We start from the raw sequence: 144179 nt of genomic DNA on the forward strand, positions 1-144179 counted from the left end.
ATGTCTGGTGAGTGAGAGTCGTAGAGTAGTGTGATCAATGCGCACACTCCTGTAAAGGGGATGCTACCGATCCATAACTAAAATATTATTGTGTTATTGTTTGATTTGGATGAACCTCGATGGCAGGTCAGGATCTGACATCGTGTGGGTGGTACATACATGTCCTAGAAATGTTGTTATATATAATAAAAAGGTAAAATATATAAAGAGACATTGATTTGAGTCGTCACAAGCACAAAGGTGCATTGTATGTTGTAGATTTAGAGTCATCAGTTTCTAAAATGTTTATTGTGTTAGGATGTTAAAGTAGTTTACTAGTTAATAACATGTGGTAGGTAATTGTGAGCTGTGTAGATTATTTTTTATTTTTTTGTTAGAACACTTTCAAGGGGTATTAATTTCAGTCTGTCACAAGCACAAAGGTTCACTGTATATTGTAGTTTTAGAATAAACAGTTTCTAATATTTTCACTGTGATAGGATGTTAGAGTAGCCTACTATTGGATATTGTAATTATGAGCTGTATAGATTGCTTATTATTCCTTTTGTTTTTCTTTTACACTTTCATGTTTTGTATCAGGGACGACAGGTACAATCAATAGCACAAGTGTGGGCTGTATATAGAAAACGGATAAATGTTGATGTGGTATGTGTAGAAAACTAGGGTGTATAATTTTATGTTTTTTAGAACAAAGATTCTTTTATTACCAATGTATCTAATAGATCATACATGTATTCAATGAGTATTTAAATACTGTAAGAATATCCTTTTGTCTGTAATGTTGCGAGATGCATGGAAGGGTCTGACTGATTGGGTGTCGTAGCGCTGAGATGCTATGCAAAACGCGCGCATACCGCTAGCGGGGCCGAGCTGACGTCGCCATGGCGACGGGCGACAGAGCCGCGGCACTCCCCACTCCACTGCCAGTCGGGGTACACTCCACACGCCCGCTACAGCAGGTCAACGGCCTGGGGCGACACGCACACACCACTGGCCATTCATAAGTTCCGCCACCCTTACGACTGGGGAAAGTATCCCGCGGAGGCAACAGCGGGTGGTTTCTTCTGCTCAACGGCGGAGCGACGGCAGAATGAACGACGCGCGGCAGAGTCCAGTGGGCATTTGTTACCAGCATCTATTAACTAGTACTGGACTGTGGAGCCGTGAAGCAAGATGACTGCTCATATGTCTCCATAAGGTGGAAAGTGAAAGACTGGTGTTCCCACGTTGTGAGTGGTGGAAAAGATTTTGTTGTTTTGTTTTGTCTTGACCACTGGACGGTGGGATCCATAAACCTTTGGCAATGACTGGTTAAGTGTGCTTTGTGAATTGCATGTGGGATGCTTGGTATACTTAAAGAGGACAGTTGTCGTTTGGTGACTAATTATTGTATGAATGCAAGAAACTAAAGTGGGACATTGACATTTGCAATTGTAGTAGGAGACATTTCTTTAATTGGTGCGGGAATAAGTGCTGTTTGTTGGAACTTACGACTTTTAATTACACCATGAACTGAGAGGACAGAACCGTGGGTAATAGTAGTTGTAGGGCTATTTCTGGACGACCAGATTCGTGTGGATGGTGCGCTGAGAGTGACTATGACATTTGTGTTTAATGTGAGATACAGTTTACTGTTCAGTGCGTGTTCAAAATGCCGATTTGAGTGACTTAAAGACTCTCGTCCGGGTAGCCATGGGAGAGCTTTGACACCGAGACAGTGTTTCTAGGGAACCTGTCAGCAACTTTTTTGACCCCAAGAAAATCACAGAATGAAATGATTCCGTGTGACTCGCAAGATAGGGAATAATGTATTTGTACTTGTAATTGTGTAATTTTTTTTTATTATATGTTTCATTCCTGAAGGGACAGCAAGTGTAATTGTATTTCATTAACATTTGTGTATAGAATAGTTAGTGTTTTTGTTTTTGTTTGTTCTTGGTTACCAGTTCACGTAGCATGTTTATTAGAATATTTGGTACAGAAATGCTTTAATTACTAGCCAGTGGCGTAATACTAACGTAGCAGCTCTTGTTGCATTGGTCAGTAAGGTTGTCACAGGGGACAAGAGTTTGCATTGCACAACAAGTATCGGAATTAACTGATGAATTTTGATGTCGTGGACAGTAATGATCTTGTTGGTGTGTTGACTGAAGCCACTTATTTTCATTATCACAGTGGTGATATTTCACATTAAAGTGTAACGAAGTCTAGTCGAAATGCAAGTTCTTGTCGTCTAAATATGTAGCAATACAGAAATGAGCAGTAGAGTAAGATACGAGAGCTACTGGTGGATTCAAGCACTTATTGCTAACTATTTATTGCGTGTATTGATCAAAGTTGATGGACTGACTAGCTCAGCAGCAGGTATTTGTACTGGTGGACAAGGATAAGGTTAAACTCACAGTCGAGTAGTGGTGGCAATTGCTTAGGTGATGATAGTTAATGAGGTATGACATGATGTCTTAGACGAACTATATTGCGTAACCAGTATGTAACTTGTGGTATATATCATTGTTTTTCTTCTCAGTTTTATTTCTCTGTAAGTTTGATGTATATTTTAGAGTAATGGTATGGAGCCTGACATTATACGTGGAACTAGTGTACGAAATTTTTTTCTTTTGTTGATTTTGTTTTGTATTTAGACGTTGCTGTGTAAAGATTATTACAACGCAATTTATGAATGTCAGATTGTTTGTTCTGTGTTTGGATGGTGAGCTATTTAAAATTTCATGAGTACAATTAGAATTTTTTTTATTTGTCCTAGAATTAGTGAAGTTTGGATTACTCATAAAAATAACGAAGCTCCCAGTAACTAAGCAAAATTTTACCTCAAGATTATTTTTTATTTGTGTGATGTAATGTTTTATTTGTCATGTGGATTGTTGTAAATTTGTGTGTGTACGTTACTCCAGATTGTGGAGGGTACAATAATGGAACAACTGTGCCAATAATTTGGTAAAGTAACAGCATTTGGTCGTCTATTTGAGGTCACCAGGGGCTAAGGTCTCCTCCTGGTTATTTTGATGACTTGCTATGTTTGTTCTAATACAGTTTTCTTAAAAAAAAAATGTTCGGAACTACCCTCGCATTGCAAGGATAGTACCGTGCCATTTTTTTCTGCATGGGTAGCCGGTGGTGAAAGGGTACAGTACCGCCCGACATTGAAAATAGATACAACATACTTCATAATTTTTGTCAGAACAACACATTTTTTTTGTAAAATAACTCAATTTCAATTAATACAGCGAAGCCGGATACCAGTGTGGGAAAGAATGACAATTTATTTATTTAATTGATCACATGTGCACTCCCACAAAGTAAATCCCTACATCCAGTTTGGTGAGATCTGTGAAATGAATGAATGTATGGTCGTCTGCTAACCGCAGATAGTGAATGTGAATATATGATCATCTTTGAGACGATCCTTTGGCCACCTTTGGTGGGACCAAAGAGATGAAATTTACCTGAGCTTTGAGCGCCTGAAATGTGGCTGACCAATACGGTAGCATGGTCTTCCCCCACCTCGACAGAGGTACGAGATGACCTGGAGAACGGCCATGTTTCAGCACTCTGCCGCTGGATCTTGTGCTGTTAAGACCTGTTTTAGTTGTGCTCCGTAATGACAAAAGAGTGGAGACATGGTATGCATGTGGAATATTTAAGAGTAGATTGAAATAATAATTTCTCTATTTCAGGAACTTTTGTGGGGAGAATTAAATGTCAGGCAGGTAATATTAATGGGATTGTAGTAATCTTCGGAAGTGACCAACGGTCACAATGAAACCACGTGTAGCAATAAGTTGAAATACTTCCGTGTGCTTAAGTTAAGCTGAATTACTAGCGTGTGTACAATAAGTTGAAATATTTAAGAAATAGCGTGTGTACCATAAGTTGAAATATTTAAGAAATGGCGTGTGCAGGACTTGAAATTAGAGATGAGTACTTCCACGTGGTGAGTACTGTGTGAGTCTCAAACTGTGTATGAGACAAAAGGTAAAGAGAAGTACTCGTCCATGGTATCAGTTGAGGACTCGCGTGTGTGATGAATACGTTCTTAATATTACTTTGCGTGATATGATTCCGTGTGACGCTAGATTCAAACTCTGAGAGAGAAGCAAGGTGAGTCGGCCGTCTATCCAGCAACGCCACTTGGCTTGCATTGCACAGGAAGACGTGCAAATATCTCCAGAGTTCATAGTAGGAAAGTAGAATTACAAAGTGGGGCAGTGTCGTGTGAAACTGGGATAAATACTAATTGAAGTGGGAAAGCTGAAAGTGATAATGTTGTGACTATTTAGTGTTTTGTATTTCATGTCGTAGTGTGGTGTATGTCACGTAATTTGGGTATGTGTGGTTTGCATGGGAGGGTAGCAAGGTAGTTTCAAAAGATTAGTGGGTTATGCTTGTTCCTTCTGTACTGCTCGGTCTGGAGGATAGTTTCGTGATGATGATTGTGAGAGTCGAAGTGTGAGAAATAATAAAAGATCCACCATCCTATCCAGAAAGTGCACTGTAGCGTTAAATAATTACGAGACCATAATATAGAGATTCACCAATGTAAAGCCATGCCCACTGGGCGGAATTTCTCATGTGTTATTGTTGTAGGTTATAGAATTTGTGTGTTTAGGTTAGAGAATTTATCGGGATAAATAAGATAGTGAAAAGAAAAAGATTGGTGGACTTTTCCTTCGAATTGTATGTTGTATAATGTCCCGAATTTATAATGTGTGCGCCATTCATATTCAGTGAGGTGGCCACGTGTTGACAAAAGCCGTTAAATAAAAAAAAGAAAGAAAATGTGGTATTGTCAGTGCGTAGTGTACAGTCAGAGTTCTGTAAATTACTGATAGTCAAATGCGTGTTTCCGTTGCGTATTAATCATATAGGAGGTTAACTTGTAACTTAAGTGTGAGTACTAGAGTTCATGTTACTCGATAAATAAGAATGAATCCACTTGCTTGGCAGACCACTCATCTTGCAGGCCTGACTGCTTGATGCCACAGTATGAGCAAGGCATGTGGTGGGTGCCTCTCAACAGTTTCATGAACTTTGAGAACATGCCCACCACAACATAGATTTACTTCATGCCGCCGCGTCCTGTGGCTAGTGGGTCAAAATTGTCCACAGCCAGTAACTCGCCCACTTTGGTAGGTATAGTGCTCTGCATTTGCCCCTGTTGCGCGGTCGTGCAGTATTTGATCCGTTGGCAACGGTCGCACGCTGCAAGCTACGTGCGGACCCGTCTGGCCAGGTTCTTTACGTGGAGGTATTCCTCGATGATTTCGGGTCACTTTTCGGCCCCGTAATGTCCGTGACTTAAATGGACATAGTCTACCAACTGTTCCACATACTTATTGGGAAAACACAGTCTCCATTTGTCCGTCTCTTCATTTTCCCCCCGGAATAACACTCCCTTGTGTATCTTAAAATACTTTGGTATTTTTCTCGTATGCCTTGCTCTCGAAATTCACCTTAATGCGTTTCAGCTCAGGATAGTCGTTTTGTGCTCGCCGCATATCTTTGCACACCGCACGAATTTGTTTCTCCTCCGGTACCCCCTTCATATACAGTAGCTTAAATTCGTTCGGCTCCTCCCTTCCATCGTCTTCCGCTCCCACTGCTAATCTGGACAGAGCATCGGCAGCACAATTTTCTGTACCCTTGACGTAGCGGATTTCGTATTCGTATTTCTGCATGAACATTGTCCAACGCATTAAGCGGTCGTTCAGTATCCTGGAGTCCTGAAAATAACTCAGAGGCTTGTGGTCCGACAACACTGTCACTTTTCTGCCCTCTAAATACATGTGGAATTTCTTAGATCCGTGCACGATCGCGAGCATCTCCTTGTCCGATATGCTGTATCCCTGTTCGTGCTTATTTAGCATGCGGCTGGAGAATGCCACACTACGGTGTTCAATTTTTCCATTGACTAGCTTTTCCTGGAATAGCTCACAACCTATTCCATAGTCCGAACAGTCCGACGCTAAACAGAAAGGGAGATTCATACCTGGGTAGTAGAACATCTTACTATTGCACAATTTATCTTTTATACCCTGGAATTCCGTTTCACATTCCTCGGTACACTTCCAAGTTGCATTTTGCTTTAACAATTTGCATAAATTCGTAATATTCATTCCTCCCTCACGCAAGAATTTTCTGTAGAAACCGCACAAGCTCAAGTATGACTTTAGTTGTTTCCCACTTTTGAGTTTACTACATTCGGCAATGGAGTTTAATTTTTCGGAACTAGGTAAAATTCCTTCCGAAGTGAGGATATGCCCCAAGAATTGAATTTCTGCTCGAACAAACTCACATTTTGCGAGCTTTAAGGTCATTTCACCTGGTCTCAGAGCCATGAGTACTTCCTCCAAAACTCGACGATGCTCATTCCACGTTTCTGTAGCGATCAATATATCATCTACGTATATTTCGAGTTCGCTCATTAGACTCTCCCTCAGGACATGACTCAGCGCTTTTACAAAATCTGCCACAGAAATTGTAAGTCCGAATGGTACTACCCTAAACCGGTAGCTTTGCCCTTCGAAAAGGAAGGCAGTGTACCGTCTGCTTTCCTCTGCCAACGGGAACTGCCAAAATCCCAAGGTCAGATCAACACTGGACATTAACTTGATATTATTAAAATTTTGGAGCAGCTCCTCCATATTGCCAGGCTGGTCTAATTCCCTTACAACTGCTTTATTTATTTTTCTCGCATCTGATACAATTCTGACCGAGTTATCCAGTATTTTCACAATAACGATAGGATTGCAGTAATCGCTCCTACATTGTTCGACTGTACCCCAGTCCAACACTTCTTTTAATCGAACTCTGACGGCATCCCGATCAGCTATAGGTATTACATACGATTTGCATTTTATTGGTTCGTGGGATTTCACTTTTATAGGGTACTCTAAATCGGTAACTTTACCAGGTCGATCCGAGAATACGTCCTCGTAGCGGTACAACAACCCACACAACTCTTTATTTTCCCCTTCTGATATACCTTTGACTGCATCAATCACTTCCTTAATTCTGTTATGCATATCGACTTCCTCACTCCAACCCTCAGTAACTATGGCGTGAGTAGTCTGATTTTCACTTGTTAAAAGTCTTTTGAATTTTACTTGCCTTTTTTCATTCTGAAATTCAAATTCTAGGCATTTCCCTACACAATTAAGCGAAGTATTGTATTTGCACACGAAGTTAGTACTTGAAATTACCTCCTTTAGTAGACCACTCACCACAAAACATTCTATCTCGACTTTTTATTTTCTCCACATTTAAATTCTAACAGTATTTGTTGTCTTATTGGCTTACTCATACCACCAACTGCCGTTTTAACCTGAACGCCCGTGACTAGGAAGATTACTAGTTTCCTATTTTTGATCAGGTTCATAAAACATTCCGAAACTGCTGAGACATTACTACCTGAATCTAGAAGTGCATCTACCATTTCTTTGCCAACTTTGATTTCAATAATTGGCCGTACATTTACCATTTCCTTTCGTTCTAAATATTTCTCCCTTAATAAATCATTTTCTACGTCTCGGCCCTTCTCTTCCAATTCTAGCGTACACACATCCTGTTCTATCCATCCCTCAATCTCGGGTTCATCCCAAAATAATTCATTAAATATTTCCTTCGCCCCAACTTCATTCCTTCCCCTTTCTAAACCTCTAGCAATTTTAAACTTCTCTCGTTTCCACATATGCGGCAGTAACGACAGTAACGTTCTACCGTACCAACGCCAATCAGTCACACTAAAATCATACTCCTTCTTCATATACCTATTCGCATGCACTTGATTACACAAACCATCCCTATCCACACTATTTACTTCTGTCCTCTCTAAATTTTCTGTTAGTTCTTCCACACATTTCGCCGATTCACCACCCACAGCAGGCACAGCTTTACTGTTTTTCCTCTCCAAAACATCGAAACTTGCAGCTTCAATTAAATTACACATCAATTCACTGTTAAGTACTTTATCTTCCTGAAATAATACGTCGATGCCTAAGCCATCATCACCATAAATATTCGTCTCAGAAACCTTATCCGCTGATACACCATTTAAATCACTACAGAAATTCACATTAGAAACCTTACTTTCCTCCGTTGACAAATTAACTCTACGTGAATCGCACACAACTTTATCCTCCACCGCCAGCCGGTGTGGCCGTGCGGTTCTAGGCGCTTCAGTTTGGAACCGCGTGACCGCTACGGTCAGAGGTTCGAATCTTGCCTCGGGCATGGATGTGTGTGATGTCCTTAGGTTAGTTAGGTTTAAGTAGTTCTAAGTTCTAGGGGACTGATGACCACAGATGTTAAGTCCCATAGTGCTCAGAGCCATTTGAACCATTTTTATCCTCCGCCGCTACATTACACAAATTGCTGCTACCTTGTCGTACAATTTTGGGACTTCCAGACATGCTACATTCCGCTGTGATCGGACAAAAATCAGCCCACACTGCCATTTCTACACACCTTTCCTCCAGATTAACCCCCCGATCCTACTTTACATACATTCACACTCTGAGAGACGTTTTAGATCCACACATTGCTCAGTAAGTTTCGTGTCGCCTTCATTCGGGACTAGAAACGCTTAAATTCCTTCCTCTGAAGTATCAATACCAGTAGCTTTTACATACATTACCATTACTCTGTTCCTTTAAACAGAAATCATCTTCCTCCTCCGATACATCTTTAACTTCAACTGCTGGCGAGATCAACGCTAAGCCCCCCTTAGTAACATCGACGCTTTCCGCCGACACAATCATCCTCACTTTCAGCTGGCGAGACCAAAGCTACACCGCCTTTACTAACATCGACGCTTTCCGTCGACTCACAAATATTTGCTAGTACAACATCTTCCTTACTGCAATTGCTACTATTTGCTAATACCTCTTCAGAACTCTCCACACAATTTGCTTTCACAAAATTTATCTACTTTTTAACTTCTCTTTGAACCACTGAACTTATCCATTCATCACCATTCACACACTCGTTCATTACACATCCATAACTTAAATCACTCCCCGCAAATTTATTGCCATTACTTTTACTTAAATCTCTCACAAATCTATGCTTCCACCGTTCGCGCCTGCTTTTATTGAAAGAGCCACCTATACAGGGTGAGTCACCTAACGTTACCGCTGGATATATTTCGTAAACCACATCAAATATGAAACAACGTATTGTGGCAGCCTGCGGCGACATTACACCAGATGTACTGCGGCGTGTGCGACATTCATTACGCCAGAGATTGGAATTGTGTGCAGCAAATGATGGCCACCACATTGAACATCTATTGGCCTGACATGTCGGGACACACTCTATTCCACTCCGTAATTGAAAACGGAAACCACGTGTGTACGTGTACCTCACCCCTCATGGTAATGTACATGTGCGTCAGTGAAAAAGACCAATAAAAAGGTGTTAGCATGTGGACGTAATGTGCTGTTCCAGTCTCTTCTGTACCTAAGGTCCATCACCGTTCCCTTTGGATCCCTACGTAATTCGGTGCTCTCCGATACACACGATCGAACAGCGGAGGAGTGGTACTCAAGCGTCAACTTTAGGTTACAATATCTCCGGATGTAACTAACATTTTACAATGCAACAAACGGCACTGATTACGTATTTGCTTATATGTTCAGATGTGCTAACAAAACTAACGGGGTTCCATTTAAAAAAACGTAGGTTTGTGTTAAAAAACATACTTCCGTGCATTTTTTTATGGTTTGTATTAACCAATTACACCAGCCCCTCTCCTCACGTTCGGTCTGTGGAATCGATTCGTCAGTATTTGATGTGGTTTACGAAATATATCCAGCGGTAATGTTAGGTGACTCACCCTGTATAATCGTTGTCTTTAACGTACTCCATATTACATATTTGTTGCCTTTCTGCAAACGTATCAACATTTCTACCATTACCATTATCTCCAGTATTTTTCATCACCTGTTCAGATCGCCATCCCCAACCTGAGATGTGGCGAACATCAGTTTCCCGGCCGTTTGTTATGCGATTGCACTTGGCGCGGATTTCCCCCATCAAATCTGCGTTCTTTAGTTGGGTCCTGTTCACGGAAGTTATCACTCCCGTTCATTCTCCGAACATTCTGCTCATTCCAGCTACTATCTCCCTGACAATTCCTTTGATTTCTCTCATGATTATATTTTTGGTGGTGATTATTTGGATTCCATTTTGGTAACTGCGACCCGGTTTTCTCTGAGGTTTGAACTTCAAAGCCCTCTCTAATATTTCTACAAATGCTAGAAATTCGCCCACGTAATCAAATGGACTATGGACAAGATCCCATTGCAAAATTTCGGGTAATCGCCTTTTTAACGTGGTGATTTCAGTTAAAACCCCTAACGGATGTTTCACATACATAAGCTTGCGAAGTTCGCGCTTGCAAAACTCTCTCATCGACCTATTACCGTTTAAAAATTCATTTTGGACCCACGTCTGTTTTTCCTCGCTCCAAAATTGGTTCAAAGAGCACTTTTCTAACTCTTCGTACGATTCGCGCGAACTACACTTAAAATTTGCCCAAGACTGTGGGTCTCCCTCCAAATGCCGTTTAACATATTTTATTTTCGCTTTCTCTGACATGTCATGAACAAAAGCGTCCCTACACGCAACCACGAAATTTACTGGGTGATATTTTCCGTCATCTGTGTAACATTTCACAGATCCGGTAATTGCCCAAGGGATATTTATAACCGGCGTGGCCGGTTGGGGGGCTAACGAATTTAAATCACTTCTTATCTCTTGCATTTGTTTCTTAAATTCATTTTTACTAGTAACGGTGGACTCTATTTTATCTTTAATTTTGTCCACTTCTTTCTCGCCCTCACCTACATGATTGCACTTTCACTAATTGCTAAATTTATATCGCTTTTATGAGCATCTTGCGCTTTTATACAGTCGCTTACCTTGCCCCCAAGTTCCGTCTGTATCTTATCCATTTTTTCCCCAAGATCTTTTTCCACTGATTCGATTTTAGATTTTACTATTACAACTTCGTCTGTAATTTTCCCCATATCCACTCGGACACATTTTAATTTATCATCAATTGATTTTCCAAGGTTACCCACAATTTTTTCAACTTCCTCTTTCACAGTGGAACCCATTTCAGTTTGCATTGTACCCCTATCAGTTCGAATTGTATCCATAACTATTTGAATTGTACTGATATTATTTGCCATTGTATTCATATTATTTTCCATTGTACTGATACTATTTCCCATTGTATTCATATTATTTCCCAATCCCTGGATCATTTGCATTAGATGAGACATCATATCTCCTCCACATTTACTCCATTGCCTGAATTCCTACAAGTTACACTTTGGCACTCGGATTTCAGACTAACCGGCTCACTTCCGTTTTCAGAATTACACATTACTAGGTGACTGTTTTATATCGGCGAGGTCTATAAGTGGAGCTTGAACTTCAGAGTCAAACACTATCTCACTATTTGCGCAGGCACTTCTCTGATATGAGATGGTTCCCTCTGCTATGGTGATGCCGTAGGTTGTAGTGGAAGTCGACATTGAAGACTGCCCTCGAGTACTCGAAGACACTGCCTTCGTATTGCCATTGATCTGCGTACGCCACTGGAGAAGTCGCCTGACGTAGTTGTAGCTGTTTCCGGTTATCCTATGTTCCAACCATCTCTGATACCGCTGTCCATTTGACGTGCTACCCACTACTGTTCCCTGCACTCAACTTATTTAGACTCTGAGCCCCCACACAAATTGCCTTTAATGTGATAGATTAGGACCTCTACCGATAGCATGTATTAGTTGTGAAAATTACTGCGATATTTCACTATTTCCAGATATCTACTTGCGAAAAAAAATCTCACACTGTATTTTGTGAGAGGTTCACTCTACATAAATCTCTACTGGATTTTGAAAGGTTTTTACACTACGCATAGTACGCTGTATAACAGAGAGCAAGCCGGCCGTGGTGGTCTAGCGGTTCTAGGCGCTCAGTCCGGAACCGCGCGACTGCTACGGTCGCAGGTTCGAATCCTGCCTCGGGCATGGATGTGTGTTATGTCCTTAGGTTAGTTAGGTTTAAGTAGTTCTAAGTTCTAGGGGACTGATGACCACAGATGTTAAGTCCCATAGTGCTCTGAGCCATTTGAGCCATTTTGAACAGAGAGCAAAGGAATTACCACTTTCCAGGCCACAAATCCTGGATGAGAAACCTCCAATTGCGGGCTTCCATATTATAATGAAATGATGGTGTGGTGGCCCTTAACTACATACCCTTGACTCAAAGTTGAAATATTAAAATTTTTGGCTGGTTTCGTTGTCTAGGGGCTGGGATACGTAGTTGCTGCATTACAAGTCAATTACTGCTGAGTCTATAGTATACAATATTAATATACACACGAATCGAATGGTGGAAGGTTCCTGTCACTCGGAAATTGCGAATTTTGAATGTTATATAGACATTTATAAATTCTTCAGGTACTATTCTAGCGACTTTAAATGATGGTGACGGTAGCAGAAGTACCTTTAAGAATGCCCTTTATGACTGTAACACACTTATTAGTGTTGATGGTCCAGCAACTAAATAAAATATAAGTTGAATAACAGGGAAACAACAGATTCCTACTGCACGTAATTAGTTATGAACAACAACATAGCTGGCGAGATATTCACTTCTAAACTCATAATATGTCTTCACTGCAGAAGCCACGGAAATCACACAAGAGCACAATCTCCCGCCACCACCCGCAAACTGCTCGACTCTCCAAGTCTTTCCCGCGACGGTGCGTCCATCGAGCAGTACTGTCCAGGCTCTCTCGTGTCCTCTCCTGTACCTACTGTACTGCCCCTCACGCCACACTGCTTAGGACTCCCCCTGCATTCACTTCGGTAGTCGCCACCCTTAGTAACGAGAGTTGTGACTGGCGATAGTGCTCCCATCATGTCTCCAAGCCAACACACACTCACAAACATTTTGAAACACATTCATAATACTGAATTTACATTTAAATAACTTGAAATTAAGTAAATATTCCCACGTCCGCACCATGAAAACACAAATTATCAAATACATAAACAAATTAAATAAACATATATCAAAGGAATAGAACAGCAGTAAGCCAATAGCCTAATGTCTCTGTGCTTTCTGGAACACAGTAAATAATAGACCAATTTCTTCATAATATTATATATTGGATATAAACAAAGACACAGATGAATAAATATATTTATAAGTATACTACCGTTTCTTCGTGTAACTATGGAGTACTTATGGCCATACGCGATCGATAGTGATCGGCCACTTTGACCTCCAATAAATCATGTACTATTCAAGTTACATGCCTATAATTTATACTAATTTAGGTTTACAATAATAGCTTTCTAAAGACACATCTATCAACAAAATCGGATGAACCGTTTAGATTTTGGAAATTCGTTGCTAGGTGTTACTTGTATAATTTATTGTCAGATACTAAACTTTAAACTAATAAAGATATTGAAAATCTGATTACACCATCAGAATCATCGTGCAAATAATGGTAATGTACATGTTTCTTTTTGAGGTATCATGATTGATCTGGCTACTATTAATTTCTATACGAATTGTGAAATGTCTGCCATTAAGGTTTCACAAAGTTCGCCATCTTTGGCACTCCCGACATGTCTCCTTCGTCGACACAGCGTGACCATGGAATTCCCAGCCACACAGCCTGGCCCGGACTCCGGCTAATGTTTGGCACCACGGCACTACTGACGAGCCGCAGACCGCCGAGAGGCCCCAGCGCGGCCGCGCCAACTCCAAACTTAGAATTTTTTCAGGGTGCCACAACTCGCCCATTACCTCACATACCTCATGGAATGGAACGTCGACCTGCATGATTTCAATCAGATTCAGATTTCTGATTAGCTTGTTGCTTAAGATTCATAAGGTCTCAGCGCATTCAATTTTGCAGTTAGACAGATTCAGAAATTCTTTTGCATATAAGTGAACAGTTAACTTGGGAGTGCTAAATCTTTGAATAATCATATACAATAGAATGAAATCTTAAAGCGGTATTCTGTAACTGGTAAGTTTTCAATCAGCTTACGAAGTTTATCAGACACACGTAGCAACAAATGACAATACCTGTGGACATCAGTTACGATTTCATTCCTGGTAACTAGTGCGTTAAAGCTGTCGAAAAGAATGCATGAATTCTGCACCACTACCACTGAATGTTAGCAATGAAATTATTTCACGTGTACTGCATGAACTTGTAGAATTAGGTGTAAAGACAACGTTTATTATTATCACAATTTTTAAAACAATAAATTCAATATCCAAGCAAACGCTTCAAATTACGTCCTGCCTGCATATGAGATTCTTCCACACGGGTAATCCGTAACTGATTTTCTCGCTGCCTTTTGAATTTATGTAAAAAACATTTACTTCATTTAATATCAAATCTGCAGTCATATTTAAGTGGGACAGAGCAGCCAACCGGAGCTCTCCGCTCCGTGAGATAACAAGGCCACAAATCAAGAAAGAACCAACTAGAAACTTTTAGAAGTGTTCTATTATAGAACGATATGAAAAATTTAGAAGATAGTGAAGGCACGAATTGAAAAAAGAAGAAAAAAGAAGGTTAGATAGAGGAATGTTTAACTAAATGTGTATGTATTCCAAAGGGACCAAACTGCTTAGGTCATCGGTCCCTAGACTTACACACTACGTAAACTAACTGATGCTAAGAACAACACACACACATATGCCCGAATGAGGACTCGAACCTCCGGCGGGAGTGGCCGCGCAGTCCGTGATGACGCCTCAAACCGCGTGGCCACTCCGCCGGCTTAGATAGAGGAGCAGATGAAAGTAGTACGATGGACATCTATAAGATAGACATCTATAAGAAGCGTGGAGTTTATGCAGCAAGAGCTGAAGCTGTAGGAGTTAATGACTTGTCAGTGAATGAGGGATTAGAGAGAGAAAATTGTAGAGAGAACAATGGAGATTGGTATGCGGTCATGAATTGGTTAGCGCAAGACAGACGTAACTGCAGAGCAGCATCTGACTTCCAGCACGAGTGACAGGTGAGTTGGCACAGCGCAGCCAGTGGTTTGTGAAGCAATACGCCGAGGCGGGGGCCGCACCGCGCCGCGCTCCGCCGCCCCCGGCCGCCGCTCACCTGTCCGACATGACAGCCGCCGGCTGCCGCTGCTGAATTAGCCAGATAAACGTCACGCTGTAGCTCGCCCCCCCTCGCGCACCTCCGGGTGTCTGCGGCAGCCCGGCTTGTGTGCAATTCCAGTGCGGCGGCCGTGGCGACACGAACTGTTGCGGCACAATGGCATTCGTTTGATCTAACTGCTTGCAGTCCTTTCAAATGGCGTGGCTGTAGTCGCGCGATTTGACCGCACGGCAGGTTGCATATTTAGAGGACGTTTGGCTAAGCGGGAGACTGTAACTAGAAAATTCATACGTATTATGTGTATGTATGTGTGTGTATGTATGAAAATCACTTGACCGATTTCCACGAAACTTGGTACACATATCACTTACTGTCTCTAAAGAATCGCTGTGGGGGTAAGAACCACCTACCTATCAAAGGGGAGGGGCTAAAAATAAAGCCGCGCGGGATTAGCCGAGCGGTCTTAGGCGCTGCAGTCGTGGACTGTGCGGCTGGTCCCGGCGGAGATTCGAGTCCACCCTCGGGCATGGGTGTGTGTGTGTGTGTGTGTGCTTAGGATAATTTAGGTTAAGTAGTGTGTAAGCTTACGGACTGATGACCTTAGCAGTTAAGTCCCATAAGATTTCACACATATTAAAACATTTATTTTTCTAAAAATAAAGCGTAGCCAACGACGAGCGAATATCCAAACTTTTTTCACCCAGTATTTGAGAATGAGAGCACTTAATCACTTGCAACAAACTGCATACACAATGTCAAGCCTTTACGAAACCTTTTCTCCAAGACAACCCCCACAAAATAATGAATGAAAGAAAGTTTATCGCTTACTACATTTTCGCTGTTCATCCCGTAAAAATGCCGCATCAGGCATGGCGTTTTAATTTAATACTTCTTTTCTACCAACTGTATTCGTGGCGCTTTTTGAAGACAGGATTCACGTATACCACTGAATATACTTGCAAAGCACGGCACTGATTCGGGAGATATGACGTCATAAACACTGGGATGCGCGAAAAACTGCCGTATCATGGATGAAGATTAAATTTAGTACTCTTTTGATACTAACTCTATTCACAACAATATTCAGTCAATATTCACATAAGCCGCTTAACGTGCCCTCAAAATTATATTATTGTACGACACAGTTCAGCAGATATGACATTATAAACACAGAGATGCGTGAAAAACTGCGGCGTTATGCATGATGTTTAGATTTATTATCTCTTTACCACTAACTCTATTCGCAACAAATTTCGCTGCCAGTATAAAAATATATCACAGAATCTACCTGCACAGTTATGTAATTGTACGACACATTCTTCAGGGGATGTGACGTCAAATAAGTTGAGCTGCTGCAAATCTAAACTGCAAGCTGTAATTCTCTATAGATAGAGGTGAAATACGTGTACAAATACTCGTGAAATATGTGAAATATAAGTGACCTGTGCGCACCAGCTAAAGCCACAGCTAAAAGCTCCTCCTAAACTCCTGGATCGATCTCAGCCAAACTTACTACACATATTAGTCTCTGAAATGGAATACTGTGTGGGTAAGAACCAGCAGTCTTCTATTAAGTTGCGGGCAATAACGTGGAGAGAGAGAGAGAGAAGGGGAGAGGAAGACATGAACAGACAGAGGGAAAAGAAAAACGTGAAAAATGGATGCAGACATGAGAGGGGGAGGGGTAAATGGACAGAGAAATGGAAGGTGGATGAGGAGAAGGGCAGAGAGGTGGGAAGGAGGAAATAAACAGAGAAAGGTGAGAAGAGGTGTACATCGATAGAGAGTGGGGGAAATGGATAGAGGGGGGGGGGGGAGAGGAAATAAAGGAAATGAGTAGGAGATAGAGAGGCAGAAAGACACGGACTCGGGGAACGATGGAAGAGTGGAAAGATGGGGAAGGAGCAGATGGACAGGGGACAGGATCAGTTGAAAAGACTGTGGGGAGAGTAGTAAATCGGCAGAGAGAGGGACAGGAGGAGACAGACAGTGCAGTCTTGGGGGGGGGGGGGGGAAGAGGAGTAGGTATGGGCAGAGAGAGGGGAGAATCACAGAGACAATAGTGAAGGAGATGGACAAAGAGAGGGGGAAGGAAAACAAGGGCTAATAGAATTCGAATAAATACATACACGGGCAACGCTAGGTATTCACCTGGTATCAACGTAGGTCGAGAAACCACTGGTTTCTCCGATAAGACGTATGACGACTGACTGACTTCATCACCATCTTATAATACAATCCCCGAGGACTCAAACTGCAAATATGCCCTTGCAGACAAACACATTACAACAAGTGTTCCACACGACCACCTTCCCTATAAAGGTAGGCTTCAACACGTCTCCTCGTCGACGTCCCTACACTTTCAAAACTGCCAGTCGTGTTTCGAATGCATTTAAAACTATGTACAATGCATTTCCAGACTTCATCGACACTATGAACAACGCTGGAAAACACCGAAGCTCTTAAAGATCCCCAATCAATAAAATTCAATTGGTTCGATTTCAGGGACGTGGGAGGCAAAGGTATTGTCGAGCCATGACAGACACACTTGCTGTCGAAACTCTCTTTACCAGCACTTTCGAATCAGCAGTGGTGTTAAAATCAGACGAGGATAGTTTATCATTTTGTAATTTACACCTTATTTGCAGTGTTTTGAAATGAACTTAGCTTTCACTGCAGATACAATTCACGTAGAAAGCAATACTACATTCTTTTTGCACATGAATTTTGTCAGCAGCAGTCGGTTGCAACACGTGTTTAAAACTGTGCAAGTAACAAAGGGTAGCTTTACATCGTTGCTCTGCTTGTTGTTCTTTATTGGTGCAAGGTGCTAACAGGGCGCAATTGCGATTAAACACTGTCGCTGTAGGCAATAATTTTAGCCAGCGGACCTTCAGCACAAAGAGTCGGCCAGAGCGACGAGAGATGGCTTTGCCTGCTGTGCTGTACGGGTGCAGCTGTAACTGCTTTTGCAAAGTGCTAAATATACAGTCCACTTTTAGCAACTATGTACTTTTATTTTCAACGAGTGCAAGCATTCGTCCTGAACGTGGGAAGACCCTGACAGCGCAGAATTACTGCGTGTTTAGCGGCTGCCTACATTTTGACCCTCTGGGAGCCAATAAAACTATTCGAACGTGTTCGACTACAAACTTTGTGTGCTTTGAGACATACATACCACGACTTACGAGTATTCAGTTACAATGAGTTTGTGTGTGATAACTGCGTGAGATTATCGTATGTTAAGAGTACCTGTACGTTCACAGCAGAGCTATTCATGGTACGGAAAGTGTTGTGAAGTGCATCTCAAGCCAGCAGACATCGTAACTCTGTCTGGCACTTCGGACAACACGACACCAGTGAGCAGCGCCGTCCATCTCCAACTCCGTCAGCAGCTGCAGTAGCATAATCCTGCTCTGTAAGGAGTCTGGCTCTCGTTTCTTCATCTGTTATCCTAAGTGTGAATGTTGTCTTATTTCTTCACTATATAACTTCGTGCAGTGCGCGTGAAACAAAACTCCCGGTACTTTAATTGCCAAAATTCAATGACAGTGTTGCAGAATTCATGCAATTTCCGATGCTTATATTGCACTTTTTACCAGCAAAGAGATTTTAATTGACGTTCAGTGGTATTGTCATTTGTTGCCGTATCTGATAAACTTTGTAAGCCGATTGAAGACTTCCCGGTAAAAAACAAGAAAAAATGAAAAAAAATTTAAGGACTGCACAGGATCTGATTGTTCAATGATATAGTCATCACAAATTAACTGTTGATTTAAGTGTAAAATAAATTCTGAATCTGCGCAACGTCAAAACTGAATCTAATAAAACCTTACGGCAGTTAACCACTCAGCCATTCAGAAATCTGAACGTGACAGTGGTCGAGCAGGTCGGCATTTTATTGCATGAGGTATTACGAGTACTATTTCACGGCTTGTTGCATCAAAATGGTTCAAATGGCTCTGAGCACTATGGGACTTAACATCTGAGGCCATCAGTCACCTAGAACTTAGAACTACTTAAACCTAACTAACCTGAGGACATCACACACATCCATGCCCGAGGCAGGATTCGAACCTGCCACCGTAGCAGCCGCGTGGTTCCGGACTGAAGCGCCTGGAACCGCTCGACCAAAGCGGCCGGCGTTGCATCACATTTTTTTTAATCTGATGATACGGCGGGAATCTCAAACAGCTGACACCATATTGCTTTTCGTTTCTGAAAGACCTGATGGCATTTCTAGAAACCAGCTGTCAGATGTCTGGTTTTATTCATTGAGACTAAATGCTGATGTACCAACCCCAGGCAGCCGGTCACGAAGCATACTGGCGCAGAAGGGAACTACAGTCAGGGCTGGTTAAAGGCCCAAGCGAAAAAAACGGCCGTTTGAGTCGCCAAGCTGAGAGAGGAGCCAGAAGCGCAAAGATACCAGATTTATGTACAAGATGCGCCTTAATTAGTAGCGAAAACTTATGCAGCTGAAAGCACACGGTAACGGAAGCAGAATTAGAAGAGGGCTCAATCGAAAAATTTACATTTCAATCACTTTTATACTAACGAGGACAACATTTGATACTAAACTCAGTGGTGGCTCGTAACATAACGCTTGCGAGGTCACAGCAAACGTTATGTTACGAGCCACCACTGACTTCAGTATAAAAGCTTGTTAGTATAAAAGTGATTGAAATGTAAATTTTTCGATTGAGCCCCTTTCTAATTCGACTCAATTTTTTTTTCATCTTATCGCACCTTTTCTTTGGTCAAAGTTTTCCACGAAGTTTGTCAATGGGATGTTTAGCCCTAATCTCCTTTTTTGCATAAAAGCAACTATATTGACATAGCCTGTTTTAATTTTAGCTCGTTCGTACTTGGATCGAGACAATACATTGAATTATAGTAATGAATATTAAATATCATACCAACTCTCCGCGCTTGAGCATGGCTTTTTTTTTTTTTTTTTGTTAACGGTCAATTCATGTATTTTTAAACGTGTTTCTTCTCTCTGTATTTAGATTAAAATCGGATTTCGTAATAAGACAGCGTCTGAAGACGACGGTGGATCGAGCTGGACGACTCTTTAATTAGAAGTACGGAATCTTTTGCCATGCCAAGTCACCCAACAATCTTACAATGACTAAAGATACAAAATAACTACCCAACAATCTTACAATGACTAAAGATACAAAATTAAACATACATAGGTTAGTAATAACGGTATATTCTGAAATATAACACAATTAAATTACGACACTTACACTGAGACTTGAATCATGCAATTACGAGTGTCATTTGGCTGCAACTCGTGTATGTATTAATAAAATAATACAGTATTAATGGCAGTGTGCCAAAATACGTCCGATCTGCACAAGACCTAGAAAACAAAAGGTGCCTCTTATCCTGCCAATCGTCTGACGATCAAAAATCTCCAAATGTTTCCAGCGGCTGCATACAATATTTATACAGCCGTGGACTATCTCTATGGCTCAAATTATTTACTTATTTCATTACTTATAATTCGGTTTTCTGCTAATAAAAGCTCAGCATGCAAATGTGCCTTTAAACCATGCTACTCGGCCTGGCAGCCCGAGACGGAGTTGGAGCGACACGAGAGCGGTGGTTGGCGCGCAGTGCTGGCGCCAAGTAGTACGTGAGCGCGGCGGATAATCGAGCAGCAAGAGGAACATTGGCTGCTAGGTGATGTGAGCTGAACGCTAAGACACATGTCTTCACACTTTCTTCTTTAACATTAAGCAACAATATCATATTGCTAGCTAAAAAAATGCTCTGATAAACTACACACCCTTAGGTAACAGATTGTCTTATTAACAGAGTGTAATAGAGATTTCATTGAGATCATCTTTATTAAACTATATAAGAAGAAAAAATGGAATTCTTTCACATCTCTTCTTCAATTTTTATAAATCCCGAATCTTTACTTTTACTTCTGATACTTTTTTATGATTTCGTCATTCTTTTGCTATAATGCGTAGCTTTATCGTCTAAGTCAACTTCTTTTCTTTAATTGAGGACATGTGGCATGCGAAACGTATCAGAACAACAATTAGCCACTGAAAGGGAAGATAATTCCGCCACCCAGTCCGTCCTAACACAATTACTATTTGTCCATTATTTCCATTATTTGATTCAGTCACATAATGTTACTGTGCTAATTCTACGTAATGAAACCTGAAAAATAAGTTCAACATTGTTTCTATTGACTTCTCTCTTGGGAGTTAATCCCCTCCTCCCCAAATCACACTAGGTCCTGATACTTGTTGAAATTCTAAGTAGACGATAGGAAAATGTTTGACATCACGTGAGACGTATGTCACAGTGGTAGACGGCAAGAGGGGGAATGTTTATAGCGACAGGCACGAACAGTAATTCTAGTGAGATCCAGAATGAATACGACAACGTACTAAAACGGACAGGAGCAACCTGGTTCAGTGTACTTAGATTAATAAGATCTTTCTACCGACTACCAGATTCACACACCCCGATCGTAGAGTCGTTTACAGGTAGCCTAAACTCGATAGCATGAAAATACTCAAAGCATCCGGTGATGCTAGTGGTAGGTGATGATTTTGACCAGCCTAGTATCAAATAGGAAAATTACAGATACGTTATCAGCAGTAAAGACAAATATCTTGCCAAGTAATCGTTACAACGCGGAAGCGCTATAAGGAATATGTATGAAAAGGCCGTGCATAAATTGTGGTTTGAGAAAGGGGGGGGGGGGAGTGGTATCTTGATGCTTGGTTTCTAGGTGAGCATGGAAAATGGGGTAAAAGGTTTTTGGTTTATCCCAGACCAGCGGCCAATTTGTATAGCCATATAGCCATTCGAACATCTGGCTTATATAGCTATCTTATAGTACATTAAGCAAGGTTAAAACGACGAACGTGAGCTGAGCTGGCGCCCAGGCAGATTGTGTGAATAGATTAATTTCTTTTCCAAAAGATTTCAAGCGGGCTAAAATAAATGCTCCTGTAGTGGTACTATTTCTATATGCACCATTCGGATTTTACGTGCAAAACGGTCACCATTAAATAACTCCGGACTGGAGAGGGACTAATGGCTCAGTTTTGGTCCACCGATGTATCGTTCATTGGTCTAAGACAGGTTTTAAACGTTTCAAAAAATATTGCTTTGTTTTGGTTTTATATACAAAAAACACATTTTTCTGGGAGGCTTTTGCACTTCCCCACTTCTGTAATTGAAACGAATCGGTTCAAAATTTGTACGAAGGTAGATAAACGCACAAAGCCAAAACGAACTTTTTTAGGCAATAATTTCTATCCGTTGTCGAGATACGACAGCTTAAAGTCTAGGTAAATGTAGCATTTAAAATTCGTTCTCACTTCAGTTGAATGCGAGAAGTCGGTTTAAATTTTGTAATAAGGTACACAAATATATGTGGTCAATGGTCGTCCCGTTGTTTTATGAAATATAAGATATATTGGTCTAAAGTTGCACATTGAACTGCACGTAAAGTCCTCTTTTACGCGAATCGCACGTGCTGAGGTGACTTAGTGATACAGATGACAATAAAAACATATTCTTACGGTAATTATAAGAAGCGTTTGCAAAAGTATTTCATCGTTTAGGTTTTACGTGTGGAAATTATACGTAAATCATTGGACGCGCAAAATAATGCATGTACTACACCAGAATTACACCTAGGCCAGTAGTAAATGATATACTGTTTGATCAAGATTTTAAAGCTTTTTCGATGACCACGCAGGAAATTAAACTAACCATAAAATTGCTATAAAAATAACTGTCAGAAAAAAAGTTTACGATATTTCTAACCAATATATAATTTATGATACATTACGGAAAATTTATTTTCGGGTGAAACAAGCGTAAGTTCGTTAATTTTCGTACAGGAATGAAAACGTGATGGTATTTTGTCGTGCATTTCATTTGATTCACATTTCTTTATCTTATTTCACCCAATCGGACTCATTCTTACTTCGGACTGGATGTTGCAACGTTCACTTGAGTTCTCCTATCTGCGGTTTCTTAATTTTCAGCTTTTATTGATACATACTTTAATGACAAGAATTCTAAGATAAGAGATAACAATAATATGAATGCTTTTCAATAGTTTACTATTAGTTTCGCGAATCGTTAAGCTTGCGATATAGTAAACTTTGAAGTAATTTATCTATCTAATACTGTCGTATCGTAAGTTTATCTACGTAATATAAACTATTTACATATATTATTAACTTAAACGTAGCACAGTATTTAATATTTCTTTCGGTGTCATATTTATGTTTGCTATTATTTTGTGGTCTGTATTAAATAATTATGATTTTTATCGTATGTTTGCATACACAGTCTCATGCATATATATTGTTGTTGTTGTGGTCTTCAGTCCAGAGACTGGTTTGATGCAGCTCTCCATGCTACTCTATCCTGTGCAAGCTTCTCCATCTCCCAGTACTTACTGCAACCTACATCCTTCTGAATCTGCTTAGTGTATTCATCTCTTGGTCTCCCTCTACGATTTTTACCCTCCACGCTGCCCTCCAATGCTAAATTTGTGATCCCTTGATGCCTCAGAACATGTCCTACCACCCGGTCCCTTCTTCTTGTCAAGTTGTGCCACAAACTCCTCTTCTCCCCAATTCTATTCAATACCGCCTCATTAGTTATGTGATCTACCCATCTAATCTTCAGCATTCTTCTGTAGCACCACATTTCGAAAGCTTCTATTCTCTTCTTGTCCAAACTATTTATCGTCCATGTTTCACTTCCATACATGGCTACACTCCATACAAATACTTTCAGAAAAGACTTCCTGACACTTAAATCTATACTCGATGTTAACAAATTTCTCTTCTTCAGAATCGCTTTCCTTGCCATTGTCAGTCTACATTTTATATCCTCTCTACTTCGACCATGATCAGTTATTTTGCTCCCCAAATAGCAAAACTCCTTTACTACTTTAAGTGTCTCATTTTCTAATCTGATTCCCTCAGCATCACCCGACTTAATTCGACTACATTCCATTATCCTCGTTTTGCTTTTGTTGATGTTCATCTTATATCCTCCTTTCAAGACACTGTCCATTCCGTTCATGCATATATGAATGAAATATGAGTAACTATTGAGTAAAAACTTTAAAAAACAATAAAAATTAAACAGGATTAAAAACTTAAAAAATAGAAACCAAAATAACAAAATAATAAAAAATAAAAATGTAAGGAAAAATAGAAAAATCAAACGAAACTAATCTGCAGGCATGTAACTCTTTGCGGTGGTGAGGCGTGTGTGCTCTGAGGGCAGAGTATGCTATACTGGCCAGGTTCTACCATACCAGCACCACACTAAAGATGCCCAACCTAAACAACATGGGTCGAAAGACAATACTGGACAAGTCGTCGTCCGAGTCAACTAGTTGTAAGGTCTACGTCGGTTGCCAATGTCGAAATTATCTACTGTGAAAATTATGAAAGGGTAAAAGTTGGAGCACAAAAAAAGTCGAGTATCTCGTGGGTAAAGGTAGGGATGTAAAAGAAGGGAACTAGCTTTTCGGCTTATCTGGCAGCTTCAAAGACATTTCAATCAAAATATTTTGACATATTTGCGCTTTTTAACGGATTAACCCTACTTCCCCAGCGCAGTGAGTTCTTTTAGCCGCAAGGTGTTGGCACACCTGAATCTTGCTATCATAGGCAAAGTCTTTGATTCTGTGCTCAAACTCCCGAAGATCTGCCAGCCATAGCAAACAACATATAATATCATATGGCAGAAGAGCATTCATGTAATAGCTAATTTTTTTCGGGGGGGGGGTGTACTAAAACAGTGTTTCGATTTTTGGATTGGGTCCAGAACGAGGTGTAAAACACACTTGACAAGATGCATTATGTTACATGACATGGGAACTAACATTAATAAGTAAAAAAGCGCTAATATGTCAAGATGTTTTGGTTTAAATGTCTTTGAAGCTGCCAGGTAAGTCGAAAAATTGGTTCCGTTCTTTCACATCCCTAACTCTGCCCAGGATATATTCGTCTTTTTTGTGCTACGATGGAAGCATTTTTCGTTCTGATACTGAATACATTCTATTAACAATTGTCTCGAATAATTATTCCTTATATCCGAAGGTGAAAGACATATTTTAGACGGAGGCTACAAACAAACCCGATCATTTCGAGAGTGTCACCAGTGAGAGAGAAAAGCGACCGTGGCGCTATTACTGGAACGATTATCGCCAAAGAGAGAAAGGTGACGAATAAAGCTAAGAGAGTAATTTTATATCGCCAGAGGGTCACTGTCGATTCCTCAAAGTGCCAAATGAGATCATCTAGCTCAGATCCAGCGAAAGCAGAACAATTGTGGTTACATGTAAATAAATAATAAAAATAATAATAACTGTGGTTAAAGCTGAACGACCTTATCAATCACGGTCTAGAAAAATACGTACCAAATAAAGTAATAAAAGACGAGAAAACTCCACCCTAGTTTAATAATACCATTCGGAGAATTCTGTGAAGAGGTAGACTGCTTCACTCTCGTTATAAAGAGACTGACTACAGGGAACTAGTGAGAAAACGTAACAGCAGCTCGAGCATCCGTAAGGGAGGCTAGGCGTAGAGTCAGACCCTGACGAAAAACGTATAAGAAAAGCCTAGGAAGTTCTGGTCATGCTGAAGTTAATGCACGAATCTAAACCTTACATTTAATCTCTCGTGGATTCGTTTGGGTTTGAAACTGAAGTCAGTAAAAAGAAAGTTGAAATATTAAATATAGCTTTCAAAGATGTGTTTACGTGTGAGGATACCATCGTATAAATGCCTGACAGCTGCACAGACTCACAAATGAGATATACTCGCACCAAATTGCTAAGTTATTGAAACTACTTAAAGTGAACAAGACACCAGGTCCTGACCGAAGTCCAAGTGGGTTCTACATCGAATACGCTACTCAATTTGCTGCTTTCCTAGTTCGTATGTGTCGAGAATCTCTTGCGCAACGAATAGTCCCGTCTCACAGATCATTCCAGTTCCAAAAAAGGGTAAAATATCTGATGCACAAATTTACACGCCCTTCTGTCGCACAAACCTAGAGCATAATCCAACCTCAAACATTATGACTTTCTTAGAGAAAAAAAATATTATCCCAAAGAATGAGCACTTATTGTAGTACAACCACTCGTATGAAACACAGTTTGGTTTATTTAGGCATAACGTCTTGCTAACTATAGATACAGTTGAAGCGGTAAACTCCGACACCGGACGACACCTTTGACTAACAACCAAGATACGATCGGACAGAGTGCCTTCGTAAATATGTGACTTATCCGATGAATATTTGACTAATAGAATCCAGTATGTTATAACGGGTGGCGAATATTCCACAGATACGAAAGCAAAATCGGGTTTGGCCCGAGAAAGCTTAACAGGACGTTCTCAATATGTACACTCCTGGAAATTGAAATAAGAACACCGTGAATTCATTGTCCCAGGAAGGGGAAACTTTATTGACACATTCCTGGGGTCAGATACATCACATAATCACACTGACAGAACCACAGGCACATAGACACAGGCACATAGACACAGGCAACAGAGCATGCACAATGTCGACACTAGTACAGTGTATATCCACCTTTCGCAGCAATGCAGGCTGCTATTCTCCCGTGGAGACGATCGTAGAGATGCTGGATGTAGTCCTGTGGAACGGCTTGCCATGCCATTTCCACCTGGCGCCTCAGTGGGACCAGCGTTCGTGCTGGACGTGCAGACCGCGTGAGACGACGCTTCATCCAGTCCCAAACATGCTCAATGGGGGACATATCCGGAGATCTTGCTGGCCAGGGTAGTTGACTTACACCTTCTAGAGCACGTTGGGTGGCACGGCATACATGCGGACGTGCATTGTCCTGTTGGAACAGCAAGTTCCCTTGCCGGTCTAGGAATGGTAGAACGATGGGTTCGATGACGGTTTGGATGTACCGTGCACTATTCAGTGTCCCCTCGACGATCACCAGTGGTGTACGGCCAGTGTAGGAGATCGCTCCCCACACCATGATGCCGGGTGTTGGCCCTGTGTGCCTCGGTCGTATGCAGTCCTGATTGTGGCGCTCACCTGCACGGCGCCAAACACGCATACGACCATCATTGGCACCAAGGCAGAAGCGACTCTCATCGCTGAAGACGACACGTCTCCATTCGTCCCTCCATTCACGCCTGTCGCGACACCACTGGAGACGGGCTGCACGATGTTGGGGCGTGAGCGGAAGACGGCCTAACGGTGTGCGGGACCGTAGCCCAGCTTCATGGAGACGGTTGCGAATGGTCCTCGCCGATACCCCAGGAGCAACAGTGTCCCTAATTTGCTGGGAAGTGGCGGTGCGGTCCCCTACGGCACTGCGTAGGATCCTACGGTCTTGGCGTGCATCCGTGCGTCGCTGCGGTCCGGTCCCAGGTCGAGGGGCACGTGCACCTTCCGCCGACCACTGGCGACAACATCGATGTACTGTGGAGACCTCACGCCCCACGTGTTGAGCAATTCGGCGGTACGTCCACCCGGCCTCCCGCATGCCCACTATACGCCCTCGCTCAAAGTCCGTCAACTGCACATACGGTTCACGTCCACGCTGTCGCGGCATGCTACCAGTGTTAAAGACTGCGATGGAGCTCCGTATGCCACGGCAAACTGGCTGACACTGACGGCGGCGGTGCACAAATGCTGCGCAGCTAGCGCCATTCGACGGCCAACACCGCGGTTCCTGGTGTGTCCGCTGTGCCGTGCGTGTGATCATTGCTTGTACAGCCCTCTCGCAGTGTCCGGAGCAAGTATGGTGGGTCTGACACACCGGTGTCAATGTGTTCTTTTTTCCATTTCCAGGAGTGTATATAAACGATTTATTAGACAGGATCGGCAGCGCTGTAAGAATGTTCGCTAACTATGCTGTTGTCTGCAGCAAAGTATCACTGTTGGATGATCGTATCGAAATACAGAAAGGCTTGGAAAAATTTACACTTTGTTCGAGCAAAGCAAATGGCAATACTTGGAACAATAATGACGCAATGATCGCGAAAACAAGTACTGTAAGAAAATGTTGCTACTTTTCTGATGCTTCCGTAGTATTTCTCACTTTGACGTCATGAGAATAAGTCAGAAAGGTTTTTACAGAGTCATATGGATAATCATTTTTCCCTCTCGCATTATCCCAATGGAATAGGACAGAAAATATAAAATATTTTACGAAGTGCATTCCACAATGCGTTGTACAGTGGGTTGCGGAATATATGTGAATATGTAGCTGCAAAACTGCATACACATTACTGTCAGTTGTACGACAGAGACATCAAGATTATTACACAAGATGGAAATGTCCAGATTTCTGTACAGGTACTGCTCTTGTCGAGTTTTTCCTTCCATAGCTGCCTAACTCGCCAAAAGCACTTGGTTTATGTTAGGAATGTGCGCCCATGTTGGAAGTGAGAAGGGGAAAATATGGCGCTGCTGTATTATCCGCGATTATCATATATATGAAAGACGTGGACACGATCGCTTCTTTGAGGAACAGGTGGCGTTCTCGGAGGGTCTCCTCTGCACCAGAAAACAACGCACAGAGTCGGAATTTGTCTTTTCGTTTGGAAGAAGAAACCTGCTTCAGACATTGAATAGCAGTCGTCGATTAAGAAAGAATCAAAAAACTGAATCTATACGGAGTTATTTCAGTATTTGGAATTATTATCCCATTAGCAATACAGCCTACAGTCACAAAGCATTATCGCGACCTGAAATCAAGAATTTATTTGTAAACTGTAGATATAGCTATATGAACCCAGTATCCTCTTTCCAAGAGGCTAATATCGTTGGAATAAAAGCATTAAAAATTCGTACAAACGAAAACATCTATCATTGTAACGGCTTTGGCAGTGACTGTTACCATAACTATTTCCTTTTCTACTTTGGGTAGACATCTATGGCTTGCAAACGGAAACGTTGTATGCATAAGTCTCGCTTTGCAGAAACGTTACAGTTAAATTCTCCCTATCAGAAATGAACTTAGAATCACTCGACTGCATGAATCAGAAAAAGTCACGGTCAGACTACATTAATCATCGGCAAAGGTGAAACGCGAAATATAACCAGAGAAATGATATGCAAACAATCATTCAAATTGGTGTGTAAAATCTGTCTGACTGGGCACATACTATCGGACTTTCGGAAGAATATCACCAACTCAATTTCGAAGAAAAAGAGGCAGCTAGGTGAGAGATCTATCGCTCTACCAATTTATCATCTCATGCTCCGATGTTCATAAGAATAATAATACATACAGTAATAGAAATGAAAGGTGAGGATCTTTTAGATGACTATCAGTTTGGGTTCAGGAAAGGGAAAAACGTCAGGGAGCCAAATCTTAAGTTGCGCACGATAATCGAAACGAGAGTTAACGAAAATCAAGACCTTCGATAGGATTTCTCAAATTAGTAACAATGTTTGGCAACCTGAAAAATAGTAAAAGTTGGTTGAAATTTTCAGAAAAACGGGTATGTGCTATGTTATGAAAGATTAAGCTGTTTATGTGGGGAACTAATTATAGCAGACATGCATGTGCTATGACGAAGTTATAAAATGTCGTTGCTTATTATGTCTGAATATTCGAAAGACGTTAGCCAAATAGTCATGAAACAACGCACAGCAAACTGGTAATCGTAGGGAAGAAGACACAGCTCTTCCTAGTCAATAAACAGACTGACACTCAAGAAAAACGAGCTAGTACAATGCTCATTACCTTCACTGAATAATAATAAAAAGTTCGCAGAGTCTGGCAGTTGTGCACAACAATAAAGTCACAGCGAGAACAACAAGCTTAGATGTTTTACATGTTATCTATACTACTATGTAAACACAAGTCGTTGTTTAATGTTGTTATCAAAAATCTCGAAAAGTTATTGACCAATTTACGTAAAATTTATACACAATACTCTCAAAACCGTTTGGATAGACACAGGCTACATATACATAGTTTCCAGAGAGGGTTTCGTTTACAATAGCAATAAACGAGGCTCAAGGTCAGAGAGAGGGGGAATGAAGAGACAAACAGAGAAGGGTGAAGGAAACGGACAGAGAGAGAGGGAAAGAGCAGAGCGGCAGAGGGGAGTCGAAGCAGGTGGAGACAGATAGGGCGGAGGAGGAGATGGATAGATAGAGGGGGTCGAGATGATACAGAGAGGTGGAGGAGAAGGTGATGGACAAAGAGAGCGGAGGATGAGGTGGGCTGAGAACGGGGAGAAGGAGACTAGGATGTACGTCCGATTATCCTACATATTTAACAATTGCGAAGCATTGCCGGGTTTGCTATCAAGTGATAAAAACTGGTTTAGTTGATGGAAGCTGGTGATTACGGTCTAGTGAGTAAAAATATGTTATATTAGCAAAAGGTAGTGAGTGCCATGTGTGTACAATGCAAAAATAACTGAGTGCGAAAAATTATGTACAAAGGAAAAATAACTGAGAGCGAAAGATTATTTACAGTTCTTGTAGCCCCTAAAATTTCAAAAATTAATTATGTTTGTACGTGAATCTGGTCTTCCAAAAAATGATGCTACTCAATAATTTTATGTTGTTGCACATGGCTGCACTCCTCTGAGAGGTCAGCTACTTACTTGTATGTGTTAGAGTTTGCCGAATCCTGGTGCACGTCGACACCTGTGATGCGCTGGCTGACACGCCATTAACAACGGGCTTGTGCTGGCGGTCCCGTTGTGGCTTAACGTGCGGCCCGGTCGCTGGCGTGAGTTGTCCGGTAGGGGGAAGGGAGTCCTCCACTCTGCTTGCTGCCGAGCCTCTCCTCGCCTCTGCGTGCAGCCCGTCTGCTTCTGATACAATCGTAAGATTCAGTCAGCAAGCTTTGCTACTGTACACAACATTAATCCTGGCCAGAAATTCTGCCATGGCTGAAGCTTAGAATGAACGTGAATGTGCAACCATGAAAAATTTTCACAAAAGAACATTTCAACTTGATGTATATTTTTAATTTACTTCATCACACATCAAGGCAAATTAACACATTTTTTCCACGGCAAAAGTTAGGCACAAATCCTTAGGCAACCTCTTCATTTATTATCTTACACACATCTCGTTACCTCCACAGATCTTTTTAAGTTTTAAAAACTACTTGTGCTCTACCATACGTTTCAAGAGAGATGTGCTCAGTGCATAGCAAGTTTCAGAGAGTGGCTTAATCCAAATTAGACAACATGTTCCAGGAATATAGGCTTGCGAGCGTAAGAAAATGACACAGAAGAAGTCACAATTCCGAACATACATGTGGGCAGAATCGCTTAGCCATCTACTGGCAAAAGCTGGTACCTGAGAAATCCTCGCCGGCCGGAGTGGCCGAGCGGTTCTAGGCGCTACAGTCTGGAACCACTGACCGCTACGGTCGCGGGTTCGAATCGTGCCTCGGGCATGGATGTATGTGATGTCCTTAGATTAGTTAGGTTTAAGTAGTTCTAAGTTCTAGGGTACTGATGATCTCAGAAGTTAAGTCCCATCGTGCTCGGACCCAGTTTTTTAGAAATCCTCAATATATTTCGACAAGAACTCCAGGGTATAATTCGGCGCTTACGGTGGGCCAAAAACTCACAATAACTTCCTTAGTGCATTCTAAGATTACGAAGAAAATGAAATCCATAAATCCTCTTCATAGCAGATACAAATGTCATCTCTCACATCAGAATACGATTGGTCACACCCTTATAAACTCTAATATAAGTGGCAGAAACTAGTGGGTTCACCGAAGAAAGATTTACCATCTCACAATAAAACTTATTTAACACCACAAGTGGACAGGAAGTCAAAAGAAATAGAGATGAAGCGCTGCAAAATAACACAATTTTATTATTACACAAATACAGTCACATTTTGTTGCTGAAAGAGAACAAATAGTAAGTTTCATTTGGATCCGCCGATGATTCTCACAGGCTGTAGCAGCACTTCATAACCTAAAACAATCTCAAAACAGAGATTACACGTATGCAATATGGGATTATCACTCCATGCAATTATGAGACAGGCGTACTTCGGCATATAGACAATCACGTTTGATTTTTGAGGCGGTTCTGACACAACACCCTTTGCATCATTCTACCCACGACGTACCCCCAAAAGACACACACACACACACACACACACACACACACACACACACACACACTTTCAAACTGCAGCAACCAGAAATGTCATAAAAATTACATAAAAATATATTACTAATCACAAACAGGAAAATTATCAATTTTAATATCTCTGAGGAGACACAGTGCTACTTTAATGCTGTCCCCTTCGCCCGTAGGTCATCTCTGACCGCGTCGTATTGTCACACAGAGTGTAGGCTTGGCTCCCACCTGGCCTCGTTTTCTGCTCGTTATTTCATGAAACGTGTTGACCACGGTCTGGAACTTGGTTTTGTGTTTGAACTATTTCTGCTTATCGGTTTTCCCACTCCGTCAACTATCTTTGCGTGTCATTTTCTGGACAGGATCTCTCCTCATAACGTCTGGGTCTCGGACTTGCCTAATTATTACTCTGGTTTTGAGGCTCGCTGCCGCCATCAGCATTGCGACTTATACACTCATTCTGTTATCTTTCTGTACATACTCATCGACGACTATTAAAATTAATTTAAATGCTTCCAAAGCACTCGTTTCAACACAGAGCAGAGATTTCTTGCATTCTTTTGGGATCATGTTAGTGAACAATTGAATCATCTCGCCACTACTGTAAGGGGGGGGGGGGGGTCGATATGCTTATTCAGTTTTAGTATCTCAGCGAAATACTTTGATTGATTAGAACTGAAATCACGTTGCTGCAAGTCGAGGGGCCTGTATAATGCTCAGGCACACCTATTTTGTTCCGCACCAGACTAGTACAACTTCACAATTTCGTATTAAAATTCTACGAAGGTTGCACAGCGTCTTGTGTCCGGTAAAACTTTAGCGATTAGATCTCCACTCGTGTAGCTTCTCAAGAACTCCAACTTCCTCTGAAATGGCCAGGAATTCAGTGGGCTCTCCTTAATTTCCAAACCCACAATTTAATACGCAGACCTGCACCTGTGGTATTACGAGAGAAACTTCCTCTGCGAGAAGAAATGCTTGTCATCAAAGTCCTGAATATTGACGGACACAGACCCCAGTGCCGCACAAGACTCCCTTGCAATGGTCTTACCTCGCTTTGCCGACAGCGTGCCTCTAACTCCAAGCTCTTACAAATGTGCCAGTCATTAATGACTCCCATGCCATTCTCTGACAGCGGCACTAGTGGCTCCACGAGTCGCGGTCGCTCAGTCTCTCTCTTTATTTGAGACAAGCAGACTCTTCTGTTTTTGAAGATTTAACTGGTGCTGCAGCGTGAGATTGAATCAGATCCCTAAGAACGTGTACCCTTTGAAGTATTGAGGTGTTTGTCTCCTCTACTTTATTCAAATGCACTTCAACCTGAGCTATCCTGGTCATATTGCTTTCCTCTGTTTTCGAAAATTCGACAGACGTTTTGTTCATAGATCTGAATCAACCATCAAATTCTCCACATAGCGTTACACTTTCATCCCTAAATTCTTTTATATCTTCCCGCGCTTCCTCCCAGTCTGCTTCTGCCTCCCTGTGTCTCTCCTCTGCTTTCCCATGTATCTATTGCACTTCTACCCTGTCAGGTTTCGCATTTTCTAGCGTATTTTGACCCAGAATGATATATAACCTGCGATTCCGAAATTTGAGCTGCTCTGCATCACAATCGACTCCGTTCACGAGCCACACTAGTTTCACTCTGTTCAGCTGTCACGGCTTTACGCAGTTCCAAGGAATCCTTCTGGCTAAGCCTCTCTAGATTTCATTCGGATGTCCGTATCCACATATAAAGGAAAAGAAATCAAGAACTACTACATGGTGACCTATTGTTATCACAAAATTTACTTCAGTGAAAGACCCTGAACACAAATACACTCCTGGAAATTGAAATAAGAACACCGTGAATTCATTGTCCCAGGAAGGGGAAACTTTATTGACACATTCCTGGGGTCAGATACATCACATGATCACACTGACAGAACCACAGGCACATAGACACAGGCAACAGAGCATGCACAATGTCGACACTAGTACAGTGTATATCCACCTTTCGCAGCAATGCAGGCTGCTATTCTCCCGTGGAGACGATCGTAGAGATGCTGGATGTAGTCCTGTGGAACGGCTTGCCATGCCATTTCCACCTGGCGCCTCAGTTGGACCAGCGTTCGTGCTGGACGTGCAGACCGCGTGAGACGACGCTTCATCCAGTCCCAAACATGCTCAATGGGGGACAGATCCGGAGATCTTGCTGGCCAGGGTAGTTGACTTACACCTTCTAAAGCACGTTGGGTGGCACGGGATACATGCGGACGTGCATTGTCCTGTTGGAACAGCAAGTTCCCTTGCCGGTCTAGGAATGGTAGAACGATGGGTTCGATGACGGTTTGGATGTACCGTGCACTATTCAGTGTCCCCTCGACGATCACCAGTGGTGTACGGCCAGTGTAGGAGATCGCTCCCCACACCATGATGCCGGGTGTTGGCCCTGTGTGCCTCGGTCGTATGCAGTCCTGATTGTGGCGCTCACCTGCACGGCGCCAAACACGCATACGACCATCATTGGCACCAAGGCAGAAGCGACTCTCATCGCTGAAGACGACACGTCTCCATTCGTCCCTCCATTCACGCCTGTCGCGACACCACTGGAGACGGGCTGCACGATGTTGGGGCGTGAGCGGAAGACGGCCTAACGGTGTGCGGGACCGTAGCCCAGCTTCATGGAGACGGTTGCGAATGGTCCTCGCCGATACCCCAGGAGCAACAGTGTCCCTAATTTGCTGGGAAGTGGCGGTGCGGTCCCCTACGGCACTGCGTAGGATCCTACGGTCTTGGCGTGCATCCGTGCGTCGCTGCGGTCCGGTCCCATGTCGACGGGCACGTGCACCTTCCGCCGACCACTGGCGACAACATCGATGTACTGTGGAGACCTCACGCCCCACGTGTTGAGCAATTCGGCGGTACGTCCACCCGGCCTCCCGCATGCCCACTATACGCCCTCGCTCAAAGTCCGTCAACTGCACATACGGTTCACGTCCACGCTGTCGCGGCATGCTACCAGTGTTAAAGACTGCGATGGAGCTCCGTATGCCACGGCAAACTGGCTGACACTGACGGCGGCGGTGCACAAATGCTGCGCAGCTAGCGCCATTCGACGGCCAACACCGCGGTTCCTGGTGTGTCCGCTGTGCCGTGCGTGTGATCATTGCTTGTACAGCCCTCTCGCAGTGTCCGGAGCAAGTATGGTGGGTCTGACACACCGGTGTCAATGTGTTCTTTTTTCCATTTCCAGGAGTGTATATCTTCACACGCCATGTAAATTTTCCCAGTAACACCCCCAACATAGAGTTACATACGAACAAGCACATTATGAATAAGGCATACTTCACACATGGCACACAACCGTATGCCGTCGCTGCAGATTAATGCCCAAGATAAAATTGGAACAAAAGCACTTGCTACAACTTTTTGCACCAACAAAATGTATTTCAATGCATCGTCTCAACAGCAGGATATCAGCAGAAAATAAAAGTAAGACCCTGGATAAGGGTCCACATGATATTTAAGCAGTTTGTGTGGCAATTGAACCCCAGACCTGGGTGTGCGATGACATTACTACAAAATCTGTTGCTTATTAAGTCTAAATATTGGAAGGCTGTTAGCCAAATAGTCATGAAACAACACACAGCGAACTCATAGTCGTAGAAAAATCGACCCAGCTCTCCCTAGTCGATAAACATATTTATAATAAAGGACAGGCGAGTGCAATGCTCCTTACCTTCACTGGGTAGTAAGAAAATGATCTTTAAGTTTGGCCATTGTGGACAACGATAATAACGTCAAGGTGAGAGCGCCACACAAGGTGTGTAACACGTTACGCCTGTTATTAGTTGGTCGCCTGAGTATGGAAAAGCTGTAGGATATTTGAAAAGATCTCGTAATTTAATTCAAGTCTAAGTATAGCAGATGTTTATTCACTCCAGTTATTGGGCAAAACACATAAATAGTTAACTAGGAGAATTTTTTAAAATCTGTATTGAATTCACATAAAATGATGTTAACATTGTGGGGAAGTACCAAATTACATAGAAGACTGCATATACATGAAAAACTCGATGTAGTGGCTTAGGCCACCTGTTGGAAAGGGTGTTCTTCCTATCTGCACATTGGCCACTTCTCTCACGGATGAGTTTCAGCTGTGTACTCGCATGTGTCTTTGTGGAGTGTGATTCAGTCCATAATGTATTGCTATGTTTACTTTCTATGATAATGACGAGAGAAGGGGAAACCCAGTGCTGGTGCACAGCTTTCTCCTCTGGAACAGCACGAAAGGGCTGCCAAGCTTAACGCCCCCTTCTAACAGATGAGACACTGTTGTTGTTGTTGTTGTTGTTGTTGTTGTTGTGGTCTTCAGTCCTGAGACTGGTTTGATGCAGCTCTCCATGCGACTCTATCCTGTGCAAGATTCTTCATCTCTCACTACCTACTGCAACCTACATTCTTCTGAATCTGCTTAGTGTATTCATCTCTTGGTCTCCCTCTACGATTTTTACCCTCCACTCTGCCCTCCAGTACTAAATTGGTGATCCCTTGATGCCTCAGAACATGTCCTACCAAACGAGCCCTTCTTCTAGTCAAGTTGTGCAACAACCTCCTCTTCTCCCCAATTCTATTCAATACCTCCTCATTAGTTATGTGATCTACCCATCTAATCTTCAGCATTCTTCTGTAGCACCACATTTCTTAAGCTTCTATTCTCTTCTTGTCCAAACTATTTATCGTCCATGTTTCACTTCCATACATGGCTACACTCTATACAAATACTTTCAGTAACGACTTCCTGACACTTAAATCTATACTCGATGTTAACAAATTTCTCTTCTTCAAAAACGCTTTCCTTGCCATTGCCAGTCTACATTTCGTATCTTCTCTACTTCGACCATGATCAGTTATTTTGATCCCCAAATAGCAAAACTCCTTTACTACTTTAAGTGTCTCATTTCCTAATCTAAGATGAAGAATTTCTTGCGTTATGAATAACTCACGTCGTGCACTGAATAACAAGAAGAAAACGATGAAGGAGTAGGAGAGGTGTTTAAAAGACTGTACCCTGACAGCGATGTACGCAGTTAAGAATATCCTGAAGTATTAAGGACCAGTTAAAGCACCCAGCATTCTGCAATCTATGAGGTGAAATTATCCCCTTCGTCATTCGTGACCTCGTAGATCCATCAGCGATGGATTCACTGCTGATGGTGCTGTGGCTATTGAAGGAACAGTGAAGCACGCACAGAACTCCAAGGAGCAGCTAGAGGAAGCAAGAAGATATAACCAGAAGATGGAAGCAGCAACGATCGGAAAAGTACTGTACCTGAACCCATGCAAGAAAGAATTAGGTCTCTTTATAAATAAAAAAGGCCCGCTAGTTTTTCTACTAGCCAAACTGATTACAAACACAGATCAGCTCACGTCTGTTACGAGAAAATTCAGTATTCCATGATTCTGTGATGTGTTTATGCAGGATACATTAACGAAGATTATGTGAAACTCCAGAAAATGTGTAATTGTGAATTTAGATCTTGCTGAGGGATCAGGAACCCACTGGGAGGCGTTTGTTAAGAAAAATACAAATAACTTCTATTATTTTGACTCGTTTGGAGACTTGAAGCCTTCAGAACAGTCTCAACGATACTTCACCGACAGAAGACGCGTGTTCTACAATTTTCATTGCTACCAAGACTTTAATACCTGTTTACTCGAGCATCTGCGCATCATGTTCCTCCTAACATTTACGAAGGCGCATATACACTGAAGAGCCAAAGAAATTGGTACACCTGCCTAATATCATGTAGGACCCCGTGAGCACGCAGAAGTGCCGAAGCACTAAGTGGGATGGACTCGACTAATGTCTATAGTGTGCTGGAGGAAACTAACACCATGAATCCTGCAGAACTGTCCATTAATCCGTAAGAGGACGAGGAGGAGGAGATCTCTTCTCAGCACCACGTTGGAAGACATCCCAGATATTCTCGGTGTTCATGTTCGGTGAGTTTGGAGGCCAGCGGATGTATTTAAACTCAGAAGAGCGTTCGTGGAGCCACTCTGTAGCAATTCTGGACGTGTGATGTGTCGCATTGTCCTGCTGGAATTGCCCAAGTCTATCGGAATACACAACGGACATGAATGGATGCAGGTGATCAGACAAGATGCTTACGTACGTGTCACCTGTCAGATTCGTATCTAAATGTATCAGGGGCCCCATATCACTCAAACTGCACACCCCCACGCCATTATAGATCCTCCACCAGCACGAACAGTCCCCTGCTGATATGCAGGATCCATGGATTCATGAAGTTTTCTCCATACCCGTACACGTGCATCCGCTCGATACAACTTGAAACGAGACTCATCCGACTTGGTAACATGTTTCCAGTCATCAAGAGTCCCATGTAGGTTTCTGCTCGGCTTTCCTACCGGCGATCTCCTACAGGTAGGTGCAAGTAATGGACGAAAGGGACCCCCCTGCGGGCATCGGCCGGGAAAACAGTTAAAATCCTGTAGTACATTAAATCAGTGGTTGAGAGAAATTTTGTAAAAGTCCGTGTAGTGAATGATAATGAAAAATTTAGTAAATCAGTACAAGCGGAATTTTGAACGGAACCCTTTTCGAGTCGCCGGAGAGACTTACAAGAAAGAAGAAGATGTTAAAAAGTCACAATAACAACGAGGGCACTTCGAAGCAGAAGACGGCGTCATAGCAGTATCAACGAGCAGCAGTACGGCAGAGCAGCGTTGCCAAATTACACGAGTGGGATCCTGAAACTGGAACAGCAGACAAAGGAAGTCGCACTCGCAGTTTCAGTATGCTGAGGCTACAGCATTCAACAAAATATAAGTTTGTTATATTTGTTGTGTGTGTGTGTGTGTGTGCTCGCTCCAAAAGACTGATTGGTTGGTTTAAAAGAGGGGGAAAGGGACCAGATTACGAAGTCATCGGTCCCTTGTTCATAATAAAACAATATCACAAGTGTGAGAATAAAACAGACAAGACATATAACACAAAACGGAAAGAAAGGAAAACCACAAGAGCGAAAACTAAAAGGAACAAAACAGAACAGGAAAACAACAGAGAGACGCTAGAAACAGAAGAGAGTAAAACAAGAAAGCAGATTACAGTGGCTGGCCAACCACGAGAATAAAAAGGAGAAACAAGCCACGCTGCAACTCAATAAAACCTTCACCCCAAAAGCATTAGGGTGGAGGACACAGAGGGACATAGAACATACGCTAAAACTTTTATCAAGTGATAAAATCCAGCCTCACGAATAAAACGTAAAACTAAATCAGCCAATGAGGCGTTGTCAGATAAAATGAGCGGCAACGAGTCCAGTAGCCCAAGATTTCGTCGCTGGGCAGTCAAACTGGGACAATGCACCAGAATATGGGACACTATCAACCGGGCGCCGCACCAACATTGAGGAGGGTCTTCAGGGCGCACAAGGTAACAATGGGTCGCTCAAACGCGGCCGATGGGGAGACGGCACAGGACAACTGATTCCCTGCGAGAGGCTAGAATGGAAGATTTCCACACACTCGTAGTCTCCTTAATGACACGCAATTCTTTGTGCGTACTGTTATGCCATTCCGTCTCCCAAACCGGGAAAAGCCTGCGGCGTAAGTCAGAATGCAGGTCAGGTTCAGAGATGCCCATCTCCAGAAGCGGTTTCACCATAGCCTGTTTGGCCAGCCTGTCGGCAAGTTCATTGCCTGGGATGCCGACGTGTCCTGGGGTCCACACAAACACCACTGAATGACGGGACCTCTCCAGGGTGTAGATGGACTGCTAGATGGACGCCACCAAAGGATGGCGAGGGTAGCACTGGTCGATAGTTTGTAGGCTGCTCAAGGAGTCACTACATTGAAGAAATGATTCCTCGAGGCATGAACGGATATACTGAATTGCACGAGATATGGCCATCAGTTCTATAGTGAATAAACTGCAGCCATCTGGCAAGGAATGCTGTTCAATATGGCCTCTGTGGGAAAAGACGAAGCTAACATTACCATCAGCCATCGAGCCGTCGGTGTAAACGACTTCAGAGACCCACAACACTTCAAGAATCGAGAGGAAGTGACAGCAGAAAGCCTCAGGGTTAATGGAGTCCTTAGGGCCATGCGAAAGGTCCGGGCAAAGCTTCGGCTTACAGCTACACCATGGAGGTGTAAGTGAATGGACCTCGAGGAGAGGTGGTAAAGGGAAGGACACCATTTCAGATAGAATCAATCGCACCTGAACTGCAATCGTTAGCCCTGACCTGCGCCGCCTATGCAGGAGGTGAACCACCGTGGTTGGGAAAAGAAGATGGTAATTAGAATGTTCAGGAGAGCTATGAATGTGTGCAATGTAACTGGCGAGCAGTTGTGCACGCCTGATCTTCAATGGAGTGACTCCAGCCTCAACCAGTAAGTTTGTCACCAGACTCGTCCTAAAAGCTCTTGTAGCTAGTCGAACTCCGCATTGGTGCAATGGGTCGAGCAAACGCAATGCTGGGGGTGCCGACAAACCATAAATCACACTCCCATAGTCAAGGGGGAACTGAACAAGGGCTCTGTACAGCTGCAGCAGAATGGAGCGATCTGCACCCCAGTTGGTGTTGGCCAGGCAGCGGAGGGCATTGAGGTGCTGTCAACACTTCCGTTTAAGCTGACGAAAATGAGGAAGACATGTGAAACGAGCGTCGAAAACCAGATCTAAGAATCGATATGTCTCAACTACAGTGAGTGGATCGTTATTAAGGTAAAGTGCCGGTTACGGATGAACGGTACGACACTGACAGCAATGCATGACACACGCCTTCATGGCAGAAAACTGGAAGCCATGGGCTTCAGCCCATCACTGCGCCTTGTGGATGGCTCCTTGTAGACGAAGCTCAGCAACACCAGTACTGGAACAGCAGTACAAAATGCAAAAGTCGTCTGCATACAGAGAAGGTGAGAGAGGGCCCAACAGCTGCTGCTAGACTGTTAATGGCCACTAAAAATACAGGGACACTCAATGCAGAGCCCTGCGTGACTACATTCTCCTGGATATGGATGGAACTATTGGAGACACCAACTTGGACACGGAAGTACGGAGCGACAGGAAGTTTTGGATAAGAATCGGGAGCGGACCCTGGAGACCCCACTCATATAAAGTGGCAAGGATATAATGTCGCCTGGTCGTGTCATATGCTTTAGTAAGTCAAAAAAGACGGCAACCAAGTGTTGGCGTCTGGAAAAGGCTGTTCAGATGGCAGACTCGAGGGACACAAGATTATCAGTGGAAGAGCGACCCTGGCGGAAGCCTGATATGGAGCCAGTAGTCCACATGACTCCGGGACCCAATCCAACTGCCGACACACCATTCGTTCAAGCAGCTTACAAAGAACGTCGGTGAGGCTGATGGGCCGATAGCTATCCACATGAAGTGGTTTTTATCGGGTTTGAGCACTGTAATGATGGTACTCTCCCACCATTGCGATATAAAGACGACATCGCACCATATCCAGTTGTGATGACGAGGAGATGTCGCTTGTAGTCAGATGAGAGATGTATAATCATCTGACTGTGGATCCGATTTGGCCCAGAAGCTGTGTCGAGGCAATGTGCAAGGGCACTGAGGAGCTCCCACTCTGTAAATGGGTTGTTATAGGATTCACTGTGGTGTGTAGTAAATGATAAGACCTTCCCTTCCAGCCGCCGTTTGAAAGTGCGAAAGGCTGGGAGGTAATTCTTTGATGCAGAGGCTCGACCAAAGTGCTCATAAAAGTGCTCGGCAATCGCGTTTGCGTCGGTAGATAACAAACTATTTATTATGGTAACACCGGGAACACGTTTGATCTTTGCCCAGACTTGGAAATGTGACGTATGGCACCAAATTGTCGAGACGTATCTCTCCCAACACTCCTGCTTCCGTCGTTTGTTAAGTTGGCGAATGCGGACACGGAGCCGTTTAAAGGCGATGAGGTGCTCCAGGCAAGGGTGCCGCTTATGCCGCTGTAGAGCTCGCCGACGCTCCTTAATTGCTTCAGTGACTTCCGGCGATCACCAGGGGACTGCATTACACCATGGCCACCCTAAAGAGCGAGGGATCGCGTTTTCTGCGGCAGAAACAATTGTTGTAGTCACCTGCTCAACTATCACATCAATGTTACCATGTGGGGGAGATTCAACGGTGACAGCAGAGGTGAAAGTTTCTCATTCCGCCTTGTTTAAACCCATCTGGGCAGGCGTCCATGGGCCTGACGCTGGGGCAGTGACAGGAAGATGGGGAAGTAGTCACTACCACACAGGTCGTCACGTGCTTTCCACTGGATAGATCGGAGAAGTCCTGGGCTGCAACTTGATAAATCTATGGCGGAGTAACTACCATGATCCACACCGAAATATGTGGCGGCCCCAGTATTTAAGAGGCAGAGGTCGAACTGCGACAGTAAATTTTCGACATCTCTGCCTCGGCCAGTAAGCACAGCGCCACCCCCCAAGGAGTTATGGACGATAAAATCTCCCAAAAGTGGGAAAGGTTTAGGGAGTCGATCAATCAGTCCAGCTAATACATTCAGGGGTACTGTACCATCTGGAGGAAGATATACATTGCAGACAGTTATTTCCCGCGTCGTTCTTATTCTGACAGCCACAGCTTCCAGAGGGGTTTGAAGGGGCACCATGTCACTACGGACTGAGTTCAGGACATAAACGCAAACTCCACCTGACACTCCATTATAGTCACTACGGTTCCTGTAATATCCCTTATAGCTGCGGAGTGCAGGGGTCCACGTTCCGGGAACCAGGTTTCTTGGGGGACATTAAAGATAGCAGGTGTAAAGCTTAACAGTTGCCGTAGCTCAGCGAAGCAGTGGAAAAAACCGCGGTAACTCCACTGGAGGATTACGTCATTGTAAGAGTGGGAACGCCTGGAACATTCAATGAAGCAGTTTACGTCTCAGACACTTCCTGCTACAGACTTATTGCCTGAGCAGTCTATATCCATTGTGTCTGAGGGTCTGCGAGACCTAGGTCCTCAGCAGCCGCCAGAATCTCCACCTCATCCTCAGACACAGAGCTTGTAGGTAGCGGTGGTGTAGGTGCCACAGCAATTTCCTTGGTTTTAGGGGTCTTCTTTCTGGATTTCTCTCGCTGCTCCTTGGATTTTTCCTGGCTGGGAGAACTTCACTGACTCAGTCTCTGGGACTGAAGGTGAGTGTGAAGCCATACAACCGGCTGCTTTTGAGCTCTTCAGCCACTGGGGGCTGTCATCTTTCCCACTAGTAGAAATCTGGGAAGGAAGTGACATAAGAGACCTCTTCCTAAAGAGAAAAGTCAAAGAAGACTTACGCTTCTCCAGCTTTAAGTGGGGACGGACGTCCCCGATGGTTGGGGTGTATTGCTCTTAAAGTAAGTGGTGCTGGAGCAACAGGGAGGGATATGCCCCCCACCATCAAGGGGGCAGATGTAGTCTTCCAGCTCTGAGAGGTGACAGGGGTCGGTGGAGCTGATGGGGCCAGAACTGTTGTAGCGGCAGCGTAAGACGATGTCTTACTTACAGGATGCAGGTGTTCAAATTTTCTCTTAGCCTCAGTGTAGGTCAGTCGGTCCAGGGTCTTTTACTCCATGATTTTCTTTTCTTTCTGAAGAAACCTGCAGTCTGGCGAGCAAAGCGAATGGTGCTCCCCATCGTTGACACAGATGGGAGGCGAGGCACATGGTCTATTGGGATGTGATGGGGGTCTGCAATCTCGACATGTGACGCTGGAAGTACAGCAGGAAGACATATGGCCAAACTTCCAGCACTTAAAGCACCGCATTGGGGGTGGGATATAGGGCCTTACATCACAGCGGTAGACCATTACCTTGACCTTCTCGGACAATGAATCACCCTCGAAAGCCAAGATGAAGGCACTGGTAGCAACATGATGATACAGTCCACATGTCGTATGAAATGTACACCTCTCTGCTCTAAATTGGCGCGTAGCTCATCGTCAAACTGCAAAAGAAGTTCCCTGTGAAATATGATACCCTGGACCATATTTAAGCTCTTATGGGGCGTGATGGTTACAGAAACATCCCCCAACATGTTAAAAGAGAGTAACATTCGTGACTGGGCAGATAATGCTGTCTCGATCAAGACTGACCCAGATCTCCTTTTGGACAATCCCTCCACCTCCCCATACTTGTCCTCTAAATGCTCAACAAAAAACTGAGGCTTCATCATCATGAAATATTTCCCATCAGCTCGCGAACATACAAGGTACTGGGGCGAATAAGATCCGCTGCCATCCTTAGTCTGACGTTCTTCCCATGGTGAGGCTAGGGAGGGGAATAATTTGGGGTCATACTTCTGTGCATCGAATTGAGCTCGTGAACGCTTAGAGACTTCTGGTGTTTCAGCACCAGCAAGAGATGATCGACTACGCTTCATCGGCGGTCATCCGCCCTGATGCCACCCATTCTGACCAGGGTCCCTTCCCAGGGGCGCCACCCAGACTGCAGCGCCTAAAACCGCACGGCCACTCCGGCAAGAAATGTTTGCAGCATTAATGAGTTGTATAAAAGATGAAACCAAACAAACAACACACTAATTTGGCTGAAACAATTGGTCAGAAAATTAGTGAACTTGATGAAAAACTCTAAAAGCAGACTGTTGTTTTAAAAGAAATGTGGAAAAATGATTTGAAGTAATTAGAAAGTAAAGTGGATGGCAAAATTTCTCAAGTTGAGAATAGCTGCCAACAATTTATTAAGTTTGTAAAAAGCGGAACAGAAGCCTTGAAAAAAGTTGCTATTGGAAACAAAGTGTAGATTTGATAAAAGAAGGTGTACAGAAAGTAGAGGTTAAAATAACAGCGGTATAGTCTGTATGTGTAAATATCACAAATTGTTACAGCAAAATCAGTTCTGAATATGCTAAATTTATGAATGAAGTAAAAAGTATGTCTGACTGAGTGGGTGTGTCTGAAGAACATGTTCTTCAGCTAACTAACCAGCTAGAAGAGGTTGAAAATAAGTTGGATGAGTATAGCTGTAGATTGTGCCAAGTTGAAAATAACCTCAGACATGGAACTAACAGTAGTGGGTGTTGGTTCAAATGGCTCTGAGCACTATGGGACTTAACTGCTGAGCTCATCAGTCCCCTAGAACTTAGAACTACTTAAACCTAACTAACCTAAGGACATCACATACATCCATGCCCGAGGCAGGATTCGAACCTGCGACCGTAGCGGTCGCGCGGTTCCAGACTGAAGTGCCTAGAACCGCTCGGCCACAGCGTCCGGCTACAAATAGCAAATGAATCATATAACAATGCCTAAGATGTACTTTTGATAAACAAACTGTACTACTCAGTGTGTATGGGTGCACAGGTGTGATGCTGTTAGTTACGTAAGCCCATGCACTAGGGCAAGGTCATATCACATCGGATTGGAAAAATCGGTTTTTAATTGTCCTGAGGCCAAGAACCGCATAAAAAGTATCAATCAAAATCAAATCGGATTATTAATTTCCGTGTGACTGACGCAAGGCATGTTCGATATGCTGTCCACCGTTTTCTGCAACAAGTTGAAATCGAGAAATAGCATGTTCCATAACTGTGTTTCCGGGGTCACGTTCATATTGTGGTGCGCAATGCGTGCCTTCAATGAAGCTAAGTTTGCAGTGGGAGCACTGAACACAACCTCTTTCAGATAGCTCCACAGCCAGAGGTCACACGGATTCAGATCAGGTGATCGGGACGGCCTGGTTGTAGGGATATGGCAGCTGATAATTCTAGCATTTCCGAAATGGCGCCTCAGTAGCTGCTTAACAGGATTTGTAATGTGCGGAAGTGTTCAATCTTGCATGAAACTGGTCCCATCCACTCAGTTGGAGAGCTGGAATGACGTGGTTGCGCAAAACACACTCATAGCGCTACCCTGTGACGGTACAGGTGACAAGACCAGAAGCCTCTGTCTCTTAGAAAAAGTATGATCCTATGATAAATGATGCCGTAAATCCGCACCACACAGTGACCTTTTCAGGATGAAGTGGTACTGGTTGATTTGCAATTTCCGTTGCCCATATTCGACAATTCTGTGTATTGACATATCCTGTCAGATGAAAGTGGTCTTCGACTGTCCACAAAATCTTCCACGGCCAATCATTGTCCACTGTCATGAGAGCAAGAAATTCTGGAGTGAAGGTCTCTCTTGCTGGCACGTCAACAGGAAGCAACTTGTGCACGAGCGTAATTTTGAATGGATAGCAAAGAAAGATGTTTCGTAGGATTTTACGCACCGTGCTCATGGCCATGTCCAATGTTCGGGCAATTCTCCGTGTACTACACTTTTGCACACCACGACTCGTCTCCTCCTGCATTGCTGTGGCCACTGCCTTCACTGACATCGAATCAATTCATTTCCTCCTCTACCAGGTTCCACACCAAAAGAACCCGTCTTTTCGAAATTCCGAACCATTTTCCCCAGACCCACGGCAGTCACCGGACCAACGCCTTTTTTCGAACCCTTCAGTTCCCGGAACTTCTGCAGAGCGACGTGTGCACAGTCACCATTTACAAGCAGAGCACGATCCTGCATTGAGACAGTCATGGCGAAAGTCGCAGCCGCAAAAGGGGGAAAAGCCGTGTACCCTGCATGTTCATACCAACTTCAACGGGTCGTGATCATGACGTGTTCTCATTTACGTATTCTGACACAAACAGCGCCACCCACTGATCAATTTTCACACTATTTTGTTCTTCTGCCATACGTTTTCCCCCTTCTTCGATAATATTCCGTTGCAATTTGGCGTCATTCTGATCAGTGGTGTTATTTCTACAGCGTTTTGAAAGTTAAACTTTTATTATAATAAACCTGTACATCTAAAAGAATGTTGGAATGACTTTGAAGGTGTTCTACCTAGTTTTTGGTCAGACAGAAAAAAAAATGGGTTTATTACGTCTAAATTCTTGGGAGATGCTATAATTTGGGTGGTAATCGCAACTGAACAGTAGGATAGTCTAGATAAGTTTAAAGGGGCGTTTTTTAAAGAATATTGGGGCAAGCAAAGACGAATGGAGTTGCTAAATAGCTTCTGGCCTGGGGAAACGTTTAATCCCAGAAAGGAAAGTGTAAGAAAGTTCGTATTAAAGTGGATGAGACAAATTTGTCGTCTTTAAACAATGAAGTCGGGACAGAACAAATTGTTATGGGCCTGGAAGGTAAACTGCCCATGAACGGCGAAACAAAATTATTGCAGCTCCGAGGAATGACATTCATAAATTCATTAGTTACTTGGAGAGAGTTGAGAAGTTGTTGCATGCGGAGCAGCATGTCAAACCACCAAATAATGCAGAACCGCGGCAGAATGAAAGCGTTAATAGAATTGGCTTGTACCGTGGAAATAGCAGGAGGTGTCAGGAGGTGGCGCTATCCAGCAAATGATAGGCGAAATAATGGGGAGAAGGTGCACAATTATCGATCGTATTCTCCGGTGGGAGAAGATGTTGCGCGAAGTCGACAGCAAATGGGGGTTAACGTAAGAAATGGTACAGAATCCCAGAATCCGTCAAACTAAATGGCGTCTGTGAAAGGGCCAGCGTTTACACGACGGGAAGTAGTAATTTGAACCCGCTAGCAAAACGCTTTTTTCGTGTTAGCACTTAACAGACAGGGATTATAAGTTATGAGCAGAAGGAGGTAATAACAACAGACGAAAGGAACTACATAAAAATCTGTACATTTAACGGAGGTTTAGGGGAAGTGAAACAACCTGGCAGATTAAAACTGTGTGTCGGACTGAGACTCGAACGCGGGACCTTTGCCTTTGGCGGGCAAGTGCTCTACCGTCTGAGCTACCCAAGCACGACTCACGCCCCGTCCTCACAGCTTTACTTCTGCCAGTATCTCGTCTCCTACCTTCCAAACTTTACAGAAGCTCTCCTGCGATCCCTGCAGAACTAGCACTCCTAAAAGAAAGGATATTGCGGAGAAATAGCTTAGCCACAGCCTCGGGGCTGTTTAGGGGATGTTTCGGACAAACATAATGAAAATAAGCACTGGTTTTGAAATTAGCTACAAAAATTGAGCATATTAGACATATCAATAAAAAGATCAATAATTCGCTATAAATAAAATGTTGTATTATTATTATCACGAAGTGCCAAAACAATTAATCCGCTACAGTTACACTATAATATCAGCTCGTTGATGAATTACTTGTGCTACTGTTTTTTATTTTTCGTTTATTTTTCTAAAGAAATTGCTAGTGTAATACAGTGAGGAACTGGTAAGAGAGTAGAAAATTCCACACTATCTACATCCACGTGACTAGTCTCCAGTTCCCACTTAAGTGACTGGCAGAGGGTTTTCGAACCATCTTCAGACTTTCTGTGGCGTTCCACTCTCTAATAGTGCAGAGGAAAAAAATGAACACTTAAATCTTTCTGTACGAGATTTATCTTGTTTTATTATGTTGATCATTTCTCCCTACGTATGCGGGCAACAATAATAGATTTTCACATTCAGAGGAGAAAGTTGGTGACTGAAATTTCGCGAAAAGATCTTGCCGCAACGAAAAACAGTTTAGTCTTAATTTTGGCCATCCAAACTCGCTTATCATATTCGTGACACTCTCCCCCCTACTTCATGGTAATACAAAACGAGCTGCCCTTCTTTAAACTATTTCGAGTCCTCCGTCAATCACATTTGGTAAGGATTCCATAAAGCACAACAATACTATGACAGAGGACGGAAAGCGTAGTACAGGCAGTTTCTTTAGTAGACTTGTTGCATTTCTACGTGTTCTGCCACGGAGGTAAAAAAAAGAAAGGAAGGAGATGGCGCTACGCTGTTTTGCTGCCAGAATAGGTGGGGCTTGCCGCCATCTTAAATAGCCCAAAACATTAGTGGACTGCTGTTTTCGATTGCTTTCCGTTCATTATTTCTGTCGAGTGTACGCAACACAGCTGTTTTGAATACTAAAACTTACAGTGCCCACATGAATAACATATTGTGAGAAAGGCAATTTCGAACGTTTTTCTGTTCTTGAATGCGTATTCGCTCCTCGTTAACGTAACTTGTTTTTGATGATGTGTTTCAAAAAATGGCTCTGAGCACTATGGGACTTAAATCTGAGGTCATCAGTCCCATAGAACTTAGAACTACTTTAACCTAGCTAACCTAAGTACATCACACACATCAATGCCCGAGGCAGGATTCGAACCTGCAACTGTAGCGGTCGCGCGGTTCCAGACTGAAGTGCCTAGAACTGCTCGGCCACACCGTCCGGCTATGATGTGTTTCGAATAACCAATAAGAGAAGGATGTGATGTGAAAAGTATACTTTCGTAATGCATTTCATTCCACTTTTACTATATCTGTATCGATAGCAAATGAAGCTGGAACTTCGAAACCAATACTTATTTGCTTACTGGACTATTTGTTGTTCGTCGCATTTTCAGCCTTCAACTCGTATGCACAACATTTTTAAAGTTCATATTTGCAAAAAACTTACCTACGTGTCCTTTGTTAACCCACACGCGTATGCAATGGGGAAAGAAGCAAGACACGCATGTCAACCAAGTGAGCGGTTATTGAAATGTCAAAGAAAGAACAGCATAGAGGTATACCTCCATGCAGAACAGAATTCTTGTTTTATTAGATTGTCAGCGCATTATTTTCAGTGTAGTTTACACATCTTCCCAGTCTGAAATCTTACCTTTGATGCGTCATTCAGCGTGCGGCCAACAATTGCAATTTACAGGGTAAATTATTTTTTTTTATAAATCTGCCTCCATGCCGTTCATTTATTAGATTTTTTCAATTTTTCAGGCAAAGATAGGGAGATGTTAGTAATTCCTACTCATCACATTACAGTAATAGATAATTTTCTGCAGAGTAGGAGGAAACATTTTCAGTTTAGTTCCAAATTTTACTTTGCTGTCTGTCCGGCATTATATGTCAATGGGTAAGTGATCAAAAATTCTGGTTGCGGCATTGTGAACTCCTATTTCTGCTCCAGACGACATTAATGTGGCATAATGAATGTCATATTTTTTTCTGGTATCGTAATTATGTACATCATTGTTTCTGTTGAAATTCAGTGGATTATTTACAATAAATTTCGTTAGGGAATAACTATGCTGTGATACGTATAGATTGCTACTCACACGCCGAGCAGAAGGTAGGCACGACGAAAAGAGAGCTCACATAAGTACTCAGGTTGGTTCAAATGGTTCAAATGGCTCTGAGCACTATGGGACTTAACATCTTAGGTCATCAGTCCCCTAGAACTTAGAACTACTTAAACCTAACTAACCTAAGGACATCACACACATCCATGCCCGAGGCAGGATTCGAACCTGCGACCGTAGCAACCCCGCGGTTCCGGACTGCAGCGCTAGAACCGCACGGCCACCGTAAGTACTCAGGGAAAGCCGTCTTCAGTACAACCATACACACCAAACTCACACATACATGGCAAATCTAAAGTCAAATGACAGAAATAAAACCACTACAATAAAAGTAAGAAATGCAACCGTAATACATTCATACAACCACATACACAGAACTCAAACACACATGGCTGCTGTCTCCGGCTGTTCTAGCCAGAATCTTAAAAAAGGAAGAGAAATGTGAGCAACGAATAATTATCGGCGGAAGGAATTTAGGGCGTGAGAGGCTGCCCCAAAAATCAGCGCTGTTACGTAGCCGTGTGTGATGTGCGGGGACGAGATCGTTAATACAGTGTGGCTGGACGTCGGAGCATTTGCGAGTTGGAAGGAATTGAAAAACACAGGACAGAAGTGAAAGAGCGAACAGTGAATAAAGCAAGGCAAATCTAAAGTCAAATGACAGAAATAAAACCACTACAATAAAAGTAAGAAATGCAACCGTAATACATGCACACAAAAGAAAATTTTGCTTGAATGGCTCCACTTACTAATGAAATGTGATTCCTTTAAACTTTAAGCTACGATCAACTTTATTAGTAAACCAGTACACAACACAAGTTGGCATTGTTGACGAAACAGCTACAGTTTCACACAATCAAAGCACCTAACAAGGTCGAAACTGGGGAGGGGCACGTCAGAATGACGTTACGGGGAAGTATCACCGCGGTGAACTGTAAAGTATGAATGCGGTGAACTAATGTTTTAGGACACTTAAGATGGCGGACACTGGCTTTAAGTTTGTGAAGTAATGACAATTTCCTTCTTTTCTGCCTTCATGTGTTCTGCCAATAAAACGTTCTCTTTGGTTTGCCTTCCCCACAGCATTATCTATGTTACCATTCCAGCTTAAGTTGTTCGTAATTGTAATTCCTAGATATTTAGGCGAATTGACAGCCTTTAAATTTGTGTGACTTACCACGTAATCGAAATTCAACGGATGTCTTTTTGTACTCGTGTGAATGACCTCACTTTTCCTAATTGAGAAACAACTGCCACTTTTAGCACCATTAAGATATCGCGTCTAAGTCATTTTGCAATTGGTTTTCATATCTTGATGGTTTTACTAGACCGTAAATAACATATCATCTGCAAACAATCTAAGAGGAAGACTCAGGTAATCTCAAATTGTTTATGAAGATGAGGAAAAGCAGGTGGCTTACAACACTTCCTTGGGGAACGCCAGATATCACTTCTGTTTTATTCGATATTTCCCTTCGATTACTACTTACTTTGTTGACGTCTATGAGAGGAAATCGTGGATCCAGTTACACAGTTGAATCGATACTCCATAGGCACGCAATTTGATTTGAAGTATCTTGTGGGAACGGTGTGAAGAGCCTTCTGGAAATCTATCAATATAGATAGTATTCATTACTTCGGGTGAATAAAGAGCTAATCGCGTTTCGCAAGGACAATGGTCTCTGAATCCGTGCTGACTGCGTCTTAATAGACGTTCACCTTCGAGGTAATTCATAATGTTCGAATGCAGTATATGTTCCGAGATCCTACCGCAAATCGACGTCAGTGATTTGGGTCCGTAACTGAGCGGATTACTGCTATTACCTTTCTTGAATATTGTTGTGACCTGCACAGCTTCCCAGTTTTTTAGTAAGGATCAATCGTCAAGCGATCGGTTTATATAATTGCTAAGTATGAGGGTACCGTATCAGCACATTCTGAAAGGAATCTTATTGGTATGAACTGGAAGACTAGCCTTTATTAAGTGCTTTAAACTGCCTTGCTACAATGAGGATATCTACCTCTGTTTCTCATGTTGGCATTTGTTCTCGATTCGAATTCTGGAATACTTACTTCTTCTTCTTTGTAAAGAAATTTCTGAAAACTGTGCTTAATAACTCCGCTTTAATAGCGGTGTCATCCATTTTATTACCACTGATATCGAGCAGTGAAGGTATTGATGTATTCTTGCTGCTGGTGTCTCGAGACAGAGTTGTGAAAGCTATTAAAAGCATCCCGATGAGTTTCGAGCTTCAGTAAAACATGGCCAACCTAGAATATTCTGTGTTCTTTTAAATTTGGCAGACACTTTTCGTTTCATCTGCACAGTGTTCTGACCCGTTGTGTGTACCATGGGCGATAGGCGCCATCTTTTATAACTTTATTTGGTATATATCTCTCACTTGCCTCAATACTATTTCTGTGAATTTCAACGAGGTCTTGTCTACACTTACAAAGCTAGTTGAGAAAGAGTGGAGGCTGTCATTAAGGAATACGGCAAGCAAATTTTTATCTTTTTTTTAATAGCTATATTTTGCATTTACTTTTGGTGTATTTGGGTGTTGCGGTGGTCAGACTCTCTAAAACGATCGTGTGATCATTAATCCCTGTACCTGTCATGATGCTCCCTATTTGTTCAGGATTATTTGTTGCTCAGAGGTCAACCACTGACACTTCGAGTGGGCTCTTGAACCAAATGCTCGAAATAATTTTCGGAGAAAACATTTAGTATGGTTTCTGACGTTATTTTATACCTACCTTGGGTTCTGAATACATGTCTTTGCCAACATATCGACTGAAGTCAGCACCAACTGTAACTGCCTGAGCGGGGTACCTATTTGTGATGAGTTTTCTTTGAACTCTTCAGCAACAGATCGGTAAAAGGAACCAGTTGATAACTTATTCCTGTTTTCAAGTGTAACCTGTACCCATACTAACACACAGGAACTATCTACTTCAGTTTCGTTTCAAGATAAACTGCTTCTAACAGCTACGAAGACGGCAGACAGCGCCACCAGTTGTACTTAACCTATAGCTTCCAAACACAGTTAGGTCAATTGTAAAAATTTCGCCTGAACTTGCCTCTGAACTAAGCCAATTCTCTGTACCATTTGAGTTTTCGCGGTTTCTGTTAGCACTTGGAGCTTTGGTTCTTCCCAACAGAGCTACGACAGTGTATTGCAGCTATAGTGATTGTTGCTATGTCTAATCTCTTCCTGTATTTTTTTCTGCATCCTTTGAAGCTGAAGCCTTTTCAGCGCTTTCCTTGACCCTCTAACCTAAAAAACGACACAGTCCATTTCACAACAGACCCCACTATCCGTATATCCACCTTCTGTTTCTAGTGGACAGCTGACCTATTATGCGGAACCCGAAATCACACCATCCTATGGCTCAAGTCAAGAAACCTGCAACCAACACGGTCGCAGATCCGTATGGGATTCTGATTCAAACTCACCACTCGGCTCTATATCAAAGGTCCGCAGTCTGTCCTGTTGACGACGCTACTTATGCTGAACTCTGCCTTCATCTCGCTAGTAAGTCTGGTAGTCTTTAACATTTCAGCTAGCTGCTGAAAATCAGAGGCAGTCTCTTCTGACCCAAAGCGACACAAATCGTTGGTAGCGACGTGTGCCACCACCTGTAGTTGGTTACACCCTGTGCTCTTAACAGCGTCCGGAAGCACTCATTACAAATCTGGAATGACTCCTCTCGGTATGCACACAGAGCGCACACTAGATTTCTTCCCCTCCTCGGCAGCCATATTCCTAACGAGCCCCATTAGGCTCCCAACTTCTAATAAACCCCACCCTCTCTGAATGCCCAGATCTTGCCGGGCCGAGAGGGTCGTCTGGAACAGGAGACCGATTGCATCTGGTTCAGGGTCTTTGTCCGCCACATATAGCACTCGAAACATGTCGAAAGATGTACGTCAGACGAAGCCGGGATGCCCTTTTATCAGTCTCTGGAAAGGTGTGGATGATGGAACAACCTCCCACTCGACCAAGACTGAGAGGTCATCCTCAGTGCAAGCAATGCCTGGGCGGTCACAGTAGTGGACTGATCGAGGAACACGTGGGATGTGCTGGATGTATCATTCACACTTAAGTCCAGCCCCTCACAGCGATGCCCACTAGCACCAGCCTCAAGCCGCGTGACCGAACTCAGCTCTGCCTGGAGCTGCGAGAGGAGTGTCACGAACTCAGCTCACATCTGAACACAGCAGTCACAGTCCCTATCCATATTAAAGTCGGAAGAATTACAGAATAAACGGTGATTTAAAACGTGGGACAGACCAACGAAACGCTTTGCCCTTAAGTGCTGCTGCCTAGACTTGAGCTGCCTGCCATCGAAGAAGGTCTACAGTTGTAACTGACTATTCACACGGAAACAAACGTCTGACGCAAAAAAGACGGAAATATAAAGTACACGGTAGTTAAAAAACGAAGATGTGGATCCTAGAAACATAAATACACCATAAATTTAAGATTCCAAACTGAAATGCACACAACAAATAAAACTACACTACGTGATCAAAAGTATCCGGACACCTGGCTGAAAATGACTTACAAGTTCGTGTTGCCTTCCATCGGTAATGCTGGAATTCTGTATTGTGTTGGCCCACCCTTAGGCTTGATCACAGCGTCCACTCTCGCAGGCATACGTTCAGTCAGGTGCTGGAAGGTTTCTTGGGGACTGGCAGCCCATTCTTCGTGGAGTACTGCACTGAGGAGAGGTATCAATGTCGGTCGGTGAGGCCTGGCACGAAGTCGGCGTTCCAAAACATACCAAAAATGTTCTATAGAATTCAGGACATGGCTCTGTCCAGGCCAGTCCATTACAGGGATGTTATTGTCGAGTAACCACTCCGTCACAGGCGGCGCATTATGAACAGATGGTCGATCGTGTTGAAAGATGCAGTCGCCATTCCCGAATTGCTCTTCAACAGTGGGAAGCAAGAAGGTGCTTAAAACATCAATGTAGGCCTGCGCTGTGGTAGTGCCACGCAAAACAATAAGGGGCGCAAGCCCCCTCCATGAAAAACACGACCACACTATAACGCCGCCGCCTCCGAATTTTACTGTTGGCACTGCATACGCTGGGAGATGACGTTCACCGGGCATTCGCCATATCCAAACCCTGCCAACGGATCACCACAGTGTGCATCCTACATCTACATGTCTGCTCTGCAATTCACACTTAAGTGCCTGGCAGAGGGATCATCGACACCACACCAGACTATTTCTCAAGCGTTCCATTGTCTAATAGCACACGGGGAAATGAACACTTAAATCTCGCTATGCGAGCTCTAATTCCTCTTATTTTGTTACGATGATCATTTCTCCCGATGTAGACTGGTGTCAACACAGTATTTTCGCATCTAGAGGAGAAAGTTGGTGATAGAAATTTCGTGAAAAGAACGTGCCGTAACGAAAAACGCGTTTTAATTGTTTCCGTCGCAAATCGAATATCACATCCATGACGCACTGACCCTGCACTGCGTCGTGCGTCGGCTTCTCCGCCCTGGCTTTGCTCGATAACATCTAGTCGCATGAGAATGCGTAACTGCCGAAAGTTACCACTTGTCCCACTTAACGGTAATCTTAGGAACTTAATGAAATTCCTTCGCTCTAACTTTGGATGCCGTAAAGGGAACATGTTGAATGCAACGTGCTAGCCAAATTTAGTTAGAAGTTCGCGTTGTAGATTGTCAAAATTTCTCTTTCAGTAAGTCTTCTAACGCTTACTGTTCTTTGTATGTTGTCAGCGACAAACAGAGCTGCAGTCGATAGAATGAATACTTTCGTTTTGAAAAGCTTACAGCTCTTAATATGTGCATATGTGTCTTCTACATTCAAGTCGTCTGTACAAAGCCTTACACAGAGAGCATCACAATTAATAACAAAAACTGACATCAGTGAAAGTATGCAATAGTAGATGCAAAAGCATTCCAGTTAACATGGGCTCGCAGACAAGCCGATTGCGAGATAATTGAGAATTAGTCGATATTGCCCTAATTAATATAAATGTTTTCCAATTGTAATCGTTTTTGTTAATTTCCAATATAGTTAGGTAGTCAAGATTTAAAACCTGATCTGGGTGTTTCTGAACTAATTTGTAACCCACTGCAGAGAGGAAAGCAGCATACCATCCAGATGAAAACACCTATTTTAGTTTGCACCAACTGCCAGTAAATTCTAGCACGCAACATGCTGATGCAATATTATATTTCTTGATGAGGCAGGTCATGGGTGGAATTTGAGCCCACTTTCGAGGGGAACTTATTCGAATACCGCAAATTTACACTTTAAAAATATTTGCACTAACTAGGACAGTATTTCGTACTGAAGTAAGTGGTGGCTCCCAATCACACACTAACAATTATCGCTCAATCGGCAAGTTTGCCGATCTACTTTTGCTGGAAAGTTTTCGCTTCTATTATTGCACACACCACCAGTGCCAGTTTTTGTTATTAATTATGATATATGAGATATAAACCCGGCAACAGGCAGTGAAATGAATTTTTCGCCAATGTGCAGTATTCGTAAAACATTACTTTGGAAATTTTCAAACAAGTATTAATTTTACAAAACAAAATTTAAAGATTATACTCTTAGAAGCAAGTCATTGTTAGATCTTTAACTTCATAACAAATAGATGTCGGGTACGCCTGTGAAAAAATAAAACAATTTACAGTTGTCTTGTTTCTGTTTGAGACATTAGCACGCTTGGGATTCTGTCTCGAAAGACGACAAGAAAAGGCTATAACAAAAGTAATTCGTTGCTGTATCTCTAAACTTGAAATTATTGTTAATAGAGATTCCATAATCATGTCCGATTCAAAACATTATTTCCGAGTTCGACCTCTCTTCATTTTTAATCCTTGTTGGTTGTTTCAGTATTTCTATTGGTATTCTTCTACTCTACAAAATGGGTATTCTGTAGCTGCCACAGTTCTTAAATAAGTCGACTGAATCAGAACACACGGCAGCTATGATAAAAACTTTATCTGTAATTATATGTGTTAATGCTTCTGTTTCAGCTATATTACTTTGTGTTCGTGTCATAACAAGTTAGCTCCTAGATGAAGGAAGCTGTGGAGGGGAACCAGTGGCAGTTTATGGCCCTGAGGCGACACGAGTGCCTCAGTGCCGCAGTGCAGCACTGTGCGAGGGCCGGGTGTTCAGGTGGGAGAACAATCCAGGGCATGCTTTATGTTTTCCAGTACCCACATTGTTGTTCTTATATCGGATGCCACAGCCACGGCCTTATTAAAACACAGTTGCATTTTACACGTTGGTTACTATACAATCACCGTCACGTATGTCACATGATCAGCTGATTTGAGTACTGTGCCATTTTCAAGAGCTACTATCACCACAGTTTTCGACCATCGGTCTGTGCGGGTGTATACAAAAATGCGTCTGCCATGTTAACATTTAAGCGCCGTTATAGCAGACACGAATCAGACCCAGTGTACCATAGTTATCAGCAATTCGACTGTAGTGTCATTTTAAATCGACGAGTATAGCACGCTGGTCTGGTTCAAGTCTACTGTGACCGTGTTGAGATGTTAAAATTACAGACACGTCTTTGTATACACCCCACAGGGATGGTTCAAAGCCGGCCGAAGTTGCCGTGCGGTTCTAGGCGCTACAGTCTGGAACCGAGCGACCGCTACGGTCGCAGGTTCGAATCCTGCCTCGGGCATGGATGTGTGTGATGTCCTTAGGTTAGTTAGGTTTAATTAGTTCTAAGTTCTAGGCGACTGATGACCTCAGAAGTTAAGTCCCATAGTGCTCAGAGCCATTTGATGGCTCAAATGGTTCCAATGGCTCTGAGCACTATGGGACTTAACTTCTGAGGTCATCTGTCCCCTAGAACTTAGAACTACTGAAACCTAACTAACCTAATTACATCACACACATCCATGCCCGAGGCAGGATTCGAACCTGCGACCGTAGCGGTCGCACAGTTCCAGACTGTAACACCCCAGAGGGAGATGGGAGATAGTGCAGGATTATGATGATAGCACTTGAAAATGGCACAGCACTAAATCAGCTGTGCATGTATATAAATGATTGTGGTTGTGTAACAGGCAAAGCGGGAAACGGAATTGTCTTTCGAGTATTTAGACACTGGAGTTTCACGTTTAATACCAAGAAGGCGGTCTTGCACGGAATCAGGAGGTGTCTGATGGGACATTACTTTTGATTTATCTCTGATTATAAGACATGCAGCATCTCCTTGGATATTAATTAGCAGAATAAAAATTTCTATCCACTTTTATAAAGAGTATTGTGTTCTCTTCAGAAATAATAGGCGATACCGGTAACAATTAGGGGCAGTTTATCAAAATTTTCAGTAATGAGCATGTGTACTTCATATAAGTTAAAATTATGGTCAGTTGAAAATACAAAGATAGAAAAAAGAAAACGCAACACCAAGAAGGAGTTGTGTAACATAAAGAAAAGTTGGTAGGCGTGTTTCTACATCTGAAAGATGATTTCTATCAGCATTTAGCGCCAGTCGCTTAAATACGTGCTGTAATGGTCATAAGCGATAGTTACCTTTGAGACTGCACGTTGTGAGTTGTTGTCAGTCAAGAAGGCCTTTGAGGTGATAAAGACGACATTACCAACACCTCACTGGGTTTCAACGAGGTTGTGTAATAGGGCTACGAGAAGCTGGATGTTCCTTCTGCAATACTGCAGAAAGACTTGGCAGGAATGTAACAACTGTACACTCTGTCAGGGATGGTAGGAAGAATATACGGTCGCAAGAAAACCCTGCTCCGGACAGCCATATGACACTACCGACGGAGATGACCGTCGTGTTCGGGGTGTGGCTCTGGTGCATCGTACTGCTTCTGCAGCAGCAATTTCAGCAACACTTGGCACCTCAGGGACACAACGAACTGTTGCAAATTGGTTACTTTAAAGGCAGCTCCGAGGTAGACTCCCTGTAGCTTGCATTCCACTGACCCGAACCCACCGCTGGGTGGAGGTCAAGCCGGCCGCTGTTGCCGAGCGTTTCTAGACGCTTCAGTCCGGAACAGCGCTACTGCTACGGTCGCAGGTTCGAATCCTGCCTCGGGTGTGGATGTGTGTCATGTGAAATGGTTCTTCAAATGGCTCTGAGCACTGTGGGACTTAACATCGTAGGTCATCAGTCCCCTAGAACTTAGAACTACTTAAACATAACTAATCCAAGGACAGCAAACACACCCATGCCCGAGGCAGCATTCGAACCTGCGAGCGTGGCGGTCACGCGGTTCCAGACTGTAGCGCCTAGAACCGCTCGGCCACCACGGCCGGCGTTGTGTGATGTCCTTAGGTTAGTTAGGTTTAAGTAGTTCTAATTATAGGGGACTGATGACCTCAGATGTTAAGTCCCGTATTGCTTGGAGCAATTTGAGCCATTTTCTGTGGAGGTCAGTTATGTTTTCTGATGATAGCTGGTTGTGCCTTGGTGCCAGTGGCGGCCGTGTGTTGGTTAGGAGGAGGCCAGGTGAGGGCCTGCAGCCATTGGACCTGTGTCTGGAGTTATGGTCTGGGATGCGATTTCATGTGACGCCAGGGGCACTGGCGTGGTTATCCCATGCTCCCTGACAGCAGAACTGTACGTCAACCTGGTGAACTGCCTCTCTTGAACACCATAGCAGGGGGCGTTTTCCAGCAGCTAATCCAACATGCTCTACATAATGTCGACATGTTGCCTCGGCTTGCTCAGTCACCAGATCAGTCTCCAGTCGAGCACATTGAACGACAACTGCAGCGTCAGCCACCAACAGCTTTAAACGTCCCTTTATTGACCGACCACGTGCAACAGGCATTGAACTCCATCCCACAAACTGACATCCAGCACCTGTACAACACAATGCATGCGTGATTGCATGCTTGCACTCAACATCCTGGCCGCTACGCTGGTTATTAATGTGCCAGCATTTTATATTTGCGTTAGCTAATCTCGCGCTTACATTAACCTATGATCTTGCAATGTTAATCATTTAAATATGTACCTAAACGAATTTATCCTCGAATTTTCATTACTCTACACTATTTTTTTGGTGTTGTGATGTTTTTTTCCGTCAGTGTAATAGTAGAACCTTACTCAAGAAGTTTATGAAGATGGTATCTGCTCTTTCAGACATGTCCGAAAGAACAGATACCACCTTCATATACACTCCTGGAAATTGAAATAAGAACACCGTGAATTCATTGTCCCAGGAAGGGGAAACTTTATTGACACATTCCTGGGGTCAGATACATCACATGATCACACTGACAGAACCACAGGCACATAGACACAGGCAACAGAGCATGCACAATGTCGGCACTAGTACAGTGTATATCCACCTTTCGCAGCAATGCAGGCTGCTATTCTCCCATGGAGACGATCGTAGAGATGCTGGATGTAGTCCTGTGGAACGGCTTGCCATGCCATTTCCACCTGGCGCCTCAGTTGGACCAGCGTTCGTGCTGGACGTGCAGACCGCGTGAGACGACGCTTCATCCAGTCCCAAACATGCTCAATGGGGGACAGATCCGGAGATCTTGCTGGCCAGGGTAGTTGACTTACACCTTCTAGAGCACGTTGGGTGGCACGGGATACATGCGGACGTGCATTGTCCTGTTGGAACAGCAAGTTCCCTTGCCGGTCTAGGAATGGTAGAACGATGGGTTCGATGACGGTTTGGATGTACCGTGCACTATTCAGTGTCCCCTCGACGATCACCAGTGGTGTACGGCCAGTGTAGGAGATCGCTCCCCACACCATGATGCCGGGTGTTGGCCCTGTGTGCCTCGGTCGTATGCAGTCCTGATTGTGGCGCTCACCTGCACGGCGCCAAACACGCATACGACCATCATTGGCACCAAGGCAGAAGCGACTCTCATCGCTGAAGACGACACGTCTCCATTCGTCCCTCCATTCACGCCTGTCGCGACACCACTGGAGGCGGGCTGCACGATGTTGGGGCGTGAGCGGAAGACGGCCTAACGGTGTGCGGGACCGTAGCCCAGCTTCATGGAGACGGTTGCGAATGGTCCTCGCCGATACCCCAGGAGCAACAGTGTCCCTAATTTGCTGGGAAGTGGCGGTGCGGTCCCCTACGGCACTGCGTAGGATCCTACGGTCTTGGCGTGCATCCGTGCGTCGCTGCGGTCCGGTCCCAGGTCGACGGGCACGTGCACCTTCCGCCGACCACTGGCGACAACATCGATGTACTGTGGAGACCTCACGCCCCACGTGTTGAGCAATTCGGCGGTACGTCCACCCGGCCTCCCGCATGCCCACTATACGCCCTCGCTCAAAGTCCGTCAACTGCACATACGGTTCACGTCCACGCTGTCGCGGCATGCTACCAGTGTTAAAGACTGCGATGGAGCTCCGTATGCCACGGCAAACTGGCTGACACTGACGGCGGCGGTGCACAAATGCTGCGCAGCTAGCGCCATTCGACGGCCAACACCGCGGTTCCTGGTGTGTCCGCTGTGCCGTGCGTGTGATCATTGCTTGTACAGTCCTCTCGCAGTGTCCGGAGCACGTATGGTGTGTCTGACACACCGGTGTCAATGTGTTCTTTTTTCCATTTCCAGGAGTGTAGTTAAGGCTAACCGGCCATTGACCTTCTTCTTCTGTGCTTTATGCATACACATTGCCCGAAATCTTACGGGACTCGGTAAGAATTGTCTGCCGCGAGTAGCCGGCTGAAGTGGCCACGCGGTTCTGGCGCTGCAGTCTGGAACCGCGAGACCGCTACGGTCGCAGGTTCGAATCCTGCCTCGGGCATGGATGTGTGTGATGTCCTTAGGTTAGTTAGGTTTCACTAGTTCTAAGTCCTAGGGGACTAATGACCTCAGATTTAAGTCCCATAGTGCTCAGAGCCATTTGAACCATCTGCCGCGAGTAATGAGTGTAATGGGCAGGAACACTACGAATGTAGAGTGTGGACATTAAAGCTGGGAATGTGGGTCTCACGGGGATCGTGCAAGGGATAAATCACTGCAGTCGTACTATCCTCTGTACCCTCGGTGGCTCAGATGGACAGCCGGACGGTAGCTCACACGTGTTTGGTCAGAGGGTTAGCTGCCCTCTGTAATAAAAAAATTGAGTTAGGAGATCAACGATGAACTTAAACGGGTGTCTTACGACGTCCGCCCGGAGCAGATGCAACGAACGAAAGCGAACAAAATGAGACAAAAAAAAAAAAAGAGATGGGTAGAACGTCTGCCATGTAAGCAAGAGATTTCGGGTTGATGTATATCAACGCCTGTCGACAGCTTGTTGTTGTTGTTGTGGCCTTCAGTCCTGAGACTGGTTTGATGCAGCTCTCCATGCTACTCTATCCTGTGCAAGCTTCTTCATCTCCCAGTACCTACTGCAACCTACATCCTTCTGAATCTGCTAAGTGTATTCATCTCTTGGTCTCCCCCAACGATTTTTACCCTCCACGATGCCCTCCAATACTAAATTGGTGATCCCTTGATGCCTCAGAACATGTCCTACCAACCGATCCCTTCTTCTGGTCAAGTTGTGCCACAAACTTCTCTTCTCCCCAATCCTATTCAATACTTCCTCGTTAGTTATGTGATCTACCCATCTAATCTTCAGCATTCTTCTGTAGCACCACATTTCGAAAGCTTCTATTCTCTTCTTGTCCAAACTATTTACCGTCCATGTTTCACTTCCATACGTGGCTACACTCCATACAAATACTTTCAGAAACGACTTCCTGACACTTAAATCTATACTCGATGTTAACAAATTTCTCTTCTTCAGAAATGCTTTCCTTGCCATTGCCTGTCTACATTTTATATCCTCTCTATTTCGACCATCATCAGTTATTTTGCTCCCCAAATAGCAAAACTCCTTTACTACTTTAAGTGTCTCATTTCCTAATCTAATACCCTCAACATCACCCGACTTAATTCGACTACATTCCATTATCCTCGTTTTGCTTTTGTTGATGTTCATCTTATATCCTCCCTTCAAGACACCATCCATTCCGTTCAACTGCTCTTCCAAGTCCTTTGCTGTCTCTGACAGAATTACAATGTCATCGGCAAACCTCAAAGTTTTTATTTCTTCTCCATGGATTTTAATACCTACTCCGAATTTTTCTTTTGTTTCCTTTACTGCTTGCTCAATATACAGATTCAATAACATCGGGGAGAGGCTACAACCCTGTCTTACTCCCTTCCCAACCGCTGCTTCCCTTTCATGTCCCTCGACTCTTATAACTGCCACCTGGTTTCTGTACAAATTGTAAATAGCCTTTCGCTCCCTGTATTTTACCCCTGCCACCTTTAGAATTTGAAAGAGAGTATTCCAGTCAACATTGTCAAAAGCTTTCTCTAAGTCTACAAATGCTAGAAACGTAGTTTTGCCTTTCCTTAATCTTTCTTCTAAGATAAGTCGTAAGGTCAGTATTGCCTCACGTGTTCCAGTATTTCTACGGAATCCAAACTGATCTTCCCCGAGGCCGGCTTCTACTAGTTTTTCCATTCGTCTGTAAAGAATTCGTGTTAGTATTTTGCAGCTGTGGCTTATTAAACTGATTGTCCGGTAATTTTCACATCTGTCAACACCTGCTTTCTTTGGGATTGGAATTATTATATTCTTCTTGAAGTCTGAGGGTATTTCACCTGTTTCATACATCTTGCTCACCAGATGGTAGAGTTTGTCAGGACTGGCTCTCCCAAGGCCGTCAGTAGTTCCAATGGAATGTTGTCTACTCCGGGGGCCTTGTTTCGACTCAGGTCTTTCAGCTTAGGGTCTTTATTTAATTATCCTTTAATTACTCAAGGAGAGTCTTTCTCTCAAAATGAACCCTGATGAATACGAATAGAAGGGGAACTTCAGCAGTCCGCAGCTGTTACTGTTGCCAATTCGGTTTGGGCAAATTGTTTAACAAGTGGAGAATAAACAGGATGGCGCAGGGGAGCAAGCTGTGAAAGATACCGCTTTAGGATGGTGGCGCCCCACATTGACTTCGTGGCGAGCAAGTAGTCTCGCCGTACACTGAACAGTTCCAGACCCAGCCAGTGACCACTCTCAAAACGGCTATGGTCGCATAGTCCCTTGAGATTTCCGTTCATTATCACTTCACAAAATTTCACAACCAATTTTTTCACTCTGTAACTCCCATCGCAATGGTTGACCAATTTCATGTTACAGTGTTCTATTTTCATTGGATTTTCTGAAAATTACATAAATTCTAGGCCTACGCCACAAATTTTTATAACGTTTTAAGTCACTACAGCTTCTCAACGAGAGCACTAGTTGAATCTCGCAATGCAGTGGAATCTAGTAAGGGTACTCAAATATCAAGGCGCTGCTGGAAATTTCTGCAATGGAGGATACACCACATTGTTAGTAATTTGGAGAGAGAGAGCAGGATCACAAAGCCTGGTGTTTTGGACATTGCAGTGTATCACTGTATTTTTAAACAAAATATAAGAAAATATAAAGTGTACCTACAAGACGTAACAAACATCAGCGTCACGTAGAACCATTGAAATATCTGACATAGATGTCTTCATAGAGCAGCCATTGGAACCCTTCAATAATAAAGAGACTGATGCAGTTTAGAAATGAACAGATTAATGAAGAGAAAGACTAATTTAAAGCAACCATTCGTTTAAGTTAGTCTTTGTCTCGATCGACCTACCTATTTTTACTCTGTATCAGTCTCTTCATCCAAGCGTACTCTACTGGACGAGGTCAGATGGCCCTTTTTGTCAGCCCTGACTCTTCCATCGGCCATTTCTAATGACTGCTGAGCTCGAGACCGCTGAAGGTAAATCAACAACGACTAAAATTACAAAATCAGACACAGATTACATGACGTAAATCTGGCAACTACAGAACCACATATATTGAAGAAAATAATTAAGTTACATTTTTAATGAAACAAGGACATTAAAACGTTGGGTGGACTTGTCTGAGGCCATAGCCTTGATGGAATATTAATTATAAGTTAATTTCCTCAGTGGTGCCTAAATGTATTTGTGCGTGGCTCTTAGACTTCGCAATACGAAGTCATATCATTTCAGGAAGGATGAAATGAGATTGTTCCCTCATGATGCAGCAGGTAGCTTTGAGGAACTGCGTGGGACTGAAAACAAAGGACTTCGACGTTGCCATTGTCTCAGGCAGAGATATCCACTGCTCGCTTTCTGGATACAATATGTCCACAGTTCGCAGCAGCTATGTTATCTAGGACAATAGTTCCCAAATTTTTCCTCTGACGGAATATATTGAGAATACAGGTATTTTGATCGAGAACCTTGTTTATTTCAGGGATTAATAAAACTAATATGATTTTAAAAAATGAGAAAAGCGTGTTTGCAATTTGAAATGATACCTAATAACACAGAAACCTTAATAAGTTCTTTAAAATGTTAGTAAAAGTGATGAAAGGACCTACGTGTTATTAATACTTTTACGCGGAGCACTTATCCACTTCACACTGAACAACAGTGTTCTTCTTTGGAAAACCCTGGTTTAGGAAACCTCTTTAAAATGCGTGTTATTAATATTCCTAAATGTTACCTATTATTAGTATTCCTAAAGAGTATTTTAGATATGCTCTGTGGTTTTTTGCTCGTAGCATGGTGTGATGATGGTACTTGGTAAAGTAATTTTGGATAACCATAGGGAGAGCTTCTTCGGGGTGTTTACTTCTGCAAAAGTTTTAAACGTCACTATATCCGTGACTCTCCACGTGTGCTTTTGTAACACTTTTACAGCATAAACACATGCTACGGGCCTGGGGATACTGTTCGAAACTTATTGGATAAGGTATTTCAGGAAGCAATTTGTAAATCGTCTCTCACGCTCGAGTTTATTTTGCACAGTGTCGCTCGGTAATATTTCTCGTTCTCTCAATTTTGTCTTTAGTCTTCTTTTATTGGATGCCCAAAGTGACACCCATGGTGTGCTATGGCGTCAGACAGATTCGACCGGTGCACGCCAGTTGGTGGACAGTCCAGTGGGTTTCTTCTAATACTTATGCTAGAGAGTTTCAAAGAGTTCCTGCTCGTGAATGTTGCTGCCCTATAGTCTGATTCTCAAAGGACTGGAAGCACAGATGAATGTTTCCACCCTCACCGTGGACCCGCTACATATCGTTAATTGCTGACAGGGCAACAACATTGTTTTAACGACGGAATATTAATGTCGTTTATTGCTGTTTACACCTTTTCTATGATTCGAAGCGCACCTTAGTCGGGAACAATGCACACTCCAACACTTAACACAAATAATGCAAGGCAATTAGAGCAGAAAAATTGTATAGTGCTGGCTATAAAACGGCCATTAGGCAAGAAGTTTATAATATGATGATAGAATCATCACATCGAGCGAGTCTGCCTAGTGGTGAGGTACTGAACTCGTGAGGATGGTGATTCAAATCCTCATCCTAGGTTTAGGTTTCCCTAAACAACTTAAGGCAGGTGCAGTTACTGTGAAAGGATTCCATCCCTATCATTGCCAATCCGAGCTTGCGTTGCGCCTCTAATGACCTCGTCGTTGACTGGACAGTAAACGCTAACTTCCTTCTTTCCTTACGTTTGGCACATTCACTTACGTCGCCTACATCTTATTACGGGGGACGTTCAATAAATAATGCAATACCTATTCTTTTTTCTGACAGCAGGTTGGTTTTATCCCAGATTACAATACACCATATTATTCCCCGTTATTTCGTCTACAAAACACTGTTTTTGAACATAATCTCCGTTTAATGCGACGGCCTTACCCCTTGCGACGCCCTGAATGCCCGCGTGGTACCACTCTACTGGTCGAAGTCTGAGCCAACGTCTTGCTGCATCAATAACCTCCCCACCATCCACGCACTGCTTCCAGTGGAGTGCATCCCTCACTGAGCCAGGCAACTGAAAGGTCTTTGGTAGACAGCGAGCCGCTCGGAGTGGCCGCGTGGTTAGAGGCGCCATGTCACCAATCTCACGGTCCCTTCCGCCGGAGATTCGAGTCCTCCCTCGCGCATGGGGGTCACACATACACCAAAGTTAGACAGCGAAGAACCTAGTGGGCTCACAATTTTGAGTACTACAACTGATGGACGACTGGGTCAGCACTATCAACAAAGACGTCCAGTTTAGTAGTGAAGTGCTCGTGATCTGTCTATCACCTCGAATGAGGGTGTCCGCACGTTCCAACCTTGCAGGTGTCACAGTTGCGGACTTTCAAAATAACTACGCACCCTCCGACTCAGAACTGCAATATTAAAAGTTTTGGCTGGTTTCGTTGTCTAGGAGTTGGGATACGTGGTTGCCGCATTACAGGCCAAATACTGCTGAATCTACAGTATTCGATAAGAATACACACATGAATCGAATGGTCGAAGGTTTTTCTATCACTCGGCAGTTGCGAATTCTGAATGTAACATATAAATTTATAAACGAAAGATTGCAATTAAATAAAATCTGTAGGTCCTATCTTGACGACTTTAAATGAAGAGTACGATAGTAGAAGTAGTTTTGAGAATGCGGTATATTTCTGCAAAACACTTATTGGTGTCGATGGTCCAAAAATTAAATAAAATATAAGTGGAATAACAGGGAAACTATAGATTCCAACTGCACGTAATTAGTTATGAACAACAACACAGCTCGCGAGATATTCACTTCTAAACGCACACTACGTCTTCACTGTAGAAACCAGGGAAATCTCACAAGTCCGCACTCCGAAGTAATTCTATCTCTCGTGACCACGCGCAAACCGCTCCACACTCCAAGTCTCTCTCACGAACCTCGTGTCCAGCACTTTCCGTGTTCTGTGCAACTGTCCTTCGCGCCGCACCGTTCCGAACTACCACGTGTCCTCTCCGGAAATCATGCTCCTCCCTAACCTCCATACGTCTCTCTTAGTAGCGAGCTCTGTGATTGGCTAGAGCGCTCCCTCCATGCCTCCATGCCAACGTACACTCACAAACTTAATGAAACATATTCGAAATACAGGATTTACATTTCAATACTTGAAATTAAATAAATATTCCTATGGCTGGACCATAAACACGCTTTAACACACATTATTAAATACATAAACAATTAAGTAAACATATATCAAAAGAAAAGAAGCAAAAGGTAGCCCAGGACCTAATGTCTCTGTGCTTTCTAAAACACAGTAAATATTTAACCAATTTCTTCATGAATAGTAGATATCGGACATAAACAAAGACATAGATGAATAAATATATATATAAGCATGCTGCTACCGTTTTATCGTGTTACAGTGGCGTACTTATGGCCTGACGCGATGGATAGTAATCGGCCACATTGACCTCCAATAAGTGATGTACTATTCAAGTTACATGTCTGTAATTCATAGCAATTTAGGTTTACACTAATAGCTTTCTAAAGACACGGCAATTGACAAAATCGGATGAAGCGTTTATATTTGGTAAATTCGTTGCTGGATGTTACTTGTATAATTTACCGTCAGATACTAAAATTTAAACTAATAAAGATATTGAAAATAGCCGTCCTGAGTGGCCGTGCGGTTCTAGGCGCTACAGTCTGGACCCGAGCGACCGTTACGGTCGCAGATTCGAATCCTGCCTCGGGCATGGGTGTGTGTGTTGTCCTTAGGTTAGTTAGGCGACTGATGACCTCAGAAGTTAAGTCGCATAGTGGCTTGGCTCTGCCATGATGGTTTCACAAAGTCCATCATCTTCGGCGCTCTCGGCATACAAGTCTCCTTCATTGACACAAAGCACCGTCCTCGTCGCAACGGAATACCCAGCCACGGTGCTGGACCATGCGCTGGGGCTACTCCTCTCGTCCGACTAACGTTCGGCACCCCGCGTTTGCTGCCGCGCCTCGGCTGGCCGAGCGGCCGCCCCAACTCCGAACATATAATATTTCCAGGGCGCCACGACTCGCCCGTTACTTCACACAGTCATGTGGAGCCGGCCAGCTCGCGGGAAATCACAGAAGTTTGTGGGACCTAGTTGCGATGATGACAAACGCCTCTTTCAACGACTCAAACCACTCACCGTAACCTATATTTGTTTACTGCCAGGTCTCTGTAGACATTTTTTAAGCTCCTACGAATATCTCCGATGCTCTGGTTTACCGTCAAAGGAAACTCAGTAACAGCTCTTTGCTTGGAACGCAGCTCCATTACAGACGACATTTTGAAGACTACGTGTAGCATCGCGACCTGTCGGAACATCATGAAACTAAAGAGGCTCATTTTTTCAACCGAAATTGAGCGAGAGAATCATGTGTTGCATTACTTATTAAACACCCTTCGTACATTGGCCAGTTAAATGTGTATACAATCTTAGAAGCTATATTATATAGTAGCATTTAGACTTCACGGGGTTTACATTATAATCCCACCACGTTTTCGTTGTAATATGACTTCCAGAAGAAGGTCTTAAGGCGGAACTTAGTTACAGAATCAAATATTATTATTATATACGTTTAGTGGTCCTCCAAGAAGTATTTTTGTTGACTTGCTAGCTTCGCTGACACCTGATTTAAAAGTGCGACTTTAAAGAAACGAAAGACACTGATGTTCAAAATGGTTCAAATGGCTCTGAGCACTATAGGACTTAACTGCTGAGGTCATCAGTCTCCTAGAACTTAGAACTACTTAAACCTAACTAACCTAAGGACATCACACACATCCATGCCCGAGGCAGGATTCGAACCTGCGACCGTAGCGGTCGCGCGGTTCCAGACTGTAGCGCCTAGAACCACACGGCCACATCGGTCGGCCACTGATGTTCATTTATTTCCCTTTACCAATGTTAACTGTCGTTAGTGAATACTGTTATTTTTAACAATGTAGGTGGTGTCCTTTTGTAATAGACATCTGTTTCAGTCCCACGTGTATATATATATATTTTTTTTTCCTCTGCGGTGTGAAAGTATAGTTCCATGTCGAAAGCCGATGTTGTCATTTTCCAGGTCTATTGTGTCTGCCAGTTGCTGCTGAGAAGTTTCAGTATCAATAACAGGTGCACGTGCAGTGTAAAAGAAGAAGAAAAAACTACTTAAACCTAACTAACCTAAGAACATCAAACACATCCATCCCCAAAGCAGGATTCGAACCTGCGACCGTAGCAGCAGCGCGGTTCCGGACTGAAGCGCCTAGAACCGCTCGGCAACACCGGATGGCAAAAGAAGAAAAAAACTTCTTCGGCCATTCTACGAAAAGGTCAAACAGCGCAGCACAGTGCTGGAAATGGGGCGATACGAGTGTGCAGGAGGCTGTGAATGATCTCCAGCGGAACTTGACGCACATCAGCAGGAGCCAGACGGGAGGACGCATGATGGAAGTCTGCATGTTTCGGCAACAATTCTCTGTCTGGATCTGTCACGAGAAAAAAGTGTCACTGTCTACTGACTAAGGTACTGTGTCACTCGTCTGCAATTACAGGCGAATTATTCAGGTTAAATCTCCATGCCAAAACATTTGGGCATTGACTGTGATGCTAGAGGCAAACACGTCGTAAATTTTGTTTTAGAGAAATGCTAAAAAATAGCTCTGAGAAACATAGCACTATGAAAAAAATCCCTTTTCTTAAGGTCGTAAGGATGACACCATACTTATTCTCAGACACTAATTGTAACAAAATACCTTTTGCACTTGTACGCTTGTTATATCTCTAACACTGGTGACGAAGAGATAATTTCCCGTGGGTGCCACAGTTCCGTGAAAGTTTAATAACCGCAAGACCTAAACACGAAGACTGGGAACAGCGAGCTTACATGTGTTGGACAATTTAAATCCAGAAAATTATTAGCAGCAAAAAAGCAAAAAAATAAATAAAAATATAAATAAAAATGTTCAAATTCCTACCAAATCAAATTCGGGAAATAATTCCTCCCTAACTCACTGACTTGATTTCCAGTTATACGCTGGACTACAAATCTCCCCACCGAACGGAAAGCAATGCCGGGTATTTAGTTTCAGTTATGTGGCCAACAAGGTATTCCTATAATATGTAGAAATCAGCTGTATCATTCGTAATCTTGCTTGTTCATTTCAATATCAAATTAAATAGATTTAAAAAGCCACTGAGGCTAAGCAATTTGAAAAAAATAAAAGTTATTGTGTGTGCAAACAAAATACCAGTGAAATCGAAATTGTACACTGCTCTTCCTGTAGTTCGCTTATGCCGCCATATTCCACTTGGAGCGGAAAAAAGAGCCAGGCATAGGAGCTGAGTTCGGAGCCCTTTAGACCAACTTGATTTGTGTTTTCCATATTTCCCTTTATTTTTATAGGCAAATGACGCGAACATTCCTTTCAAAAAAACACAGTCGTTATTCTTCTTCAGCTTTGTCAGATTGAAGCTTGTGCGCCACCTTCTTGCTTTAAAGACCTAACTAACGGCGATAATAACGTAGCCAAGGAGTAAATGCGAAACAAGAGAGCAGAAATAATGAGAGGTCGGGGCTAAATAGCTCTTTCAGTTGGCTGAGAGTGTAGTGCCTTGGACTGCGTTCAGCCTGCGGGACAAAGCAGAGGCTGTTCGCGTCCCGACGGCGAGCGATGGGTTCAGAATAGACACGACCGTCTGCGCGGCACCGGGACAAAGGCCGGCGTCTAGGATGCAGTGCGCGGCATTACGTCCCGCTACGCGTTAATTGGCTTGATAATGAGTCCGCCTGTTGCCTACAGCAGCATTTGAAACAGGACGGCCAGCATTGCTTTTCGGAGTGCTCGTGCAGCGGGTCGGAGAAAGAGGAGTCCTTTGCAAAAGCCGCGTGGACCGTGTGTCTGTGATCAAGTATGTAGCTACGAATGAGATGCACCAAAACACGAGGTATCTGCTTTGAGTATGCGAGTGAACTGGTGCTTACATGTCGTCATACGCATTTGACATAGTTGGCTGGAAGGTGCAGAAGTTTGTAAATTCTTCCAGTACAGCGATCTGTCAAGAGGAAATGGAAACTAAATCGTCAATACTAAGCAATTATTGTGCAAATATGTATCATGCCCACAGTTGTGTACGTAGCAACATCGGTTCTCGATTTTCACATATTCTTCTCACGCTTCCTTTGTCCTAAACATTTCTCCTGCCTTAGGAAGTTTCACACAAGATGGACATTTTCTCGACCTACATATATTTGCTTCTTTTGTCTTAAGCCTTCTCCCTGTGGGTCTTGTGATTTACGATAGAGCGCTGTACTGCATGAGCTCGTCTACCGTTATTGTAACAGAAATGGTCGGCGTCGAAGGGAACTGTAGCGTCCTTTTTTGTTTTTCGGTGAATCGAAAGATTGTTATGTACGTAATGTAATGAACTGAGAAAAATCAATCGATTGTAGAATGAGTGTGAGTAACTAAAATATATTTACAAATATAGTGTGAGGAACACTTTTAGAGATAAATCTCCAATGAAATTTGAGTATACCATTTCTAAAGAGTTCAAATTAGCAACTTTGGTTAATTTAAGTACTTTTCCTGATCGGTAGAAGCCATGTAATGTGAAACGAACCCCGGAAAGAATTAGTAGGAAAGCAGGTAACGAGATGAGATTGTTTGTTGTGGTCCATGAGATGAAAAGTGCAGCAAACTGTTATAAACACGAAACTTGTGATTGTGATACAAACTTTCAAGAATGACAGATGTATCTCTTATGTGGTCTCGAAACTATCAAGAAGAGAGTTATGAACGTCTTGTGCTACAGCTCTGTCAATGGAACATGACAGCATATGTGTCCTTCATTCTGCTAATAAACTGATTTTTTACATACGTAGTTCCTCATAATGTAGAATATGCAAACTCGAGCATCATGTAGACAGGTATCATGGTGTTTATCATGGTGGATCGCAACAGGAAACTCGACTAATGAAGTGCATATGGCTTCCTTTTATAGGTTTCATCGTGGTGCAACGTTCAAGACACTCGAGTGGAACATGCTTATACAGAAACTTTGTACCATATTCGGGCTGGATCTTAGAGTCTAGCTTTTTACCATCGCAGCCATCCGGACGCGGCGCTTGAAGGGCAACGGAGTGGTACTGACAGCTGTTGCTTTTACAAGTTTTGGCGAATACTGAGGATATGAATTATGGACCATTGTCTGAGTTCACTGCCTTTCCATAGCTAGTGGCCTCAGCGTCGACAGTATTGTGCACTGTGGCAGAACGCTTAGAATGACAGAATGAGTATCGAACGGCACAAGTCGCATGGTTCCTTTAAATGATCAGGCGAAATCTATGTGCATAACCAGCCAAGGGCGTTCTGGCGTGGATCATACGGGCAACCATGTCATTGAGGCCATTTGATTTTGTGGGTATGCCATTTTTCATTTAGTAGTCTATGCGTGGCTAACGTATACATCGTCATGCCAGTGATTCGCAAGAAAAATCGATGCAGGGGCTCGAGGATTTGTGGCCGGAGTGTGGGTGGAAAGACGATCCAGCATTCCTCACCCACGGCAGTCTGTGATACGACGTCACCCAGTCCACTTGAGAGGTGGCATGAGCCCCCTCTCATATTTCTATCTTACGATTCTCCTCTCTAATTGCATGCGGTGGGAAGTTGCTATTCCTTCACACGCGGACTTCCCACGCAGCGTCTCTCGTCACCCGGGTGGTCCGGTGACAGGCGGGTTAAGCCGACGTGTGTGAGGCAGTCGAGTGAATGCTTTGCAGACGCCGACATTGTCAAGAGACACGCCCGCTGGGGTGTGAAGTAGCGGCTGGGCTAGAGGTTCCGTTACTTCGGAGAAACTTAGCGAAAAACACCTTCTGGCGGGCTACCAGCGAGGCGTGGGAATGACTTGTGTACCCTGGCAGTTGTGGCGGGAAAATTCCCGCACTTTCTGCAAAATAGTAACGGTGATTGGTTTGCTCAGGGCATAGCGCCGTGACGTAGCAAAATCAGCACAGAAATTGGCGCCAAGAATCTCCATTGGTGGAATGGTAGTGCTCCGGCAATGGAGTGGAATTTCCGCCGGTTTTCGAGTTGCTGATTGGAACGTTTAACCACGGCCACTGTCGTGGGGGCGGGAATGTTGTGTGTTCGGCCTGTACGGGTGCTCTAGGTAGTCGGCAGTCGCCTTTCGGTCGAGGACGTCGAAGCAACCAGCCAACGGCTCCGGTACGCCAGATCGTGTCCTGGCAGTCAAGAAGACAGTTTGGTAATGTATGTCCGCAGCACCGGCAGACAGGGATTTTCCTAGGTGATAATCAGAGGTCAGCAGAGCGCGCCTGTTCGTCTTTTTCTAACTTTGTTCTGTCTTGAGTAGCAGCAATTACTGTTGGGTTAGTTGTGTGTCTCTCTTGAGATTTGAGTGGCAAAGAATTGGCTCCACATAACACCTCGTCTTAAACCTCACGATCTAGTTTAGGGACAACTTCACCTTTACAGTGTTTGTATGAATCTCCAATTTGAGCCAATTTGATGTTTTATAAATGTTTCCTGTGTTTCTTTTACTATTCTGTGTTTAGTCTTAATAAATCATATTGTTATTTTGGACAGAACTTTCATTCTGTTAATCGATAGAGCAACCCTATCATTCCTCACTATGCTAATGAAACCTTTGTTTATTTAACTTACTTATCAAATTAAATTATTGCAGGTGCCAAACTCTCTTCTACTCCACTAGCAGGGTTGATTAGAGTCAGTTCGCGTATTTTTTTTTATCCTTGTGCAACAGCAAAAGTCGGAGTTAGAATAGGGGGGGCTTAGAGCATGATTTACATATGTGGATTCTAGTAGAATTTAGTGATAAATACACTGCTAGCCCCGGCACCTCGCACACTTAGCAAGTGACACAAAAGAAAATAGTATCTACATCTACGCATATTATTCGCAAACCAATGTACAGTGCATAGTGGAGAATACTTAAAATCAATATTAGTGATTTTGATTTCTATTTCATTCGCATACTGAATAATCTCTCTTATTTTACTCTCGTGATTCCCACACAAGATACAGGAACTTGACAGCATAATGGCTGGACAGACTCAATACAGTTTCTCTAAACTCACTGCGTGCATTAAAATGGGGGTAGGGCAGGGATGCAGCCTCTCACACCTACTATTCAATATATGCATCGAAGAAGCAATGACGCAAATAAAAGAAAGTTTCAAGAATAGGATTAAAATCCATTGTGAAAGGATATCTCAGATTCAGAAGGATGTAGGTTGCAGTAGGTACTGGGAGATGAAGAACCTTGAACAGGATAGAGCAGCATGGAGACTGCATCAAACCAGTCTCTGGACTGAAGACCACAACAACAACATGCCAGGAACAAGAAGCTACTGGTGCTACACTTTTTGATTACATTCAGAATATCCCACTCCCGGAGATAACTATTCAGGAAATGTTTACTGCCTATAATTGTGGCACTACGGATTCGAGATTCATGACTTCAAAAGTGATACTAGACATTTATATACATATTATGAGGGACAATCTTTGAAACGTCCAAATGAAGTTTGTAACTTTATTTAGGATTACATCAAAAAATGCCTCCTGAGAAAAACGAACTTAGCGTTTTTGCGGACGGCTGTCCTGGGCAGAATCTTAATCATACAATTCTGATATTTCCTTTATACGTTGTACAAAGCAAGCGTTTTCGCATAATTTTTCAGTATTTATCTGTTCCTGGACACTCCTTCCTACGATGTGACAGAGCCTTTGGAAATCCCAAACGAGTAATAAGAAGACATGACCGAATTTATCTACCAGAGGATTATCAGCACATGATTGCAAGCAGTTGCAAATTAAGGCCATGTACAATATCAGTAACCAAATGCACAAATGTAACTAACTTCAAAAGCTGGTACCCAAACTGTTTTAAGAAACTAACAAATCAACTGTTCAAGGAAATAATGAAAACTTCTCAGTTTCGACCTGTAATCAATTAATCTATGTCCGTTCTTTGCCAGGTTTTATTTCTGCTAGTCGCTTTATTGGAGGACTATGTAGAAACGCTTTTAAACTGCTCAAGCCTCACGTCACTCCAATTTTTCCAAACAAACAGGCCTAGAAAAAATCTATGGCACTAATGCTGATATGCTGATGCTTGTCCTGACACGTTGGAGGTCACTGCAGTCCCTGACAAGTTGGTGGTCGCTGCTGCTGCTGCTCGTCTGGACACATCGAAAGTCACCACTGAACAGAAAAGAAGAAGCAATTACCATCCACACACTTACTTTTACTGTTATTCCTATTCTGCTGCTGCGATGTGCTGCACAATCTCAAGCACTCCTGGTGATGCCATCTCATGGTTCTTCTTCTACTAGAGACTGACTGAGACTGGGAAGCTGCTTCATTCGTCTTATATCGTCCACATCACGACCACGTGAGCGGCTATAGCGGTCCTGCGCTCCTTTTGACTCCTGAGAGATGTGGTGGGGGTCAACAACAGCGCCCTCTGGTGGCGGTGTTGTGAACTACGTCAGTTGGCCTGCGAGCCGCAAGGTGGACACAAAAATTAGATATTCCTGCCAATAAATTTGAATTTCCCGCCATTTTTCGAATTTCCAGCCAAAGCTTCAATTTCCCACCATTTCCAGGGTGGAGGGGCGAGGGGAGGCAAGATGAGGAGGAAGGAGCACGTGCTAGCAAAGGAAAACCCATGACATCATCAGGAGGTAATTAATTAATATTTTGCATAATTAATTTGGTATCAGTTTCATAACAGAACATACAACTGCCATTGCCATACTACTTATGCTATCATAGTATGTAAAAAATCAGTAATAAATGCATTATTATTTTTCAACGTTTAACAAATACTGAGTGGAAAAACTGTATAACTCCAAGTTTTGGCTTTGGCTGTACAGCTTCTCAGGTTGCACATAATGAAACATCCTTGGCAGGGTCTTGTAGAGAGTCATTCCTATCAACTTCGCTTTTCACTTGATTGTTGTAAAATTTATCCTTTTGACACAGAACATTTTTGTGTTTATCTTAAAATAAGATTTTTGGAGTTGTATTTTCTTTTTTTTTCACCTACCGGTTCAATTATGAAACTTATTTACATTATTTGGATATAAAAATAATGAAACATTTAAATAAATCGAGTGCTTGATTTGTATGGTTCGATATAATACGTAACCTGGAGGAAATATTATTCTGAACAATAATAGAAGTTGAATAAAAAATACAGACAAGTTCATCATACGCTGTTGTCTTAAAATCTAAGTACGAATTGAGTAGTATTCTTCAAAGCATCTATGCACTTTAGAGGTTGACATATGAAAATGATTCCACTGAAATAGTATCAAATATTCTGGCCTTCGTTAAGTGAATAAAGGTTTTACAATGTTAATGGCGTCCAAAGTTACTCTTAGAGTTCGATTTTATCGTCAAAAAAATTGAAAGTTTAATTTATAATTTCTACTTGTATTTGTACGTGTCTGTTTGGTATCTGAAAACTTGAGAAAACTTATTTCGATGTTAAAATACGTATATCTCTGACCAGGACCTCAGAGCGACGTTAAAATTTAATTTGGAACGGAAATACGTAAGGCTCACGCCACACAGTGCGAGATCGAGACTAGGAAGTACATCAAATAATTCTCCGAGATAGTAATCCTTTTTCAATCAAATTTAGGTATACTATTTCACTGCAAAACAAGATGATGTAGATTAAATCGTTGACCCTAACTATAGCCTATATTTAGCTTATCTATAGCCTTTAACAATCACTGTACCAGAACTCTTCAGTTATTACAGAGCAAATTGACACAAAAATTAAAGCATCTGATTTTCCTCTTGAAAATTCACAAGACAGCATTTTACTGAAGTCTTTTACTGGTATTAATCTTGTGAACTGATACCGACATTTTCACAAAAACACGCAATCACTGTGCCTTACAATGGACATGAATTTTGGTGGTAACTAAATTCATTGGCCTACCTGTTCGCACGGAACGCTCGTCTATTCTGCAGCCTGTTACTATTAAGATAATGGTGAAACTGTCAACATTCAAATTTCTTTTACCGTACTTGCGATGTGCAATGCAAGACGGTATCTTATCATTTTTCATAAAAAATGCTTCTGCAGCACAAAACTCACGATGTGCAATGCGATTATACAAACGCATTTATAAAGGTAAGGAATGAAAAATGAAGAACCAAACTTGACGACTGATAAATGAGAAGAAAGGATCGAAGTTAAACTATGCGTCATTAAGCCATGACAACAATACACATTTTCATAAAGTTCACACACCTTGAAAAGTTAGCAAAATATTTCTTAATAATTTTCCGACGTACAGTTTCTTACCTTGACATCTGTTTCAATTATAAGACGAAACTATGCGTTGCAGTATAATATTTCTAAAGTAAATTTCAACCATACGCAATATTCTAGCAACAAGAAATTATACAGTTATAGATATAAATGTATAAAAAACTGAATTACCTTGAAATTTCCCCTTTTAACATTCTTCTATACAGTCTCGTTTTCTTTACTCAAAACGTATTAGTACAAAGTCCTTCTTCTTAAATAATTCTGCCTCCGCTACACGGCAGGTCAGATTCCATCCTTTTCAAATCGAGTACATTGCGAGAATGTCGCAACACACACCGCCTGCTACTCAGTTTTAAAAAAGTAACCTTTCTGACCAACATCTGTGGTCTCAGGAACAGACAAAGAATGTGGTTTTATCGATCCTACAGAGGTGGAGTATATTTACCAAATTCACAACTTCCTTCTCATTTGTGGCCAAAACTTCTTGAAAATCGACATGACAAATAGGACAGTTACCTTTCAAGTGTTAATGGCGTCCAAAGTTTCTCTTATGTAGTTCGATTTCATGTTCGAAAAAAGTAATTTCCTGCAACAATTTACGATACAAAAAGATCGTGAAAAAGTAATTAGTGAGATCGGATATAACACATTCAAAACTTTGTGCAAGAAATGAGTACTGTAATTTTCAATATGTTGGTCAGAAGTTATCAACTTTAAGGCAATTGTGGGCGTTTACAAAGAATATTTTGGGAATAGAAAAAGGGGAGGACACTGAACAATGTGCAGGATGAGTCCACTAACCTAACGTAGGGTGTTGTTTTAGTATCTGGGAACTGAAAAAAACGAGAAAAGCACTGAAAAGTTCTGATGTCTAAATGGAAAGAATTTTTTGGGGTGCACTCCTTTAGTACTATACAGGAATTCGTAGGAGTAGTTTAGAGTTTTTCGCAGAGCTCGTTTTACTTGTATGTGTATATTATCGTAAAAGCTGTTGTACGTTAATTAGCGTTTTATCAGCACTTTGTAAATCACGTACGTGTCTTTCCACGGTCGAACAGCTTTAGCTCACATCGTACCACGGAGGCTGTGAAATAATAAATGAAATGTAAATAAAGAAAACTAATCGTGAACGTGGCGATACAAAATCTCCATGGCTGCGTGTAGCGAAATGTTCGAGGTAGACGTTACGTAAGGTTTCGGCAGCCACACAGCAGTCAAACGCAAACGTAATCTCGCGATTAGACGCGTTATTTACTCAGTGGGGAGCCACGGTGGCTCTTCTTCCTCGCGCTGCCGGCTTTTATCCGCGAATGCTTTTGAAGTGCCGCCTTTGGATGGCTCTCTCTCCTCTGCAGACTGTCGGCTCCAAAATTCCGTTTGCGTGCGCGGCGCTGCGCGGGCTGTGGAGCTAGCAGGCGGGCAGGCAGGCTGCTGCCGCTGTGGGGACTGCGGCCAGCGCCACGGCCGGCTGCCTCCGCAACTCACAGAATCAGTGGCGCTGGAGGTCCTCCACACAGAGGCGAATCCACGTGTTTGCGGGACGGGGGTTATGGGGTTGCTGGCACCCAAACTATACCTGTCCAAAAAAAAAAAAAAAAAATCGAAAGGCAAGATCGCTTAAATACTGATTACTGGATAACCGGTTCAAACACACTAAAGGTGCCACTATCGGATCTGAACGTAGATTAACATTTATAAACTATTTGGATAAATGGAAGAATTTTATAAATGTTAATCTACATTCAGATCCGATGATGGAACGTTTAGTGTATTGAAACCGGTTATCCAGTAAACAGTATTTAACGGATCTTGGCTTTTTGAATTATTTCTACAACAGAGTGATCGCCCCACTACGCACTATGTGTTCACTGCAAAATAAATAAATAAATAAATAAAATAAAAAATAAATAAAAAATAAAAAAATTAATTCTAAGTATCTTTTTGGAGACAGCATGCTGATACCGAATTTCTCTAAGCTCAGCCCTCCTTCCCACCCCACTCCTCTCCCAGACCGCAGTACAGGGTGCGACACTGCCTCCACACTAAACATCTCTTACAAGTTCCTCGAGACCAATGGAATCATTAGGGATCGACTGATGTAGTAGACAAAGAGGAAATGGGTATCACTTGGGCGACTGACGTATTATGTCTTTTACGATTAGTTAAATGCCTTCCATCTGTGGATATGTCAAATGAAACGTAATTGTTAATACTGCAATGCTCGAACCATTTCAAAAAGCAGAATAGACTTAAAAATTAAGCTGTTCGCCACCCTTACTTTTTCTTGAGTATGGCAGTAATTATTATTATTATTATTATTATTATTTATTTTATGGCCTTCATTGGACCACTCTAGTCAAAAATACAAAGTTCTAAACAAGTTGTTACACATGGATACAATTTGGTTCGTCAATAACTTAATATGATGTTTAGGTAATATAATTATTAGAGGCTATTCTTATATGAAAGGTGTTTTGCTCTTTTGTCTGCCCAATATTTCTTCATTCTTTCAGATATTTTCTTTCTTTCTTCATCTGAGACAACTCTTCCTGTACTCCTTTTATTGATTTTCATTTGTAGTCTGGTTTGCGGGTCTTGCAGTATTCTGGTTTTCTCTGTCTTGTTTTTTAGGTCATCTACTGTAATTTGAAGTTCTTTTATATCTTCCTTAATTTCTGTGATCCATTTAATGTCGCTCTTGCTATTCCACAATTTTTGTATTATTTTTTTACTAATTCTGTTTTCTGGAGTTATCATCAGATGTCCAAAGTATGAGATGCGTTTCTTCCTGATTGTGCTCATGACTGGTTCTATTTTCTTATATACTGTTTCATTTGACGCTATTCTCCAATGTCCATTTATTTTATACTGTTTATTTATACATGTCCTAATTATTCTTCTTTCTACTTTTAGTATTCTGTCAATTTCTGCTGTATTAGTTGTTTTGAAGATAGTTTCAGCTGCATACGTTATTTCTGGTTGTGTAACTGTTTTATAGTGTTTTAATTTTGCATCTATAGATAGGATTTTTTTGTTGTATGTAGTTTTGGTAATGTAATTTGCATAGTTCAGTTTTTTATTCTATTTTGCCATGATAGCTTCTCATTAAATTGTATGTTATTATTTCGCCTAAATATTTAAATTTATCAACAATTTTGATTTCCTGTTTTCCTATTGTAATTTTGTTTGCAAGTGGTGAATCAGTTAGCATAATCTCCGTTTTTTCAAATGATATTTCTTGTAGTGATTTCACTTGTTGCCTGGCTTCTTGAACGGTGTTGGCTAGGAGAGCAAGATCATCAGCGAATCCCAAGCAGTTTAAGCTAATATCATCTTTTGCACTTCCAATTCTTATCCTCTTTGGATTGTCCTTGTACCATTCTCTCATTATGTATTCCAGTGCACAGTTGAAAAGTAATGGTGATAGGCAGTCACCTTGTCTTAAGCCTGTTTTTATGAGGAATGGTTCCGAAATTTCTCCTCTAAACTTCACTTTTGATTTGGTGTTGGTTAGAGTGAGTTGTATCATTTTAATTAGTTTTGGATGGAGTCCTAGATTTCTTAAAATTTTTAATACTGAAGGTCTGTGGAGACAGTCATATGCCTTCTTAAAATCTACAAATGTTATTGCCAGAGGTTTGTTCCGTTTCTTGTAGTATGCCATAATCAATTTTAAACTAATTATCTGCTCTGCACAGCTTCTCCATGGTCTGAAACCTCCCTGATATTCCCCTAACTCCTGTTCTAATTGCTCCTTGATTCTTTCATATAGGATCTTGGATAGAATTTTATATGTGCAATCTAGGAGAGAGATTCCTCTGTAGTTGTCTGGGTTGCTCTTATCTCCCTTTTTGTGTAGTGGGTGGATGATAGCTGTGGTCCAATGTTCGGGAAATTGTTCTGTTACCCAAATTTTTGTTAGAGCCATGTGTAAGGAGGTCTTGACTGTGTCACTTGCATATTTCCACATTTCAACAAAAACCTGATCTTCTCCACATGCCTTATAATTTTTTTGTTCTTTAAGAATTTCTTCTACTTCTCGGAAAGTTGGAGGGTCTAGTTTGTTAGGTTTGGTTTTTATTAGGGTATTTATGTTGATTTGTAAGGGTTCTTTGGGTTCCTCGCAATTCAGAAGTTTGTTAAATGCTTTTGCCATTATTTCTGCATTTTCCTTGTTACTGTGTGTCATTCTTCCATCTTCATCTTTCAGTATTAGTGTAGGGGCCTCATATTGTTGTAGTTGTTTCCCAAAGATTTTGTAGTAGTTCCTGGAGTTGGTTTTATGATAATTACCTTCTATAGACTTTATAATATCTTTATGAAATCTTCTCTTGATTCTTCTAATATTTTGAGTGAACTTTTTTCTTTCATTTTTTAGGTTGATGGCATTTTCTTCAGTTTTCTGTGTTTGAAACTTTAACCATGCTTGGTGTCTATCTTCATGGAATTTGTCACATTCTGATGTCCACCATGCATGTTTCCTTCATGGGTTCAAGGGAGCTAGATTCTCTGCTTCTTTTTTAAGATTAGGCACTAGTTGTTCTAGATCATCTGTTAATTTCATGGTTTGTGTTATTTGTTGGTACTTATTATTTTTAATTAGCTGATGTGTGTCAAACCTCCTTTTTATTTTATTAGTTTTTCCGGTCCTATTCTTTAACAGTGTGAATTTGATTTTAATTTTAACCATATAATGGTCTGAGCCTGTGTCTACTCCTCTCAGTACTTTAACATTGTGGATCTCCTTATGAAAATTTTTGTCCATACAGACATGGTCTAGCTGCCACTCGCCCTTCCTCCAGTCTGGATGTTTCCATGTTTTAAGTTTACTTGGCTTCCTCTTAAAGTATGTTGATTTAGATATAAAGTTGTGTTCTCTGCAGAGTTCTACAAGTCTTTGGCCGTTTTTGTTTGTAAATTTATGTGGACTCCATTTTCCAATTATATCTTTATATTTCCTTTCTTTTCCCAACTGAGCATTGAAATCTCCCAATAAGATTTTTACATTCTTTTTATTTACTCTGTTCACAGTTTGTTCTAGAAGGTCCCAAAATTTATCTACCTCTTCCTTTGTTTTTGTTAGACAATTTTTTTCATTTGTTGGGGCATGAGCATTTATTATTGTGTAGGTTTTATTTATTGTTTTAAAGCTTAGAGTCGCAATTCTTGGTGATACTGCTTGGAAATCCGTTACTGAATCTATTACTTTTATGTATACTAAAAACCCTGTTCCAAACTGGGGACATTGTTTCATTGCCCTCGGTCCTGGTTTCCCATTATAAATTCTGTATCCTTGTGATTCGATTGGGTCCTCTGTGGTGTTTCTCATTTCTTGGATCCCTGTTATTAAAATTTTTTGTTTATTTAGTTCATCTGTGAGCTCCTTGAGTTTTCTGGTCTGAAGTAGTGAGTTTATGTTGTGTGTTGCTATATAATTTATTTGTTTATGTTTAATCTTCTTTTTGTGTTTTAGTGTGCATTTGGATGGTTGCAAACGCTCCGATTCGTTGCTGTCTTCTAGTTGACTACCCACTGAATACGATGCCTTTTTGAGCAGGACGGTGGAATTTTTTTCCAAAGATGCCTTTCCATTTTTGACTGTCGAAGGTTGTCAACCTTAGTTGGAGCAAGCAGTATAACAGTAATATTAGCAGATGTTAAGTTTGTTTTGTTTCTAGATGACTGAAAAATCAAGATATACAGAAAATCAAGTATATGTTTAAGAAGAGTTATTAATGAGATAGACACCCCAGTTTCTTATCGATAAACTAAAAATGGCATACTACATGACTTTCACTACTTGTAAGAGGTCTCCACACAACAGCTGGCCGGGGTGGCCGAGCGGTTCTAGGCGCTACACTCTGGAACCGTGCGACCGCTACGGTCGCAGGTTCGAATCGTGCCTCAGGCATGGATGTGTGTGATGTCCTTAGGTTAGTTAGGTTTAAGTAGTTCTAACTCCTAGGGGACTGATGACCTTAGAAGTTAAGTCCCATAGTGCTCAGAGCCATTTGAGCCAATTCTCCACACAACATATGTCGCGCGACCGCAACGGTAGCAGGTTCGAATCCTGCCTCGGGCATGGATGTGTGTGATGTCCTTAGGATAGATAGGTTTCAGTAGTTCTAAGTTCTAGGGGAATGATGACCTCAGATGTTAAATCCCATAGTGCTCAGAGCCATTTGAACCTTTTGAACAACATATGTCAAAAATACGAGGGTCTTTCAGTAAGTAATGCCTCACTTTTTTTTCACAGAACTTATTTATTGTTAAGAGCAAGAATTTGGTGACAATATTGAAAGGGTACAGTACCGCCCGATATTGAAAATAGGTACAACATACTTCATTATTTTTGTCAGAACAACACATTTTTTTGTAAAACTAACTCAATTTCAATTAATACAGCGAAGCCAGATACCAGTGTGGGAAAGAATGACAATTTATTTATTTAATTGATCACATGTGCACTCCCACAAAGTAAATCTCTACATCCAGTTTGGTGAGATCTGTGAAATAAATGAATGTATGGTCGTCTGATAACAGCAGATAGTGAATGTGAATATATGATCATCTTTGAGACGATCCTTTGGCCACCTTTGGTGGGACCAAAGAGATGAAATTTACCTGAGCTTTGAGCGCCTGAAATGTGGCTGACCAATACGGTAGCATGGTCTTCCCCCACCTCGACAGAGGTGCGAGATGACCTAGAGAACGGCCATGTTTCGGCACTCGGCCACTGGATCTTGTGCTGTTAAGACCTTTTTTGTTGTGCTCCGCAGTGACAAAAGATTGGAGACATGGTATGCATGTGGAATATTTAAGAGTAGTTTGAAATAATAATTTCTCTATTTCAGGAACTTATGTGGGGAGAATTAAGTGTCAGGCAGGTAATATTAATGGGATTGTAGTAATCTTTGGAAGTGACCAACGGTCACAATGAAACCACGTGTAGCAATAAGTTGAAATACTTCCGTGTGCTTAAGTTAAGCTGAATTACTAGCGTGTGTACAATAAGTTGAAATATTTAAGAAATGGCGTGTGCAGGACTTGAAATTAGAGACGAGTACTTCCACGTGGTGAGTACTGTGTGAGTCTCAAACTGTGTATGAGACAAAAGATAAAGAGAAGTACTCGTCCATGGTATCAGTTGAGGACTCGCGTGTGTGATGAATACGTTCTTAATATTACTTTGCGTGACATGATTCCGTGTGACGCTAGATTCAAACTCTGAGAGAGAAGCAAGGTGAGTCGGCCATCAATCCAGCAACGCCACTTGGCTTGCATTGCACAGGAAGACGTGCATATATCTCCAGAGTTCATAGTAGGAAAGTAGAATTACGAAGTGGGGAAGTGTCGTGTGAAACTGGGATAAATATTAATTGAAGTGGGAAAGCTGAAAGTGATAGTGTTGTGACTATTTAGTGTTTTGTATTTCATATTGTAGTGTGATGTATGTCATGTAATTTTGGGTATGTGTGGTTTGCATGGGAGAGTAGCAAGGTAGTTTGAAAAGATTAGTGGGTTATGCTTGTTCCTTCTGTACTGCTCGGTCTGGAGGATAGTTTCGTGATGATGATTGTGAGAGTCGAAGTGTGAGATATAATAAAAGATCCACCATCCTATCCAGAAAGTGCACCGTAGCGTTAAATAATTACGAGACCATAATATAGAGATTCACCAATGTAAAGCCATGCCCACTTGGCGGAATTTCTCATGTGTTATTGTTGTAGATTATAGAATTTGTGTGTTTAGGTTAGAGAATTTATCGGAATAAATAAGATAGTGAAAAGAAAAAGATTGGTGGACTTTTCCTTCGAATTGTATGTTGTCATAATGTCCCGAATTTATAATGTGTGCGCCATTCATATTCAGTGCGGTGGCCACGTGTTGACAAAAGCCGTTAAATAAAAGACAAAAAGAAAATGTGGTATTGCCAGTGCGTAGTGTACAGTCAGAGTACTGTAAATTACTGATAGTCAGATGTGTGTTTCCGTTGCATATTAATCATATAGGAGGATAACTTGTAACTTAAGTGTGAGTGCTAGAGTTCATGTTACTCAATAAATAAGAATGAATCCACTCGCTTGGCAGACCACTCATCTTGCAGGCCTGACTGCTTGATGCCACAGTATGAGCAAGGCATGTGGGTGCCTCTCATAATTTCGACCCTGCCAGGATATTCTGCTGTTAGGGTTTGCTGTTAAGATTTTTTTTATTTTTTGATGGAATATATTGTGATAGCGCTAAGAAGTAAAATTTTTTCTGTTTGCAATTTCTTTCTGGATTGGTGGGGATCTTTTACTTTTTTATGTAATTAATTGCTATATCGTCCAAGGCTGGAAGATCGTTGTATAATTTTTTTAGTCACCATGCAGAATAGCGATTCTGGGATCAATGTAGCAGTGCCGCAGGAAGTAGGTGTCGACCATGGGCTAATGAGCGGGTATGGCAAACACTCGGAAGGGGCTGAATTGTTCAGTGGACCGCTGCTAGGTGATCCTTTATGCGGTGGGCTTTGTACACAATCGGGGGCTTTTCCCGACGACGCGGGCGAGCCAGGACTAGGTCAGGTATGCAGTGAAAGTGCAGCTACCCTTAGCGAAGCTACGGTTTCTCAGGCGAACGAGGTGAGCGCACCGAAAGTAGCAAATGACAGTGGGCTACTGCAGTTTTTACAGAGGATGGATAGGGATAATAAGGAAAGATTGGAAGCAAATAAGGAAAGATTGGAAGTGATGAATGGAGATAATAATGAGAGAGATAGGGAGAATAAGGAAAGATTTGAAGCAAATAAGGAAAGATTGGAAGCAAATAAGGAAAGATTGGAAGCGATGGATGGAGATAATAAGGAGAGAGATAGGGAGACTAAGGAAAGATTGGAAGCAAATAAGGAAAGACTGGAGGCAATGGATAAGAGAAATAAAGAGGCAATGAGGAAGCTACACACAGTTATCGATGAGCGTCTGTCCGCAGTTAATAATCGGTTAGATGAGGGGGAGAAGAATCTGGGTGCGTTGAAGCAAGAATGTGATGCCGTGAAAGAAAAAGCCAATAATTTGGAGGTACGAATAAGGGCAATAGAGAGCGATATTACAGAACGTAGGGACGTGTTGCCGGATGAGCGAATCAAAGAGATAGTGGAGGACTTACTTGCAGATAAACAAGGGGCATTAGACAGCGTGGAAGCTCAAGTCACCCGGCAGGAAGTGGCGCTAAATAAACACAGGATTGATGTTGCGGAGGTAGTGGTCAGAATGAATACGATTAGCGCAGATGTAGAAAAGATCAGTATGAGAGGCGAAACAGGCTCTGACAGTACGCAGCGAGAGGTTTATGCTGACCAGGAGGAGATACAATCACTATTACAGTTTAAAGAGGCACAATTAGAAACAAATAGGAAACATAGGGAAGAACTTGCACTGTTGCAATTAGCGTGCAGAAGTGAAGGTGAAACACCACCAGGTAGACTGCAGAGGGAGAGTGAGATAAATTCAAAAAACGAAAATAGGCAGAAAGAGGAAGACGAACTCAGAGAGTTAGAAGAACGGTTGTGTCGGATAAAACAGGTGGCAAATCCAACTGGGTATAGTACAAGGTCGGAAAGAAGAATGTAGGAGGCACTTCGTGTCGGTACAAATGTACACTTGCTTTCCGGATCCTGATAATTACCAACATCCATGCCTGTGGCTGTCTCAATTTCAAGATTCATTACCTTCATCGTGGGGACCGCTCCTCAAAATGAAGTTTGTGTGTAACCATTTGAGGGACGAGGCTAGAGCGAAAATGCAGGAAGTTATTAAAGACTGTAGTAGCTACAAGATATTTTGTGACAAGTTTTTAAATGAATTCTGGTCGAAAAGTAAGCAGGACCAGGTTAAGCAAAGCATATTGATGATGCCAAATTGTAACGAAGGTGGTATAAGAGATCCAGTGTCGTGCTATCAGGAAATGCTGAGACGAAATAGATATTTGGATGTGCCATACGAAACTGGGGAGCTCATTAGGATCTGTATAACGAAGTTGCCAGTGAGATTGCGCAGAGATATAGTGATAGCAGGCAGAGGCTTAGACGATTCCGCGTCATTTCAGCACTTGTTACAGGAACTGGGTAATGAGAGCAACATTGTGAACGGCGACATGACTCATAGGTCAGATAGTGTCGAGGATAGGAACAGGAGAAACTATCAGAATGACAGGAGAGCATGGAATCCTGGCATTTCATTCTTGTCATAATGGATTGAAGGATAGGAGAAACTAATCCAACATAACAGCCCTTAACATCTCACTTTAAAACACATGCAGCTGGCACTGAAAATTTGAAACGTCCCCTTTGAACATTTTATACACGACTGTGCTTAAACTGACGCACAATATTTTTAGCGCAACGCAGTCTGACTTTCAATAATCTCTACAAGAGAATGGCCCTGACTAACATTAACCTGTACTTTTCACAAATCACTTACCTCACAAAAATCTTGGTTACTCCCACTACTGCAATACAGCGAGCGCCACTACTGCCAGCTAAATAAAAGATTCAAACTATGGAAGGCACTAACTACTGATAGGGATAGTTAGCTAATGAAAGATATTAATAGAGAACAAACAATGTATTTACCTTGATATCATATATATATATATATATATATATATATATATATATATATATATATATATAGAGCAGTTCATGACAAATTTCAAAACTCCGCCATCTCTCTCCCCACATCCACCACTGCTGGCGGCTCACCAACTGCGCAACGCTACGCGCTGTTCACAGCCAGCTGCCTAACACTACAATGGCGAGTATTACAACAATACAAAGCAGCCACAGACTGCACACAGCACAGCCAGTGATTTTCATACAGAGGTGGCGTTACCAATAAAAAAACCTAAACAGTCTACTTACATAGCCCCCATGCTCCCCACAAAAAATTTTACAATTGGTTTGGGCAGTGCCCAATACAGATTTGAAAAAATTTTTCATAATTACCATAACAAAGAAATCAAATGCACACACTTATTGATACAATGTTGGTCAAAAGCTAAACTTTCTCACAGTCCATAAAGACAGTCCTAATCGTTCATCACAGTAAAATATCAGTGTTTTTCTCAAAGTCTGAGCAGTAAAAGAAAATGCACACGGAAGTAGTGGATTTCCATGCAGTCTTGAAGAAGTAGCGTTGTCCTTCCAACGGAAAGACAGTGCTGACTCTCAACATGCAGACAGGTAATGCGCCACAACAAAGCAAACCCACAACAGAGTCATTCGAAGTGTTGAAGACTATTGGTAGGTAGGTCATCACAGAGCAGACCCACTGTAGTCCTGGTAGAGATTACGGTATTGATGGGCCACCAGAGGCGCAGACCCACTGCAGTCCTTGTAGAAATAATGGTACTGGTGAGTCAGCAAAGACGCAGACCCACTGTAGTCTTTGTAGAGATTACGGTACTGGTGGGCCACCAGAGGTGCAGACCCACTGCAGTCCTTGTAGAGATGGCCAGCAGCCATCTGTTGTGACTGTGCAGGTGCACAATAACCATTGAAGAGTCTTGCGGATAATATAGCAAGTCCATAACCACCACTTGTGCACTCACAAAGTTTTTGGAATTGTCCTTAGAACCAGCAATGCTGTTATCCAGTCCCTTGCTGAATTATTAACACACGTGCTAACACTAACAGTCCCTACTTCTCACATATTGTCCATATACTATGACCAACAGAAACGTGTGCAGTGAAATGATACTTAATTTGAAGAACTGGTGTCAATTACAATATTATAACATGAGAATACAATTACAAAGGTACAAAATACATCATTCAAGAACATAACAATACAGATAACATTTGTAGTACAGGCTTTACAACAGAATAGAAATAAACATATACATCAATGTTACAGGAATGATGAGATAAGTAGATACATAAAAGTTCAGAATAACTTTCGAAACATCAACTTCACACATGAGCATTAAAACAAAACAGAATAAATAATATCTAAGCATATTTACAAGTTAAATAACATATTATTAAAACCAATTATATTTGAGGATAACAGTATTCCTCATCATAGTGAATAGTATGAGAAAAAAATTCTATGAAACTACACAGAGACAGGAAGAAAACAAATACACAAGGGTACACAAACACATAGGGGGATAACACAATGGAAAGGACAGGGTTCGTTTTCAGTGTAACTTTTGGTACTGCAGTATTTTGTGAACGAAACCTTTTTTGTTCTTGGTGATCTCCCTTCGTTCATCATTATTCCCAAAAAGTCCTAGCTGTACCTCTTTTCTGTATTCTAACCATATTTCTTTCAAAATAAATATGGCTCATTGTACAATACTCATTTAGGCCCAAATCGTTTTCATATATCTTTCAAAGCATTCTTTCCCTATTCTCCATAGTTAGGTTCTTATATAGTCTACCCCCTCTTAAGCTAACTTAAATCTACTGAGCTCAGATATTAAACTAAGGGACGAGGCAATGCAGCAGCACAAAACAATTAACACAAACAGCAATGACAAAAAAACATGGAAATTTGCAAAGCAAGCTACAGTAAATCTAAATTACCAAGCAATTCACATTACAACTAATATGAGGCAATGCGCAGCAAACAAGAAAAATAAATCTGGCTTAGCAGAGTAACACAAATTCAAATTCAGCAACACTATGCCTGGCAAACAGCAGCAGAAAATGAAATACCTAAACATGACATAGCTCAAGCAAAAAAAAAAAAATAGTACACTAAAGATAACAATGCAGATAAGGGAAATGTATAATCACATCTTAATGTCTAAGTAATTAAAGTGGTGCACCACAACAACTTATTGTAAAAAAATATTACCATATACTTGAAAAGAAAATTGTGTGTGCAGTTACTGTTACTAGTCCCTTCTTATTGTTCTTTCCTTTCCAAGTGCTCCTTTTTTTTAAGAATGTGGATTACAAAATTATTATTTAATAGATCTGTTGACAGAAAGTGTTCACATTAGCAAATGCAATTTATTTTATAAAAGCAATGCTGCAACACAGCTCGAAACTAGATATCAAATGAAATAAGCAACTATAAAAAGCAAAGCATAAAAATATCATTCAATAGTCATGTGACATTCATAAGTTAGTAGAAATTCTCTCAACTCTCATAGAAAGACGCTTGTCATAATCAGGTGTGCAGATGTAAAAATATTTCTCGTCATTTCATTAGGCATTTCAGTAAATATCATAAATTAAGAGCTCCACAGTGTAATCATATGTTTTCAAGTTCGACCGTGTCGTTTTTGCGATGCTTTCTACAAAGAAACGTCAATAGCGAGGATAATGGCCTCCCTTTTTTTTTCTACCTGTGCCGCTGAAAAGGGCTCGCAATAATGGCTTTTTTTTCAGGCTTCTGGCACACCTGGCCGCTCAGCTGGGTGCCCACGACGCATTACGTGCAGGTGGTCACTGAACTTTCTTACCGAAATATTTACGACACCAGTTTCTGCTACAGTGACAGTCTCATATAAAAATATTTCACAGGTCAAGAATTTGGGTTACAAATCTGTAGAAACAAAATCCTATAACAGGGTCCAAAAAATTTTCGCCAGCATTGTGATACATTCATGCATATACACACATTTCATAACTCTTAAAGTACGATTCTTGGTTTCCAACAACCTTCTTCACAAACCATAGTCCCTAACTTCTATTCATTATTCATATACATATAAACACGTAATCACATTCCTTATATAGCATCAGCTTATTGATCATAAACATACCTCAATAGCATAATACACATCATTGTCATAATAATAACATCATAACACCTCAGTCAAATCTTGAAAACGTCGTAGCTTTCTGCAATAATTAAGAAACCAAAAAAAAATTCTCTGCTCATTTCAATAGTGTCATCTACCTCAAACGTACTTTAAAAATCATGATCCCATACCAAATACATCATTCAAAGCTCTCATAGTATCACAATGGTTCCGAAAAAATATGAACAGTTCACAAAGTACTGACAAAATACAATTTCATAAGTGTGAAGTTATCCAACGGTGTAATTACGTAAACATCTGTCACTGACGTAAAATAAATGTTTGTCTCTCTCAGTTAAATGATCAGATAGCTGTGTAATTCTGTGTTAGAGAAATATGGTACCGATGTGTAAAGTTGTATAAGCAAATACCATATTAGCTAGGGCTCCTTGTGCTTGCCAAACACATGGTACACAAAGTAGGCATGTACCCCCCTGAGGATAAATGAATAATACCCTCAGGTGTTACAGATTACAGCAATGGAATGAAATGTATCACGGAATACCTTTGTATCATTGTACTTCAAATATCTTTAAAAATAAATGTTTTAAGTACAAAATTAATCACTCAAATGCGTGTACTGTAGCGCTAAACTGTGCGTCTTATTGTAAGATAATCTCTGTGGAAGTGTCGTAGTTATCGTCCTCCGAAAGCTAAGTTCTGCAGAAGTCAATGTACTTACCTCACGATACACAAAAATGAAATGCTTTGCGAATAGATATCTTAGTTATTACGCTTATTGCCGTGATGAAGAAAGTACTGTGCTGTAACGTATTGTTGTGCTACAGAAAAGGCTGTCTCATTGTAGCTATACCACAAAAGTTACTACTAAAACATGTTTTACTTTACAGAAGAATTCAGAAGAACTGTGCAGATATAAAACAGATACACCGCAAAAGCAACATTGTAGATTGTCACTCATTAGTAGCGTCGTGATAAAATCGTGTAGCTGTCACATAAACTAACCTCTGTGTCATCTGGTATCTCTCAGAAAGTACTTTAAATCCAGCATGTATTTTCAAGTAAACCAAAATGTTGCATTAAAATCTCATTAGCAGTACCGGTACATGTTCTAAGTATGTGAGCCTTATAGTCGTTACATAATCGTGCAACTAACAAGCAAGAATGTACACACACAATAACACTGTGTCGTCTGTTCACTATAACAATGCATTCATAATTTCTGTTTAAATATGTTCTCTTGGTTCTTGACTGGATATTTAACTTCAAACGTTGTTGCATGTTAACAGTTTCTTAAGTCGGACAAAGCATACTAGAAATGTGAAGTGAAAAGTTTTATGGCAAAGACAAAGTTAAAAAGCAGATTATCTCTCAATAAATGGTTTTACATGTGAAATGTGGTGTAAACCTTTACTCTTCGACTTTCAACTGAAAAGCAATTGTCATGTTTTATACATCGGTAAAGAATGCTAAAATTTTTCTCAAGGCTAGCGTCTTATGTTATTTTTCTCGGAGCCAGCGGGCGCACGCGGCTGCCTGCTGTGCGAGTCATTGTCTGTCTCTTTGTTGGCGCGTGCCGTTATTGGGATTAGGAGACCTAACTTCTACAAATTCACTCTGACGAGAAGGCCCTGCCCTGTTTAAATCCCGCCAGTTCTGATGCAATTCAGGTCTGTCGTTACGAATATATCGTCTGTCGTCATGTCGGTAGGTTCCATAGTTTCTTCCTTGTCCGTCACGTGGTGGAGAATTTCTAACTGAATCGTAACTGTGCGCCGAACTGTTGCGTCTAAAGTTATTCTGTCTCTCGTAATAATAATTGTTTTGGTTCCCATATTGTCTGTTTCTCTGTGATAGTCATTACCGCGGAGAGGTAATCTTTCCCTGTACTTATTACTACTCTGCCAACGGTTGTTATACGGGTGGTCTCTGTTTTGGTCACGATTTACGTTATAAGAATAGCCTTGTCGTGTATTATTTCTGTCATCGCGGAATTGTGACAGATGTGACCTGTAATTGTTGTGTTCCTGTTTCCGCGTTCCGCGATTGTCAGTGTCAATTTCCAATTCTTGTAACAGACCCTGAAAAGCTTCAATGTCGTCTTTGCAACGTCCTGCCAAAATAATATGTCGTAAATGTTCAGGTAATTTGATTAAGCAAATGCGGATGAGTTCTGAGGGGCTGTATGGGTTTGAAAGATACTGATTTTTGTGCAACATGTCTTCAAAATATTTCACAAGACCGGAGAATTCAGATTGTTCGAAATGTTTCATCATTATGATGCCATGTTTTACTCGGTCTTGTGTGGCTTGAGACCAATATGCTGAGAGGAAGGCATGGTAAAATTCTCCTTCACTGTGGCAATCGTGAATGACCGATCGCATTCTTACAGCTGGTTCATTCTCTAAGTAGCCACACATAAATTCTAATCTGTGTTCTAATGACCAGTTGGGAGGAAAACAATGAGAGAATTGATGGAGCCATGCTTGTGGATGAATGTCGTTGGCAGAATTCTTAAATGTTTTAAATTTACGTGTAGTAATGAACAGCTTATAGTCAAAATCATCATGTCGGCGAGTCGCATAGCGGTCATTGTTACGTCGTGTCGGCGGCTCCATCTCAAAATTCGGTGTGCCTTGCCAATTTCTTTCATAATTTCCGAAGTGTCTTGTGTTATTATTTTGTGGTTGTTCCGTATTTCTATGTCCCTCTTCCTGTATTGGGGCGCGAGTGTCCTCTGAAATACGTAATTCTTGTATTACCTGTGTCAACTGATCTTGTACTTCCCGGATTCCTCTTTGGTGTTGCGTATTTATTTGATTCTGATTTTGTTTGAATTTCCTAATTTGTTCATACTCTTCTGTGTCAGTGAAGGCTACGGGTCTTGTGTCATTCAGATCATCATCTACCTTTGTAGATAAGTTAGTGACCTGATCCGAAAGTTCGGCTACTTTCTCCGATAGTGAACACATTTCCTCAGTGTGTGTTTGTGAACCAAGTTTCAGAGTATCTACTGTGTCCTTTAAGTTTTCCTGAGTTTTTGCAAGTTGCGTAACCGAATCGGTAGATGCAACTGAGTCAAATTTAGCTTGCAAGGTCTCATGATTTTCATGAACAATAGTTTGCAATTCTTTTATGGCTGCTTCGTGATTCTGTAATGCATTTTCATGACACGAAAAAATAGGTTGGAAATGCTCACAAATTTGTGTTTTTACGTCATTACAGACTTTTTGACATTTCGATTCGATGTTATGTAACTCAGTAGTTAAATCTTCACGTGTTTGTTCAAGCGTGGTGTGAAGATTTTGTTCCATTGCGTCTAAATTTTGCTGTGTTTGTCTCTGGTGTTGTTCCATTGTGTCTAACGTTTGAAGATTTTGTCCCATTTGTTTCTGATTTTGTTCAAGCGTTGTGTCTAACTTTTGTAGCCTTTGTCCCATTTGTTGCATTAATTGTAATAACAATGCACTGGTGTCTGAAACATGTTCCTCAGTGCTTTTGGGCAGTGAAGTTGCACCGGCAACATTCACATTTTGACAAGCAGAAAATGTGTCTTGACTCATTTGAGAAAACGGTGAGAACCCAAAACCTGAGTCTACAGTATTTGCAATATTGTGCTCTGTCATTCCCGATTCCTGAGGCGAGCTGTTGCCGACCGATCGATCGATAATGCTTCCCTGTTCACTACCTGTTTCACTGTCTACACCATTATTTGACGCCCGCGCCATTTCGCTCTGCACAGTTACCAAATTACTACTTTGAATGTCTGTTAATTCATTACACAGCGGTGCTGATAAGCTACGCTCGTTGTCACTATTATTTCTCAGTTTACTTTGGAGCCTAGTGTTACGTTTTTCACACGCCATTATTGTCACAATGTTTCACACAACAACAAGAAAAACACAGTTTGAAGCGCAAAAATAAGAGAACACATTAACATAGCACTGAAAATAATATCTAGATAATTGCAAGCGCAGCTGCGAAATACTTGGTGCAAATTTACATGCGTGCCACACCTGTTTTACTGCACAACAATGAAAGACTGCAACTACAAAGGAGATTCTCTCTACAATTACGCGCTAGCAATAAACAAAATGTACACTAATTACACAAACTACAAGAAAAAATCAGAAGATTCCAGTGAGGTATCCTAGGCTAAGGGTCGACATATGAAACGTCCCCTTTAAACAATTTTACACGACTGTCCTTAAACTGACGCTCAATATTTTTAGCGCAACGCAATCTGACTTTCAATAATCTCTACAAGAGAATGGCCCCGACTAACATTAACCTGTACTTTTCACAAATCACTTACGTCACAAAAATCTTGGTTACTCCCACTACTGCAATACAGCGAGCGCCACTACTGCCAGCTAAATAAAAGATTCAAACTATGGAAGGCACTAACTACTGATGGGGATAGTTAGCTAATGAAAGATATTAATAGAGAACAAACAATGTATTTACCTTGATATCATATATATATATATATATATATATATATATATAGCAGTTCATGACAAATTTCAAAACTCCGCCATCTCTCTCCCCACATCCACCACTGCTGGCAGCTCACCTCCAACTGCGCAACGCTACGCGCTGTTCACAGCCAGCTGCCTAACACTACAATGGCGAGTATTACAACAATGCAAAGCAGCCACAGACTGCACGCAGCACAGCCAGTGATTTTCATACAGAGGTGGCGTTACCAATAAAAAAACCTAAACAGCCTACTTACAAATTGTCTATGTAGCAGACATAGTCTACTGATATGTAGGAATGCAAATACCATACTTCTGATCAGAGAATAAAACACCAGTAATGGAATCTGTTAGGCTGGTCTCTCAGAGCAAAATTTGCAAATTTTTATTTCGAACTGTAAAGTAAAAGGACTGTTTCCTCAAAGAAACCAGTTGCTAAAATGTTATGTAATAATGCCAATGAGTCCAGTTTAATTAGTGCGGTTTGACTATTGCAGGTACTTAACAAGTAATGTAAAAAGTCAACATTGTGATCGAAGTTTTTAGATTAGCTGCCATCTGATCGGTAGTATGTCATTGTCATAGTGACAGTTATGAGGTACTGCGTATGGTTGTTCGGAATCTGGTGTTAGTGAAAGAAGCCACTAGCACCAAAGTTTCTAACACATGGGCTGTCCCATCTCTCCCAGCTTGTATATTCTCTGCACACATTTAATTTTCATGTAAGCTTAGATTCCTAACTAGCAAATTCTTTACTGTGTATAGTGGACCATTCAGAGTGAGGCGGATTGTCCATGAAAATGCTGTACTGATTGAGACGAACAAGGGAAAACAATCGTGTGGGCTTCATCACATTTCTAACATCAAATTATGGAAAAGTTAAGGATAGATCTAAAGTAGGCAATTTATGGTAGATAGTCAGTGTATTTATTTGTGGTGTGTAACGTTGTGCAGGGTCAAATCGAACATAAGAATTTTCAGGCGGGATGTCAGGAAGTATGACGGAATACACTGGTCGAATGAGCCATGAACAGGAGTCGACAGAGTGGTGTATGTACGTATTTTTTGTCATATGAATAAGGATCAAGCAGAAACGACGTGATGATTAATGAGTGGATAAAGATGGTAGATAGAGAAGCGACATGATAAATAGTAGTGGATAAAGGTGATATTTAAGGAGAGAAGCGACGTGAAGCAGTGTGATTAATAAAGAGAGATTCGACGTGATGAAACAGTGGTAAATAAAGGTGAGTAGAATTAATAATGTGGAGATGTCTTAGATGTATGTTACAGAGAGGCCTGTGTATGCTGCAATAGAGATTGATGCCAATGGCGAAAGAAGACCAGGAAATGATGGAGTAATGGACGGACGGAGAGCCGAAATACGAATGAAGAGATGAGGACAACTGCACAATGTGAAAGGACATAAAGGGAGTATGAGATCCAGATGGTGAACGTTGTGGAATACTGACGTAAGATGTAATATAAGTGTAAATCTAATTCTTACCATAAGATTTGCAATTTGGCAAAAATAATTTTGTTGTTGTTGTTGAAGCCTGGTACCAGTATAAATAATCAAATCGGTACCAAGAATGTGTACAGTTAGTTTGCAGGATGAATAATTCGTGTATTTTTTGTTCTTAGATGAAATGTCACAATTCTAAGTTGATATTTAGCAGGATGAATAATCGGTAAAGTGAATGCAGAGGTAAGCCGATGGAGAGAGGTGCCAGAGTGAAAGGACGAATTCGGAGACTGGAAAGCTATCTCCGAAACAGCTTCATGTGTTATGTGGTTGAGTATAAGGGAGCAAAGGTATGGTATGTTGTCGTGAGTGTGGTGGTGTTAAGGTTAGCTGGCTTCTAGACCTATTCTGTTAGTGTATTAATGGATTGAATGAGAAGGAAAATGTGATGTCTGGTGAGTGAGAGTCGTAGAGTAGTGTGATCAATGCGCACACTCCTGTAAAGGGGATGCTACCGATCGGTAACTAAAACATTATTGTGTATTGACATCTTAGGTTGTCGGGTGTTCTGCCGGATATCAGCGTCGTACTTGCACGATATTTCGGTCACGTAGCTCGTAACCTTCATCAGGTGCGACCTGAGACTGCTCCTCGAGTGGACCTGGTCCAGTATTTATGCCTATGGCCTTCCCCCTCCACCAACGGCTGCAGGCGCTTCCTCTGTGGTCCGCGCCCATTCCCTGCGACCTGCTGGAGCGTTGCTGCTCCGTTTTCCGTCCGCTGCGGTTCTAGGTGTTCCCTCTGCGGTCCGCGCCCACCAACCCCGCTCCTGGGGGTTTCATCTACGGTCTGGGGTACCAAGCGTTCCCCCTGCGGTCCGCGCCCGCTCACCACGACCTGTTGGAGTGTTGCCGCTCCGTTTTTCGTCCACTGCGGCTCTGGATGTTCCCTCTGCGGTCCGCGCCCACCAGTCCCACTTCTGGGTGTTCCATCTTCGGTCTGGTGCTCCTGGCAGTCCGTCAGGGGCTCGTTTTCCATGTCTCTGGTTCTTCTGTTTGTGCAGTGTTGCAGCTGGCCCCGTTGCTCCTTTAACAATTCCAGAGCCGGATCCCAGGCTCTGCTTAGCTGGTACCCTGTGTCACGGTTCATAAGATCGTCAGCCATTTTAATTTCTATCGATTCTCTTATAACACTGTCCCAAAATCTGGGTGTTTGTGCTAGAATCCTGGTATCCTCATACTTCATGGCATGATCTGGTTCTAGACAGTGTTCTGCAATGGCTGACTTAGTCACCTGTCTTAATCTAGTGTGCCTCTGATGTTCTTTGCACCTGATCTCCACAGTTCTTGTCGTCTGGCCAATGTAGGACCTTCCACATTGACAAGGTATATTGTAAATCCCTGGTTTTCGTAACCCCAGGTCGTCTTTGACACTCCCCAGCAGTCCCCCAATCTTGTTGGATGGACAGAAAACACACTTGATATTGTGTTTACGGAGGATCCTACTGATTCTGGCCGAAATAGAGCCAGCATAGGGCAGATATGCCACCTTCTTTGTTTCATCTTGGTCTTCTTCAGGAACCTGTGGTATGGTGGCTGGTTGGAGTGCCCTCTCAATTTGTCTGTCCGTGTATCCATTCTTGGAGAAAACTGTTTTGAGACGTTCTATCTCTATAGGTAGATTCTCTTGGTCTGACAGGGCATGTGCTCTGTGGACCAAAGTCTTCAGAACCCCAATCTTCTGTGCAGGGTGGTGACAGCTGCTGGCCTGCAGATATAAATCCGTGTGTGTTGGTTTTCGGTACACACTGTGGCCAATTGATCCATCTGCTTTCCTCTGGACTAGTACATCCAGAAATGGCAGCTGGCCATTCTTCTCCAGTTCCATGGTGAACTTGATATTAGGGTGGCATGAGTTAAGATGTTCAAGAAACTCATTGAGCCTGTCCATCCCATGTGGCCAGATCACGAAGGTGTCATCCACATACCTAAAGAAGCATGTGGGTTTAAATGTGGCTGTCTCCAATGCCCTCTCCTCAAAACTCTCCATAAACATGTTGGCAACCACAGGGGACAGTGGGCTGCCCATCGCTACACCCTCAGTTTGCTCGTAATATTGGTTTCTGTACAGGAAATACGTGGATGTCAGTGTATGACTGAACAGGTCCAACAGAGCACCGTCAAATTTCTCTGCAATCAGTTCTAGTGAGTCCTTCAGTGGGACCCTGGTGAACAGCGATACCACATCAAAACTGACCATGATGTCCGAATCTGTGATGTGCAGTTGCTTGAGGCGTTGCAGGAAATCTTCTGAGTTGCGGATGTGGTGAATACATTTGCCCACATATGGAGACAGGAGACCTTTCAAGTACTTGGCTGTTGTGTACGTAGGTGCCCCAATATTACTGACAATTGGACGTAGGGGCACGCCCTCCTTGTGTATTTTAGGCAGACCATACAGTCTAGGTGGCACTGGCGCTTTTTCCCGTAGTTGTCTGATGATCTTATCAGGCATCCCTGTCTCCTTCAAGAGAGCACTAGTCTTCTTGGCCACCTTGTCCGTGGGGTCACACTCCAGAATTCTGTATGCAGGGTCCTCCAGAAGTTGGCGTACTTTCTCATCATAATCCACCCGCTGCAAGATGACAGTGGAGTTCCCTTTGTCTGCTGGCAGTACCACAATGCTGTTGTCTTCCTGGAGTTTCTTGAGTGCAAGCCTCTCCTCGGTTGTGATGTTCGATTCGGCGGCCTGGCCTTGGTGAGGGCCCTGCAGGTCTCTCGGCGGACTTCCTCTGCCACATTAGGTGGAAGTGTGGCTGCAACTTGCTCTACTGCACTGACGAACCAGAGACATGGAGATGGAAAACGAGCCCCTGACGGACAGCCAGGAGCACCAGACCGAAGATGGAACACCCAGGAGTGGGACTGGTGGGCGCGGACCGCAGAGGGAACATCCAGAGCCGCAGTGGACGAAAAACGGAGCGGCAACACTCCAACAGGTCGTGGTGAGCGGGCGCGGACCGCACGGGGAACGCTTGGTACCCCAGACCGTAGATGAAACCCCCAGGAGCGGGGTTGGTGGGCGCGGACCGCAGAGGGAACACCTAGAACCGCAGCGGACGGAAAACGGAGCAGCAACGCTCCAGCAGGTCGCAGGGAATGGGCGCGGACCACAGAGGAAGCGCCTGCAGCCGTTGGTGGAGGGGGAAGGCCATAGGCATAAATACTGGACCAGGTCCACTCGAGGAGCAGTCTCAGGTCGCACCTGATGAAGGTTACGAGCTACGTGACCGAAATATCGTGCAAGTACGACGCTGATATCCGGCAGAACACCCGACAACCTAAGATGTCATTAGATCTCCGGGAAAGCCTGAAGAGTTACATTATTGTGTATTGTTTGATTGGGATGAACCTCGATGTCAGGTCAGGATCTGACATGTGGATGGTACATACGTGTCCTAGAAATGTTGTTATATATAATAAAATGTAAAATATATAAAGAGATACTAATTTCAGTCTGTCACAAGCACAAAGGTGCATTGTATGTTGTAGATTTAGAGTCACGAGTTTCTAAAATGTTTATTGTGTTAGGATGTTGAAGTAGTTTACTATTTAATAACATGTGGTAGGTAATTGTGAGCTGTGTAGATTATTTCTTATTTTTTTGTTAGAACACGTTCAAGGGGTATTAATTTCAGTCTGTCACAAGCACAAAGGTTCACTGTATATTTTAGTTTCAGAATAAACAGTTTCTAATATTTTCACTGTGATAGGATGTTAGAGTAGCCTACTATTTGATATTGTAATTATGAGCTGTATAGATTGCTTATTATTCCATTTGTTTTTTTTTTTTTTTACACTTTCATGTTTTGTATGAGGGACGACAGGTACAATCAATAGCACAAGTGTGGGCTGTATATAGAAAAGGGATAAATGTTGATGTGGTATGTGTAGAAAACTAGGGTGTATGATATTATGTTTTTCAGAACAAAGATTCTTTTATTACCAATGTATCTAATAGATCATACATGTAATCAATGAGTATTTAAATACTGTAAAAATATCCTTTTGTCTGTAATGTTGCGAGATGCACGGAAGGGTCTGAATGATTGGGTGTCGTAGCGCTGAGGGCGACACCGAACGCGCCCGTACCACATAAGCCAAGCAGACGTCGGCAACAGAGCCGGTGCGCTCCCCACTCCACTGCCGGTCGGGGTACACTCCACGCGCCCGCTACAGCAGGTCAACAGCCTGGGGCGACACGCACGTACCACTGGCCATTCATAAGTTCCGCCACCCGTACGACTGGGGAAAGTATCCCGCGGAGGCAACAGCGGGTGGTTTCTTCTCCTCAATGGCGGAGCGACGGCAGAATGAACGACGCGCGGCAGAGTCCGGCGGGCATTTTTTACCAGCAGCTATTAACTAGTTCTGGACTGTGGAGCTGTGAAACAAGATGACTGCTCGTATGTATCCATAAGGTGGAAAGTGAAGGACTGGTGTTTCCACGTTGTGAGTGGTGGAAAAGATTTTGTCTTTAGCAGACAGGACGATCGTTTTGTTTTGTCTTGACCACTGAACGGTGGGATCCATAAACTTTTGGCAGTGACTTGTTAAGTGTGCTTTGTGAATTGCATGTGGGACGCTTGGTATACTTAAAGAGAACAGTTGTCGTTTGGTGACTAATTATTGTATGAACGCCAGAAACTAAAGTGGGACATTGACATTTGCAATTGTTTTGTCTTGACCACTGAACGGTGGGATCCATAAACTTTTGGCAGTGACTTGTTAAGTGTGCTTTGTGAATTGCATGTGGGACGCTTTGTATACTTAAAGAGAACAGTTGTCGTTTGGTGACTAATTATTGTATGAACGCCAGAAACTAAAGTGGGACATTGACATTTGCAATTGTAGTAGGAGACATTTCTTTAATTGGTGCGGGAATAAGTGCTGTTTGTTGGAACTTACGACTTTTAATTATACCATGAACTGAAAGGACAGAACCGTGGGTAATAGTAGTTGTAGGGCTATTTCTGGACGACCAGATTCGTGTGGATGGTGCGCTGAGAGTGACTATGACATCTGTGTTTAATGTGAGATACAGTTTACTGTTCAGTGCGTGTTCAAAATGCCGATTTGAGTGACTTAAAGACTCTCGACCGGGTAACCATGGGAGAGCTTTGACACCGAGACAGTGTTTCTAGGGAACCTGTCAGCAACTTTTTTGACCCCAAGAAAATCACAGAATGAAATGTTTCCGTGTGACTCGCAAGATAGGGAATAATGTACTTGTAATTGTGTAAATTTTTTTATATGTTTCATTCCTGAAGGGACAGCAAGTGTAATTGTATTTCATTAACATTTGTGTTTAGAATAGTTAGTGTTTTTTTTTTTTGTTTGTTCTGGGTTATCAAGTTCGCGTAGCATGTTTATTAGAATTGGTACAATGATGCTTTAATTATTAGCCAGTGGCGTAATACTACCGTAGAGGCTCTTGTAGCATTGATCAGTAAGGTTGTCACAGGGGACAAGGGTTTGCATTGCACAACAAATATCGGAATTAACTGATGCATTTTGATGTCGTGGACAGTAATGATCTTGTTGGTGTGTTGACTGAAGCCACTTATTTTCATTATCACAGTGGTGATATTTCACATTAAAGTGTAACGAAGGCTAGTCGAAATGCAAGTTCTTGTCGTCTAAATGTGTAACAACAGAGAAATGAGCAGTAGAGTAAGATACGAGAGCTACTGGTGGATTCAAGCACTTATTGCTAACTATTTATTGCGTGTATTAATCGAAGTTGATGGACTGACTAGCTCAGCAGCAGGTATTTGTACTGGTGGATAAGGATAAGGTTAAACTCACTGTCGAGTAGTTGTGGCAATTGCTTAGGTGATGATAGTTAATGAAGTATGACATTATGTCTTAGACGAACTATATTACGTAACCAGTATGTAGCTTGTGGTATATTTCATTGTTTTTCTACTCAGTTTTATTTCTCTCTGATGTATATTTTAGAGTAATGGTATGGAGCCTGATATTCTACGTGTAACTAGTGTACGAAATTTTTTCTTTTGTTGATTTTGTTTTGTATTTAGACATTGCCGTGTAAGGATTATTACAACGCAATTTATGAATGTCAGATTACTTGTTCTGTGTTTGGACGGTGAGCTATTTAAAATTTCATGAGTACAATTAGTATTTTTTTTATTTGTCATAGAATTAGTGAAGTTTGGATTACTCATAAAAATAACGAAGATTCCAGTAACTAAGCAAATTTTTATCTCAACATTATTTTTTATTTGTGTGATGTAATGTTTTATTTGTCATGTGGATTGTTGTAAACTTGTATGTGTACGTTACTCCGGATTGTGGAGAGTACAATAATGGAACAACTGTGTCAATAATTTGGTAAAGTAACAGCATTTGGTCGTCTATTTGAGGTCACCAGGGGCTAAGGTCTCCTCCTGGTTATTTTGATGACTCGCTATGTTTGTTCTAATATAGTTTTCTTAAAAAAATGTTCGGAACTACCCTCGCATTGCAAGGATTGTACCGTGCCATTTTTTTTCTGCATGGATAGCCGGTGGTGAAAGGGTACAGTACCGCCCGACATTGAAAATAGGTACAACATACTTCATTATTTTTGTCAGAACAACACATTTTTTTTGTAAAACTAACTCAATTTCAATTAATACAGCGAAGCCGGATACCAGTGTGGGAAAGAATGACAATTTATTTATTTAATTGATCACATGTGCACTCCCACAAAGTAAATCCCTACATCCAGTTTGGTGAGATCTGTGAAATGAATGAATGTATGGTCGTCTGATAACCGCAGATAATGAATGTGAATATATGATCATCTTTGAGACGATCCTTTGGCCACCTTTGGTGGGACCAAAGAGATGAAATTTACCTGAGCTTTGAGCGCCTGAAATGTGGCTGACCAATACCGTAGCATGGTCTTCCCCCACCTCGACAGAGGTGCGAGATGACCTAGAGAACGGCCATGTTTCGGCACTCGGCCGCTGGATCTTGTGCTGTTAAGACCTTTTTTGTTGTGCTCCGTAATGACAAAAGATTGGAGACATGGTATGCATGTGGAATATTTAAGAGTAGTTTGAAATAATAATTTCTCTATTTCAGGAACTTTTGTGGGGAGAATTAAGTGTCAGGCAGGTAATATTAATGGGATTGTAGTAATCTTCGGAAGTGACCAACGGTCACAATGAAACCACGTGTAGCAATAAGTTGAAATACTTCCGTGTGCTTAAGTTAAGCTGAATTACTAGTGTGTGTACAATAAGTTGAAATATTTAAGAAATAGCGTGTGTACCATAAGTTGAAATATTTAAGAAATGGCGTGTGCAGGACTTGAAATTAGAGACGAGTACTTCCACGTGGTGAGTACTGTGTGAGTCTCAAACTGTGTATGAGACAAAAGATAAAGAGAAGTACTCGTCCATGGTATCAGTTGAGGACTCGCGTGTGTGATGAATACGTTCTTAATATTACTTTGCGTGATATTATTCCGTGTGACGCTAGATCCAAACTCTGAGAGAGAAGCAAGGTGAGTCGGCCGTCTATCCAGCAACGCCACTTGGCTTGCATTGCACAGGAAGACGTGCATATATCTCCAGAGTTCATAGTAGGAAAGTAGAATTACGAAGAGGGGCAGTGTCGTGTGAAACTGGGATAAATATTAATTGAAGTGGGAAAGCTGAAGGTGATAGTGTTGTGACTATTTAGTGTTTTGTATTTCATATTGTAGTGTGATGTATGTCATGTAATTTTGGGTATGTGTGGTTTGCATGGGAGAGTAGCAAGGTAGTTTGAAAAGATTAGTGGGTTATGCTTGTTCCTTCTGTACTGCTCGGTCTGGAGGATAGTTTCGTGATGATGATTGTGAGAGTCGAAGTGTGAGATATAATAAAAGATCCACCATCCTATCCAGAAAGTGCACTGTAGCGTTAAATAATTACGAGACCATAATATAGAGATTCACCAATGTAAAGCCATGCCCACTTGGGGAATTTCTCATGTGTTATTGTTGTAGATTATAGAATTTGTGTGTTTAGGTTAGAGAATTTATCGGAATAAATAAGATAGTGAAAAGAAAAAGATTGGTGGACTTTTCTTTCGAATTGTATGTTGTAATAATGTCCCGAATTTATAATGTGTGCGCCATTCATATTCAGTGCGGTGGCCACGTGTTGACAAAAGCCGTTAAATAAAAGACAAAAAGAAAATGTGGTATTGCCAGTGCGTAGTGTACAGTCAGAGTTCTGTAAATTACTGATAGTCAGATGCGTGTTTCCGTTGCATATTAATCATATTGGAGGATAACTTGTAACTTAAGTGTGAGTACTAGAGTTCATGTTACTCGATAAATAAGAATGAATCCATTCGCTTGGCAGACCACTCATCTTGCAGGCCTGACTGCCTGATGCCACAGTATGAGCAAGGCATGTGGGTGCCTCTCAATATACATCAACATGTCTTGCCCATGTCCTACTTTTCTACACAGTCTCCATCACGTTCTATGGCCGTACGCCAACGTTGTGGAAGAGCATGTATTCCCTGCTGGTAAAAGCTCTTGTCCTGTAGGTGTAGCCATGTTTTCACTGCATGACTGACACTCTCATCATCTTCAAAGTGTGTTCCCCATAGAGAATCTTTAAGCGTCCCAAAGAGATGGAAGTGCGAGGGTGCCAGGTCTGGACTGTGGGGTGGATGAGGCAATCATATCCAACCCAATTTGGTGATGTGTACCCAGTTACTCAGACTTGTGTGTGGGCGTGCATTTGCAAGCTTTTCACCCAGGTTCCGCAGAGAAAATTCTCTCCTCGGCCCTCAGCCGCCGTACGCTTTTACTGCAGTCAGTTAACTCGGCAACCTCTTCCTTTGAACGCAGGTAATGCTTGCCGCTATATCTTCACTAGAGCTTACAACCAAGAGCGTTAACTACTGCCAACCATTTCATCATATGAATGAAGTCAGATCGTATCAAATGTAGTAACCAAATAATGAAGATCATATTCCCTACACGATTTTTCCGGCAGACGGGGTTGTCTTGAATTTCTTCTTCTGTGGTGAATGAGGATGTGTCACTCCATTGACTGCCGTTTTGTTTCTGGCGCAAAGTGGTGCACCCAGCTTTCGTCCCCCGTAACGATCCATGACAGAAAGGCCTCTCCATCGGTCTCAAAACGCTCCAACAATTAAGATGAAATGGCCTTTCTTTGAATCTAGTGATCCGCTGTGAGCATTCGTGGAACCAACCGTGAGCACCTCCTTGAATATCCGAGAGTCTCTATCATTGCACGGCCGAAGTGGCCGTGCGGTTAAAGGCGCTGCAGTCTGGAACCGCAAGACCACTACGGTCGCAGGTTCGAATCCTGCCTCGGGCATGGATGTTTGTGATGTCCTTAGGTTAGTTAGGTTTAACTAGTTCTAAGTTCTAGGGGACTAATGACCTCGGCAGTTGAGTCCCATAGTGCTCAGAGCCAGAGCCATCTATCATTGCAGACGCACTTCCAATGCCGACTGACAATTGTAGAGTCAATTGAGAGAGTTGTGATGCACCAGTCGCCACGAATAATGACATCCGCACGATTTAGCATGTCTGGAGCAGTTGCTGTGACAGGACGTCCCGAGCGTGGCTGATCGCGGAGCTCTGTTTTTGCATTTCCTGAGGCTGTAACTTTCTTTACCCATCGCCCAACTGTACTTCTATCAATTGCAGCATCGCCATGAATTGCACACAATGTTTATGGATGTTCACCACGGTTTCTTTTTCTGCACACAAGAATTCAATAACAGTACGCTGTTTTTAAAGTGATTCGTATGTAGATGCCATTTTGACGCTGTACTACGGCTCTGCCATCTGATAGAATGGTTCGAATCTTCACCGGAACACAGAAAAATCTTAAAATGTGAAGCACTAACATGGACATTTGCCTATGTATATTAATGGCCTTAAAAAAATGGGCATTACTTATTGAACGACCCTCGTATGTCAGGCTCGTAGAAGAGGCTGCAAAGTCTTAAATTTTTAGGATCGCAATTTGATATTAAATTTAGTTGAATGACATTAGTTGTAGATAATGAACACTTTCATCAACCAACAGTTCAACTGTGATTCTTAAACATAGCTGCCTGGTTGTCAGTCACGATATCATGATGAGATGTCGACATCATCCGGCTGCAGTCCCGAAACCTTATGGTATAACAATTCAGGTAACTGAATCAATACAGAATTAAGAATAATCTACATAAAGGGTTCAGTTCAATCAATCTGATCCACTGTACAGAAACTGATATTTTCAATAAAATAGAAGTTATGCTGCTAATAAAGATCAATTTCAGAAGAGACTAAAGACAGCCAGCTGCTAACGAGTTCTTACTTTAACAAATGGGTGTATATATTATTAATAATATAAAATGAGCATTACATATAAGCTGACTTTGAAGTTCTTCGTTGGGATGTTGCGGTCTGGGCAACTGTAGTGTGAACTGACTTCCTAGCGTAGTTTCATGCAGTCATAAACGCTAGTCTAGTGTGGCTTTTGGTGCCCACCTGTACTTACATAGCAGTTGCACTTTTTATTTTGTAAACATTGGTTGGTATTATTGTTTTCAGTTCCATCTAAAAGAAACCACAGTTTCTTTTTTTCTTTTTTTAGCTGCCAGAAATAGTGATGCACTTGTGTGTACGTACAAGAATACTTGTCTGTTATTAGAAAATAGCTGGATACAGACTTCAGATTGCTGCTATAAACTACAGCAACGTTGGAGCGGCAGGGGCGAAATTTAGGCCACCACTTGCCCCATTGAAATTCATGAGAACCGCGTTGTCACTGCTTCTTCTGACGTGCAACCACTGACCAGCTGGTCCTGTCTCGCGACTGGGTGTGGACACAAGTAGGTGCAGGTATCTGCTTGGAAGGGTAGTGTCGGAACAAGTCACACTGATATCCACTTTTGCCTTAACAAAAGGTACGAAAAGCAGCCCACTCTTAATGAGAGATAAGACCTCTGTTGGGCCAGCCTTCCTGCCAAGTTCGGTCGAACGTTGAGGGTGTTCCTCAGTGGGAGCTTAGATAAGAAATGAAGCTCGTCAGGAAATTAGCAGCAGGTGGGAAAGAAGACCAATGTGCACTCAGTAAGGTTGCTGGGAGGTCTCGTCCGAAATGGGGAGGCAGCACAAGCTATTGAACGTACTGGGTGCAACCGGCAGCAAGTTGCAGCTTATAATGCCACGGAAGATGCTTGCCACCTGGCTTTTGAAGCCATCCATGTTTGCTTTAGACGGCTGGGTGAAATAATGAAGATAGCTACCTCGCGGACTGGGTGGAAGCACAGCTCGCTATCTGCAGCATCGTATCCAGAAATGATCGCAGTTCTATAGTGTAAGGTCGAAACCAGAGGCTCGATCAATTCTGCGGATGCGACGTTTTCGACATTCGCTATCGAGGAGTGGAGCCCTCGCCCCCCCTTGCCCCTCCGTCCTCAATGGGTCAGGCGTGCGGTACACAGAGGAAATGTTTAATCTGGACGCAGTACAGGAGGAGTGCTATAGGGGCTGTTAAGATTAGAAACCTTCCATAGAGTCAATGTAATCTTACCTACCGTAACTGCAGAAAGATCACCTACGTGTCTCTCTGAAGAGAACTTACGTCCACGCCAGTTTGAAAGAAAAAGTATTAATGTGGAATCAGTAAAGAGAAAGGTAATCCATGCAGAAGGTACCAGAATTAGCTTTGGTTATTAAGTTTAACCCAACTACATAGTATTTGGAACACAAAGCACACTGAAGCTAGGAATAGATAGCTGCGAAATATTATACTCATCTTGTATTATGCTTCGTAAGGATAGTTTAGATGCAAATCGTGGTGGCATATTTATTGCCGTAAAAAACTCGGTATTATTGAATGAGCTTGTAACAGAATGTAATCAGGATGAAGAATCAAAGGTGGGTCAATCTTGGTAACCGGATATTTTTGTAGAGGAACTCCCTTAGGAACAATACTGGGAGAGTTCTTCAGAGAAAGCTTGGGCAATATCGCGAGTAAGTTTCCTGTTCATTGAGGAGAAACTTCAACATGCTAGCTTTAGAATGGGAGAGTCAGGTGATTAAAACATGTGCCAGGACGAGGATTCGTGTGAAATTGTTCTGAATGTCTTGTTTGTAAATTACTTCGAGCAGATCCAGAACCTACTCGTGGGGGCAACGCCTCAAATCTTCTAGTCACCAGCCGATCCGAACGAAGAGGATCGCTTCACTGGTCATAAGGCTGTGATAGCATCAAGAACTATGGATGTTAGAAGGAAGGTTTAAAGATAGGATAATACTTTTGGTTAGCCAGAGTGAAAGGGATCACATTGAACATTATCTGATTAGTCAGTATCAAAACTGAAGACGAAGATATCAAGAAAAAATGAATAACATTCGAACTCATTATTAAATACACCTCAGACCAGTATTTGTCAAGAAAGATGGGAAAGACCCATAGTAGTTAGATAGCTCCGTGAGAAATTTGCAATGAGTCCAAAGAGACCACAGATTTAAGCGAGGTCAGAGCCTAGTTAACAAATAAAGGATGAACGAAATGAAAAATGACCACAAGGAGATCAATTCGAGAAACATTTAGATAGTTTGGAAGTAAAATTTTGCCAGTCTGTCTCATCTACGGCCATGAGACAGGGAAGGAAGGGGCAGTGGAGAGCTGTGCTGCTAGTGGCCACGTAGCCCTGCAGTTCACCACTCTAGGCGTGGCTACAGTCGTGTGGTGAGTAGCGCGCAGATACTGCCAAGCTGCTGTCTCAAGTCCCATCTTAAAAACAGCAATGTTAAATACCCGTTTTATGTCATGTCAAAATACAGCAGTCAAGACAACACCAGACGGTGGTCAATGATCCCAATATGACGGCCGGACTCGGTCAGTGAAGCCTGCTTAGATCAGCAGGCAGCATTTTGTCACAGCTAGTATACTAACCGGTGGTCTAGGAGCAGTGTCTTTGATTAGCAATCAAAACTTCGGTCCCGGGGTCCAACTCGACCACCTCTTAAATTTTAATTAAAATCATCAGCAATGGCGGCCGAAGACTTCGGGCATAAGAAGTCACCAGCGTTCTGTAAAACGGCCTTGTCAAGAGGGCGGAAGAGTGGACGGGGATTCAGGGCACTCTGTCGCCGTCTGGGTGGAAAAGCCCCTAAAAGGCGGAAGAATCAGCATGATTAACGGGTTGAGGTCGCAGAAGGCAATCGTAGCCACGCATTAAAGACACATAATTTGTATCTATTTGACATAATTCATGTAATTGAAAGCGTTTAATGATTATCTCCCTACTGGCAAAAAGATTCCAGTCTAGTCTCCCATTCGGGTATCCGGGAGGGGACTGCCAAGGGGCGAGGTGACCAAGATTGAATAACCAACGAAATGATAACGTTCTATGAGTCGGAGTTGGAACGTGGTAGGGAAGATAGAAAATCTGAAAATGGAAATTCTAAGGCCTGATTTAGATATATTAGGGATCAGTGAAGTGAAATGGAAATTATTTGCTGGATGTATTCAAATGGTTCTGAGCACTATGGGACTCAACTGCTGTGGTCATAAGTCCCCTAGAACTTAGAACTACTTAAACCTAACTAACCTAATAAGGACAGCACACAACACCCAGCCATCACGAGGCAGAGAAAATCCCTGACCCCGCCGGGAATCGAACCCGGGAACCCGGGCTTGGGAAGCGAGAACGCTACCGCACGACCACGAGATGCGGGCTGGATGTATTCCAACCTCTGTCTTCCTCAACAGTTCTTGCCTTCTACAGCTCCCTCTAGTACCACGGAAGTCATACCCTGATGTCTAAACAGGTGTCCTATCATCTTGTCCCTTTCCCTTGTCAGTGTTTTCTTTCGTCTCCGATTTTATGCAGAATCTCCTTATTCCCTACCTAATCAGACCGCCTAATTTTCACCATTCATCTGTAGCACCACATCTCAAATGCTTCGATTCTCTTCTGTTTCGTTTTTCCCACAGTTCATGTTTCATTATCATACAATAACCATTCGTTATGAACCTGAAAGTAGGTCGGAGAGTGAGTTACTGTGAACAGTTAAGTGATAGGGTTGTTCTCATCAGAATCGACCTCAAACCAATACCAACCACGACAGTTCAGGTATACATGTGGACCTAGCAAGCAGCAGATAAACAGATGGAGAAAGTGTATGAGGATACTGAACAGGTAATTCAGTACGTAAAGGGAGATGAAAATCTAAAAGTCATGGGAAACAGAAATACGGTTGAAGGAGAAGGAGTAAAAGAAAGGATTACGCGTAGATATGGGCTTGTTAGTAAAATGAGAGGGGAGAAGACTAATAGAGTTCTGCAATGAATTTCAACTAGTAATAGGGAATAGTCTACTCAGGAATCACAAGAGGGGGAGGTGTCTTTGGAAAAGGCTGGGAGACATGGGAAGATTTTAGTTGGATTGCATCATGATCAGGCAGAGATAATCGAAAACAGATATTTCATTTTAAGGCGTACTACCCAGAAGCAGAGATAGATTCAGATCACAATTTAGTAATAAGGAAGAGTAGGCTGAAGTATAAGATATTAGTCAGGAAGAATCAATACGCAAAGAAGTGGGATACGGGAGTAATAGTTGGCAGTTCAGTTGCGGAGAAATGCACATCTCTAATAAGGATAATCAGAAGTTAGAAAGTAAAACAGAGATACAAAGAAGGTAACTGCAAAGAAACCATGAATAACAGAGGTCATACTTGAGCTGATCGATGAAAGAAGGAGAATTCAGCAATACAGAAATACAAGTCACTTAGGAATGAAATAAATAGGAAATGCAGGGTAGGCGTCATGGCTGCATGAGAAATATGAAAAAATCGAAAAAAGAAACGATTGTTGGAACGACTGACTCGGCATATATAAAAGCCAAAACAACATTCGGTGACATAAAAAGCAAGAGTGGTAACATTAAGAGTTCCTGGGCAATTCCACTGTTAAATTCAGGAGAGGGAGTGGATAATTGGAAAGAGCGCATTGAAGGCCTCTACGAGGGGGTGGACTTGTCTGATGACGTGATAGAAGAAGAAATAGGAGTCGATACAGAAGAGTTAGTGTATCCAGTATTAGAATCAGAATTTAAAACAGCTATCGATGACTTATGATCAAATAAGGCAGAAGGGTAGACAACATTCTATCGGAATTTCTAAAATCACTCGGCGAAGTGGCAACAAACCGACTAATTCTGTTGGTGGGTAGAAGGTATGTGCCCGACGATATACCATCAGACTTTTGTAGAAACATCAACAACACAGTTCAGAAGATTGCAAGAGCCGATAAGTGCGAAAATTATCGTACTATCAGCTTAACGATTTAATCACCCAAGCTGCAGTCAAGAATAATATACAGAAGAATGAAAAATAACCTTGAAGATGTGTTAGACGACAATCAGTTTGGCTGTAGGAAAGGTGAAGGTACCAGACAGGCAGTTCCGACGTTGCGGTTGATAATGGAAGAAAGATTAAAGAAAAATCAGGACACGTTGATAGGATTTGTCGACCTAGGAAAATTGTACGACAATGTAAAATGGTGCAAGATGTTCGAAACTCTGAGAAAAATAGGGATAAGCTATAGGGAAAGAAGTATAACATACAATATGTACAAGAACCAAGAGGACAGTAAGAGTGGAAGACCAAGAACTTAGTGCTCGGATTAAAAATAGTATAAGTCAGGGATATAATCTTTCGCCCCTACTGTTCAACCTATACATCGAAGAAGGAATGACGGAAATTAAAAAAAGAGGTTCTAAAGTGGAATTAAAATTCAACGTGAAAGGATATCATAGATGAGACTCGCTGATGACATTGCTATCATGGGTGAAAGCGAGGAAGAATATTATAGGATCTGTTAAATCGAACGAACCCTCTAATGAGTACAGAATATGGATTGAGAGTAAATCGAAGAAAGATAAAAGTAATGGTAAGTAGTAGAAATGAGAACTGTGAGGAACTTACACGAGACACTCTGGGATGATAATGGCATTGAAACAGAGGATGACATGCGTAAAGCTGAAATACTAAACGCCTTTTTCCAAAGCTGTTTCACAGAGGAAGACCGCACTGCAGCTCCTTCTCTAAATCCTCGCACGAACGAAAAAATGGCTGACATCGAAATAAGTGTCCTCAACCGAGGAAAGTCCACTGGACCTGACGGGATACCAATTCGATTCTACACAGAGTACGCGAAAGAACTTGCCCCCCTTCTAACAGTCGTGTACCGCAAGTGTCTAGAGGAACGGAAGGTTCCAAATGATTGGAAAAAGAGCACAGGTAGTTCCAGTTTTCAAGAATGGTCGTCGAGCAGATGCGCAAAACTATAGGCCTATATCTCTGACATCGATCTGTTGTAGAATTTTAGAACATGTTTTTTGCTCGCGTATCATGTCATTTCTGGAAACCCAGAATCTACTCTGTAGGAATGGTTCAAATGGCTCTGAGCACTATGGGACTCAACATCTTAGGTCATAAGTCCCCTAGAACTTAGAACTACTTAAACCTAACTAACCTAAGGACATCACACACACCCATGCCCGAGGCAGGATTCGAACCTGCGACCGTAGCAGTCCCGCGGTTCCGGACTGCAGCGCCAGAACCGCTAGACCACCGCGGCCGGCTACTCTGTAGGAATCAACATGGATTCCGGAAACAGCGATCGTGTGAGACCCAACACGCTTTATTTGTTCATGAGACCCAGAAAATATCAGATACGGGCGTATTTGTTTACCACATCCTGCGCAATAACTGTTGGTTTCGGGCGAGTGTTAACCGCTGAGCGATCAACTATTTAGGTTTGCATGTGACATGTTATTCGTTCCAACAAAGCTACATAATTCCGACACAACTATTTCCAGGTAAGCCAAAGACTATTTAATCAACAAGATACGAACGTGTGATTTACTTACCACATCCTGCGCTAACACCTACTGATCGTTTCGAGCAAGTGTTGGATAACCACAGCGTGATTGATTATGTGGATTTGGTTGGGATCAGTCTTCTTCCCACAAAACTGCTAAATACCTACATTATGGCACAGTTATTAGCACGTGAACCAAACATTATTATACTTCACTTACAACATATCGCACAGATTATCTCTGCATATCAAACAATATTTGTACCAAAGCATGCCTAGCAGCTGCGAGATGCCCTTCTCATGTGTACACACTTACATGTATGTCGAGGTTTTTTGTCGTTGTGTGGAAAATAAATTCAAAATAAGACTAAACAGCATTATTATTATTAGAGTATATCGAAATGTATAAATCATTCCCCGCATATGAGAAAAAAATAATGAATAGTATGATTTGTTGCTCACAAAATTCAATTAAAAATTTTACTTAATGCAAAGCTGTGTATAAAAGTATATAAAGTATATACAAATTTATTACTGCCGAAATACACACTGAAGTGGCGATAGTCATGGGACAGTGATATGCACACATGCAGACGGCAGTACACTTGGTATAAAAGAGCAGTGCATTGGCGGAGCTGTTATTTGAACACAGATGTTTCGTATGAAAAGCTTTCCTACGTGTTTATGACCGCACGACGAGGATGAACAGACATTGAAAGCGGAATGGTAGTTGAAGCTAGTCGCAGCGGACATTCCATTTCAGAAATCGTCAGGGAATTCAGTATTTCGAGATCCACAGCGTCAAGAACGTGCCGAGAATACCAAATTTTAGGTATTACTCGCACCTCTCACCACACACAACGCAGCGGCCGACGGCCTTCATTTAACGACCGAGAGCAGCGGCGTTTTACGTTCAGTTGACAGTGTTGACAGACAAACAACACTGGGTGAAATAACAGCAGAAATCAATGTGGGACGTACGACGAACGTATCCGTTTTGACAGTGCGGCGAAATGTGGCGTCAATGGGCTGTGGCAGCAGACGACCGACGCGAGTGCCTTTGCTAACAGCACAAGGTCGCTTGCAGCGTTTCTCTTGGATTCGTGACCGAATCGGTTGGAGTCTAGACGACTGGAAAACCGTAGCCGCGTCATGTGAGTTTCGATTTCAGTTGGTAAGAGTTGATGGTAGGGTTCGAGTGTGGCGCAGACCCCATGAAGCCCTGAACATGTATTGTGCAATCTGGTGGTTGCTCCATATTGGTGTAGGCTATCTTTACATGGAATAGACTGGCTGTGCAAGCTGATGGTTGCTCCATATTGGTGTGGGCTATCTTTACATGGGATGGACTGGATCGTCTGGTCCAAATGAACCGATCATTGACTGTAAATGGTTATGTTCGGCTACTTGGAGACCATCTGCAGTCATTCATGGACTTCACGTTCCCAAACAACGATGTAGTGCCCACGAGCCACAACTGTTTGCGATTGGTTTGAAGAACATTCTGGACTATTTTAGGGAATGATTTGGCCATACAGATCGAACAAACATGAATACCATCCAACATTTTCGGGACACAATCAAGAGCTTAGTTCGTACACATCCTGCACCGGCAACACTCTCGCGATTATGGACAGCTATAGAGGCAGGTGACTCAAAATTTCTGCGCGGTAATTCCGACGACTTCTTGAGTCCATACCACATCGAGTTTCTGCACTACGCCGAAGAAGTATCCCATGACTTTTGTCACCGCAATGTAATCGTTTAGTGCATGTATTTTTGCATGATACTTTTCCATAACTGTGTATCAAATACTGTAACGTGAAACTGTACTTGTAAATACCGAGTCTTCGAAAGAATTCCTGTAGCAAGGTATCGTAGCGGAATAGATAAGCGCTGACTTGGTGGAACTGCGCGTTATTTTGTTTTTTTGATGATGGAGACACGGGCGTCATCTGGAGTGCGTAGGGTGGGATAGGGGGGTGGAGGGCAGGAGCCTATGTTTGAGGGCGCTAATGTGTGGAAGGAATCATTTCCAGTAATGCGTCAAATGTCGAAATATCAACATCCAAAAACTTATAACAATCTTTTTTTCTGTCTTTCAAGCTCAATTCTCTTAACAAGTCCTTGTGAGTGCTGTATGACGCTCCTCGAACCAATTTTTAATCAGCCTTTTTTTCTGCTTGCAACAAAGTAAACCAATTATCACAGCAATAGCGTCTTTATCATTTAACATTACAAACCACAGAATTATTGCATAATATTAGTATTATTCGAAATATTATTGAGCAGTCTAAGGAGAATAATGCACAGTATTATTGTACAGTATTATTGATCGTCTAGGACCCTTTTAGAGGTGGCAGGTCAAAAAATGCAAATTTATATTCCTTTCCTACCTGAGATTGTATTGATTCCTGTGGCGGAAGATGGCTGTTACAACCGTTGGTAAGTAAGATGTCTCCTTTCCTGGAACCAGGTGCTGGCAGCATGCCACCATCCCTGAATTCGTTATAAATTATTAAATATTAATTAAATTAATTAAATTATTAAATCTTCCACTAAATGTTCCAAAAAACAATTTCTTGACTTGATTGTATTAAATTACTTCAGTTGGGATATCAGAGTGGGATGCAGCGATTATTTCGTATAACAAACACTTTTGTTATAGGCAACAATGAATGTCCACAAAATTATTTATTTTCAGCTGGTGTTCGCCAGTTTATTTAAAGCATTCAGTTGCAAATTAATGTGTGGTATGCTCTTACAATAATGATTCTGATTAATCTTCACAGTTTCGAGTTCGTCTCCCCTAATACAAAAGTTTGCTTAGCTGTCATCTTCTACAAACAAGTTAAGTATCATGCACAGTCCATCGACGCGTCTTCTCTCTCGGTCAACTAAATAACTATTGACATCCCTGCCTATTCTTCCTACCACACTTCTTTAACGAAAGCCCAAACTATACTTGCTCTTACAATGTCTCGATTTCGTCCCTTTTTGTTTGATAACCCTCAGCGTTGATATAGGTTACCCCAGTGTTCTTTCTTCCGAATTCTTCTGGCCTTCTTGATCAGCATGTGAAGGGTTTGAATGTTTTATATCCAAGAAACACATACTAAAATTCCAACTCCACATCAACAATGACACCATAATCAGTCTTTCGCAAAAGCTTTGTTGCGATCGTTGCTGATTTTCGAAAACTGCTTCTCACTGTCCTGATACCTTGAACTCTCCACACGTTATCGTCGGCAAAGCGACAATGGTTTCAACGTCATTCAAATGGTTCAAATGGCTCTGAGTAGTATATGACTTAACATTTGTCATCAGCCCCCAGAACTTAGAAATACTTAAACCCAACTAACCTAAGAACATCACACACATCCATGCCCGAGGCAGGATTCGAACCTGCGACAGCAGCGGTCGCACGGTTCCAGCCCGTAGCGCCTAGAACCGCTCGGCCACTCCGTCCAGCCAGAATTAGTTCTTTTTGCAGATGACACCCAGTATTCATACAGAAATGGAACAAATGGTGAAAAAATTTCTAAAAGTATCGTTGACTAGTTTTCTGCGAATGGTCTTACCCTGAATTTCACAAAGGCACGTCATATTCATTTCTGCACCTCCAGGGGTACTGCACCAGTGACAAGTGTGATACAGGCTGATGAAATAATGCATAGGGTAGAAAATTCTTAGGTGTCCATATTGATAAAAATTTAAATTGGGAAAAACACATTCTGGAACTCCTAAAACAACTTAGTTCAGCCACATTTGCACTTAGAATCATAGCAAATTTTGGGGAGAGAGAAATCAGTAAGTTGACATATTTTGCTTATTTTCATTCAGTAATGTCATATGGAATAATGTTCTGGGGGTAATTCATCTTTAATATAGGTCTTCATTGCCCAAAAACGTGCTGTGAGAATAATATGTGGTGCTCACCCGCGATCTTTTAGACATCTGTTTAAGGAGTTGGGCATTCTGACTACTGATTCACAGTATATTTATGAAGTTTGTTGTAAATAATCCACTACAGTTCAAAAGGAACAATGAGGTACATAATTGCAATACTAGAAGAAAAAATGACGTTCATTACTCAACATTAAGGTCGTCTTTAGCACAGAAAGGAGTGCACAACGCTACAACAAAAATTTTTGACCACTTACCCAGTGATATAAAATGTCTAACAGACAGCAAGGTAAAATTTGAAAATAATTTGAAAAAGTTTCTCCTTTAAAACTCAATCTATTCTGTAGAAGAATTTCTATGTTTGTAATGTGTAGAAGGTGGTGGGTAGGAATCGCTAACTCAATCTATATATCTTGTTTTCATTTCGGGGGGGGGGGGTGGATAATTATTAATTATATTGTGATGTTTAGAATACATATACACTCCCGGAAATGGAAAAAAGAACACATTGACACCGGTGTGTCAGACCCACCATACTTGCTCCGGACACTGCGAGAGGGCTGTACAAGCAATGATCACACGTACGGCACAGCGGACACACCAGGAACCGCGGTGTTGGCCGTCGAATGGCGCTAGCTGCGCAGCATTTGTGCACCGCCGCCGTCAGTGTCAGCCAGTTTGCCGTGGCATACGGAGCTCCATCGCAGTCTTTAACACTGGTAGCATGCCGCGACAGCGTGGACGTGAACCGTATGTGCAGTTGACGGACTTTGAGCGAGGGCGTATAGTGGGCATGCGGGAGGCCGGGTGGACGTACCGCCGAATTGCTCAACACGTGGGGCGTGAGGTCTCCACAGTACATCGATGTTGTCGCCAGTGGTCGGCGGAAGGTGCACGTGCCCGTCGACCTGGGACCGGACCGCAGCGACGCACGGATGCACGCCAAGACCGTAGGATCCTACGCAGTGCCGTAGGGGACCGCACCGCCACTTCCCAGCAAATTAGGGACACTGTTGCTCCTGGGGTATCGGCGAGGACCATTCGCAACCGTCTCCATGAAGCTGGGCTACGGTCCCGCGCACCGTTAGGCCGTCTTCCGCTCACGCCCCAACATCGTGCAGGCCGCCTCCAGTGGTGTCGCGACAGGCGTGAATGGAGGGACGAATGGAGACGTGTCGTCTTCAGCGATGAGACTCGCTTCTGCCTTGGTGCCAATGATGGTCGTATGCGTGTTTGGCGCCGTGCAGGTGAGCGCCACAATCAGGACTGCATACGACCGAGGCACACAGGGCCAACACCCGGCATCATGGTGTGGGGAGCGATCTCCTACACTGGCCGTACACCACTGGTGATCGTCGAGGGTACACTGAATAGTGCACGGTACATCCAAACCGTCATCGAACCCATCGTTCTACCATTCCTAGACCGGCAAGGGAACTTGCTGTTCCAACAGGACAATGCGCGTCCGCATGTATCCCGTGCCACCCAACGTGCTCTAGAAGGTGTAAGTCAACTACCCTGGCCAGCAAGATCTCCGGATCTGTCCCCCATTGAGCATGTTTGGGACTGGATGAAGCGTCGTCTCACGCGGTCTGCACGTCCAGCACGAACGCTGGTCCAACTGAGGCGCCAGGTGGAAATGGCATGGCAAGCCGTTCCACAGGACTACATCCAGCATCTCTACGATCGTCTCCATGGGAGAATAGCAGCCTGCATTGCTGCGAAAGGTGGATATACACTGTACTAGTGCCGACATTGTGCATGCTCTGTTGCCTGTGTCTATGTGCCTGTGGTTCTGTCAGTGTGATCATGTGATGTATCTGACGCCAGGAATGTGTCAATAAAGTTTCCCCTTCCTGGGACAATGAATTCACGGTGTTCTTATTTCAATTTCCAGGAGTGTAGATGTACAAATTAGTTTGCAATCTCCATGTAAAATGCCTAGTCTCATCTTATGACGAATTACCGTGCAAAATGATACATGGAACATGAAAGTAACTAACTACACCTCTGGTCCGGCTTCCACTGACGCCACAGCATCAAAGTGTACTGCTCGACTTGTGCCGTCAGAGGTTGACTAGGAAGAACGAATGGCGCGCCGTTGTCTTCAGCGATGAAAGCAGGTTTTGCCTGCACATAAGGGATGGCAGTATGTGCGTACGACGTAGACCTTGTGAGCGCTGTCTCCTAGAATGCATTCGTCCCAGACACATGATGTCCAATCCAGGCCTTATGGTCTCGGTTGTGTTAAGGCACAACTCTCGTTCACCTTTGGTGTTTCTGGAGGGAACGCCAACCAGCGTTCGGTACCTGTTCTTTTGCGGTTCTTGCAACAGGAAGGTGATGTGTCGTTTCAACAGCAAATGCTCGCCCACACACTGCCCGTGAAACTCAATGTGCTCTGCACGACGTGTGGCAACTTTGCTGGTCAGCACGATATTTGGACCAAGCGTGAGATATGATGGGACGAGAAGTACTCCGCAACCAACAACTCTTACAGAACTGCGTGAACAGATAGAGCGGACATGGCGTAATGTATTGGTACCTCAGAACCGCTTGTGCTATTGATCTGCAAATGTAGACATTTCATGTACTCCATATGCACTGTTTCCACAATAAACTTTGAGTGAATTGGAAATCTCTAAAATGGTGTACTTGTTTTTCTACAGCACTGTACTTCTTCCTTCACAAAGTACAACCCGTTTTTCCACTAACAAACTTCCACGCCTAAATCAATCATTCAACTCTTCACGCCATCAACTTGTAATGTCCCCACAGAAAATACCCTCTACCACGCACCAATTAATCATTGTCAATCAAACCATCCACATTCATTCACTATGGAAAAGTATCTGATCTGATTTTCTTGTAACATATGCGGCGACAGCTCGACGACGCCAAAGTATTTTCTAGTGCGTTTATTCTTTGAAATAACAGAGATGCATATGTGCATTCTCCATGGTTGTTAGAGTGGTAACTAGGACAGCTTCTGGAGTATCTGTTGAGGGATTGACGTGTTCCTGAGAGATACATATTCTGCTTTTCTTCTCGCTAAAGCGAGCCAATTAACATTTGTGCCGCTAGCGGTTTGTTTGAATAGAAAGAGACTGTAAAAGGAAAATAATTAAGACGTGGAATCACCGGAGATCTGGACATGTAATGGAGATGGATTTAATACACAATGTCCTTCATAAATAAGGTTTGTGACTTTTTGTTCTGGAGTGAATGAACGAATGAGTTTTTCTGAATCATTTGATGATCACGTTGACCCTGTAATTAGTGGGTAAGTTTCAGCTGTGTCGAAGAGAGCCTGCAATCACTGAGTCTGTGTTAAATCGTCCAAAAAGGCTTCGTACACATCTGGAATTCGCAATCTTTCGTAAAAGGAACAAATTGTCCACACGATTGATTCTCCCGACTGAATACAGTGTTTAACAGTAATAATAAATGTAAAGATCTCTTACAGCAAATCAGCCAACAAATGGGAGGCCCTTACTTTACTGTATAGATTTATGTGTGAAGGTGAAGGGATCTTAAAGGCAACAGATACACGTCTATACAGACAAGACATTACACAAAGTTCGCGGCTAGCTGCATTCATCATCTATTCTTAAATTAAGAGACGACAACTTATTATCCTTGACATTTAAAAAAAAAATGTTAAAATGGCCAATCCGTGACAGGACACGTTTTTGGACGTTGCTAAAATAATTTTGTTCTCTGTTTCATGTCAACTACGACGAGCTAACCTAACTGACGCTTGGAAAAGAGAGGAAAGACTCGTAGGTGATATAATTGGATCTACAAATAAAGCCGAAAGACAGCACGCTGGGCGCAGAGAAAAGGCCAGATCTATATTTTTATTATTAAAGCTTGCTAGTATAGTTGAAGTATACGCTTTTTTGTTTAGTGTTATTTGATTTTTGAACATTGATTAATTGTGTTCATGTTAGATGTGTTTTGATTGACCTGTCCCAGTTGCATCTATCTGTATATGTACACTAAGAAAGTAGACACAGAAGTACTCTTGTGTAAACAAAGTTACATATAGTGACAGTAGAAGGGAGTTATATATAGTGACAGTAGAGCATTTATATGGTTTTAACTAGGGCAATGTTTAGGATGAGTCAAGCAGAGCAAAGCAGCACGCAACAGCCTTCAGCTGTTAGCACTGATAATAATGATGCAGTAAGAAGTGTTGTAGGACCGATGGCTACAGATAGCGCAATAGAACGCCCTGTAGACACGGCTGGAGGTGTAACAGCAAGTACACAGAAGGGATTAGATCCATTGGTAATTATCATGAGACAGATGCAGATGATAACCGAGAGCATGATTACTTTGAAAACCGACATTAACGCGAAATTAGCCTCAGTTACTGAAGGGCAAAATGATTTGAATACGAAATTAGCCTCAGTTACTGAAGGGCAGGAAAATCTGAAAACCGACATTAACGCGAAATTAGCCTCAGTTACTGAAGGGCAAAATGATTTGAATACGAAATTAGCCTCAGTTACTGAAGGGCAGGAAAATCTGAAAACCGATATTAACGCGAAATTAGCCTTAGTTACTGAAGGGCAAAGTGATTTGAATACGAAATTAGCCTTAGTTACTGAAGGGCAGGAAAATCTGAAAACCGATATTAAAGCACAATTAGTAACAGTCACTCAAACTCAAGAAGAAATGAAATTAGTCCAGACTGAGATTAAGCAGCAGTTACAAGACAGTTTTTCCGAATTACAGCAGCGGATAGAGGCGAAGACCAAGGAACTCAAAGATCAGGCCGAAGAGACGGAACGAAAATTAACTGCACAAATAGAATTGGTGAAAGCACAATTTGAGGAATCTACTCACCGCGTACGTGTCGAAATGAAGGAGTATGTGGCTATTAAGATGGATACTGTACGGGAACAGGTGGAAATGGTTCCGCAATTAGTACAAAAGCAGGACGCCATGTCATGTGCAATTGCGCAACTTCCTGAATTGGCACGTACACAGACTAACCTAAAGGAAAGCGTTGAACATCTGACAGAGCGTCAGGACGTTATAGACCACCAAATTAACGTATTACCGGGTAAATTATCCGAAATCACATTAGAAAACAAAAGGCTAATGTGTGAAAACGTTGAGCAAAATCTTAAAGGCAACAGATACACGTCTATACAGACAAGACATTACACAAAGTTAGCGGCGAGCTGCATTCATCATCTATTCTTAGATGAAGAGACGACAACTTATTATCCTTAACATTTTAAAAAATGTTAAAAACTGTCTTCCTACTCTGAACCATAGCACTTCTTTCACATAAATATTACGTAAAATTGAGACTGACTTTACGTAAAACAAAACAAAATATACATTTACAGATAACATTATATTCGTTTACATATATGCTTCGTTTTAAGATACATGTATTACACCAAACGAGCATTAAAATCATTAATTCTGAATGAAACGATACTACTCGAACACAAGAGAGGAAAATATCCGTCACAACCCTCGGTCTAGACGGAGGTGCTCTTGTCATACAAAGCAAGCTCTCACGATCAGTATTTACATCTTCGGTGATTTTAATTTTATGGGCATTAGGCCGTGGTCCAAGGCGTGTTTTTATCCGTACCGTTTGATCCCTTCATGAGGATGCCTCCAGCTGTGGCAGATGGAACGTAATGCAGTGAAACACTCCTGGTCCCTATTTCACTAAGGATGGAAGTGATCTTAGCTTACAGGACTCTCTTACCTAGTTATATAGGCTTTAAAACCTATTATTAACATTTAGAATCTAAACATAATGGAAGAATTTGAATTGAGGTGCTACAGAAGAACGTTAAAAATTAGGTTGGGCCTTACTAACAGTTGCAGTGGGAAAAAAAATCTGAACTGGAAGAATTTACAATGTGGTGTTACAGAAGAATATTCAAAATGAGGTTGGACGGGGGGGGGGGGGGGGGGGGGAGGGATGAGGTGTGACAGAAAGAGATACTAGAAAGGATGAAAAGTAACAAAATATATGAGAAACCACTGTGAGAAGAAGGGTCAGGTTACGGGGGCATGTGACACGATCCAGTAGCAATTAACTTGGTGTTAAAAGTAGCAGCAGCGCTGAAAGTAATAGGCCCAGATGAAAAATAGAACATTATGGAGGTTGTTAGGTTTAAAAGCTACGTGGGGATGAAAAGTTATCAGCAAATATGTACGTATGGAGGATAACATCAAAATTTTCAAAAATATATATAAAAAAAGAAGCTGACCAATTTGATCGAAAGCAAGTCCCTATTCACCCCCGATTAGCTGCAATTCGAATTTACATTACTCTAAAATACCAGTAGCACGCCAGGATGGAGTATTACGTTACAATGGCCATTAACGACTGGGGCATAAGAGACGAAGACTCATGTTAGACAAGGACGCGAGAGGAAGTCGGTCTTGTTCTCATGAAAGGAACCGCTGCAACTACAGTATCCAGCTCCGTGATGGGAATAATTCAAAGCAGTAATGCAGCATCTTTCGAGCCAGAGATAGCCACATACATGTAATTAATTTTCATCCCTATTTAGAGCCAAGGGATTGGTTATGCACTCTGTGCTTAGCTATGTGACCAGGTTTCGCATACCCACTGAATTCTATTCCGTATCTTCCTGCAGTGTGATTTGGTGTACAGAAATAAAACAGTACTGATGATCATCATAGTGTTGACTTCGAATCACAAACCTGTGGACACAGAAGATATTTTACAAGAACACTAAGCACTGATGGGCTATGTCTCATTATAAACTCTTCATAGCTAACTCATGCAATTGTGGAAGTCATCCTACACGGGACGGGAAGCGCTGACTCGGTTTTCCTTTGTCGCTTTGTAGTATGCCAGAGGACTCGCGAGAACTGGGTATTCTGTGTTCCAGAAGTTCGGATGGTAAAACAGTGTTACCAGTCATCCGAGCACCGAAGTAAGCACGCTGTTTGCTTTAGCCCTTTTCTGCTTAGATGCAAGAGACTGACGGCCAGTAGCACCAAAAGGATGGACATCATATGACAAGTGAGCGCTGAAACCACTTTGTTTCTGTACAAATAGAATAAGCCACATCTGGGTATCACTGTAAAACGTTATTACCTTGTTATGGAGTGAGGGCATAGAAATTGATAGTAATCAATTTGCCATGTAGGGACGGCAAGCTCGGTTGTTGTAAATTGATCTGTATGCCTCTATTGATTATTAACATTACACCTTACAAGACTTTCACAAAGCTTATTTTCACGATAAACATAACCTCGGAAGTGCGAAGTAAGCCAGATGTAAAGTATCTTCTCATTCCTGGAAGTAGCATGTAAATCCTGTGATATTTTAGTCTTACTTCATCAGTGTGACCGAGAAAGTTGTTTGAAATCCTGAACATATCTGATAATTTACAATTTGTAGGCCTCTGACTGCTTCCCTAATTTTATTACCATTCTAATTAACCTGTTTAATGACTGTTAACTACATTTCTTTCATTTTTTATTAAGTTGCCATTTCTCGTGTTAGACTACGTCACGGAAGAGCTGGGCTCGATACTGCCAAGACGTTTTCCACGTGGAGTGAACAGTTCCAGTGTTAAGTTGCCTATGGCTGGCAGCAGAGGAACTACGCGAAGAACGCGTTAACTGTCGGAAGACAGATGATCCGAGCATGTTTCATAAAAACACTGTCGCCAAATTGTGACTAGTGCAGAGGCTAGGGCAGGTCAGAGGAGCAACGATCTAGGCGAACAACAGTGCAAATGAGTTTCGTTACATTGCAGAAAAGTAAAGCTGAAATGCGCTGGAACAGTGACTTAATAAAAAGTTTATTATTTCACTGCTATCGTGTAAGAGGCTGTGGCGATCGATTCAGTTTAGTGTGAACCACAGCTTCAAGTTCGCCTAAAATAATTACAGTGACACCCGCAATTTGTTAGTCGGTTGTCAAATAAAGCTGGTTTATGTGACTGAAGTAAGTCAGTTGAGCTGGAAACACAATAACTACGGCTACTTCGAATCACATTATTTACTGGACGAAAAAAAAAATGACAAACCAACGAGGTGCTCATGAGGCCAACTGAAGAGCTGCTTGATCTGTTAGTAGCGGTTACAAAGTCACGAAAACTGACAGCAGCCGGGGAGGCTGTTTGCTGACCCCACGTCTCTCCATACCCTATCCGATGACGCCACAGGCTGAGGATGACACGACGGTCGGTCGGTACCGATGGGCCCAACGGGGCCTGTGCACGGAAATTACGTTCCAAATACAATCCATTCAACGCAACACCTTTAGTGAGTTCGTCGGGTTTTTAGCCCTAGCTGTTTTTAGCAACAAATAAGTCAAAATAGTGGGACAAGTGCTACAACAGAAGTAAATTTGGACCCCATGCTCCATCGATGTTTTTATTACTAATTTCCCCATAAGTCAAAACAATACCGAACCAAAGATCATTCAAACAGCTTCGACAGAAAAGAACTTCATGAATCGATCACGCAGTCAGTGTATGTACCAACCAGACACACACACATCCGTGATTATCACAATGTATGTAGTACGTACTGCATTAAACTTCTCTCATTAATCGCAAAATAATTTAAAGTGGAGATTACCGTTAGATGCTAATTTAATGACTCTGCTTATAATAATTGATTACAGGGGATCTTTGGACGTAGTTTTAGTAAGTCAGTAATGATTGACGAGTAAGCGAGGAGAATTATTAAACGATTTTTACAAAATTGTAGAGTTCAATAACTATCATTATAAACAATGTATTTCTTAACGAGAAGCAGCTTCTAACGTGTCATAGTATCAGATCAGTTGTACTCTAACCGAGTAACAACTATATTATCCTCATGGTTGGTAATAACTCATCATGTCCGTGCACGTCAGAAAGGGGCTTGGGTGCGTCGTAACTCTTGACAAAGACATTCATCATCCACTGCTGCCAATTTTTGTCGTCGGGTGCGTCCCAATTCCTCCTTTAATTCGCAAAAGCCTTCCAAACAATAGCATGCATTCCTATCCGACACTGCTCGCTCATGTTTTTATTCGCGTTATCTATAAAATTTACAATTCAATAATCGGAATTAATTTTACTCTGGTATTTGTCAGCTGAAACGCCTCTTCATTATATGCAAGAATTTCACAATTTTATTGTGTTATATGGTAATACGTTTTCAGAAACGTGACAGTAAAAAGCAGGTGTTTTACTGCTCTTAGCGCTACATGGTGAAAATAGTATGCATTGTTCACTCTCGTGAACGGATTTACTGCGGCAGACACTGTAACAAAAAACGGTAGTGTGTGATACAGTGGCAACATCTGTAGTGTAATTTTGAGAGAAATAAACGATCTGAACAGACATTCGCATCGTGTAGTGATCATTCGATACGGTGTTTATCTGAAGAAGCATGTAAGAAGAGGTAGCGGTAGGGTTGGCTGTTATCGCCGAACAACCAGTTTTTGGTTACACCGATTGTTTTATTCTCCCGTTAAATTTGACTGTTGAAATCACTGAAAAACCGCTTTCTGAAATAACCGATTTTCGGTTTTTTATTGCTGTTGTTTCCAACAGTAAACGTAGACATCGCACAGACGTTGAAAAATTCTATGCCTCCGTCTGACTTTTGCGATATACACTCCTGGAAATGGAAAAAAGAACACATTGACACCGGTGTGTCAGACCCACCATACTTGCTCCGGACACTGCGAGAGGGCTGTACAAGCAATGATCACACGCACGGCACAGCGGACACACCAGGAACCGCGGTGTTGGCCGTCGAATGGCGCTAGCTGCGCAGCATTTGTGCACCGCCGCCGTCAGTGTCAACCAGTTTGCCGTGGCATACGGAGCTCCATCGCAGTCTTTAACACTAGTAGCATGCCGCGACAGCGTGGACGTGAACCGTATGTGCAGTTGACGGACTTTGAGCGAGGGCGTATAGTGGGCATGCGGGAGGCCGGGTGGACGTACCGCCGAATTGCTCAACACGTGGGGCGTGAGGTCTCCACAGTACATCGATGTTGTCGCCAGTGGTCGGCGGAAGGTGCACGTGCCCGTCGACCTGGGACCGGACCGCAGCGACGCACGGATGCACGCCAAGACCGTAGGATCCTACGCAGTGCCGTAGGGGACCGCACCGCCACTTCCCAGCAAACTAGGGACACTGTTGCTCCTGGGGTATCGGCGAGGACCATTCGCAACCGTCTCCATGAAGCTGGGCTACGGTCCCGCACACCGTTAGGCCGTCTTCCGCTCACGCCCCAACATCGTGCAGCACGCCTCCAGTGGTGTCGCGACAGGCGTGAATGGAGGGACGAATGGAGACGTGTCGTCTTCAGCGATGAGAGTCGCTTCTGCCTTGGTGCCAATGATGGTCGTATGCGTGTTTGGCGCCGTGCAGGTGAGCGCCACAATCAGGACTGCATACGACCGAGGCACACAGGGCCAACACCCGGCATCATGGTGTGGGGAGCGATCTCCTACACTGGCCGTACACCACTGGTGATCGTCGAGGGGACACTGAATAGTGCACGGTACATCCAAACCGTCATCGAACCCATCGTTCTACCATTCCTAGACCGGCAAGGGAACTTGCTGTTCCAACAGGACAATGCACGTCCGCATGTATCCCGTGCCACCCAACGTGCTCTAGAAGGTGTAAGTCAACTACCCTGGCCAGCAAGATCTCCGGATCTGTCCCCCATTGAGCATGTTTGGGACTGGATGAAGCGTCGTCTCACGCGGTCTGCACGTCCAGCACGAACGCTGGTCCAACTGAGGCGCCAGGTGGAAATGGCATGGCAAGCCGTTCCACAGGACTACATCCAGCATCTCTACGATCGTCTCCATGGGAGAATAGCAGCCTGCATTGCTGCGAAAGGTGGATATACACTGTACTAGTGCCGACATTGTGCATGCTCTGTTGCCTGTGTCTATGTGCCTGTGGTTCTGTCAGTGTGATCATGTGATGTATCTGACCCCAGGAATGTGTCAATAAAGGTTCCCCTTCCTGGGACAATGAATTCACGGTGTTCTTATTTCAATTTCCAGGAGTGTATGTTTCAAGATCCACAGATTCAAGATATCAAATAAAATAGGTAAACAAAAAGAAACTCAGTCTGTCCATCGTTCGTTGCTTTTCTCGAAAAGTAATGAGAGTTACAAAACTACTACGAATTCATCAGTATTCTCCTACTGATTCTAATTTCCGGTTTATTATGAACTATGACTGAATTGTGACTGTAGGCTCTCCCGGCGTAAACTGTTGATGAATTTCTCGAGTCTCCAGCCGGGTAGTAGCGTTGACATATCGCGACGTTTCGGGAAGTGTCATACTACGCATCTTCTGGCGAAGATGGGTTGTGTGACACTTCCCAAAACGTCCCGATATATTAACGCTACCAGATGGGTGGTATGACGATTCACGAAACGTGCCGCGCGCGGTAGCCGCGCGGTCTGAGGCTCCCCACGTCGGAGGCTCCAGTCCTCCCTCGGGCATGGGTGTGTCTGTTGTCCATAGCGTAAGTTAAAGTTAGATTAAGTAGTGTGTAGTCTTAGGGACCGATGATCTAAGGAGTTTGGTCCCATAAGACCTTACCACAAATTTCCAAATTTTCCGCAATATATAAACGGTACCCACCCGTATGACTGAATTGTTAAGTTTTTAATTTAATACCCATACTGTATCTTACACTTCGCCAGAAAATGGGTAGTATGGCACTTCCCGAAACGTGGCGATATATCAACCACCCGGATGGAGACCCGTATGATTGAATTGTTAAGTTTTTAATTTAGTACCCATACTATATCTTCCTTTTTTAATATTTCATACAAACGGCACACAAATAGCAAGATTTTGTGTAAATTTTGTAGCGTTCTTTTGCTTTAACTATTTCGATTGAAAAACCCGTTTTTAAAAAACCACATATCTTTACTTTCTAAGGGGAATTAGTGTTCAGTTGAGTCTTGCTGGCAAAACAAAAAATACTCTTGAACAATTTACATAGGGGACAAAACATAATACTGACCAGTAACAATGTCGGCCCTTGGTAGCTGAGTGGTCAGCGCGACGGAATGTCATACCTAATGGCCCGTATTCGATTCCCGGCTGGGTCGGAGATTTTCTCCGCTCAGGGACTGGCTGTTGTGTTGTCCTTGTCGACACGCAAGTATCCGAAGTGGCATCAACTCGAAAGACTTGCACCACGCGAACGCTCTACCCGACGAGAGGCCTAGCCACACGGCATTTCTATTTTACTAGGAACAATTACATAATAGCTACTAAAATTTCAGTAATGAATTAATTCAGTGGCGAATATTTAGTGTCCAATCTGTTCGTAAATACTCTTCCTACGATGCGTTGATCTATACGGTGACTAGTTGACTCCTTTCATACACACACACACACACACACAAACTTTTTTTTTTTAAGTTTTATCTAAAACCAGAAATTTTGGCACCTTTGCTAAGGCAAATTATATATCGGGTTTATAACAAGTTATTAGTAAAAAGGAAAAATACCTATTATAATCGAAACCAAACTAATACCGAATAATATCGGTTATTCAGAAATAAAAACATGGGTATCGGTTTTAAAAGGTCAGTTTTCCTAATCCCAAGCTAGCAGCGGATCGTCAAAGAGAATTAGCCCGAGAGTGGTGAAGCTCTTGTGCATGTCACATCGTGTAAGAAGTTAATAGTAACACTAAGAAACTGAATGAAGGGGAACGATCATTTGAAATCAGTATAAGGAAAGGCGAACGGAAGACGTACGTTTGTCGATAGAGTTCTGGGCAAGTGTGATTCGCCTGTAAAGGAAACAGCGTACAAGATGCCAGTATGACGAATTTTAAAATGTTGTTACAGGATTTGGGGCGTTTATCCAGAAGACATGACAGCAAACATCGAACGGATTCAGTGGCGAGCTGCTTGGATCGCAACAGGTCGGCAAAGCCCGTACGAAAATGTAACAGAAATCCTCGGGGAACTTAAACTGGAATCGTTGGAGGAAAGACGATGTAGTTCTAGTGAAATTCTGTTGCATAAATTCAGAAAAGCTGGGTACGAGGAACAGTGTGCTGCCACCGTCACATGTGTCGTGCAGGGATCACACCAAAAAGGGTGCGTACTGGACAACTTTGGTACGTAGCACCCTTCACCACGTACTGTGTTTCCGGTGTAGTAGTAGACTGCAGCCGCCGTGTAGAGTACCAGTAACCACCTTCTGAGCGATCAAGGCCGAAGAATGTGAGACGTATGTGCGCGATGACTACCCAGGTAAGTACAATAGAGCTTCAGACACGTTATATAAGGGGTACATTTACATCGTCTCCTTTACGTAAGGAGATGTCACAACTGTGGGCTACTTTAGGTCACGCTAATGTTACAAATGATTGAGGAGCAGCATGATGAATTTCAGTTAATGTTCTGACCTCCAAATTTCCAGTTTTCAATTCCATTGAACAAGTAGAGAAGACCAGGATACAATTACACGGACTTCTTTTGGGACTTTTTAAAATTATTTTCGTTAGATTTATTATATTTAAAATTGTTTAGTGTTATAACATGGTCATTAAAGCATGACTTGGAATACAGGATGACTCAAAAGTAACTGTACACATTTCGTGGGCGAAATGAATGCATAAAGATACGAGGTTAATGTGTTAAATGAAGTCTTGTCTCCAACTGTTTTATTATCGAGTTATGATGCATAATGTCATCCGTGGTAGGCATTACATCATGGGCCAGTACCGGCTTTTGGCTTGCCGTGTTAGTCTGCATATCGACTAATGTTTCTTTGTACACTCTTCTACTCTGCTCGGTTGATTCTGGTATGAAATGCCTTTGTTTACTTGACTTCGGTGCGGTCCGCTGTATTCTGCAGTGCTGTTGTAGTGTAGCGCACCAGACGTACTGCTCAAATGGTTCAAATGGCTCTGAGCACTATGGGACTCAACTGCTGTGGTTATAAGTCCCCTAGAACTTAGAACTACTTAAACCTAACTAACCTAAGGACACAACACCCAGCCATCACGAGGCAGAGAAAATCCCTGACCCCGCCGGGAATCGAACCCGGGAACCCGGGCGTGGGAAGCGAGAACGCCACCGCACGACCACGAGATGCGGGCAGACGTACTGCATACAGTCATTCTGTCGGTAGTTCATAGACTGCAGCCGCCGTGTACAGTACTATAGCGTACTCAAACGTTGAATATATAGACAGGTACCTCCTTTACGACGCAGCTGAAGGTAATCAGCGCACGAGCAGCAAGACGACGGTATGTGGAAATGTTTCCAAACCGAAGAGTACCAAACCATTGGACTTTCACAGCTGTGGATAGGATATTAAGGGAATATGGTATTTGTGGTCCAGCCTCAAGTGGATGGATTGGCTGTTGAGGACGTCATGGAAATGTTAGATGAGGATCCGACCATAAATATCCGCCGTTTAAGTACCACTGTAGGGGTTGCTCAGTCAACTGTATGGCACCTGCTTCGGAGACAGCAATTCCATCCACTTCACCTGCAGAAGGTACAGGGGCTGAAGCTTGTAGACTACCTAGACGTCAGAGCGCAATGCTGCTGATCCATTGTCCGGTAGTCGGGTACTGTTTACGGCTGGGAGCCTCTTCGCCTGTGTGGGAATCATGAACGACCATAAAGTGCACATGTGGGCGTAAGAGAATCCTCGCGCAACTGCCGTACGATGATATCAATATCGTTCTGCAATGAACTTTTGGCGTGATACAATTAGTTACTCGGAACGCATATTATTCCACAGCATCTGACTGGCAGAGCGGACCGACAGTTTTTGGAACATCAACAGGACAGTCTGCTTCATAATGTTCCACTCGCTACACGAACAGACTTACGGTTTATGCACGACGGTGTTCCTGCACATTTTACTCTGGAGGCACAGTATCTTGGTGTTGGTTATCCCAATATGTGGATAGGTCACGCAGGACCAGTTGCTTCGCCCGCCAGATCACTGGATCTTAACCCTATGAACTTCTACTTTTGGAACCGTCCTGTATGGTGTTGCAACTCAGACTGTACCACAACTACAGCAGCAATTGAAAATGGCTGTGCAACTGTGCAGAATGCGATGAACGGACCTGAGAGAGGTAGGACTTCGAGCACGTCACCGTCTACGTCTACAAGAAGGCCATTTCGAAGATGTTCTGGGGGTAAATGTGTGTCACATAGTTGTGTTGAATTTCGGCTCTATTCGTGTTGATGCTTTCTGAGAAGAATTAATTTTGTGTTGTTTGTGTTGCCCTTGTGATCCCTATTCTAGTGACTACAGTTATTTTTAAATCACCAAGAATTATTTTGTGTTGTCTAAGATGCACTTGTGATCGCTACTCTACTGCATATCTCGGAAATAAAGCAATTTCAGACAAAACTTTATTTAACATTTGACTCTTATTTTGACGTACAATCATACTCACGAAGTGTGTACAGCTAGTTCTGAATCACCCTGTACATGCTTCTAACTTAACATTATATTTAAGAGTGGAAAACAGTTTTATAGAACCTCAAGTCCAGTGTGTAAACGTGCCCCGGGTATGGAACAAGTTTATACATCTACGGGGCACATTTATGCGTATCATGGAACGCAATAATGTGTAAACAAGACACACTATCAAAATTTTCAAAATTTCTTTTATTAACCGTAAACAAAATTACGGGCTTACCAACACAAATGAAAATGGTAAAATAAAGAATTTCACTCACAGTACACAATTTTTTTGGTGAAGTTCCATCAGTTAGCATAATACGGCCATCGCAAATGTTTTAAAGTTAACTGAAGGCTTATTCATTCTCATTGTCCGAGTTTCAGTTAATGCATACAAAAAATATGTTTCTTGTGGCACAATTTTCATGAGCCCATCTTTTACATCCAACGAGTTGGACCCATTCTTCGGCTAGTTTTGATTCGTTGTACCGCAGGAAGCAGTAAACACAAATGCAATTTCATCCTCTTTGTGAGAATGCTGCAGGTTATAAGAGAAAGGAAGAAGTGGACGGGACATTCGTTGTGAAATGTTGCTTGCTAACAGACGAACTGGAAGGATTAGTTTGCGAGAGAAGAGTGAGAGAAAGGAGAAGATACAGGGTGACAGACGACGTGAACGGAAGTAGAAATTGCGCGGACCTGAGGAGGATGCCAGAAGACAGGAGAGAATGCTTTAGGTGGAACACTAATGATTTCAGAAGTAGGCGTATCACCGTTTTTCCTTGTTCATACTTTTGGCTTCCAACGAGATTCTATATCTGATTAACCAAATTTACTCACTATGCATAAAAACACAAATACATTCTTCGCACTATGACGTTCATTCATCTGGTGTGGTGAAGTTTTTAACAGTCCTCAGTAGATGACAATACTTATCTTCCATTCTCGGTAGCAATCTAGCAAGAATTGCTTCCAAGAAAAGTGCTCTACGTTAACGTGCCCCATGCATGAACGTGCCCATGTTTCCCCTACATATGTGACAGTAGATGTAGTTGTAGTAAGGGTACTGCTGAAGAGAATAAGGGTCTATGTTCAAATGTGTGTGAATTGCTAAGGGACTAAACTGCTGAGGTCATCGGTCCCTAGACTTACACACTACTTAAAGTAACTTATGCTAAGAACCTAACACACACCAATGCCCGAGGGAGGACTCGAACCTCCTTCAGGAGGGGCCGCGCAGTCCGCGACATGGCGCCTCCAACCACACGGAGAGGCCTACATAAGAGTTGTGGGAAGCACGAATTATTAAGGTGTTAGGAAGTTTCAGAACTCCATGCACGACAGTCTCATTCTGGAACAGCTGCCTTGTATACCTTTGAAAGGCTTTCGGATCCTAGCTTCACTCTCAGAAGACACACGTTACCCTCACGTTCTCGTAGGTAGCACATAAACTGAAGCGCCAAAAATCTTGTGTAGGCATGTGTATTCAAATACAGAGATATGTAAACAGACAGAATACAGACCTGCGGTCGGCAACGCCTATATAAAACAATAAGTGTCTGGTGCAGTTGTTAGATTGGTTACTGCTGCTACAATGTTATCAAGATTTAAGTGAGTTTGAACGTGATGTTACAGTCGACGCACGAGCGATGGATCACAGCATCTCCGAGGTAGCAATGAAGTGTGGGATTTCCCGTACGACTATTTCACGAGTGTACCGTGAATATTAGGAATCCGATAAAACATCAAATTTCCGACATCGCTGCTGCCAGAAAAAGATCCTGCACGAACTAGACCAACGACAACTGAAGAGAATCATTCAACGTGACAGATGTCCAACCCTCCCGCAAATGGCTACAGGTTCAGTGCTGGGCCATCAACAAGCATCAGCATGCAAACCATTCAACGAATCGCCATCGATACGGGATTTCGAAACCGAAGGTCCACTTGTGTACACTTGATGACTGTACGACAAAAAGCTTTACGCCTCGCCTGGGCCGTCAACACCGACATTAGACTTCTGATGACTGGAAACATGTTACCTGGTCGGATGAGTCTCGTTTCAAATTGTATCGAGCGGATGGACGTATACATGTATGGAGACAACCTCTTGAATCCATGGACCCTACATGCCAGCAGTGGACTGTTCAAGCTGGTGGAGGCTCTGTAATGGTGTGGGGCGTCTGCTGTTGGACTGATATGTCTACATATGACTGTGACAGGTTACACGCAGGTAAACATCCTGTCTGGTCACCTGCATCCATTCATGTCGATTGTGCATTTCGACGGACTTAAGTAATCCCAGAAGGACAGTGTGACATACCACACTTACAGAATTGCTACAGAGTGGCTCGAGGAACACTCTTCTGAGTTTAAACACTTCCGCTGGCCACCAGACTCCCCAGACATGAACATTATTGAGCATATCTGGGATGTCTTGCAACGTGCTGTTCAGAAGAGATCTCCACTCCCTCGTACTCTTGCGGATTTATGGGCAGCCCTGCAGGATTCATGGTGTCAGTTCCCTCCAGCACTACTTCATACATTAGTCGAATCCATGCACGTCGTTTTGCAGCACTTCTGCGTGCTCGGGGTGGCCCTAGATGATATTAGGTAAGTTTTCCAGTTTCTTTGGCTCTTCAGTGTACATGTCTGCTGCTGTGAGGGAAAATGATCCCATATACATGTAAATATAGTGGTTAGTCAAGACATTATGATCATGCACTTAACAGAGCTTATATCTAGCATAAAAACGCAAGCAATTTATCATGATGGTTTTTGTGCAGAGATAGCTGGCACGTGATAGCATCCAGTGTCTTAAAATTCCTGTGGATTGTGAGGAGATCATTTGTGAGTTTTGCGGTTGCAGGTGATTTCACATAACACATGTTCAGTAGAACTGAAAACTAGAAATTTGGAGGTTAGAACATTAACTGAAATTCATCAAGCTACTCCTCAATCATTTGTAACATTAGCGTGATCTAAAGTAGCCCACAGTTGTGACATCTCCGTACGTAAAGGAGACGATGTAAATATACACGCTATATAACGTGTCTGAAGCTCTATTGTACTTACCTAGATTGTCATCGCGCACATACGTCTCACATTCTCACGCTCAGAAGGTGGTTACTCGTATGCAAGTGGCCGTACTAGACCTGCATTTCTACTGTTCAGCTCTACGGTACTAGTGAAGTAATTTCAGTCCCTTACGTCACCAGCGTGTCAAAACCATTTAATCTATATTTCTACCCGCTGCATCTTCCTATATCGTTAATATCATCGGTTTGAACTTCGCACTGCGCTATCACATTTTAACTGCGTGACTGCGTCACATTGCGAGAGGTAGTCATAAATTTCTACATATTTAGTGTCTGTTCTTTCGGATATATATAATTAAGGCGATGGCGGCCAATGATACCTTCAGTGCAGATGCGCACCAAACTCGAACTCTTACGGGAATGGGTGAAATGTAGCGAGTAATGAGGCTAATGACCAGGGGCGCTACATCAGTAGTGTGTGGTCTATGTTAACAATTTGGGTCTAGCGGGAGCTGTGCTACAAGGTGGTATCCAAAATTTTCGGGACTGGTGCTGCCATCTGTTGAAAACCTTACCTTTGGACTAATGGTCACCATCACCCTCGAAGTAGTTCCCATCCGCACTTATACACCGGTCCCAGCCCATCTGCCACTGGTGAACCGTTTTCTGGAAGTCCTATTCTTTGAAAGTGTTTATTACCGCCAACGATGCTTCTTTAATACTCTCTAGAGTGTCGAATCGATGGCCTTTCAACTTGAGTTTCAGTTTTGGGAATAGCGCGAAGTCGCGAGGTGCCAAATCTGTCGAGTACGGTGGATAAGGCACAACCGCCATGGTTTTTTTTTTTTTTCCAAAAGGTCCTGGTGAGCAAGGACGCGTGACAGGGCGCGTTGTCGTGATGCAGGAGCCGGTTCCCTTGACGCCAAAGTTCGGGCCATCGTCGCCGCACGTTTTCACGGAGCCGCCGCAAAACGTCGCAACAGTACGTGGAATTCACTGTTTGGTTGAGTGGGACGAATTATATGTGCACAATTCCCTTGTTATCAAAGAAAACGATGATGATGCTCTTCACTTTGATGTTCACCTGTCTCGCTTTTTTGGGTCTTGGAGAGCCCAGGCTCTTCCACAGGAACGATTGCTGCTTTGTCTCTGGGTCATAACCGTAAATCCAGCTATCATCACCGGTGATAACCCGTGACAAGAAGGTTAGATCATCAGATGCGGTCTGACGAAATTCCGTGCACACTTCAACATGCTGTAAACTCGCCACACACCAAACAGAGAGTATTGCGGAAATCACTTTGGACACGCAACACATCCTCCCACCTGAATGCCACTCCGCACACTGACTCAACAGATATGCAGTTCTCGCCACCTAGCGGTGCAAAGATCTACTACTGCTACTTTCCAGATGGCAGCACCAGTCCCGAAAATTTTGGATTCCACATCGTAGGTAGTCCGTGTGATGTCGGTGACCACTGTGTCCAGAGGAGTAATAATCAGCACATGTGCCTAGTAAGCAGGAGATACAGGTTCGAGCCCCCATCCAGCACAAATTTTAAACTTGCTCCATTGATATAAATCAATGCTCATTGGTGGAACGTGCTATTTGCAACCAATAATACGACAGGAAGCAGCAGGTACATAATTACCAAATACAGGGTGTTACAGAAAGGTACGGCCAAACTTTCAGGAAACGTTCCTCAAACACAAAGAAAGAAAATATGTTACGTGGACATGTGTCCGGAAACGCTTACTTTCCATGTTAGAGCTCATTTTATTACTTCTCTTCAAATCACATTAATCATGGAATGGAAACACACAGCAACAGAACGTACCAGCGTGACTTCAAACACTTCGTTACAAGAAATGTTCAAAATGTCCTCCGTTAGCGAGGATACATGCATCCACCCTCCGTCGCATGGAATCCCTGATGCGCTGATGCAGCCCTGGAGAATGGCGTATTGTATCACAGTCGTCCACAATACGAGCACGAAGAGTTTCTACATTTGGTACCGGGGTTGCGTAGACAAGAGCTTTCAAATGCCCCCATAAATGAAAGTCAAGAGGGTTGAGGTCAGGAGAGCGTGGAGGCCATGGAATTGGTCCGCCTCTACCAATCCATCGGTCACCGAATCTGTTGTTGAGAAGCGTACGAACAGTTCGACTGAAATGTGCAGGAGCTCCATCGTGCATGAACCACATGTTGTGTCGTACTTGTAAAGGCACATGTTCTAGCAGCACAGGTAGAGTATCCCGAATGAAGTCATGATAACGTGCTCCATTGAGCGTAGGTGGAAGAACATGGGGCCCAGTCAAGATATCACCAACAATGCCTGTCCAAACGTTTACAGAAAATCTGTGTTGATGACGTGATTGCACAATTGCGTGCGGATTTTCGTCAGCGCACACATGTTGATTGTGAAAATTTACAATTTGATCGCGTTGGAATGAAGCCTCATCCGTAAAGAGAACATTTGCACTGAAATGAGGATTGACACATTGTTGGATGAACCATTCGCAGAAGTGTACCCGTGGAGGCCAATCAGCTGCTGATAGTGCCTGCACAAGTTGTGCATGGTACGGAAACAACTGGTTCTCCCGTAGCACTCTCCATACAGTGACGTGGTCAACGTTACCTTGTACAGCAGCAACTTCTCTGACGCTGAAATTAGGGTTATCGTCAACTGCGCGAAGAATTGCCTCGTCCATTGCAGGTGTCCGCGTCGTTCTAGGTCTTCCCCAGTCGCGAGTCATAGGCTGGAATGTTCCGTGCTCCCTAAGACGCCGATCAATTGCTTCGAACGTCTTCCTGTCGGGACACCTTCGTTCTGGAAATCTGTCTCGATACAAACGTACCGCGCACCGGCTATTGCCCCGTGCTAATCCATACATCAAATGGGCATCTGCCAACTCCGCTTTTGTAAACATTGCACTGACTGCAAAACCACATTCGTGATGAACACTAACCTGTTGATGCTACGTACTGATGTGCTTGTTGCTAGTACTGTAGAGCAATGAGTCGCATGTCAACACAAGCACCGAAGCCAACATTACCTTCCTTCAATTGGGCCAACTGGCGGTGAATCGAGGAAGTACAGTACATACTGACGAAACTAAAATGAGCTCTAACATGGAAATTAAGCATTTCTGGACACATTTCCACATAACATCTTTTCTTTATTTGTGTGTGAGGAATGTTTCCTGAAAGTTTGGCCGTACCTTTTTGTAACACCCTGTATACACAGTTTGTATAAAACAATGTTTATTACCTTGCACAATTTGAATACAGTAAAAGAGACTAATTTAACAACCTGACAGGAGCACAATAAAATGTTTTGTCAAGCCCCTGTTAAAACCTCCATAACAACGGTATAAAACATTAACAAAATTTCTGTTTGTGTAAATATTTAATACAACCACAACTTGCAACTCTGAACCCTCAAGACTTCTCTTTTGCAATATAAATTTATACCAAGGTATAACATTAAGGCATAACATAAGGCACACAAGTAATAATAAAAGCAACTTCTAAAATTTTACCGCTCGGCAATGAAGACACAGGGCACACGAACTTCTGACTAAGATGCTGCCAGTACAGGGAGGCACTAATCAAATAACAAACAATTAATAAAAATAGCGCTTCAGCATCTAACCATTCTCTGAGAACATACGCACATGAAACCTTCCTTTATAAAAATTGAACTTCACAACCAGCATGTTGTTGTTGTTGTGGTCTTCAGTCCTGAGACTGGTTTGATGCAGCTCTCGATGCTACTCTATCCTGTGCAAGCTTCTTCATCTCCCAGTACCTACTGCAACCTACATCCTTCTGAATCTGCTTAGTGTATTCATCTCTTGGTCTCCCTCTACGATTTTTACCCTCCACGCTGCCCTCCAATGCTAAATTTGTGATACCTTGATGGCTCAAAACATGTCCTACCAACTGATCCCTTCTTCTAGTCAAGTTGTGCCACAAACTTCTCTTCTCCCCAATCCTATTCAATACCTCCTCATTAGTTATGTGATCTACCCATCTAATCTTCAGCATTCTTCTGTAGCACCACATTTCGAAAGCTTCTATTCTCTTCTTGTCCAAACTATTTATCGTCCATGTTTCACTTCCATACATGGCTACACTCCATACAAATACTTTCAGAAACGACTTCCTGACACTTCAGTCTATACTCAACGTTAACAAATTTCTCTTCTTCAGAAACGATTTCCTTGCCATTGCCAGTCTACATTTTATATCCTCTCTACTTCGACATCATCAGTTATTTCACTCCCTAAATAGAAAAACTCCTTTACTACTTTAAGTGTCTCATTTCCTAATCTAATTCCCTCAGCATCACCCGATTTAATTTGACTACATTCCATTATCCTCGTTTTGCTTTTGTTGATGTTCATCTTATATCCTCCTTTCAAGACACTGTCCATTCAGTTCAAATGCTCTTCCAAGTCCTTTACTGTCTCTGACAGAATTACAATGTCATCGGCGAACCTCAAAGTTTTTACTTCTTCTCCATGAATTTTAATACCTACTCCGAATTTTTCTTTTGCTTCCTTTACTGCTTGCTCAATATACAGATTGAATAACATCGGGGAGAGGCTACAACACTGTCTCACTCCTTTCCCAACCACTGCTTCCCTTTCATGCCTCTCGACTCTTATAACTGCCATCTGGTTTCTGTACAAATTGTAAATAGCCTTTCGCTCCCTGTATTTTACCCCTGCCACCTTCAGAATTTGAAAGAGAGTATTCCAGTTAACATTGTCAAAAGCTTTCTCTAAGTCTACAAATGCTAGAAACGTAGGTTTGCCTTTTCTTAATCTTTCTTCTAAGATAAGTCGTAAGGTTAGTATTGCCTCACGTGTTCTAACATTTCTACGGAATCCAAACTGATCTTCCCCGAGGTCCGCTTCTACCAGTTTTTCCATTCATCTGTAAAGAATTCGCGTTAGTATTTTGCAGCTGTGACTTATTAAACTGATAGTTCGGTAATTTTCACATCTGTCAACACCTGCTTTCTTTGGGATTGGAATTATTATATTCTTCTTGAAGTCTGAGGGTATTTCGCCTGTGTCATACATCTTGCTCACCAGATGGTAGAGTTTTGTCATGACTGGCTCTCCCAAGGCCGTCAGTAGTTCTAATGGAATGTTGTCTACTCCCGGGGCCTTGTTTCGACTCAGGTCTTTCAGTGCTCTGTCAAACTCTTCACGCAGTATCTTATCTCCCATTTCGTCTTCATCTACATCCTCTTCCATTTCCATAATATTGTCCTCAAGCACATCGCCCTTGCATAAACACTCCGGCCGGCAAAACATAACATTAAAACAGGAAAGCTCGCCATTTTTTTAAACTCAAGACTTAAGAATTCATTTAAACACTACAGTACACGCGTAAATACGATTCTTCCTTGAAACGTGATAGTAACAGCTGAGTATTACTTTACACGGGGAAGAGCCCACCAGAACTACACTTTCATGGAATCTGATGTAGTTTTACGAGACAGCATAGTATTTCGTTACTCGTAACTTAAGGTGCAAATTTTGGCATTTAATCACCAAGATTACAACGATGTTAGATATACAATCAGTCAATAATGAGGAGCTCACTGGCCTTCCTTACATGTAGCTGCAGATCCTTCATCAAGTGGTAGGAAACTAAGATGGAAGGCCCAAGCCCCGTTATCATGCCACGTGTGACATAACCTTGACATATCAGACTCGTCACCAAATTCACACTGAAGACAACATCGGTTAATCATTGACAAATATAGATCAGCACACAATTGCATCTGTTTAAATTAAACACACACCGTATGCCCAGGCGAACAGTTAATGCCAGACGACGCTCCGGCAAGCTCTTCTTCTCAACATGTACTGCGTGGCGAGAAAAACCAACCACCACGCCTCGTGCTGGAACCCAAAACCTTTCCGCCGTCTCCAGCCGCAGCACTCCCGTGATTCCACGCGCGGCGAGCGCGCGCACCAAATAGAGGCCAACCTCCCGACCGTGTTCTAAGTGAGAGCTGCCGCCGCGACGCTGCAGGTTTAAATAGACGGACCCGCGATGAACAACTGACTCGCGGCCGGCCAAAGCGAAATCGATGGCAAAGATGACATTAGGAGAAAGAGATACTGGCGCCAGCCGCGTGACGTATCAACTGCCAGCTACTGTCTTTAATCCCTTTGTGTCAAATTTCTAATTATCGCCTCAAAAACTTAGGTTATCTCCATAACACTTGATTTTAGTCCTCTTCACATTCACCTTTCAACGTGACTTGGGTGATTTGTAGGAGACCATAGTTGTAGAAGTCTGAATTTTTTACTGTTCCGGAAACGCTGCTTCTAGATGTCTATGTAGTCGTAGCTCTGAGAATGCCTGCCACGGAAGAGTAGGAAGTCTCTGGGTGTCGTGTCAGGAGGATACAG

The sequence above is a fragment of the Schistocerca nitens genome, chromosome 1, assembly GCF_023898315.1.
Source record: "Schistocerca nitens isolate TAMUIC-IGC-003100 chromosome 1, iqSchNite1.1, whole genome shotgun sequence".
NCBI lineage: Eukaryota > Metazoa > Arthropoda > Insecta > Orthoptera > Acrididae > Schistocerca > Schistocerca nitens.